The following is a 144179-nucleotide window of genomic DNA, read 5'->3' as shown; positions in this document are numbered from 1 at the left end:
CTGAGACGGGTAATGGCAAGAGGCCTAACACCTGAGCAGGTGCTCTGAAAGAGAGCAGAGAAGGGATTGAGGTGCAAATAGCCCTGCAATTGTGACACATATGTTCTTTGGATCACCCTGACCCTATCCTCTGAGAGCTCGTTCGTTATTTGAGGAAACCTCCACACTTATCACATTCAGTAGTAGTGTAAAGTAGTAGCTTGAGTAGTAAAAAAACATAGTAGCTTGAGTAGTAAAGAAACAAAGTGCCAAAAGTCACTTCCGGTAATTGAGCGATAGTACCAGAAGTATCAGAACACCATTCTGGCTCCTGTAAAAAGTGCCAGAACAGCTTTTTGGAGCGTTTCGGCATGACTCAAGCCCTGATCCCTTTTCCCTCTTGTGTGACATAAGAAATTAGACATTTTATCAGAGAAATAATTATTTCCAATTTTTGTTAACCCTACCATCATCCAGTGAGTCTGCAAACACCTGCTCAGTCTAAGATACAAGGCTCAAGAGATCATAGGCAATTCTTTCACTCATTCACTTCAGCAGCTTCCCTGAACTCAATTGGCCTGGAAAGGAAAGGTGTATTGAATCTGGATTCCTGTTTCCTCAGACTGATGAGTACCAAACTACCCTCCATTATATTTCCTTTTATATTTTTAACAGGGAAGATATCACCAAAGTCAGATTCCTCCACACAAATGGAGAGAAATGCTATTGTTTGATGGATAAACACAAACCATGGCCTCCCTGAAAACACACTGCTATTTCATAGAATATCAGGATTGGAAGGGACCTCATCTAGTCCAACTCCGCTGCTCAAAGCAAGATCAATCCCCAATTTTTGCCCCAGATCCCTTCATGGCCCCCTCAAGGATTGAGCTCACAACCCTGGGTTTAGCAGGCCAATGCTCAAACCGCTGAGCTATTCTTCCACTCCACCTTCCTTTAATCTAAGTAATATAGAGCCACTATCATGAAAGTATCTGAGTGCTTCCTCTTTAAAAAACAGAAGTAATCTCTCTCTCCATTCTGAGCCTGTAGAAGTAATTTCTTGATTAGAGAAAAAGCACTTCCCCCAGCAATCTGAAGGAGATTAATAGATTTCAGTCTCAAAGAGACCATTAGATAATCTAGTCTGACTTCCTACGTAATACAGGCCATGTAATTTCATCCAGTTATTCTGCATTGAGCCCAGTAACATGGGTTTGGCTAAATCATCTTTCCCTGAAAGGTATCCAGTCTTGATTTGAAAACATTGTGAACTGGAGAATCCACCACTTCCCTTGGGAGCTTGTTCCAATACTGTCACCCTCACTGTGAAAAATTTGTGCCTTATTTCTAATTTGAATTTGTCTGGCTTTAACTTCCAGCCACTGGTGCTTGTTATGTCTGTGTTTGTTAGACTACAGTGCCCTTTAGCATCTTTAGATGCTATTCAAGAGGGTTCTTCCACCTGCTTCTCTCTTCGTACCAGCATCATCTCCCGCTTGCCAGGGCTCATTTTTAGTCAGCTGCTCTTCACCCAGGTGCTAACCTCAGTTAGGCATTCAGGGAGGGGGTACAGAGCTGGGTGTCAGCCAGCTCTCAAGAGGCTTCCTGTAGATGCTGAATAAGAACAGGAACAGGACCGACCTTTGTGGGACTCCACAGGTGTGTGCTCTGGAAGAACAGCTGACCTTAATTAGTCTCTGGGCTGGGTTTGAGAGGAAGGACTTCAATCACTTCAAGTTATTTCCAGCCTCTGGAAGCTGGGACCTGTAGCTGTCAGCGGTGCCTTGTCATAGGACACATCATGCATTTGAGACCCACATTTAGCATTGCAGCATATCAACATGAGACAATACAACCTAGTGGATAGAGCACTGGGGGTCTGGGGAGATCTGGATCCTATTCCTGGCTCTGGTACTGGTCTGCTGGGTGACCTTGGGCACATTGAGGCACAAGCTGGTGACAGTTTCCCAATAATCAAACTGACCTCCTTTGTAAAGTTCTTTGGAATCTACTGCTGAACATTTTTATGTAACAGCTGGGTAGTATTATCTTGCTTCCACCAAAGTCATTGACAGTTGCCACTGACTTCAATGACAGCAGGAACCTTCTGTTTTATTCCTGAGAAATATTGATAGCGGATATGACATCCAGACACTGCAGCTCCAGAAAATGTTTATTCACATTAAAGAAAAGCAGCTCCTGGCATTTCAAGCCTCCTCCTCCGTTACTGTTTGTTGGATACCTGATCCTAGAGCTTTGTCAAATATTAAAAGAGGTTGCGGCCCTGTATTTTGCTCTTGCTGGGTTAGAACTGTGCAGACAGAACAAAAGCATAGGCAGAGGAGTATCACAAAGCCGCTGGGAAAGATATAGCAAGCTGTTCACCAGAGATAACACCTCCGATTCTCATTTACATAAGAGCCACTTTGCAACATTCTAGTCATAGAAAGGGGCCTAAAAGTAGGTGAAAATACAACTGACTCTCACATTAAGGCCCCTTCACATTGCCAGAGCAGTGTAAAGTGGGTTAAGTGTAAACGAGAATCAGGTCTAAAGTCTAGCATATACTTTGCCATAAGTGCTCATGCAAAATTACAGGCTTATGTTTCCTTTGTTACAACGTCTGTACCAGTTAGTTCCCCACCAAGCCTCTGTGCTGAGTCTTATCTGAACTCTTCAGTTGGGTGTGACAGGGAAACTCCTTATGTCATCAGTGGAAAGCGTCTGAGTCAAGTCCTGTTCTGAAACAGGCAGTGAAAATCACGGGCAAGAAGCAGCTGCCGGGTCTGTAAGAAGCTGTGGATGGAGAAGTGCTTTTAAGTATTGTGAAATATGACAGACAATGAATCATACAAATTAAGGGTGGAATAAACCTATCAGGTCTTCCAGCCCACCTCCCTCCTGATGCAAGACTGTCCCTTTTACTACATAATTAAGTTTGGGGATGGAGAGCTGTTGGTCTGGAGGATTAGAGGCAAAGGAAAATACTTGCGAGAAGCAATGCGACTTAGTGGACTCGGCCCAGGAACGTCTGACTTCTAGCTTCAGTTCTGCCACTGATTAGCAGCATGGCACTGGGCAAGTCACTTAATTTCTCTAGGCTTCAAGCTACCTTTCTGTAAAATAGGAAGCTAGTTTGCATGTGTCGCTTGGCTGTCACTTAGATCCCTCCCTTGGCCACAGAGGCAGCCTTATCCTGGTTTATTCCTCCCCTCTTTTCACAGGTGCTTTCTGGGGACCCCACAGCCAAGCCTCTCTTAATCAGTACTACTCTGCAGCACTCCTTTCCTGCACAGGTGCACGTTCGCCCCATTAGCTCTAGCAAATGGCTAGGAGGCTGGAGTCATGGTTATAGCAGTATTACTTCTTTTCGCTTCTCAGTGATAGAGCATGTTCTTATCACAGCCACTTCATTTCACCTCCCACGTGAAAGTCTTTAGCATCTCTCTAAACTCCTTTCCTGGGTGTTTCACAGTGTGCTAAGAACGCTGAAGGTCTAGTTGAGCTAAGTAATCCTAATTCTGAAGCTATCATGGCAATGCATGCATGAGGAGTCAAGCCAGGTGTTTAGGGGGATATTTCCATCACAAATACGTGCTGCTTTCAGCTTGTCTGGCTTCATATGGCTCCCTGTGGCTGATATTACCTTTGGAGAATAATCCATCCCTAGAAACTACTTCCTAAAATGCTTTCTTCATGCTGTGACCATTACGCGTGGGTCCAAGGAGTGGATCCCAGAAGACCCCCTCCTAAGAGAGTGTTATTATAACGGTTTACATTGCTATCATCCACTTGGAATCAAAATGTTTAATGGAACAACAGCTAGATAGTAAAACTGAAAGCACGGCAGCTAAATGCTGCCACGTTAAAATACTGATAAACCCTACGAGAGTTCACTGGAAGCAGAATATTAGAGAGAGACTGATGTTTGCATTCATGGATTATATAGCCAGGAGAGACCACTGTGATAATCTAAACTGACCTCCTGTATCACAGGTCATAGGACGTCCCTGAATTATGTTCTCGTTCAAACCAGAATTATCTTTTAGAAAGAACGTCCAATCTTGATCTAAACATTTTCAGTGATGGACAATCCACCACAATGCTTGGTAAATTGTTCCAGTGATTAATTACTCTCTTAAAAACATGTGCCTAATTTCTACTCTGAATTTGTCTAATTTCAACATCCAGCCAATGGACTTCAATATACTTTTATCTGCTAGACTGAAGAGCCCTCTATTATTAAATTTCTGTTCCCCATGTACCTACTTATAGAGTGTGCTCAAGTCACTCCTTAACCTTCTGTTTGTTAAAATGAACAGATCAAGCTCCTTGAGTCTAGCATTATAAAACATGTTTTCCAATCCTTTAATCATTCTTGTGGGTCTTCTCTGAACCCTTTCCAATGTATCAACATCCTTCATGAATTGACTTTACTACTACTCAAGATTCCCCTGTTTATTCATCCCAGGATTACATTAGCCGTTTTGGTCACAATATGGCACTTAGTGCTCATGATCAACTGATAATCCACCAGGACCCGCCCAGAACCTCAAGTTCTTTTCAAAGTCACTGCTTCCCAGGATAGCACCCCCTATCTTGTAAGTAGAGCCTACAGTCCTTATTGCTAGCAGTATTTACATTTAACCATATTAAAATGCATATTGGTTGCGTGGTCCAGCCTATCAAAAAATTCAGATCACTCCGTATCTGTGACCTGTCCTCTTCATTATTTACCACTCTGTCATTTTTTGTGTCTTCTGCAACATTTTTCAGGAAAGATTTTGTTTTTTCCATGTCACTGATAAATTGGTAAATAGTGTAGGGCCAAGAACAAACCCTGTGCACCCCACTTGAAACACAACTACTTGATGATTCCCCAATTATAATTACCTTGTGAGACCTGTCTGCCAGTTTTTAATCCACTAAATGTGTGCCATGTTGAGTTTTTTATAGTTTTATTTTTTAAATCATGTGTGGTGCCAAATCAAATGCCTTACAGACATCTAAGTTTATTGCATCAGCGCTATCCCCTTAATCTTCCAAATTCGTAGTCTCAGGTCATTGGGTAGTATGGGCTGTAGGCCACATCCATGAGGTTCAGGTGATTGGAATAAAGTACAATTATTTATTTTATACAGACTTCACTGTTAACCCAGAATGGCTATCAAGACTGAGAAAGTTTGACTTGTGTCCAAAGTGTACATGGTTAATATAGTGGATTCAGCTACTGTATTTTACTCTGACTCAATGTTGGGCATGCAGAGCATTGTTTGTTTGTAGCTGGGTGCAGACAAAACGGAAGTCAGACCTAGCTGCAAAATATATTTAGAACACTTTTCTTAGTTACCAGGAAGTACATATTAAATCATGGAATATCCAGTAGTGGCCTAGTTCTTTTGAACTGACTACATGAATTTATTACTTCCTTGCACCACAGTAATCCAATATAATAGCTAAAATACAGGACCCCTTCCTGCTCAAACTGAGACTGAAGGTACTTGGACAAAGGGGTCAATTGCCCCGACATTGAACTAGTGATTAATCACAAGCTGTTAGTGTTTTTGAGGATGCTTGATACACAAGAACACATACATAGAAATTTTAAAGTTCATGTTGGTGATGTCTCAGGATCAGTTTTTAACATTCTGAAATTTCTTTGAATGATGCCAGAATTGGCTTATTATATTTAAATATTTATTAATAATACCTCTACTGCATAGAATATTTTTGTTAGAATCCTTGAAGGTTATAGAAAACAGAGTGTGATCCCCACGGTTTGACCCACCTCAGCAAAAGACTGGCATGGAACCTTTTAGTTTATATCAGATCTCCAGGAAACGATACAGAAATGGGGAGAGGATTGTCAACCTAACCATAACCTGAAAACTTTTCTATTCATCTTTAACCTCACTGCTTTCAAAACATGCTTAAAACCAGCAACACGGCCATTTATAATCTTCCTACACTGACATTTGTAGAACAGATAAAAGAAACATCTTGGAATGTTCAGATACAGTATATTCATTCTGCTGCTTGCTTATTTCCTTGAGTATGGGTATGTGTGTACAGTCATATGCTATTTTCAACATTACTGTATCTCAATGAACAATTTGTTTTGTGAACAGGTTGCACCAGTCTGTGAAAGATACAAAGTTTCCATCCCACATCCCTTCAGATATGGTCTATCCCACCCACATCCACTACAGACATCTTCCAGATGCCTCAAGAATAAATGTTCACTAACATTAAATAGCTTATAAAAAGCTCTACCAAAGCCTCTCATATGGGATCTTTAGCTAGATATATTTAGCCAGATCTCCAGTGAGTATAAGTATGTCCTCCAGTATGTCTCCATCAAAGTATCCGAAGTGCCATAGATTTAAGCATATGGCCCATAATGTAAAACTAATGTTATTTGCCATGTCAAAATTCAGAGCTGATAGTGTTTTGTTTTACTATTTTATTTAAAAAAAGGCATTTCCTGGGATTTACTGATTATAAAAAGGTTAAATCAGCTATCATGTAATTAGCCAAAACTGACTGATGCAGCTAGTCTATGTGAGACTAGTGTCTTTTTCTTCCCATATAAATGTATTGAAAAGTGACGATACTCAGCAGAATGGCATAAAAAGAAAAAATGAATTATGATAATGAACTCCATCCCCCTCCACATGAGATTATGGTGCAGTCACCTAACATGGCATATATCTGTGGATGCCAAAGCCAGAGAGAACCTTTGAGATCTGCTCTGACCTCGTGTATAACACAGACCATGGAAACTCCCCGCAAAATAATTCTTAGAGAAAAATCTTTAAATCAAGATTGGATGTTTTTCTAAAAGTTGCCAGTGATGGAAAATCCACCAGAACCATTGGTAAATTGTCCCAAAAGGTTAATTACTCACTGTGAAAAATTTACACCTTATTTCCAGTCTGAATTCATCTAGTTTCAACTGCTAGCCTTTAGATCCTGTTATACCTTCTCTGCTAGACTGAAGTCCCCATTATCAAATATTTGTTCTGCATGTAGCTACTTATAAACTGTGATCAAGTCACCCCTTAACCTTCTCTTTGTTACACTAAATAGATTGAGCTCCTTGCGGCTGTCATTATAAAGCATGTTTTTTAATCCTTTAAAAAGGATTCTTGTGACTCTTCTCTGAAATCTCTCCAATTTTTCAACATCCTTTTTGAATTGTGGATAGCAGAACTGGACCCAGTTTTCCAGCAGTGATTGCAACAGTGCCACATAGAGAGGTAAAATAACCTCTCTACTCCTACCTGAGACTTCCCCTGTTTATGCATCCAAGAATTGCACCATTTTGGCCACAGCATCGCACAGGGAGCTCATGTTCAGCTGATTATCCATCCCCCAAATCTTTTTCAGAGTCACTGCTTTTCAAGGTAGAGTCCCCCATTATGTAGGTAAGGCCTACATTCTTTGTTCCTAGATGTAGACCTTTACATTTAGCTGTATTAAAATGCAGATTACTTGGTAAACTGGGCACAAGCAAACAATCCAGATCGCTCTGTTTCAGTCACCTGTCCTCTTCATTATTTACCACTCTCCCAGTTTGTGTGTCATCTGCAAACTTCATCATTGATGATTTTATGTTTTCTTCCAGCTCATTGATGTGTTAAATGTTAAAGAGCACATAGAGCCAAGAACTGATCCCAGGAACATACCTGCTTGATGATTCTCCATTTATAAGTTACATTTTGAGGCCTACCAGTTAGCCAGCTTTTTTCAATTCATCACACAATGTGCAAAATAGAAGCTGAACAATAAACATTAACATAGTAAAATGATAAGAGGTGATGGTGAGGCACGGTGGGGAGAGAGGTAAAAGGAGAGAGATTAGGAGCCATGTTACTATTCAGGATTCCTTGCATTTCCTCCAGTCAGCACATTTAAAAACAGGATAGAAGACTCTGGGCACCAGAGTATAAAATTGCTGTGAGAATAAGAAATGCCAGTTGAAAATGTATGTACCAAATACTGCACTTCTCACTCAGACAAACGTCCCATTGCCATCCGTAAAGTCAGAGGGAGTTTTGCTTGAGAAGCAGTGACTTCACTTTAACCCCCAAAGGAATAATGCAGAGGAAACTCACGATGATTCCTCCCCCGAGACCTGCGCCCCATGAGTTTTTCTGGGGAAGGAGGCAGCTCTATCTGGCCACAACATTTTTTTCATGGAAAATAATTTGAATTTAGGCAGTTACCTATTTTTATGCTGATTTCTTGCCTGTTAATCCAGCCTAGCAAACAAAAACACAAGGGCAAATTAATGGCTCTCTGTATTCCCAGAGACATCAGCAAGAATCAGGAGAGGAGGATGGTTATTCAGGGTGCAAACCTCATGACCCCAAATCCTAATCAAAACCTGTTTTATCTCTAGTTAGCAGCGGTATGCATTGTTTCCTTCGCCCCAGATGTATCTGTTTCTCTCCTGAGATGATGACTCTGATCACTGACTTTGCTCTGCATTGCAAATTGCCTTGTGTGTGGTTTTATTGAAACAAAATAGATGACTAAAGCTTATTTGAATGACCTCAGTCTCCAGTTCAGGCTGTGACCTCTTGCTGGTTTGGAACTGCTCCTATCTCAGAAAAGCTTCTTGATAACCAGCCAGCTGTCTCTCAGAAAATGAAGTTGCAACCCTGATATTAGTTTACAGCTTGGCATTAGGAAAGTTCACACAAAGGGGAAGCATATCATGGTACATGGTATAGGAACTAAGGCAGATTTAATGACATAGGGCTAAATCCTGCCATTCTTCCTCATGTAAAACACCCAATGATTTCACTTTGCTGGCTGGTGTAACCCCCAGCTCACTGTGGGTTACACATCCCCACTGTGCCTGATACACACACGACAAAGAATCTGCTACAGCTACCAGATAGACATAGTCCTTAAGGCCCAGACTCTTATCTCTGGAGGTCTCAGGGTCCAATCCCAAATGATGACCCAACGACTAATTGTATTGCCAATATGGGGAAATAGGACCCAGACTGTGCGTGTCCTCCCCATTCCATGTGATCTTGGGGGACAACTGCAAAGCGGGAGCCCGCCAGAGAGTAGCAGCAGAAGCAGTCAAAGCAAGGATTGAAGCACTTGCAGGAGAGGGTAAAACGGAGCTTAGCTGGGTCACCCTCCCCACAGAATCTCCATCCTTAAAGGTTTTTAAGGCCTGGCCTGACAACGCCCTGTCTAGGATGTTTTAGTTGGGGGTTGGTCCTGCTTTGACCAGGGGGTTGGACTAGATGACCTCCTGAGATCTCTTCCAACCCTCATCTTCTATGATTCTAAGAACCCAGAGCTGTGCAGGTGAGATCTCATACTCTGGTTGCAGTAGGGCCCAGGTGGTGTCTTGCCTTCCCCTGCCCCCACTCCCATGTGGCCTTGGGGAAAAACAGCAGGGAGGAGACAGCCAAAGGCCAGCTGGCAGGAGCAGAAGCTGGCAAAGGAGGGACCCTCTGGACATTCACAGAACTTTGTCCAGTTTTGCTCTAACTCCTTCCCTCCATCAAAATCTTTTCACCTGAGCTTCACTTTTCTCCCCTGGCCTATGTCCCCTCTCTCACTTCACTTTTCTTTCCTAAGTGATCCCCCTTCCTCCAAAAAAACCTAAACCCACACCAAAACAGAACATAACAATGTCAAACTAACATGATGTGTGCCCCCATGACATTTTTCAGGCTGCTTGTGTGTTCCACCTCTCCCCCCTACCATCCTAGCCCTGTATCTGTTTTGTCAGTTTAAATCGTAAACTCTTTAGGGCAGCGACTGTGTGTTACTCTGTGTCTGTGCAGTGCCTTGCACAGTGGGGTCCCATTCTTGGTTGGCCCTTAGACACTATTGTAATAAACATGAACAATCATCATCAGACGGATATGGGAGAATGATGCCAGAGACAAGGAACTGGCCTCTATCCTACAGCAATTCTCTTTATTATATAAACTACAAGTTTAAGCCTCAACTGTACTTTAGAGCAACATTTCTCAAATTGTGGGGTGGGACCCCAAAGTAGGTCAGGACCCCATTTTAATGGGGTTACCAGGGCTGGTGTTAGACTTGCTGGGGCTGAAGACAAAGTCCGAGCCCCAGTGCCCAGGGCTGAAGCCCTCAAGCTTTGGCACCCCCCAGGGAGGCAGGGCTTGGGCTTTGGCCCCTGGTCCCCCTTCCCAGGGTCATGTAGTAATTTTTGTTAGAAGGGGATCACGGTGCAATGAAGTTTGAGAAATTCTGATTCAGAGATACTGCCCTGCCCCAAGAGTGGTGGCGAGTAAGAGCCCTGGGAAGAGCTGTGCCTCAAGGCATGTGTTGGAGCACTCTGTTCCTCAAGAGGGACACTATTGGGGGGGAGGGATAGCTCAGTGGTTTGAGCATTGGCCTGCTAAACCCAGGGTTGTGAGTTCAATCCTTGAGGGGGCCATTTACGGATCTGGCGCAAAAATTGGGGATTGGTCCTGCTTTGAGCAGGGGGTTGGACTAGATGACCTCCTGAGGTCCCTTCCAACCCTGATATTCTATGAATCTAAGAGGAGCTTGCTTGCTGCACTCGCCTTAGGGTACCGCACATGCTTCTTTCCATGGCAGACTGCACACCCAGCCCTCTTGGAGAGGCTTGCACCCCAGAGAGTCAGGAGAGGGCAGAGATTACAATTTGGGCCAGCCGTTTGGTGTGGGAAAAGGTGAGCTCCTTGTACTCCCTCCGATCTCATGTAGTGTCCCCATCTAGCTCTTCATGCTGACATTGGTCTGACGGTAAAGCTCTCATTAGCTGTGCTGCAAAACTCAGATGGGCGCAGGAGCAGGCCGGCAAATCTTGTAATTGTAAAACTCTACCAACACTGGTACATGTATTTTCCTGTACATTATCAGTAGACATATCCTGTGTGTTAGTGGAAGCCTACTGGGAGGTCACCTTTCCGTTGAGGCAGAGAGGGTAGGTGACTTTCTCCAGACCACATGAGTTAGTGTTAGGGTTAAAAGTTAGGAGCTCCTGGCTCCCAGTCATGTGCTAGACCATGCCTCTTTCGGACAACGAGGGAGAATTTAGTTTGTATTAATAGTTTCAGCATAGGTTCTGATCGGAAGTTGCTCATAACTTCTTACCCGAGGGCTACGTCTGCACTACACACCACTGGCAGCGGCGCATAGGGTATGCGTAGCCACACGCTGCAGTGAAAAGTGCACTGCATCCACACTGCAGTGTGTAGCAACATGGTATAGGAACTGACTTGCGGGGGAGACACCTGGGAAAGGCTGAGCCTTTCCCTACTACCTCCCCCCTGCTAGAGCCTTTTCCCTCTGCTGGAGGGTGACAGGATGCTCCACTCACCACTAGGATGGCGCTCCCTCCTCACCATGCTAGAGATTAGCTTCACAAGGTTGATGCCCCTTCCCGCAGTTGCACACCGTCTCTCCACTTTTCTCTCTGGGTCTGCAATTCTTGTCTCGCTCCATGAACTGCTGCTGCCTCTTCATGACTCGGCCCTCTGGCTAGCTCACTAGACTCATTTTCCCCTTCCAGGGTACCAGTCTTCTTTCGGCCATCCCAGGCAGTCCTCCCATTCACTGCCACATACTACCACTCCCTCAGTGGCTGGCAGGGGAGCCTAGGCACACCCTCTACTCCAGGTTCCAGCTCACAAGCCCTCTAGTCAGCAGTCAAGGTCCATTCCCTTACTGCTTTTCCCTGAGCCTTTTCCTTACCACCGGGCACTCCCTGGTTTGCCAACTTCACCACTCCCTCCTTCCAGGGAGAAGCTACATGTCTCTATAGCCTCCCAACACTTCTCCCAGGGAGCAACTAGGACCTATTTCCCTGCAGCCCCCTCTCCCCTCAGTTTCCTGTCTTTATAAATCCCAGCCCAGCTCATTTCCCCTCAGCTGGGCTCCCTTACTCAGTCAGGGGATTACTTAGCCACCTGATTCCCCTCAGCTGTGGCTTGTTGGGTTAATTAGCCCCCTTCTCAATCCACATGAACCCTTTCTGGGCAAGCGTGGGGTAAATAGTCCACCACACACAGCCTTTCCCAGTGACTGGAGTCTTTGCCTGTGGTGGGGAAAGGCACAAGCATCAGGAAGGCAGTGGGACATTACACTGTGTAGCTGGGGAGTCAGCTTGGGTGAGTAGAAAACCATGTGGGGTATGTACACAAGTACATACCCACACCCTTCAGGCCTGTCTTTACTCTGCTTGCTTCAGCTGTGTCTCATTGTCAACACTGCTATTATTGCCCGTGCTAGGGGGACTACATGTGTATATACCCTACATGCCACTGAAAGAAGGGTGCAATTCAGAAACACCCTGTATAGTGACTATTGTACCATACAACACTTTGGGATGAGACAGATACCTATTTGTCCTATATACAACCTTTATTTTTTATTCTAAAGATATTATAAATAACTAAATGAAAGATTGCTGGTCCAAATAATGAGATGGAGACCAAACTGGCTGTGAATCTATGTGTACTATGGATGGTCAAAGAACAGTCAGAAGGAAATAATCAAAAGAGATCGAACAGCTGTGGTTTTTCTTCAGTAATTTCTGTTTTTATAAGAGCAAAATATACATACAGGAAAGGCAAAACCTTCACTAGGTAAAAGGAATTGAGTACAAAGTACAGTGGGCACCATCAAAAAGTACAATAATGCCATCCTGTATATAGACTTTATTCTGGTATTTCTTCGATTAGGGGTGCATACAGGTCTTAGATTGGGCTATCATGCTGTGATAAACCTTTTCCTTAGTGTTCCTGATGGTAGTACTATACCAACAACATCACACAGTATTCAAAGCAAAGAGTTAGCCAGGAGGCTCCTAACTCCTAATTCTACGTGGCTGCTATCATTATAGATGGATATTAAGAACAACGTTCTAACTACCTCTGAGGGTAGTTAAGCTCTGGCACAGGGTTCCAAGGGAGGCTATAGAATCCCCAACACCAGAGGTTTTTAAAAGCAGTTTGCACAAACACCTGTCAGGGATGGTCTAGGTGTACTTGGTCCTGCCTGGACTTGATGACTCTCAAGGCCCTTTCCTGCCGTACATTCTTGTGATTCTGTAGTATCTGAATCTCTCACGGGCATTAATGAATCTAGCCCCACAACACCCCCGCGAGGGTGGGAAGCATCATTATTTCTATTTCACAGCAGGGGAACTGAAGCACAAACACTAGTCTGTGGATCAGGCCCTGGGTGACATGCTCAAGGTCACATGAGCCAATTGGGACCAGAACCTTAATTTCCTGTATCCCAGTTCAGTGCCTTAACCAAAAGGCCATCCTTCCCCTGCAGAGGTAAATGGGCTTGAAAGGGCCATTCTACATTTTGACAGGTCTCCAGCTGCAAGAAATACTGTCATGCCAATATCAGACTCCAGCTACTCCTAAGTTCTTGAAGTCATGGCTCCATTCAGATTTAAAACAGCATCATGGGAAAATTTCATTGTGAATAGAAGGCAGAAATGTTTCTATTCCTGGTTATACACAATAGAAAACATACAGGAGGGGTATAATGGCATAGGGTGTTCTTTAGGATTTGGCAGATTGCAGCTGTATTTCTTTTAAAAGAATAATTGCCTAGGAAGCCAAGAGCCCAGCCCTTCATACAGGAGTCTTTAATGACGCAAGCAGACCTACAGCTTTAAAGCAAAGAGCCTAGGTAAGGAGCAAGGACTTGTGTAACTTAAAAAAAATTCCAAACAAATGACGTTGCTGAAGAGTGAAACTTAGAGCACAAAATTAGAAGACAAGACACACAGCTTTTTAGACTAAACATGACCCTCAATAGCTTCACATATGGGCACAGTCTTATTGGGGGAGATCCAATCATTCCACTGACTTCAGTAGTGTCCCTTGAAAGTCCAAATAGGCTGTATCTTGGATGGTCTGACTGCTAGGTACAGAGATCAGCCGAGATTATAGGACACTACTTACTGTTGCTCATTACTGTGAGCAATCCACTTAGCTTGGGACGCTGGGGGATAGAAAAGGTCAGGAGTTCAAAGTTCCTCTGAGTATGCTAAGCAGTAAATAAAACTTGGCACAGTGCAGTAACAATAGATCTTTTATGATAATAATCACAGAGTAAAAAGTTGGAAAAATCTGGCAGATTACCAACTCTGGGACACAATCCTGCACACAGTGAGGAAAACAGCTATGAAGATCTACACCATCACCACCTCCAGCTAACCCCTGCACTAATGAGTCCTCCTCCTACTGGAGACCTATATGGCCAAATCCTGATATCTGTAACACCCACGCAATTCTCTTAAATCCATGGGGTTGCACCATTGTGACAGAAGAATTTGACCGTGTTTTGAAACCTTCATCCCTTCAGATATCTCTCCTCCTCTAACTAGGATAGTCATGTTGCTTTGATCTTTGGAAACAGAAACTTAGCTCTCTGCAGCAAATGGGGACCCCCATGACCCCTTAAATGATACTATAAAGCATATCCATAATTTAAGAGTCATTAAACTGCCTTGTGTAATAAATTACTAAGGATAATGTTCAGGCCATTTAAGTAGGCACAATAAAGTCAGCCTTTCTATTTATATTTTCCCCTTTAAATCAAGCACAGATTTGAATGAGCATTACCTTTGTTATAGTGGAAAGAACCAGTATAGCCCTTACACTAACATGGGAGGCAACATTTTGAGGTGGTAAGACCTCTTTTGTAATGAAATACAGTAAAACTTGTCCAAGGGCAAACAGTTACCTTAGCAGCTGTTCACAAAAAGTCCCCAAGCTTAGGATCCAGTCTTGCAGCTACCAAAGTCAATGGCAGCGTTCCCATTAAGTAGGCTGGGAATAGGACTGACTCCGCACTGAGTACTCTTTCTTTACTAGAAGAGCATCAACCAATAATTGCTGGATCCTTGAGTGGCAGTTTGAGACAGGTTCCGCTGTATTACTTTACTTTTTACTATGTATTTGTACAGTGCCTAGTTTAAAGAGGCCTCAGTCTCCGATGGGGACTCCTCGTTATGCTGGTAGGACCTAATCCAGTTTCTACTTAAATCAATGGGAATAGGTTAGGGCAATGGTTCCCAAACTGGGGTTTGTGTACCCTTGGGGGTTCACAAAATGTATCGGGGTTCTCAGAAAAAGATACTGTAATGGCAGACAGAGCCATCCCTAGGGACCCCAACCCCCAAGGGGGCTGGCAGCCTGAGCCCCATGACCATGACTTCCTGGCAGAACAAGTTTAAACTTTGTTGTAGCCGTGCATTGTTTGCCTGGACTGCTCAAGACCCGAATGCTTGTGGGAGGAACTCTTTATTTGAGTTGGCTTCTTAAATACCTTCTTGCTGTTTCATGTCTGGTACTCCTTGATGAAACATGTAGGAGGCTTAATCTAAGTGATATGAGCTACAGAAGTGAAATCTTGGAAGAGTGTTGCCGTTTTCATAATGTACTACAATTAATAATGTAATGATTGATAAATAGTGTGTAATAAGCGTGTCATAAAAAACAAATTATTTCTAAGATCACTGCTTCTATAATTTATGCTCAGGTAAGGGAGAAAATCCCTGGAAATATTCATTTTTAGGAAGGGGTTTGCGAGATTTGATATTTTCATGAAAGGGGTTTGTGGGCTGTTGAAGTTTGGGAACCACTGGGTGAGGGCATCGTTATCCTTTCCCAGTGTAATAGCCTCTGGATACCTTTAATGAATCTAGTGTACTTCATGTATATTGAACTGTGTACTTTTTTCATTAGGGATAAATATCATACTTAGAATTGAGTTATATGATGTCCCATGTTTCTGCAAAGTGATGACCTGATGATCAAAATTAGTTCAGTCAGGGAGAGTTGAAGCCCTTGTGAGTTTTGCCTGTAGAGGCACTGCAGAAACGAAACCACAGGGGAGTAAAGGAGTATCTCTAAATGTTGTGATCTCCAAAGCTAGGAAGTTGCAACACAAAATCAATCATCTTACAGGGCGAGGCAGGAAAAACAAAACCAAGACAATAGAAAGCTTATGTTTTGTTTTAACCAAAAGGCAGAAGGAAACCTAACAATCTTTGTTATTCAAACACTGATTAGCTGTTTTTAATTTATACAATAAAACACACAGTAATGAGCATATGATTTTTTTTTTTTTTGCAACTTCGGTATCCCATTTGTCCTGTAGAAAAGAGCACAAAATCAAGGCAAGTACATTTATATATGCCAAAATTTCCAGACCCTGTGGTTATAACACATGATCTACTTTACGATTGAAACTTACAAGAATGATTCAAAAGGTCTAAGAACCGCATTTGATTATATGAACTTTTCACCTTTTACCAATTGCTTAATTTAAAAAAAAATAATTTTCTAATGCAGTACAGCTCACAATAAGCAAACTGTTGTTAAGTGAAACTGCAGGTTAACCAGAGTTCTTATGTCTTCCAGGGTGGTATGGAATAGGAATACTAGCCAGTTTTGCAGGTAAGCTGGGTAAAGGCAGCACACTCATAATCCCAGCTAGTGCATGTTTTTAGACCTGATCATAAAGCCAAAAGGTATTTTGTCCACTGTGCCTTTGGGTTGGAGGCCAGAGCACAGTTCACCAGCTTTCCCTATTTATGTCAAAGCTTTAGAAGTCAGCACAGGCTTTAGAATAACTGTGATTGTACAGTAGACATTTTAAAGAAAGATTCACCCCATGGTTCAGTTTTCAGGACTATGGATAGGATATAAAATTGCCTTGACTGCATCAATTGATAATGTTTTTCAGGATAGTGCGACAAGAGTACCTGACATTGTAAAACCTGTACCAAGCAATAGCAAATCCTGCTCCAAACAAACAGCTTGCATTTTAAAGACAAATGCAGGTACAATAAAGAATAAACAGAGTAATAATAATAATAAACCTCTTATATAGCCATTTTATCTGCAGACTTCAAGATCTTTTACAATGGAGATCAGTATCATTATTTGTACTGGGGTACTGAGGTACAGAGACTGATTCAGGGTCATGCAGTAGGCCAGTGGCAAGAACAGAATCCAAGTGCAGGTATCTGTACCTAGCTAGGTACAACACAACCTCCATCTTTAGAGTAACCATTGTGTAACTTTAAGCAGTCCTTTTCAAACCATCACTTGAGTCCAGTAACAAAGTCCTCCAAACTTTTAGGCAGTCTCCTTTTTCTCATAGTTCTAACACCATAAGAGGCAGGAATGAGAGTAAGCTGTGGAGCAATTCCCACTACTATAGATTGGCCATCATCTATTGGAGTCATGGATGTTCTTCTGTTCAACATGGAAATCAGCATTCTCTTGTTCAGCTGCTTGTTGATGAGTTGTGGACAATCTTGAAGTGTTCCATTTCTTTCCATCTATTAACACAGCAGAATCTCCTCAGATTTCCCTTATCTGTAAAGGACATGAATATCTTAAATGTCCCTTTTTGACTCTGTACGGTAGCCTCACATGAACAAAACCTCTAATTTGAAACTTGTGAGGTTTAGAACTTTTCTTGAGATCCATCTGTATTGCTCTTGTTTGTTCTTAACACGTTCATTAATACTTTCATCTGAAGGTTGATGGGATGGGAAAAAGGGAAACTTGACCATTCGTAAGTCGGGTATAGGCTTTGCACCATCTTAACAGTTTAAAGGGGATACTCCTGTTGTTGAGTGTGGGGTGGTCCTGTAAGCAAACAGTGGTTCATGTAAAGCTTCTTTCCATGGTGTCACTTGAAAACATCTTTCAGCAGTCTGTTCATTCTTTCAACTAGACCATTAGCTCTTGGATGGTATAAATAAACCATTTTGTGTTTGATACCATTGCTACTGATATATTGCTACATTTCAGCAGAGGACAATTGCATTCCACTGTCAGTTACCAGTTCCTTGGGGAATCCTTCTCCAGTGAAGATTGATAACATGAATCTATTTCAGTGGTAATCTTTCCAGCGAATGTAACTTCTGGCCATTTTGCCATTACTATGGCAAATTTTTGCATAATAGAATGATCTTCACAAGGTCCCATTGTGTCAAAAGACAGTTTCTCCCATGGACAGTTGGGATAGTCAACTGGTATGAGAGGGAGGCTGAAGGTTTTCTATGACTTATCAGTATTAGCCCAAGCCATTCAATTTGTGATTACTTCCTCAACTTGCTCATTCATCCGTGGCCACCAGAAGTCTTGTCACAATCACCTTTTCATTAAAGACATCCCTAGTTGTTCTTCATGTGCCAGGTGAATCAATCTTTCTCTTAGAAGTGTAGGCACAAAATGATCAGTTCTCAAAACCCATTCATTTACAACTCATGTGATAGGTGTCTGTACAGATGCAAGTGTTCTGGTGTCATCGTCTTGTAATGCCAGCTGTTGACTGTGTGACTCTTTAGGTCCTGAAATACCTTGACTTCTCTCACGGCTATTGCCAATTCTGTGATCGCTCCTTGAGTCATAGAAATGATTTGTGCAATGGCAATATCTTCATCTCTCTAGTGTACTCTCATCAGAAGGTGTGTGAAAAACAGACAATTTGCAGTGGTGTTCTTGGCACCTGGAAGACACACTGACTAGAAATCAAAGTTTGGTGGCCCATCTGGCAACCCTTGATGTTGCTCAGCCAGAACCCTGCATGGTGGATAGAGCCAAAAGAGGTTTGTGGTCAGCTCTTTAGATAAATCTCCTACCACATAGGTAGGTTTTGAAGTGTCTACTGCCCAGAAATGCACCAGAGCGTCTTTCTCAGTTATGAAATAAGATTCTTCCAGATCATTCATGGCTCTGGAGGCAAGTGAAATACTGACTGCGTGTCCATTTTTTAGCTGAGTCAAGACAGCACCAAGACCTCACAAGCATCTGTTTTAACAAAATAAATTTGTTAGTCTCTAAGGTGCCACAAGTACTCCTTGGTTTTTTTGTACTGATCACAGTAAAACAACCACTCAAAGAGGAGATTCTGAAACAATGAAAAGAAGATATCATTGAACTAGTTGATTCAACAAAATGGGTTTCTCCTGTCATTCTCTCCAGGAAGCCTAATACTGCCATCTGCATGTGTGTGGACTTGAGAAGCAAGAGTCTTTATGACCCTTGATTTATCCTCTGTGTACCAGTTCCCCTTAAAGGAGGGATCCCACAAGCACTCAGCTTTCAGCATCTGAAGGTTTGTTCCAATTCAAATGGATTCTGTATGGGCTAACCTCTGCAGTGTCTGTATTCCACAGAATGATGTATATGATCTTTGGAGAGACAAGGCTGTTACTTACATTCAAGACAACATTCTAGCATATGGCAAAGATGATTCCAAACATATCATCATGACAAAGGTTCTAGAAAAACTTCTTCAACAACATGGACGTACCATCAGCAAAAATAAATGTCAACTCTGTCCAACTCAGTGACATATCTAGGAAATAGTATCTTTTGGAATGGCATACAACCAAAACCAGACCCAGGAAAAGCCATTTGGGAAGCACCAGAGATGGATAACATGGACAAACTTCAATCCTTATTGGGATTATGCAAATACTATTCAATCTTTATACAGCAATTTGCTTTGCATCATCTCCTTAAAAAAGGATGTGGGGTTGGAATGGGATGAAGCATGCAAGAACAGCTTTAACGAGATAAAATATGCAATTTCCAGCAGCCTGTTTATGTGGCCATCGCTTATTAGCACTGCAGTGTCCAGGAAGTGGATCTCTTGTGTGGACTGGTCCAGGCGGAGGTTGATGGTGGGATGGATATTATTGAAATAATGGTGGAATTCCTCAAGGCTTCTTTTCCATGGGTCCAGATGATGAGGATGTCATCAGTGTTCCATAAACACATAAACGCCACCCTATACCGGAAACCTACTGACCGCTATGCCTACCTACATGCCTCCAGCTTTCATCCAGACCACATCACACGATCCATTGTCTACAGCCAAGCTCTAAGATACAACTGCATTTGCTGCAATCCCTCAGACAGAGAAAAACACCTGCAAGATCTCTATCAAGCGTTCTTACAACTACAATACCCACCTGCTGAAGTGAAGAAACAGATGGACAGAGCCAGAAGAATACCCAGAAGTCACCTACTACAGGACAGGCCCAGCTAAGAAAGTAACAGAACGCCACTAGCCATCACCTTCAGCCCCCAACTTAAACCTCTCCAGCGCATCATCAAGGATCTACAACCTATCCTGAAGGACGATCCCTCACTCACAGATCTTGGGAGACAGGCCAGTCCTTGCTTACAGACAGCCCCCCAACCTGAAGCAAATACTCACCAGTAACCACACAACAAAAATACTAACCCAGGAACCTATCCTTGCAACAAAGCCCATTGCCAACTCTGTCCACATATCTATTCAAGGGACACCATCATAAGACCTAATCACATCAGCCACATCATAAGAGGCTCATTCACCTGCACATCTACCAATGTGATACATGCCATCATGTGCACCTCTGCCCTGTACATTGGCCATACCGGTCAATCTCCATGCAAAAGAATAAATGGACACAAATCAGACATCAAGAATTATAACATTCAAAAACCAGTCAGAGAACACTTTAATCTCCCTGGTCACTCAATTTCAGACCTAAAAGTTGCAATTCTCCAACAAAAAACCTTCGAAAACAGACTCCAATGAGAAACTGCTGAATTGGAATTAATTTGCAAACTGGACACCATTAAATTAGGCTAGAATAAAGACTGGGAGTGGATGGGTCATTACACAAAGTAAAAACTATTTCCCCATGCTAATTCACTCCCCCCCCATTACTCACACCTTCTTGTCAACTGTTTGAAATGAGCTATCCTGATTATCACTATAAAAGGTTTTTTTTTTCTCCTTCTGATAATAGCCCATCTTAATTAATAGGTCTCATTTCAGTTGGTATGGCAACACCCATTTTTTCATGTTCTCTGTGTATATATATCTTCCTACTGTATTTTCCACTGCATGCATCTGATGAAGTGGGTTTTAGCCCACGAAAGCTTATGCCCAAATAAATTTGTTAGTCTCTAAGGTGCCACAAGTACTCCTCGTTTTTTTTTTTCTGATTCAGACTAACACGGCTACCACTCTGAGACCTGTGATTGGTATGTTTCACACTTTATGCTGTACAAGCCCCACTTTTTTTTTCAAGCTGGATCTTGTATATGAACTTTTTTGCAATGTCTGTGGCATTGGTGAAAACTTCCAGAAACTCCGTGATGATTCCTAGCTGTAGCCTATCCTATATTTGCAGGACAGGTTCAGTACTGTTTGGGTCTAATATCATCTAAAGATCCCTTTCATGATTCCATTCTCATCGCCAATTCATTTTGTACCTGAAACCGTGTGAGGAACACTTGGGAAGCTAGATAACAGCAACGGTAAAGTTAATTCCCCTCAGTCCTTCACAAAGCTCACAATCTAAATTCTCCTCTTCTTCTCTCCCCTCCTCATGTTTGCCCTCCCACTTTCCAAGGTGCATCCTGGGAGCTGTAGTTCCTGGACCCAAAGCTACAGGAACCATGAAGGAACAAACTGACCAATGCAAACTGGTATAGATGCAGCTAGATAGATATAACACCAAGTTTTCTGAATACCAACCCCATTTAGGCTGCTCTGCCTCCCCTAATGATGGTCTTCAGAGTAGGAATGTTTGTGGGATAGGTGTTCAGAACTGTCTTTAAGGAAGAAAAGAAGAGAATGGTTTACTTTAAGGGATAATGATATACTACCTAATGGAAATGTTCACTTATGCCCTTTCCATCCTATTAGAAAAGGAGTGGAAGGGGGCGGGAATGAAAGGGAGAGAAATAAAACCCAAACCCAAAGGTGAAGCAAAAAATTTCCATTTGAACTGAAATTAAAATTTTGGTTGGCTTAATTGAAAAAAAAAATTAAAATTTCTCATTAAAAACATTGATTTTTTTTCCCAAATAAACTCTGTTCAGTACTATGAATATGTGAATTTGGCAATTCCACCCATGTGCATTAGAATGTTTCCGTCCCGCTTTCTTAACTCTACTATCCTAAAAAACACGTCTTGACGACAAGGTTTGCTATTGATGCCTTAGTTAAGGAGGCCTTTGCTAGCTCTGAACACCAGCTAGGTCTCTTGAGCTCCACAGGACAGTGGCTCCACCTACGCAGCTCTATAGCTAAGCCAGTCTTCAGCCCAACTGCTGTTCAGTGAACTTTCAAATACCATTGTGTAATGTGGATGGAGTGTGGCATTTCCTTACTTCTGTCTTCTCGTATGCAGCGTCTTCTCTACTTGCGGTTGCACAGAATTACAATTGTACCGGAGGCGTGGTTATAAAATATGACTGTGGCCCTGCAGCCCATATTCTTCATAGTGATATTATTATGATTATAGCATACCGGTAATTATGATTTACTTAATGCAAGATGAGTCACGTAAGGTGTCATTGGAAAAGTTATGATTTGTAGAATATAATCCTATTTGTATGCGTGTATCATTTTTGTATCTGAGGTTATAAATACTGACGATGTATCTGTACTTCAAATGTAGTTCCACCTGGGTAACACCCACTATACAAGATTCAGGGCAATAAGCCATTAGGGAAAACAATAGGCCTTAGAGGCTTATCTCCCACCTGGTGAGCCTTCCTGAGAACACTCCAGACAGCCTGAAAGTAATGGCTGCTATGACTCTACAAGGACATGTGACCAGGCCACATGGTTCTGGACTCCATTTTGGGATGTCACTATTTGTCCACAAACCGGTCTGGGAACCAAGTTTTGAAACAAAGGGTTCCTGGCATATGCTAAATCTATATAAGGCAGGGACTGCAATCATCTGTTGTCCTTCACTGCCCACACAAGAGGATTCCTGGAAACATCTGAGGAACAAAGACTGAACTGGGGGAAGTGCTAGACACAGCATGTGAAGAATTTTGGGAGGACTAATTTTGTCAATGCTGTATCTGGGGGAAATCTGCCCCCACAAGGTGGGGTGTCCAGAGGCTCTGACTCCTGAGAGGGACAGCATTCTTGAATGCTGGGTAACCATGGCCACAGATAGATGGAATGTTGTAGGAGATGTCATCATTTAGTCTACGTTCAGCCTTTGGCGCAGAAGTCCTTTCTCCTGAACACCATATAAAACTCCTGAGGTTCTTGAAGTTCAGCTGTGGACTATTATTGGTTTATTTTGATATTTTTGTTAGTTTCCTGTCAATAAATGATTGATTTTACCACATCCTGGATTTTAAATGTACTTAAGCAGATGAAAGCCTCATTGACAAACTCATAGGGATATTATAACTACTGCTCAAGGGTGTGTAGAGGATAATCCGTTCGTTTATAAAACACATGAAAGATGCTATAATTACTTTTTAAAAAAGATGTAGTGAACCCATCCTATAAAATTCTTTTTACGGAGCAGCTTCATTATATCCAGAAAAATAGTTTGCATGTGGCAGGGATCGGAACAATTCTAGACTTTTATGGTACTCTGAGTTATACAAGGCTAAAGTTCACTATAAAATAAAAGGATCCACTAAAGTTAGATATAATAAAATATGCAGGAGTTGTTTAAGACCACTAGCACAATAGTGGAGAATATATTCAGCTAAAGTGGTTTTGTTCTAAGGTTTTATACATTCAACCTTATTGCATGCTTTATGTGGAATCTTTACCCTGGAGGATAAATTACTGTGTGTGTGTGTATATGTGTGTGTATGTATGTGTGTGTGTGTGTATATATATATATACACACACACACACACACACTCACCTCTCCCACTCTTGAAATGCAGCCATTTGTGTTACTGATATATTCTGCTGCTATTACTTGACTGGAGTTTGTTCCCTGATTGCACAGCTCTAGTAGACAGGTACCAGAGGATGGGAGTTCTGTTTTGCAAAGGATTTCAAGATTTTAAAAAGAAAAGGAGTACTTGTGGCACCTTAGAGACTAACCAATTTATTTGAGCATGAGCTTTCGTGAGCTACAGCTCAGAAGTGAGCTGTAGCTCACGAAAGCTCATGCTCAAATAAATTGGTTAGTCTCTAAGGTGCCACAAGTACTCCTTTTCTTTTTGCGAATACAGACTAACACGGCTGTTCCTCTGAAACCAAGATTTTAAAGTCTGGCTTACTTCGAAAGCAGAGCTAAAACTGAAAATTGTCAAAATTCTCCATGAAGGAAAATCCTTCCACCCTCCTGCCAATTTGTCTTGAGTCATGTTTTTTTGACCAAAAAATCAAAACGTTTCGTTTTGATTTTGACTTTTTAATTTATTATTATATTGTAATTAAAAAATAAAATTCAAAACAAAAAGTAGCTTCCAAATGAACATTTAAAAGATGGCATTACAAAAAAGATGAACCGGGACATTTTGACATTGTCGACATCCCTCTGCAGGTCCCGCCCCCTCACTCCCTCTTTTTAAAACAAAATTTTGGCAAATTGACTTGATATTATAAAGCATTTTGACTTCAACAGACCTGCATATTCCAATGGAATATGGTATCACTGATGTTTCTTCAGCTCTGCTATCTACCATGATATGCTCAAATGTATCCAAAGTGGATATTTATGATCCCAAGCCTGGGATCAAGGAACTTGTACTGGAAAATATGCGGGGGGGAACCAACAGTTTTCTTTCTCAGATCATTGGTTTTTCTGTTTGTTTGATTTTTGGGTGCGGAGATGGTACAGTCCTAGGTGTATTTTAAAAATTCAAAATGCTCTTAATTGAACATAAGCCATCAGACTTGTAGGTTACTTTAAGGCATATGTTCAAAATTTGACATGTAAAATTCTTATCATTTAAGTGAGTTACTTATTTAGTTTAAGAGCCCACAAAACTTAAGAGCTCTTCCATAAGCTTCCACAGATAAGACTTAGTTTTCTCCCATACTTGCTCTTATCTCTCAGCACATGTGCCTGGTGTAAATGTATCTATAGCCAAAACAGAACTATACAGGAAAGTCTCGGTGCTATTAATTTCTTTGTTGAATCAGGGCCTCATAGGAAGCAGAATTATGTAGTTATAATTTTGACATCTACCAATACATACATCACAGATCCACATGAAAAATGACATGCATGCAGTTATTTAGAAAGCAAATACATAAAAATATAGTAGTAAATAATGAACAGAGGAGAAAAGTGCCTGAAATCTAGTGTTTCAAAGAATGTTGTTGTTTTTTTTTACCTTACCTGCCTATGGGCAACTCATATTCAAAAGTATCTAAAGCCTTTTCTGGTGTACAAACGACTCCTGTTAAATGGGCATGTTTAACTTTGCAGCAGATTCATAGTAAGTTTTTTAACAGAGCTACTGGTTTTTAAAAGATGTATTAAGGCCATTCGGTGTAAAGGTGTTTAAAATCCCATCCACAGTCCATTTTGTTTAAAAAAAATTCAAAACAAAGATGTGACTGATTGTTGGTTTAGGAGATACTATGGACTCATTTGTAGAAGGAACCTCTATGTAACTCCCAACTTTAAAGTAGCTTCCTGGGATGTCTTTGGGTGCTTGAGATTGTCATGGTGGGAGGAATGTTTTAAAATGAAACCTATGTTTGTCATAGTCCCTGGGTAGTCTTCCCCTTCTGAGACCCTTTTCCAGTCACCTAAGTGCATCCCTTTCCAGTGGCAGGCCTGTGCCTCCATTTCTCTTTGGTGTGGGTGGGGAGGAGCCTGGAGTGCAAACCAATCACTCCCCAACTGGGTCTCTGTGTTACACCTACCTGGTTGACAACTGTGTTACCTAGCAGGTCCAACTGGGCCTGAACCCTGTGGTCAGTAATAGCAAGCAGTGACACACAAGCAGTTTCTCCAAAATAAAGTATGATTTATTTTGCCCAAATGGTACACAGAGCTCAGAAAAGCAGATTTAAAATAACAAGCATACCTATAGACATATTTTCTAACTGATGCTTGTCAGTCCTCTCCAGCCCCTACTTAGACCTGACTTAGTCTTGAAGTTACAGCTTGCGTCCAAACCTGATTCTCAACCAGCCAGTCTACCTATCATCCCCACTGCATGCTGACTCTGTCTCGCTGTCAGTTTCCTGCTGAGCTGACCATCTCCCCCATCCCTTCCTGCCAGGGGCACCTTTTCCACCACTCATGGTCTTTTCTCTCAGCCTCAGTCTTGGAAGATAAAAACATCCTAATTTGGATGGAGCCAGGTAGATTCTTCCCCAATGGCCCAGCCATGGTGATCTTAATTCCTTTGAAACAGGGTCATCATTTACCCTTCCTGGGTTTCTTAACCCTTTACAGCTTTCTTTGATTTGACTATGCATTCATACAGATAATACCAAACTGAACAGGGTTATACATAATATTAATAAAGAAACAATACAGATGCTTTCCCAGTTTGTCAGAATGTTCACATCCAAATTTCACAGTTGTGCCCCTATCTCCATAACAGACCAAAACATAAACCTGAATCTGAAGAACTCTGAATGCAGGGGATTTTCTGATTTTCACAGCTTCAGCCCATCCATACTACCAAAGTCACAATCCAAATGAGAGTAAAGGTAAATAAAGCAGAGCTCCACATGGACCACTTTTTGTCATTGGGTCATGAAGGAGACACAAATGAAATACTAGATTATAGAGTCCAGACAAAAGATCAAAAAACCAAGGAGCTTGGAGAGAAAAAGTCACAAATTTTAGAAGCCATTAAGGGACATGAGCCCGTTAAAGTGACAGATGAGATAATAAAAAAAAAAATTAAAACATTCAAAACAAAAAGTGGCTTGCAAATGAAAACGCTAAATATTTTATGCCAAAAATGAATAAATGGGACATTTTGGCATTGGCGTCTCTCAGTTTGTTAGGCTTTTTGTTTGCTTGTAGATAACAGAGTCCAGAGAAAATATCAAAAAAACAAGGAGCTTGAAGGGAAAAAGTCAGACATTTTAGAAGCTGTTAAGTGATATGAGCCAGCTAAAATAATAGATGAGTTGGGTTTGGCCTGAATTGTTTTCTGGCTCAGTTGCTAAAGGATTCATTTTCCTGGGGAGGACATAAAATGTCCAGAGCCATTATAACAGAGAAGATAGTAGCATTTAGTACTATTAAAAGTTATCGGGCATCAGACCAACTGGAATATAGTCTGTCAGTTCTGAAGGGACTTTGCAAAGGAAAACAAGATTCTCTTTTGGCAGAAGTTTTTCATAGTTTGTCGAGGACACTAGCCTCCAATGTACCCCTCCCTTTAAAAATGAGCACAAGGCAGAAATATCTATGAGACAGTATAGAAGAACTTACCACACAGAATACCATGATCCAGGTGCAGAAGTCCCAGTTAGGAGGCAAAAATCTCCTAGGACGTGAGAGTACCATGGTTACCTACTCCAGGCTGGCCCGCTGCACATAGTAAAATCAGAACTATAATGTGAATATCTTCACACTGCCACGGGCACTCCCAAATAGGCCCTCCTACATACAAGTAAAGAGAGAAACTAGATTCTTGCACAGGAGTCCCAAGGTTCAAACTGGGTTTCAGATGGGTAGGAAAATCATTGCTAAGTGTAAGCAGCATTATCTAGTGAATAGAGTCTTTTCTGGATAGAGTAAATGACCTTCAAGAAGATACATTAGCTTCAAAATAGCTGAATTTGATCAACTAGAGGGAATGAAAATAATGAACTGAAAAAAAAGTATTCCCCACTGATTGGATTATGCTGTACTTTAATTAAGCAATTCAATGCAACAAAATATTATAATCAGGTAGCAATAAACCCAGAACTTCAATTCCAAATAATAGGAAGGGCCTTCTTTAAGATACCAAAGTCAGGGAATTCCAACAAGGTTCACCCTCTGTGCATAACCTGCCCCCAGGTGCTTGTAGTAGGAACTGCAGCATACCGGCATAGAGAGATGCTGTGGAGATGAAACCTGGATCCCACATGCTTAGATGTTTTTGTATTTGTTTCATCATGACTGGGTTGGGGAAATGTGTTTTTTGTGGGACAGACTTTATGGCATTTTTTCACACTTTCTGGTTTGCAAAGCATGCCTCTTATGTTACTATTCATTGTCATTCATAGTAGCAATTCATAGTCATTCAAAATGACAATGAATAGTCATTGGGCCAGAGCACACAAGTGAGAACTACTTTAGCTTGGTGGTTGTGGCACTCTCTGGCAATGTGGGAGACCTCATGTCAAGTCCCTACTCTAACGACTATCTAATGAGTTATGGAGTGCAACTGCTCCAACAGGCGAGATTAAGAGAATCTCCCCAGAAAATCCCATAACTCAGTGACGAGGACGCTCACCTATCGTGTGGGAGACCCAAGTTAAAATCCCTTTGTGTTGGGGAGACTCTGACAGTCCCCACATCCCCTGGGAGTGCCCTAACCATGGCCAAAAGTTCTGAGGATGAATCCTCCTCCCCCTCATTTTGTGAATGGCAACTAAGTCCCAAACAAATTTTGGGGACAAAGTATTTTGCAAATTCACATTTTTTTCTGTGGGTCAATGGCCCGTGACAGAAAAAAGGTTCCTCACCCCAGATTCTGCACTCCCAGCTGGAGCCCTCACTCGCCCCCTGGTGCCCCAACCTCCTGCCCCAGCCCTGATCCCCCTCCTGCCCTCCGAACCCCTCAGTCCCAGCCCGGAGCACCCTCCTGCACCCCAAACCCCTCATCCCCAACCCCACCCCAGAGTCTGCACCCACCCCCAGAGCCCTCACCCCCTCCTGCATGCCAACCACCTGCCTCAGCCCACACAAACTCACTCTCCTGTGTGGAGGGGCGGAGGGTGAGAAAACCTGGATTTGTGCTGGAAAAATGGCCCAACTTGATTATCATACACATTGTAAGGAGAGTGATCACTTTAGATAAGCTATTACCAGCAGGAGAATGGGGTGGGAGGAGGTATTGTTTCATGGTCTCTGTGTATATAATGTCTTCTGCAGTTTCCACAGTATGCATCCGATGAAGTGAGCTGTAGCTCACGAAAGCTTATGCTCAAATAAATTGGTTAGTCTCTAAGGTGCCACAAGTACTCCTTTTCTTTTTGCGAATACAGACTAACACGGCTGTTACTCTGAAACCTGTCTTTATAGAGTAAGTTTTCTAGAATTAACGATAAGTGATTTTACAGGGCTCTCTCACTTTTGCTGATGGGGACAAGCACTGCACAGGAATGATCATACTGTGGTTTATCATCTCATTTGTTTGTTTTGTATGATTTTATTTTTTAAATTTCTCCAGGCACTGATTTTATGCCATCTCCTTGTCTAACAAAAAATTGATTTTGTATTAGCATATGAAACAACGATCTCCTCGGTTTGATACATTTCCAATCATCTCTAGTTATTCCCATTTTCTGTTGGATGGGCAGAGGTACTAACATTTCCTAGCATTGCAGATCACACACAAAAAGGGAGCAGTTTACAGTGGCTAGAAAGGCTATAGGAATTTTTCCGTCATCTCATTAAACGATATCCTTCCAGTATCTTGAATAGCACCATTAGCTCAAGATAAACACCACAGGGATAATAAAGGATTTGCAATGAGTGTGGTTCACCAGCCTTTGGCTACTAGAGAGCCAGGGTACAACCGCTGGGACACGTGATTAGAACTGTGCAGAGTGGGGCTTTAGGTGGTACTATCATGTTGCAGCCAGGGCCCAGGAGCAGACAAGGTGTTCCATGTAGATTAATTCTCCCTTCAAACTCTTGGGAGGGGCATAGAGAGCACCAACTCTCATGCTTTTATCACATTTACTGCAGGTGGCAGAGAGGCTGCCTCCAGTAAAGATGGCCATAGTCTCCCTCTTCCTCCCTACACCTATCTTGTTCTCCTTAAAACTGAAGCCAAGAATGCCCGGGAGGGGGGGCTCTAAAGTTAGGAACCTGTAAAGAGTGAGGAGACAGTGGAGTGTAAGGTGCAGGAGGTAGGAGTGGAGAGCAAGAGGGAGAACTTGGTGGGACATAGGAAGATACTGAGTTGAGATGGACACGTGGGGTGCTATAAGAAACTGGGGACAAGAGAGTGTGAGGAGGACACTGAGGGGGCAGCAGAAGGAGACTGGAAAGAAGCAGCTGATGGGATAAATAAGATGGGTTGCAGGACGTGGCAAAGGGAGTGTGGAGTAGAGAAGGAGACCGATGAACACATCTCTTAAGGCTGAAGATATAGAAATCTGGAGATTTTATGCATACAATCCAATACCCTAATTTGCATAATTAATTACTAATCTGGTTTCATTAAGTAAGGATCCTATCAGTGAACTTTGCACGGAGGGGACATTATCAGGGATTGGACATATGGGGAGCAGCTGGAGACGAGGTGGGGGTTGGCTTCACGTCACTGATATACTCCAGCCCATCACACCAGTCAGAAATCTATACACTATTGCTTTGGGGGAAAAAGGACTAATCCTGTTCTCTGACAGGCCCCAACATTCTGTGTGTATGTAACCCTTCTGCCAGGCCGAGTTGATGGTGGATCACAGGTATCTCCTGAGCACTCTGTGAGCATTTGGCTTCGGACCCCAGTTTGTGGGTTTTCTCCAGTACTGTACGCCTCCGCAGAGTGTCTGGTCAGGCTCAACTGGACCCTGACTGAACCAGTCAGCTTCGGGCGAGGAGTACGGCAGGGGTGCCCCCTCTCGGGCCAGCTGTACACTCTGGTGATTGAGCCCTTCCTCTGTCTCCTCTGTAGGAGGTTGACGGGGTTGGCACTACGGGAGCCGGAGCTGCGGCTGGTCCTGTCAGCATACGCCGACGATGTGCTCCTCGTGGTCCAGGACCTGGGCTACTTGGCGCAGGTGGAGGCTTGCCAGGCCGTCTACTCGGCAGCCTCCTCTGCCCTGGTCAACTGGATCAAGAGCTCTGGCTTGGTGGTAGGGGACTGGCGGCAGGCGAGCTCCCTCCCACCCGCGCTTCAGGCCATCCGGCGGGTCTGCTGCTCTATCTCGGCATTTACCTTTCTGCCACACATCCGTCTCCGCCAGAGAACTGGCACGGTTTAGAGGGCAGGGTGGTAGAGCGGCTCCAGAGATGGACAGGACTACTCCGGTGTCTCTCCCTTCGAAGGAGAGCACTGATGCTTAATCAACTAGTCCTGTCCATGCTCTGGTACCGGCTCAACACCCTGGTCCCGGCCCCGGATTTCCTGGCCAACCTCCGGATGTTGATTCTGGAGATCTTCTGGTCAGGACTGCACTGGGTCTCTGCAGGGGTTCTCCATCTACCCCTGGAGGAGGGAGGGCAGGGCCTGAAGTGTCTCCGCACTCAGGTCCATGTCTTCCGCCTCCAGGCCCTGCAGAGGCTCCTTTATGGTGCAGGTAGTCCAGCGTGGAGCTTACTGGCACATGCCTTCCTGTGCCACTTCCGAGGGCTCCGATATGACCGGCAGCTCCTTTACCTCCATCCGAGGGGTCTTCTGTGAGACCTCTCCGGGCTGCCGGTCTTCTACCAGGACCTCCTCCGGGCCTGGAAACTGTTCACAGCGACCAGGTCCATGGTGGCCTCTGTGGGGGAAGATCTCCTCGCGGAGCCCCTGCTACACAACCCCCAGCTCTGTGTGCAGGTGGTGGAGTCCCCCTCGGTGCGCCAGAGGTTGGTCCTGGCAGAAGTTACCAGAGCTGGAGACCTCCTGGACTATGACCAGGGAGACTGGCTGGATCCCCTGACGCTCACTCAGCGCATGGGGGCTCTCCAGATCTCGTACTCCCCTGCGCGTACTTCAGGAGGTGAGGGCCGCTTTGCCGCCTGCTGCTCGGTTTTACCTCGACCGGGTCCTACGAGAGGGCGCTCCCTGCCCACCCTCCACCCCAGGCCCTCCGGACCTTTTCATCGGGCTCCTGCCCCGTGGACCCGACCGACCCCCCTGCCCCTTCACCGTGAGCCGACTACGCGAGTTGCAGCCGGTCCGGTTCCAGACCGCGCCAAAGAAACATCTTTACACACTCGTGCTCCACACCCTTCACGTCCTCACCCTCGCATCCTGACCTGACACAAAGTGGCGGGACCTCCTGCCACCTCTAGAGGGTGAGGAGCCCCGGTGGGCCAGCCTATATTCCACCTGAGTCCAAAGGCCCACCAAGGATATCAGTTGGCGGCTCCTTCACAGGGCCATGAGCACAGGCGTGTACTTGGTGCGGTTCACCCCAATCCCGGACACCTGCCCCTTTTGCGGCGTGAGGGAAACCCTAGCGCACGTCTATCTGGAGTGCGCCAGGCTGCAGTCCCTATTCCAGCTCCTCACGAATATTTTGTTAAGATTTTGATTGCACTTTTCCCCTCACCTCCTTATCTATGCACTCCCTGTCCATGGCCCCACTAAGTCGCGAGACCTCCTGGTCAACCTCCTCCTGGCCCTGGCTAAAGTGGCCATCTATAAAACCAGGGTGAGGAGGTTGGCCGATGGAGTCTCCTGCGACTGTGGGCCCTATTTCCGATCCTCTGTCCATTCACGCTTCCGGGCAGAGTTCCTCTGGGCGGCGTCCACTGACTCCCTTGATGCCTTTGAGGAGCAGTGGGCGCTGTCCAGGGTCCTCTGCTCGGTGTCCCCATCCGGTTCCCTTCGTTTGACCCTTTGACCACACTCCTGTCCCTGTTGTTCATTAGTTGTCCCTCGTAATTATTTGGTTTTCCAGGTCCTGTGGACCCCCCCCTTAGGCTGGGGGGGGATCCTTTAGCAGTGGGCGGGCTTCGCCCGCCCACTTCCTGGATCCCAATAAGGCCAGGCCGAGTTGATAGCAGCACAGGCTGGGTTCAGTACGCAGGGGTTCCCTCTCATCAAAGCAAATGCAAAACTGGCTTGAGCCCCCACCCAGTGACCTGGGAAAATCTTACACACACCCCTGGGTGCTTCAAAGAGGCAATACTTCCCCCCCTCGCAAGCATAGAGTCTCGGTGTAGCAGAGAATCTTTAATAACATGAGGTAAATGACATCAGCATTAAATTGGGAAAACACCACAACTCGGGTTCATCAACCAAACCATGCACAAAGACCCACCCCAGAAAATTGGGCCATGTGCTTTCCCTCGGGTTCTTGAGTCCCACAACCCAAACGTCTCTTGAGTCCAGCAATCCAAAAATCACCCAAAGTCCAAAAAAAGTCCAACAACCCAAAAGTCCAGCCCCAGAGTTCAAAAGTTCATCTGCAGAGTGTTACTCCCCAGTCTGGGTGAAAATATGCGTTGGGGGGGGGGGGAAGAGGTAAGGGGCACCTTACGTGATCTGAAGCCAACTGCCCCGCAGCTCCATAGGGCTTCACTCCGATCCGCTCCACCAGCCGCTCTGTTCCGCTCTACCCCACCAGCTGGTCCACGAACAGCTCTGCGGTGCTCCGTGTCCCACAAGCAGCTCCCGCTGCCCCATGAACTGCTCCAATCCGCTCTAGATCTTCAGGCTCCCCACTACTTAACACAGTGCTCAGTGATTTCAGCTTGTAGTAGTGGGTGCCTTAGTGCTGGTGCACCATAAGGCCAAAGTGAATTCATCTCAGCACCTGTAGCTAGACTCTTAATAGACCCAAAATTAGCTCTGATAGTCTACAGTGGAGAGAGACAGAGGTGCAATTGATGTTTCAGACCCTCACAAAGGGGCCCACATCACCAGGTATTAATACCTATCTCCAACCTCTCTCAATTCACAGAGTTTTGGAACCCATGTCCCTTGCCTAGCGAATGCTACTTAGTTGATGGCGCGTCCCTCCATCATAACAAAAGGTCAAGTACAGTTCCATTGTCCTTGATTCCCATAATCAGGGTAATAACAATTTATTCTTCCTGCCCCAATAACAGGCACTGGGGATCCCACAGCAGCCATTTGGGCAGCTATAGCCTCATTCTAGGCGGGGTGGGTGTGCCTATGCAAATGAGATCAGCCCCTGAAGTTCTTTTCCACAACTTGCCACACCTCACCACCAGATGTCAGGGTGGAGCTTATCCTGACTCTGCTTACATGTATGTGCACATATTTTGGGTTGAACTGACTATGGAATATCAGGAATATGAGTTGGAATATCCTTTGTCATTACTAATTCTCCAGTTCTTCTGAAGTCTACGCTAGGGTCTCAGTTTCCTACCATGTGAGCTGTTGTCTTAGTCTGATGTGCTTTGTAGCTGTGATTAACCCATCTTCTGCCTACGTAGCCATGTTTAAGGGAGTTATTTTATGAGGAAGGCTGTAGTTTAGAATCCAATTCCTATTTGATCAGCTAAGTCCTTAGAAGTGGCTCTCTCAGCAATAGGACATATGAAGAGAGTTGGGAGGCATGTGTATTTCCTACTCATCGTCCATATCCTTTATTACTGCACTTTATAATGTGATATGCACAACAGTATTTTGGGGAGAGCAGAGAATTGCTTTACAACTATTTTTCCACATTCTGCTGTGTGTGAGTGTTTTGGGGCAAACTTCTTTGGGGGTTGGCGTATTCTGTTTCAATCTGAAACCCTAACATCAGCATCTAAGAATCCTAGCAGTAGATTTTGCAAAAAGGTGACTTCAGGGACTGGACATCACAGGTGCCGACTTTCCAAAGTGCCAGGGGGTGCTCGACCCCAGGCTCTGCCCAAGCCCCGAAGCACCCACAGAGTCAGAGCCTATGCTGGACATAGGGGAGGGGCTGCACAGTAGGTGGTGTTGGCTGCACATCATTGTTATACTTCTAGCATGTCACTGGGGGGGCATGGATCAGCATTCACATCGCACTCCCTGTCAGTACCTGGCCCAAATCGGGGAAGCTAATGATCCAACCAGCAGTCCAAATTCAGTGATGAATCCTGGTCACGTTCCACCTACGGCACGTTGTGCATATGCTAAGAAGAATCACATCACCCCACCAAGAAATCTATGCAATACTCTTTTTTTGGGAAAGAGGACTAATCAAGTTCTCTAATAAGGCCCAAGCAGTTTACTTGCTGTGTGTATTCTGGGTTGAGCTGACTGTATGGTTTCAATATCATCTGTCATTCCTAAACCCCCAGTGTTTGAAAAGTTTATGCTTCAATCTCAGGATTCTGTGGTGTGAGCTATTGTTTTAGTTTCAGGTGCCTCAGAGTTGGGAACATCCCATCTCCTGCCCAATTATCCCATGCTTAGATGTTATTCTATGAGTTTTGGAATCTGGAGCTCAGCTAAGGATCAGAGCAGTTGAGTTAGCATGGAGGTGTCATGCTCAGCAGTACATTTAGAGAGTTGGGATTTACGTGGTGTTTCCTACATATCACCTATTTATCATCAGCGCTGCACTCAACCAGGGGATTTACTCAATGACATGTAGGATAAAATGGAGAACTTAATGTTTTAGAACTGGGTGGCCACATTCTGCTGGATGAGAATTTGTTGGGCCCTAACTTGTTTGGTGGTTGGACTATTCTGTTCCATTCCCAATTATCCCATTTTTCCACCAGCCTAAGACTAGGCCCCAACATTCTGCTCTACGTTTTTCATTTGTTTTGATTTACCTAGAGCCAGGAGCAAATATTCAGTCTCATTCCTAATTACTCGTTTTCACAAGTCTGCTAATGGACCCTCATATTCTTCTGTGTATTTGTCTTTTTAAATTTGAACCAATTTTTGCTGGGGATGTCTTGTTTCCTTTGTAATTATTCTAATTTTCCAGAAATGAATTTTTATTATATTTTGCCAGGAAAGGCGGCCCCTCCACTTTTGGAATCTTAAACACTTTGCATTGGGGTGACACTACCAAGCATTGGATGTAGCAGGAGCATGTCTGACATGGTATGCTGTCCTTCCAAGGGAAGCAGTGGGGGCAAAAGATCTATTTGGCTTTAATGTCTATTAAATGTCAATAGTCTAGACATTTAATAGATGTTTATTAAATAATAAACATCTATTAAAGTCATTAAATCTATTAAAGTCTATTAAATTAACATCTATTAAAGTCATAGACATTGAAGTCTAGACTATTGACTTCAATGTCTATTAAATAGACATTGAAGTCAATAGTAAATAGGGTAAAATACAACATGGTTTTACAAAAGGTAGATCATGCCAAACCAACTTGATCTCCTTCTTTGAGAAAGTAACAGATTTTTTAGACAAAGGAAATGCAGTGGATCTAATTTACCTAGATTTCAGTAAGGTGTTGGATACCGTGCCACATGGGGAATTATTAGTTAAATTGGAAAAGATGGGGATCAATATGAAAATTGAAAGGTGGATAAGGAATTGGTTAAAGGGGAGACTACAATGGGTCCTACTGAAAGGTGAACTGTCAGGCTGGAGGGAGGTTGCCAGTGGAGTTCCTCAAGGATCAGTTTTGGGACCAATCTTATTTAATCTTTTTATTACTGACCTCGGCACAAGAAGTGGGAGTGTGCTAATAAAGTTTGCGGATGATACAAAGCTGGGAGGTATTGCCAATTTAAAGAAGGACAGATAGAAGTGGTTAGGGACTTTTTAGAAAAGCTGGACGTGCACAAGTCCATGGGGCCGGACGAGTTGCATCCGAGAGTGCTGAAGGAACTGGCGGCTGTGATTGCAGAGCCATTGGCCATTATCTTTGAAAACTCGTGGCGAACCGGGGAAGTCCCGGATGACTGGAAAAAGGCTAATGTAGTGCCAATCTTTAAAAAAGGGAAGAAGGAGGATCCTGGGAACTACAGGCCAGTCAGCCTCACTTCAGTCCCTGGAAAAATCATGGAGCAGGTCCTCAAAGAATCAATCCTGAAGCACTTGCATGAGAGGAAAGTGATCAGGAACAGCCAGCATGGATTCACCAAGGGAAGGTCATGCCTGACTAATCTAATCGCCTTCTATGATGAGATTACTGGTTCTGTGGATGAAGGGAAAGCAATGGATGTATTGTTTCTTGACTTTAGCAAAGCTTTTGACACGGTCTCCCACAGTATTCTTGTCAGCAAGTTAAGGAAGTATGGGCTGGATGAATGCACTACAAGGTGGGTAGAAAGCTGGCTAGATTGTCGGGCTCAACGGGTAGTGATCAATGGCTCCATGTCTAGTTGGCAGCCGGTATCAAGTGGAGTGCCCCAAGGGTCGGTCCTGGGGCCAGTTTTGTTCAATATCTTCATAAATGATCTGGAGGATGGTGTGGATTGCACTCTCAGCAAATTTGCGGATGATACTAAACTGGGAGGAGTGGTAGATACGCTGGAGGGGAGGGATAGGATACAGAAGGACCTAGACAAATTGGAGGATTGGGCCAAAAGAAATCTGATGAGGTTCAATAAGGATAAGTGCAGGGTCCTGCACTTAGGACGGAAGAACCCAATGCACAGCTACAGACTAGGGACCGAATGGCTAGGCAGCAGTTCTGCGGAAAAGGACCTAGGGGTGACAGTGGACGAGAAGCTGGATATGAGTCAGCAGTGTGCCCTTGTTGCCAAGAAGGCCAATGGCATTTTGGGATGTATAAGTAGGGGCATAGCGAGCAGATCGAGGGACGTGATCGTTCCCCTCTATTCGACATTGGTGAGGCCTCATCTGGAGTACTGTGTCCAGTTTTGGGCCCCACACTTCAAGAAGGATGTGGATAAATTGGAGAGAGTCCAGCGAAGGGCAACAAAAATGATTAGGGGTCTGGAACATATGAGTTATGAGGAGAGGCTGAGGGAGCTGGGATTGTTTAGCCTGCAGAAGAGAAGAATGAGGGGGGATTTGATAGCTGTTTTCAACTACCTGAAAGGGGGTTCCAAAGAGGATGGCTCTAGACTGTTCTCAATGGTATCAGAAGACAGAACGAGGAGTAATGGTCTCAAGTTACAGTGGGGGAGGTTTAGATTGGATATTAGGAAAAACTTTTTCACTATGAGGGTGGTGAAACACTGGAATGCGTTACCTAGGGAGGTGGTAGAATCTCCTTCCTTAGAGGTTTTTAAGGTCAGGCTTGACAAAGCCCTGGCTGGGATGATTTAACTGGGAATTGGTCCTGCTTTGAGCAGGGGGTTGGACTAGATGACCTTCTGGGGTCCCTTCCAACCCTTATATTCTATGATTCTATGATTCTATGACCGGGATATCATGCAGGAGGATCTGGATGACCTTGTAAACTGGAGTAATAGTAATAAGATGAAATTTAATAGTGAGAAGTGTACGGTTATGCATTTAGGGATTAATAACAAGAATTTTAGTTATAAGCTGGGGACGCATCGATGAGTAGTAACAGAGGAGGAAAAGGACCTTGGAGTATTGGTTGATCATAGGATGACTATGAGCCGCCAATGTGATATGGCCGTGAAAAAAGCTAATGCGGTCTTGGGATGCATCAGGCAAGGTATTTCCAGTAGGGATAAGGAGGTTTTAGTACTGTTATACAAGGCACTGGTGAGACCTCACCTGGAATACTGTGTGCAGTTCTGGTCTCCCATGTTTAAGAAGGATGAATTCAAACTGGAACAATGGAAAACTTGTCTTATGAAAGGAAACTCAAGGAGCTTGGCTTGTTTAGCCTAACTAAAAGAAGGTTGAGGGGGAGATATGATTGCTCTCTTTAAATATATCCGAGGGATAAATACCGTAGAGGGAGAGGAATTATTTAAGCTCAGTACCAATGTGGACACAAGAACAAATGGATATAAACTGGCCACTAGGAAGTTTAGACTTGAAATTAGATGAAGGTTTCTAACCATCAGTGGAATGAAGTTTTGGAATAGCCTTCCAAGGGAAGCAGTGGGGGCAAAAGATCTATTTGGCTTTAAGATTAAACTCGATAAGTTTATGGAGGAGATGGTATGATGGGATAACATGATTTTGGTAATTAAATATTCATGGTAAATAGGCCTAATGGCCTGTGATGGGATGTTAGCTGGGGTGGCATCTGAGTTACCCAGGCAAGAATTGTCTGTAATGGTGAATCATGCCCATATGCTCAGGGTTTAGCTGATCGTCATATTTGGGGTCGGGAAGGAATTTTCCTCCAGGGCAGATTGGAAGAGGCCCTGGAGGTTTTTCGCCTTCCTCTGTAGCATGGGGCACGGGTCACTTGCTGGAGGATTCTCTGCTCCTTGAAGTCTTTAAACCACGATTTGAGGACTTCAATAGCTCAGACATAGGTAAGGTTTTTCGCAGGAGTGGATGGGTGAAATTCTGTGGCCTGCGTTGTGCAGGAGGTCAGACTAGATGATCATAATGGTTCCTTCTGACCTTAGTATCTATGAATCTATGAGCTGGGAAGCATGTGGTACATCCTACACATAACCCTTATCCTACCCAGCTCCCTACCAGGGATCCTACTGGTAAATGTACAGTCTCAGAGGTAGTACATATGAATAGAGGTGGGGAAAGAGAGAACGCTTCCTACTCACCAGCCATATTTTGTATTCCACCCTATTTCAAATCAAGACAAGGTGCCTTTCTGGGTGATATGCTTTAGTCAGTCACAGGTTATTGAGTTCCGTACAGGAATAACAAAATTCTGTGGTGAGTGTGTAGCAGAGATGCCATCCTAATGTGCCCCTTCCTGGAGTGCTGATACAGAAGATCTGCCTCCGTTTCCCTACATAGTCTTCAGCCCACTTGCACTGGAGATGTGGCTTAGCCCTCCAGCCAAGTTGCTGCAGAGAATTCAACCCCTTCCAGATTAACTGAGTCCCTCAGTCAAAAACCAACCGAGACACCAGACAAACATAATCTTGACCCCAGCCCAGCTCAGCTCTTAATCCCCTTCCTGGCAGGCAGGCCCCCAGCTGCAACAGCCTGTCCTAACACTTAATAGGCTCCTGGATCTTAACAGGCCAATGAATCTAGGTCAGGCCCACCCTTCTACACAGGAGCTCTGCCAGGCTGCAATCTTCAGAGAGCTCCTAGACCCAGCCATGTTTCTTGGCCCACACAGGAGCAGCCTGTCTGCTCTCCTTCCCCATCAGGCCCCAACTAGTGGCCTTCCCTCCTTTTAAGTCCATCTCCCAGGCCTTATGCCCAGCACAGGTGGAGCAGAGCAGAGCTAATCGAGTCTATGTCTGGTGTTTAAGCCTTTCCTGCCTGTTTCAGGGTTTGTCAGAGTGTGGTACAGGAGGTCAGGCTTGATGAACTAATAATGGTCCTTTCTGGCCTTAAAATCGATGAATATCTTCGGTATTGTACCCTACCAAAAGCTCTACTCAGTAGCATGTGGTAAGCTGAGCAGGGGAGTAACTGAGTAAAGATGATTAGATTGGGACCAATGTAATTTCTCTCTGTTTTGGGTTGAACAGACTGTGTGGGGTGAATATCCCTTTCTTGTTCCCACTATCCAGCTTTCTGCAAGTCTGTGATTAAGTCTCAATACATTTCCATGTGTGCTTTTGTTTTAATGATCAAGTCTCTTCTGTCTTTCACATAAAAAGTGGATGGTGTTAAGTGTCGTGTCTTACTCCTCACCCCTTGGGGATGATTTCTGATCACGTTGGGATGAGATTTTTCATACGACTGGACCCGATATTCCTCTTATCCCTTAAAACGAGCAGGATGGAAAAATCTGCTATCAGATTTAAGCTATTAGTCTTAGATTCTGGCCAGCATTTTCAAAAGTGACTAGCAATTTTGGGTGTATCAGTCGTTGGGTGTCCAAGTTGAGTCACGTTGAAGGGGTCTGATTTTTCAGAGGATAGGTGTTCAGTTTTTCTGATAATTAAAACCTGTTGAGGGAACAGAAGGGGGGTGCCAAACACTGAGGCACTCCAAATCACTATTTGCTTTTGAAAGTCTTGGCCTCTTATCAGAGAAGGTGGCTCTCACTTACATTGGTTTTAATTCAGTTGAGGTCAATGGAGTTGCTCCTGACCCACAGTGATGTAAGTCAAACTTAAGGGTCGAGTTCCTTCAAACAGACAAAAATCCTTTCACCATCTATTGGTTTGATTTTTGTCTTGGGTTTCAATGTGGTGCTTATCTCCTTTCTGTAGTAGAAAATGTTACTTAGCATGGGGATTATATTTCTCTGGCATCCATTTTATTGTCAGAGCAACATTTTACAAGAAGGGCTTACTTCTTGTTTGTCTGTATGTGGCTCAGCCATTGTATGGAAAAATGGTCTTGAGATTAAGGCATTGGTCTGTGGCTTGGGAGACCACTGTTCAATTCCCAACCTCATCTCAGCCTTACTGTGTGGCCTTGGTTTAGTGTCTTAAACTTGAGCCTCTCCCACTGAAGCCAATAGAAGGGGTCTCATTGAATTCAATGGCCATAGAATTGGGCTACAAGTTTGTCTAGCCTTCAGTTCCCCATTGTTAAAAAGGGGACAGTGATATTTCTTGACCTCAAGGGAATGTGAGGTTCTTGGGTATTATGGTGATGGGGACTAAGATCTCAGCTAGATTTTGTAGAGGAGCACAAACATTGTCCCATTCTAGGGAGCTCGCAGGTGCTAGTTTCCTAGATGAGGGTAAGGTGGATATGGGGCCAAGGCCCTCTCCATACCAGCTTGGACAGCTTATAAGGCACATCAGCGGCCCAGGGCCTGAGCTTAAACTTGATCTAACAATGGGCAAAGTCAATGCACATCCCTGATCTTGGCTGTACAGATGTACTCTGGAAAAGGAGGGTGGAATAACTTAATTTTATCTCCTCTGTGCCCCCTTTTCAGAACTCATGCAGCTCCCATAGCGCTCGAAGAATGTGAGACATGGCGGAAATTTCCAATTGGAAGGAGCTAATCACAGCAGAATCTAAATAACCGCCCCTCATCTTACTATACACTGCTCTCTCATCAAAATACAAATCACTGCACTGCAACACACCTTGCGTATCAGGCATCAGACCCTCAGTGGTAATGGATATTAAAATTTTGGAATACTTCATACTTTAATACAACGTGTTTAATACCCATATGTAGGTCTGTAACCATTGCTCAGGTATAACACTAGCGCCATCTAATGATCAACTACAATATAGTTAGGAGGTGCAGGAAGAACATGAAACATGGATGTCTGATTATTATTATTATTATAATTAAATGTATATGAGTAATACACGTATTTGTCCTGTTTGCTATTTTTTCAATAATTTTTTCACATAATCTTTTCGGTGAATCAGTTGCTCTTATGAAGGAGAGGTAATTTGCATAAGTAAAGTTTAACTGAAAGCATTCTTTGGCTTAAATTCTTTGTGAAATATTACATTCACTGTGGCAAAGAATTACAGGCAAGAATTACTTTGCAATGATGGAGTTAAACAATGCTTTTATTTAGCAGGATTACATTCATTTTATAATCAAAGGTCAGTGGCAAATCAACTGAAATTTAATGTGCAATACAAAAAAATAGTCAAGTAGATTATGACTCTATTTCCTGTTTAAGAATAAAATTCAGCAGGAGTTCCATGCTCTGAAGTAGACTCATTTAGACTTTCAGACCAGAAGGGACCCATCATGATCATCATGCACATTGCAGGCCACAGAACCTCACCCACCCGTTCCTGCAATAGACCTATGCCCATTAATAGCTAAAATAAGATTTTTGAATAATCTAAAGTAATTATGGAAATAGTTTCAATTACTGAACAATATTCAGGACATATAACACATAATGCAGAGCGGAACTTCATCGTTTTACCCAGAATTCAAGCGGTTATGAAAACATTGAGAATTGTTTTGTTTTATCCTTGGTTCTTTTCTCTTTCAAATAAAACAATCTCAAGGAAGAGAAAGTGATGGATAGCAGGATATTATTTTATTTCAGTGGTGCATTTGCAGGAAGCATGACAACTTTCCTTCACCACAGAATGATTACAGCCAAAGAGGTCTTTTAAGGTGGCACAGTTTGTGTATTTATCCATATACTTGCAAGGGTTGGCTGAAATAAACCAAATGGTAAACAGAGTTAGATGATAAAAGGATAAGTCAGTCCTAAATCAGATAATTGTTTTCCTTTCAAAATGTATTTTTCAATCCATTGTCTTCATAAACCTATGTAGTCTTGTTTGCCTCTCTGTTTTTAACCTGCTGGGCCTCATTCTGAGCTCAGTTAAACTACCTTCAATGGATTTACACTGATGTAAGTGAAAGTAGAATCAAAGTTGTGCTCAGGCCACGGTAGAATTTAGTCACTGGCATTCACTGAATATCACTTTGAAACAGAAGATCAGCCATACCATACAGTGTAACAAGCCAAAATCAACCATTGTACAAATCAACTGAAGTTAGTAGAGATACAAAAGGACTGAACTGTAAGGTTGTACCAAGAATAGGACAGTTTATTTTCATTTTTGTTAGGAATTTATTGTTCTGAACACAAATCATTGTTGGTATAATAATAAGCACCTTTCCTCTGAAGATCTCAAAGTGTTCTTTAAGCTTTAATAAATTAAGACCCACAACAAAGTACAGTGAAGTAGAGAATTTATTCTTTTTCTCAGTTTCAGAGACTAGAGTGGGAGGGGGGTGAATGCAAACCGGAAGGTGAAACTATTTGCACACTTAACCATATACACACTTTTGCTCACACTTAACTGAGGCCTGCAAAGCTCCAATGCATATGCAGAGCTCTGTGCATATGTGTAACCCACCAGCTTGTGTGTGTATTGGGTGTCTGTGTCCCCAAGTGTATGGGGCTGAAAAACTTTAGATTGAATACTTAGTACAGAGGTCTCCAACAGAGGGCACTTCTAGCACTACCTAGATTACACAGATCACTGATGCATGTCTAACGCTATGACAGCGCTGATGGGATTTACTTTACCCCTGACTGTTTTAATGTGACTCTGATTTATTAAATATTGCCCAAAATAGCACTTATATCGTTTGAGAGATACCAGAGGATTTTATCGTACAGTTTGAGGAAAAGCAGGGGAAAGTTGTATAAGTGTCTGTTTTAAGTTTCTAAGGGATTATTGTGAAAGAGTTGAGTAAACAGATTTCAAAGGGATGAGGACTCTCTTGACAGAACTCTCATCACAATGTTATTCTTAAGGCTATGATTCAGTCAGGAAGGTCACATCAGTCACGGATTCCGTGACTTTACCGGACCTCCCTGTCTTCTTCGGCTTCAGCTGCCAGCGGCTGAAGCTGGGCCTGGAGGAAGGACTGTGCACCCCTGCCCTGCAACTGGGGCCGGAACCAGGACCCTGCAGCTTGCAGTGGGGGCTGCAGCCAGGGTCAGCCCCCCCCCCCCCCGTGGCTTCCCAGGGCCGTGTGACTCTCCCCATCCCCCCATGGCTGCAGCTGGGGCTGTGAGCCTGAGTGGCTATGGCTGGGGTTGAACCTGGGATTATGTGCCCCTGCCCCACAGCTGCCGCCAGCTCAGGAGCTGGGGGCTGTGCAACCCCCCCCATGGCTGTGGCCACTGGAGCTGGGGCTGTGCCCGCCCCAGTGGCTGGGGGGCTCGGCCTGTCAGTCTTCTCCATGGGACTCCAGCTGTCATTCCTCCCCCACACCTAGCTCTGCCCCCTGGTTATTTTTAGTAAAGTCACAAAGAGGTCAGGGGCTCCTGTGATTTTTGTTTGTTGCCTGTCACCTGCCTGTGACGTTTATTAAAAATAACTGTGAGAAAATCTTAACCTTAGTTACTATCCAAGGTAATCTAGCATTATTTATTTCTTCAGGAAAGATTTGGAAAGAACAAAAGACCATTAACTTACTGCAGAGTCCTCGGTCACAGGCATCAGGGCAATCGCCACACGTTGGTCCCTGTTTGTATGGTTTAGATAAGTCTGCTACACTGTTTCCTCTGAAATTAAAAAGCAACCCAAACATAATATATCCCTTTAAAATAAAGTTAACATACTGTATAACGTAGAACTCATTCCATAGATTGTATGGGAAACCTCCTTCTAAACAATCCTGTTTTAGTTCAAATTATGCTTTGGATAGAGGATGTTCTATTTGAAAGGAAAGAAAGACATACATTTCCGTGATTATAATTTTTTTAAATTCAATATAATAATTCGGCCCTTGTATAGAATATACAGTAACACAATTAATCCTCTGCATCTTCCATCCAAAGACTTCCAGATATGTTTTGGGCAGTAATGAAATAACCCTTTTAGCACCCCTTTGAGGTAGGTCAGTATTAGAGGTATACAAATATTAAAATACCCTCTCTCCCTCTGAATATTCATTTACAACTAAATCAAAACTTGCTTTTGAAAATATTTGTGGCCCTCTCCTGTTTGCTTTGCATGAATGTCTGAGCTCTTGAGCTCCGATTCAACTGCCCAAACCTGTTCTGCAAGGCACTTAAATGTAGGCTTTCATTTCAACATTCGATAAAATAAATATTAACAATGTGACCCAACATCAGTGCATGACTGTTTTAGTTTCACTCCCTTTGTATCGAAAAGTGTTGACAACATCGATGCTTGCAAATTTTTACCCAATTGAAATAGGATATTTCTAGGATATTTCAATTCTAGGAGCCACTATCTGAGCATGCACCTGCTTCCTTGTTTCCCAGTTTTTAGTCATGTAGATACCTTAGAAGTAGGGCTGTCAAGCAGTTAAAAAAATTAATCATGATTAATCGTGCTGTTAAACAAAAATAGAATACCATTTATTTAAATAAATTTGGATGTTTTCTACATTTTCAAATATTTTGATTTCAATTACAGCACAGAATACAAAGTGTACAGTGCTCACTTTATATTTATTTTTGATTGCAAACATTTGCACTGTAAAAATGAAACTTCAATTCATCTCATTGAAGTACTGTAGTGCAATCTCTTTATCATGAATGTTGAACTCACAAATGTAGAATTATGTAAAAAAGAACAACTGCACGTAACCATAAAACAATATAAAACTTTGGCGCCTACAAGTCCGCTCAGTCCTACTTCTAGTTCAGCCAGTCGCTCAGACAAACAAGCATTCAGTGTTGGGGGAGGACAGCAGAGGGGGGAAGTAAGCAACGACTTGTGCAGGAGGAGGGTCTGGTAGGACAGGGGCTGACAATGGGGAGGAGCAAGCAATCACTTGGGCAGGAGGAGGGGGAGGGAGGTGTCTTGCTGCTACTTCTGGAAGGGTGGTTTCTGGTACTGGGCTCTCCTCCTTTTACTGAGCTAGCTGAGCTCCCTTCAGCTGAGTGGGCCCTTGCTTGCAAGGGAGGGTGGCTTTTACCTCAGGGGCTCACCATACTCAGGAGAGGAGAGGCTGGTGCAAGGAGGCTGAGCTCGCCAGGCCCACGTTCTCTATGGGGTACCCCCAGAGCGAGCGACTGGCTACGGGCAATGGGGCACGACGCAGGAGGGTTGGTCCCGGGAGTGAGGGGCCAGCCGGGAACAATAGGGCCTGGGCTGGCTAGGGTGACGATACGTCCCTTTTTCAGCTCTGTCCCGGCTGTCCCTACTTCTTCGCCAAAACGGGTCATTTGTCCCAGAGGCAAGGCAGAGTGGAGAGAGGCGGATGCTGCCTGCAGGTCAGCTGAAGGCAGCCCTGCCCGCCCACAGGAAAGCAGAGACATTTGCTGCTGGAGAGCAGTGCTGGCTTCAGAACTGACCCCTGAGTGGCACAGAGATGGGGCAGGGGGGAAATAAGCCTCAGCCGGGGGAGGTGCGACGCTTGGGGGTGGGGATCAGGCTCAGCCGGGGGCAGCGCAGAGCAGGGGGTGGGGATCAGGCTCAGCCGGGGCGGCGCAGCGATTGAGCCCCAGCCATGGGCACTGAGAAGCTGTGGGGAGGGTTCAGCCTAAGCTATGGGCGACACAGGGCTCTGGGGTGGGGGTCAACCCCTGAGCTCGGGATGGAGGTCAGTCCCAGCCCTGGGTGGCACGTGGGGGAGGGGTCAGCCCCAGCTGCAGGCGGCACAGGGCTGGGAGGGGGAGACCCCACCATGGGCAGTGTGGAGTTCTGGGGGAGTGGGGGCAGCCCCAGATGTTGGCAGCACAGGGTGGGGAGGAGATAGCCCCGGGAGGCATGGGGAGGGTGGCTCGGGTGAACCCTGCAAGGGTGGGGGGTGGCCCTGGCATAGGGTGACCAGATGTCCCGATTTTATAGGGACAGTCCCGATATTTGGGTCTTTCTTCTTATATAGGCTCCTATTACCCCCTCCCGCCCCACCCCCTGTCTTGATTTTTCACATTTACTGTCTGGTCACCCTATGAGTCTGGCGAGCGCCTGGCCGTCCTGCTTCTACTTAAAAAATGCGGGGATGAGACCTACATTATTTTCTGTAGCCTCTTCTCTTCCCACCCTCTGGTAGCGGCTTGCATTAGTGCGCCTGACCAGACAGGTTCTTCGGAGCAGCTCATGAGGGTTTGCCATTAATGCGCGTTAAAAAAATCAGTGCGTTAATTGTGCGGTGCGTTAATCGCATGCGTTAATGGCAGGTAATTGACAGCCCTACCTGGAAGGTTTCAAAACATCTTACAGAGTGTTTCAACTTAAAGGAAATATATATTGGTACGTACGCGGGACAGTACTGGCAAACATAAAAGAACTGGAACCTATTCTGAGGACAGTAGGCAACTCCACATCCAATCTGGTAAGAACGATACCAAACCACCTGCAGGCATGAAAATAAGTACACTCAATCAGCAAGGTTTCATTTCATTCATGGATTGTCTGAGATCCCCTTCATGGTCTCACAGAGCAGCAGCCCTTCAGTTCATAAAACCATAACATCCCTCTGGGAACTGTAGCAACTGCTTACATGGAAAAGTAATATCAAGGAAATATTTCTGTATATTTAGCTTTTAAAAAAATGCAATTTAGCAGCTGGGAGAAGGAAGAGCCTGAACCATGTGACCAACCACCTTTTGTAGAGCACCTGTATGATTTTTCAGACAAGAAAAGAAATGTTTTGTTTCTAATCAATGCTTTGAAATATGTTGCTTTGACATTTCCAAATCAACATTTTTCAGAAATGGTCATTCCACAATTTAGTATATTATTAGTAATTTAAGATACGTTGACATTTGGTCCCATTTTGGGAAGAAGAAAAATATCATAATTTTCCGCTGGAATATATCTTATTAAATATCTGATCCAGTGCCCTTTGAAGTAAATGGAAAGACTCTGAATTAGTTCAGTGGACTTTGGATCAGGCAGTGAATGACAGATAACAGTAATGATAAGTTTCTAGAGGTGTAGTCTCCTAACTTTCCTTAATTACACAGACACATTCCCATTGACTTTGATGGAGACACATGGGTGTTCAGATAAATATATTTTATTTCCAGACTGGTATCACTTTTCTTCCTAAAACAATATTTCATTTGTTGGAAATTTGTCATTAATCCCCATACCTGAGTGTAGCCACCAATAGGGGCATTGTTATTGATTGCTCCAGTACCATATTTGAAATTAGCCACTTGCTTATACCAGGATTGGATTGCATCAGACCAAGGGAGCGGATAAGTTGCCTGTAATATATTTTCACCACAGAGGACATCTGAAAATAGAAATGAGGCAGTTTCAAGACAGCATGAGGACAACTAGAGAGACTGTAGGAATAGCGGAGGAGATGTGAGTTACACCCTACAGTTAAGTTAACCACCAGATTTCCACCCTGTGCATTGTCTCTATTCAGAGAGTCATCAATTCCAAGGCCAGAAGGGACCATTGTGATCAGCCAGTCTGACCTCCTGTATAGCACAGGCCAAAGAACTTCCCCACAGTAATTCCTGTTTGAATTAGAACAGATCATTTAGAAAAAAACATTTCATCTTGATTAAAAATTTCCAGAAATGGGAAATCCACCACAATTTTTGGTACATTGTACCAATGGTTAATTAACCTCACTTGAAAATTTACACCTTATTTCCAGTCTGAACAAAGCAGTACCTATAAGCCTGTACCTCTAAGAAGGGAATTATTGACCTGATCCAACCCCAGTGAAGACAATAGAAAGTGTCCCATTAACTTCCATAGGCTTTGGGGCAGGCCCTGTATGCCCAGAGATGTTCATTTGCAGACTTTTTAAACTAGAAGCATCTCATTAAAATACTAAATGAAAAGGGCAGATTAAAAATAATAACACTGATTTCTAGTTAAAAGATACCATCTGTTCTTGGATTAACAGGCTACCATTAAATATTAGATGAAAATAGTCTCCCCCCCCAATAGCTGATTATGGTGTACATACCACCTGTGCAAACTTCTTTGTAAAATTCATTCCTGTGCAGGAGACTCACTCAAAGCTTGTGCCTCACTCTAAGACCCACTTTACTAATTATTTGTATTACAATAGCATTTAAAGGCCCTAACAGAGATTAGGGTTTAGTTGTGCTAGGCACTCTAATGACATAGTAAGAGACAGTCACTTCCCCAAAGAGATTAGGGTTCATGTCTCAACAGTCAAGACATGGCACACAGAATTAATGGATTCCTCCCCCTGGTCCATAGAAGATGTCTGGGTTTTTTCCCCCATGGATTTTGGTGGGGGCAAATGGGAAGGAAAAAAAAGTTTGAACCAATTTTTTCCATGGTGAAGAAAACATTCACTCTCTGGAGGAGATTGTGTGTGTCAAGTTTCAACTCAGGTGGATTTTTTCCTTTATTGCATTGTTGGCCCCTAACTATATGGATTTGGAAGTGAAATCTCAACCTGTCCCATATCAGTGCTCCTGCTCTGCTAAAATAACACTTTTGCAGTAATATGGTTGTACCTGTAAGTCTCCAGATGGTTATTTCAATCATTCATAATTTATAGTTACTCTTCACTTACCATTGACAACTCTCTCATTTCTAGGACTGATGGACATTTTACACTGATCTGCCCATCTCTGAGCATTGTCCGCAGCTTCGGGACTCCAAAACTCAAGGAAACAAGGAGAGACATCATATTTACCTTTTGGTAAAACCAATCCGCAATAGTGAATGTAGAACTAAATACAGATCTGGAGATTATGGCCTGGCTATTCAAGGGATGTCAGTCAGAATAGGCCCATGGAAGTCACTGTAGCTAGGCTGGTTTATACTAGCTGGGGATCCTGAATGTTATAATGTCCTGAAGATTTCTTCTGCCTATTTGAAGTGGATTGTTCCCTTAAATGAAAAATCCTCAGCCCCAGAGCCTAAGAGGTGACCCTCTTGTCACCATGAATGAATAAACCAAAATCTCTATAGTTTAGAGCCTAGCCCTGAAAAGTGCCATGGTTTGTGATGGTAGCAATGTTTGGACCAATGGAAAGGTCAGTAAACCAGTTTCCAATCTGCTTTAATAATGGTTTGGCAGTCATAAAGGACAGGAAACCTGTATTGTACATTAGAAATATGTTGAGGCAAACCTTTTTTGCACAGTTCCAGCACACAAAGATCCAGGAGCTGGAAATCCCTGCAAAGGGGGCCTGGAGGGACAGCATCTGCTATTCCAGGCCTAGGCACCACTCAGGCCTTATTTTGAGGGCTTAAATGGGACATAAATGGTGCAGAGCCCATGTACTAGACTCCTGCACAAGAATGGGAATTTCTCTCCTAGAGCTCCTTCCATTCAAAGATCTCAAAGCAATTTAGAAATGCTATTGATGTAAGATTCCCGGTGATCCTTGGAGGTAGGTGAATATTATTAATTCAGTTCAGTAGATGGGAAAACTGAGGCACAGAGGTTAAGGGTAGGATTTTCAATAGCATTTGGGCTTCTAAGTCACTTCAGTGGTTTTGAAAAAATTCCTCTGTAATTGACTTGCAGCAGAGCAGGAGCAGATCCTGGCCTACCAGTGCCTAGGCCAATGGCCAACCACAAGGACATGCTTCTCTCCCACTCTACTTACATTCCCACAGCTTAGCAGGAAAGTTGCACCTTATCATGGAAAGGATTCTGACGGCCAAGTTTGCCACTCTGTGACAATGGGAAACATTTCAGATCTGTAGGAACAGCAATGCCACGTAGCTTACCATCTTCAGCATGTTTCTGGCAGTGGGATTCACCCCTCGCCGAAGGTCATTGTGCTTGTCAACGATCATCTTTTGGTTATTCTCATTTAAATTGGACAACTCATAAAAACCCAGACCTGGATTCTAAAATGAAAATCACAGGGAAAGTTTCGTCTCATTTTTGTTTGCCAAATCCCACCACACTCAATGCATTAACCTATGATCCCAGTTGACTATTTTAACAACCACTGTTTGATGATTCATAGAATATCAGGGTTGGAAGGGACCTCAGGAGGTCATCTAGTCCAACCCCCTGCTCAAAGCAGGACCAATCCCCAACTAAATCATCCCAGCCAGGGCTTTGTCAAGCCTGACCTTAAAAACTTCTAAGGAAGGAGATTCCTCCCTAGGTAATGCATTCCAGTGCTTCACCGCCCTCCTAGTGAAAAAGTTTTTCCTAATATCCAACCTAAACCTCCCCCACTGCAACTTGAGACCATTACTCCTCGTTCTGTCATCTACTACCACTGAGAACAGTCACAACCCTTCTGAGCAAAAGGCAATTAGTGGCCCTGCATACTTGGATGACAACAGCCTCACAGTGGATTTACCAACTCCAAATTGATTCCCCACTGACCGGTAGCAGTCTGGCATTGCAAGTTTCCACACAGTGATCATCACTCACTTCTCCACTGTCAGAGCAGATTTAACTTCAGTGTCACTGCACTACAGGGCTGAGGAGAGCTCTGCACACAGTTCCTGGAAAGTAGCCTTGTGCATATGGAACTTCTGCCGCCATTGCTGCTCATCCCATAACTGCATAATCCCACCAATCAGTGGGTGTTTCTCGGGACCAGAAACGGCGCTCACCTGTGTTCAGCTGCCGCACAGCTACCAGCAGCACCCAGGAATTGTTTTGTTCTACAGCTTCCTGCAGGGCTGCTTGAAAGACACTGCAATGTTCCGCCCCGCGGCTTTGGAAATATTGCAGGATAAGGAGCGTGGTGTTTGTAATGCTTGCAACAACGGTGCACAACTGAGTGGGGTCCATGCTTCTTGGGATATGGCCTATGCATGGCTATGCCAGTCTTTTGGAAAAAAGGCATGAAATATTATGGGTTCCAGCTGAAATCAGGGGAAGGAGGGAGAAAGTGTTGAAGCCATGTTCCCAGTCCCCCCTGAGAGAGAGAATGTTTTGGTGCCATGGAGGCATTGCAGGCCCTTCCCAAAAACCCCTGTGGTGTGTTGCACTGTGGGATAGCTACCCCCAGTGCACTGCTCTCTGCATCGATGCCAGCACTGCTAGTGAGGACATGCTCCACTGACATAAGCCATGTGGTGTGGACATGCACTACCGACTTAATTACTGTGGCAGCTGGATGTCAACTTAACTGAAGTAGACTTAAGTTTGTAGTGTAGACATGCCCTCTGGCTTCTCCAACCACCCCGAGCGGGTGCTGGGGGTGCCTATCTAATGTGGCTTCCCAAAGAAGGTATGGGAAGCTGAGCCACTGGAGCCATCTCCAGGGAATAGACTTAGAGTGGAAGGAACCCAATCTGTCTCTCCGCCTCCTCTCTCACCACAGCTGTTTGAACAGCAGGCAAAAGGATTGCTCTCCTGGTATATACCCTACTTCTCTTCCTACTGGTTGGGCTCCTCCCAAAGGGGAAAGAGTTGCAAGAGCCAGCTCCTTTGTTAAAGTGCCAGTCCCAACCCCCATCTATAAAATGGGGATAATGAAACTTTCCTGAAATTCCTCCCTTTACAAGGTACTTTGTGACCTATGAAGTAAAAACCCCATAACAGAGCCAAACATTTATAGTTTAGTCACCTTAATCCTCACACTAATAAATTCACACCCAAGTGAGAAAGTTCCTGTGGCTTACTATGGTATATGCAGCCATGATTATACTGTACTCATCATGTTCTTAGGATTTGTTTAACTGGCTCTCACTGGTGTTGGAAGCATCCCCTTGGGTTATGGAGCACTGTCAGTAAATGGCTCTCCTTTTTAGTGAGTAGCAGAAAACCCATCTCGCAGCATTCAGCCCCCCACTCCTCCATTTAGTGCCTTCCCTTCTGCTTCCCCAGTCAGTAGGTACCCAAACTCCCTAGCTGTCTCTTGGTACCCCAGTCAATCTCTTCTGACTCTGCCCCCTCCCACTATCCATCCTAATATGCATATATTTGGCTTCTTCTACCTCCCGCTTTCCTGGCTTTTCTGGCTTTCCCTTCCATTCAACCAGTTCATCAACTCCCTGCTCCTCTTTGCTCATTGCAATTTCCCTGGCTGCTTTACACTGCTCCTTTCCACTGATACCTTCTATACCATCCATCTAGTCACCTCTGTCTGCCACTCCCACTGGTTAGCGTCATCCCTCCCATTCCCTTAGCATGTTATTTTCAGTGGTCCCCATCTTGCTGATCCCTCCCCTTCTACTTCACCAGTCAGTGGTGACCCATTTTGTTTTTATCTGCTGGTGAATTCCCTCTTATTCCTACAGCCACTGAAGTCCTGCCCCTCTGCCGTTCCTCCTCAGTTGACCCTCTCAATCTGAGAGCTGGCTTTGGGAATGCAGAGATGGGCCTGAACAACATCCCCAGATCCAAACATCCCTGAATGTTTGGAAAGCACGGATGTGGATCCAATATTAAACTTTGCAACTAGCCTCTGTCTCTAGAATGGGCTGAACAAGCTGCTGGGGCCCAAACACTTCCCTACTTTGGAAAAGCTCATGTCTGGATCAGCACTCAGTGGATTCCTGGCATTTAAGTTAAATGGCTTTAGAGTGAAACCAACTTATGACCTGCCAGGGAAAGGTTTGTTGTCAGTACCTCAGTGAAGAGAAGAGTATGGCTCACAACTAATAGGGAGAAGTATCAGAAATTTAATTTTAAAAGATGTTGGAAAACTGGAACTTTACACGTTTTTGAATTGAAATATCCCAAAATGGGACCCTTAATTCTCATAATCTCTACTGTACAGTATTTAGTATATAGCACTGAGATCAGAGCAATCAGAGATTTGTTCTGTAGCTGCTGATGTCAATGGAGATCCTGTGTGCATCTGTCTACATCAGTTTCAAAGAAAGAAAAACGTTTTAAAGGGAAAAAAAGTATTCTATTCCTGAAGGGACAGTGCAGGTAACAAAAGAGCAATGAATGAACCCAGTTTGCTATGGATCTCATTGTGGCCTGCATTTTTTTGTTTAATCTGTGATTAGAAAACAGTTTTATTGAACAAAATAGAATTGGAGTTGAATATCAGGAGGATGCTGAATGCATGCAAATGATGTTTCAGATCATTGTGGGAATTTCCAATGTAATTAATAGGTGTCAGAGGACATGTCAGGGGACATGGACAACAGGGAGTTTTGGATAGCGGAGATTCAGATAAATGAAGGTGCTCTGTATGTGAATAGCTATGAAGTGTCTGTCCTCTGTGAACAAGCAGTGCCTTTAGAAACAGCCAGCACTAAACCACCTGCTTTTCCACTTGTTTCCATTAGGATGGCAAAGTGCCAGGAAGGAGTTCCAGAAAATAATGGAATCACCACAGCACCAGCATTTCCATACCAACAAAGTTTGATTCTCCTCTTGCTTGCACCAGTTTAAATTAGATATAATTCCATTGAACTCAGTGGAATTACACCAGTATAAGACTAGTGTGAGAGGAGAAGCAGACCTTTCCAGTGGTGAATATTTACATAAACAAGGGTGGATTCTTTGAAGGGGAAAATGTGGAAATGCTTAGAACACATGCTGAGGTAATGGGTACTGGTGGTCAAATACCATCTGTACTTATGGAACTTCTGGCAACTAACTATTTTGGAGGTGGCTTAGTACAAAACTCAGCCCATTCCTATTCCTCTGCATAGAAATAAAGGTACATACCTGTCCAACAGCTTGGTGCAGTGCAGCAAGGCACACGATCACAGTTAGCAGACCCATCTCTGTGAAAAAATAAACACCGTGTCATTTAGTCTCTTTTCTGTCAAAGCTTTTGGTGCACTTGCAGAAGCAGCATTTTTGTTTGTGGAATATATTTCTGGAGCAAGATGGGGTGATTTGGGATGAAGGCAACTTGGGTTCTAATATTTTAATGGGAAAAAATCTTCTTTTGTCTCCATTTCTCTTATTTGAAATAACTTGAACATGCAGCAGTTTTCTGCCTGTCTTCTCCCCACTTTATTAAAGGAGCCTGCTTTGTTCATTGATGCAGTAGATCAGGATCTCACCACTGCCCTTCTCAAAGAACATAGCATTGAACAACTGTGTGCAGGAGAGAGGGGCTGTTTTAACAGATGCTGCACTGAGATGGATATGCTAGTCCTCAGTTCCTTGCCCTTCCTCGCCCATATCAACCCCACACTCATTCCTCCCACAGGTGACCCAGTCCTCTACCAATTTACACATAGACTCCATTCCTTGTTAATGTTTTTCCACTCCCTTCTCCTGCCCTGCTAGTTGCCTTTTTTCTGTATTGCTTCCTCACTGCTGATTGCTCAAACTCCCCACTGTTTCCCAACTTGGCACTAAAACATTATGTTTGACTTGCCTCCCCTAACTCTCAAGTCAGAGATAAGAAGCAGGGAGGGGGGTGAGGTGTAGAGCTGGTCAAAAATAAATCAGAATTTCTGCCCTATGGGAAGTTCTGATATTTTGAATTCCGCCCCCCCAAATTGGGTAGAAAAGTTAGAATATCAACATTTCTTATTGAACAGAAAGCTACAAAAAATTCATAAATGTTGAAACATTTCATTTTAGTTTATTTCAACACTGAACTGAGTCCACCTGAGCTTTTGCAGTGCCTCATGGAAGTTTTAGTTCCAGGGTGTCTCATCCAGATTCTCTTCTCTGGACTGGGCTTCCTGGCTGGACTACACCTCCTATGATGCACCATGGCAGTTCAGAGGGGAGACTGGGATACATGATGAGAGATGTAGTCCAGTCAGGGAGCCCAACCAACAGAAGAGAATGGGTGTGTGCAGCACCCAAACTACAACTCCCTTGAGGCAGTCCAGCATCTTAAGTGGACATAGAGGAATGTTGCATTGACCTGAAATGAAACTATTTGATTCGATTTGACAAAGCAAAATATTTTGATTGGGGTCAACTTGACTCAAAAACAAAATGCTTCTTTGATTTTCCTGACTGAAAAAAAAAATTAAGGCACAATTGATATTTTCCTGCAGAAAATGTTGATTTTGTGGAAACTGCATTTTCTGTCAATGTTTTTTTCACAAAAAATTCTCACACAGTTCTAGTTTTGTGTTGGGGGGGAAGGGGAGGAGGGTGTCATATCAGAAAGCAGGCAAGAAGATCAGGTCTCTACCCTCCTTGTCTCCCCATTACTAGATATTTTCCCTGATTGCTTAATTAGCTTGCACTGGTAGGGAGACTGGCGAGATGACGCCTGCTGAATCTTTTCCATGTTTAGATTCTATGGGCCTAATTCTGCTCTCACTCTAATGCGACTGAAGTCAGTGAAATTATACAAGGGTAAAACTTGTGTGAGGAAAACCAAGCTCTTAATATCCCACCATCTCCTGGATTTGATCAGCCCTGCTACATTCACACATTAAAATATATATTCCTAGTACTGAGTAGGGATACCCTGAATACAGGTGCCATGAGTAGCACAGGTTACCAAGTTAGGAAACATAGCCTCATTTTTCACACCAGCTGACTCCTTGGCTATGCCAGGTTTCTCCATGGTTCCTGCCATGGCAGGCCTGCAGAGCAGCCGTTCAGACTTTTCCGGGAAGTTGGGTTTGGGGTTGATAACTTCTGCATTATGGTGCTGAAAGCAAGGGTGTATGTGTCTGTGTGCTTGTTAGTTTTTTGTTTTCTGTTGTGACCAGAATTGGAGTGAATATTCACAGAAGTGGTTTTTGCAGGATTTAACAAAGCTCTATTCACCTTCATATGGATGGATTATTCCCTCTGTGCATTTGTATAATACATCCATCCATACATAAGGTGAGATTATTTTTGCACTATTGCTTTTTTAGTTGGTCAATGTATTTGTTGGAACTCTTGATTGAAACTGGGTCATAAGGCCAGGTTACTTCAAACAGATAACACAGTACAAGGTCACTGTGATACCAGAACATATTCATGGGGTAAAATTGCTCCAGATGTTGAGAGTTAAATAGCAGATGCCGCTTGCCCTCACAGTGCCCAGATTATGAAAACAGACTATTGTTCCTTGGGCTGATAAAGTGACTTCCATAGGACAATAGCCAATTGAGAGAAAATTTCAGCTCATAGAGCAATATTATATATAACAATAAATATTAGCTTCAGCCTGTTGTATAAACACAGAAACTAGGTAAAAAGAAAAGGAGTACTTGTGGCACCTTAGAGACTAACAAATTTATTTGAGCAAAAGCTTTCATGAGCTACAGCTCACTTCATCAGATTCATGTAGTGGAAAATACAGTGGGGAGAGTTTATATACACAGAGAACATGAAACAATGGGTGTTACCGTACACACTGTAACAAGAGTGATCAGGTAAGGTGAGCTATTACCAGCAGGAGAGCCGGGGGGGAGGAGGGGGGACAGGCGGGGATGGGGACGACCTTTTGTAGTGATAATCAAGGTGGGCCATTTCCAGCAGTTGATAAGAATGTGTGAGGAACAGTGAGGGGGTGGGGGAATAAACATTGGGAAATAGTTTTACTTTGTGAAATGACACATCCACTCTCAGTCTTTATTCAAGCCTAAGTTAATTGTATACAGTTTGCAAATTAATTCCAATTCAGCAGTCTCTCGTTGGAGTCTGTTTTTGAAGTTTTTTTTGTTGAAGAATTGCCGCTTTTAGGTCTGTAATCGAGTGACCAAAGAGATTGACGTGTTCTCCAACTGGATTTTGAATGTTATAATTCTTGATGTCTGATTTGTGTCCATTTATTTTTTTATGTAGAGACTGTCCAGTTTGGCCAATGTACATTGGCAGAGGGGCATTGCTGGCACATGATGGCATATATCACATTGGTAGATGTGCAGGTGAACAAGCCTCTGATAGTGTGGCTGATGTGATTAGGCCCTATGATGGTGTCCCCTAAATAGATATGTGGACACAGTTGGCAACGGGCTTTGTTGCAAGGATAGGTTCCTGGGTTAGTGTTTTTGTTGTGTGGCGTGTGGTTGCTGGTGAGTATTTGCTTCAGGTTGGGGGATTGTCTGTAAGCAAGGAGTGGCCTGTCTCCCAAGATCTGTGAGAGCAATGGGTCGTCCTTCAGGATAGGTTGTAGATCCTTGATGAATACAGACTAACAGATGAACGCATCATCAAGGATCTACAACCTATCCTGAAGGACGACCCATCACTCTCACAGATCTTGGGAGACAGGCCAATCCTTGCTTACAGACAGCCCCCCAACCTGAAGCAAATACTCACCAGCAACCACACGCCACACAACAGAACCACTAACCCAGGAACCTATACTTGCAACAAAGCCCGTTGCAAGGATACCATCATAGGACACCATAGTTTCATGATGTGACTAACAGTAAAATCAGTATGATGGTTACAGTTCCCTGCACTGCAGACATGAGTGATACCATTGACTGTAGCATGGGAAATGCCAGACCAAGTGGGAGGCAAAGGTTTTAAATTATTTTCGTTTAAAGTGCATTTCTAATATTAAAGTCAGCTCATAGGACAAGCTCTGCTTGCTGCATTTGCAGAAGTAGCTACACTGAAGTCAAAATTTCAGTTTGTATGAGTGAGGCAAGCAGGATATGGCCATGTGTTGTAGCAATGAGAAGATGTTCCATCATCACGGAGTAGCCAGGGTCTAGGCACTGGGGAAACATTGTCCCCTCCCCTACCAGCCAATGGTATATTTATGGAGCCACTCATGCAGGCTACTTTACCACAAGCACCTCTAGTTTAGCCTGGCTGTGCTGAGGGGAGACCAGAGGATCCACACTGTCAGAACCTCTGCCTGGGCATGCTCTATCCTTCCAAACTCCATGTATCTTGCTACATAGAGCCCACACAGCACCAGACAGGGCATAGCTCATGTGCCCCACACACCAGCTCAGACAGCCTCTTCCCCATTGTTACATAAGAAAACCACACCAGGGGTTTGAGACTGTGCCCAATAAAGCTAGTGGCAAAGCTGTCATATAATGCAGGCTGAGTCTGAGTTCTGCAGAGGGAGGGAAATCTTTGGGTGCAGAGGTATTGTCTGGATTTCCCTCTGAGAACATACATTATCTTCACTTTTAAAAAGAAGACCAAGGGAGGCTGAATTTTTATGATGATTCAAGGCTTGATACAAAGTTAATTCTAAGATATTAATGTATAGTGCTTGAAATTCCCCAGATAAATGTATGTTAAGGGATACACAACATTTCTAGCATTAGTAATAAATTAAATGTTTGTTTCACAAACTTAAAATATTAATACACATTTGCACTCAATAAGATCTGACAATCAAGCCCACCCATATTAATAAATTGGTCCGTATCAGACTATATGATCCAAGATTTTGAAACCTGGGCACTGAAGGTAGATTCTTAAATAGATATTTGTGCTCCCAAATACAATTTTATACCAAGTAAATGGGATTGATTTCAATAGAGTTAGGTGCCTAAACACCTTGAGGGATCTGAGCCTTAAGTGCTCTTGAAAATTCCAGTGCTAGAATTCTAACATCAGGTACCCAGGTTTGAAAATTGTAGCCATTTTATGCAAATTGTAATCATACATTAAAAATTCCTAATGGTAAAAAAATCTATTAAACTACAAAGTTAGAAACAAATTCATACATTTGCCTTTTTACAACCCAACACAATTTTTTTCCTAGCTGAGAAATTTTTCTGACCTGTTTTTAATGCTGGGAATTTTCTGATAATTTTGCGACTACCAGTCATTGGTAGGGTTTGTTTATTCAGTTTACAATGTAATAAATTATTTTCTATCTTTTATGTGTTTTACATTTATGTCTTTTAGTTTTTTTCCCATTCACTAAGAATATACAATTAACCTGTTTTTCACTGAAATATTTAATATACAGTCTAATATACTGTACACAGGAGCAAGTTGTTTAGTCTCTCTAGAGGAGAAAAACCTGTGCTCAGATACCCTGGTTTACATCAGGGGTAATTCCACTGAAATTACATCAGCATAAAATCAATGTAAGAGAGAGAAGAATCAGTCTTTCAGTGACTGAGCTTAACCACTTGCAAAGCAGGATAATAGATACCCACTGTGCAAAGTGATTTAAGATCCTTGCATGGAAAATGCCTTGAGATGATGGGCCAGATTTGGATCTGGATTACAATGGTGGGAATCAGATTAACTCCACTGATTTTTAGGGGAGTCATTTCTCATTTACACCAGCACAATTTAGATCAGAACGTAGCCTGGTAAACAGAAAATATTATTTATTAGTGTAGTTTCCCTGTGGGATTAGTGCATTAAAAGTGTAAAATTAAAAGTAAAGACATTTTGGTACTATTTACATTCTGAATAAAATACCATTGTGAGACAGTGCTGAATAAGTGTTTTCTCCAATATAATTTCTGTTAAAAAAAATTAGTTACCTTTCTCCAGTCTGAGTCTGTCTATCTTTGGAAGGGCTGTAAGTGTTTGAAGTTATCTCCACTCTAGAGGTGTGTATATATAGCACACCTACTTCCTGTTTTATAAACACGTGGTTTAAAAAAAAATTACAATATCAGCACAGTGCAGCATTCTTTAAAAAGAACTAACTTTAATCAGGGAACAGCTGACTGAAATTCAGCTAGTCCACCTGTGGTGTTCTTGCCTTTAAAAAACAAACAAACAACAACAAAACAAAACAAAAACAGAAATTGGCTCTCCTAACACATGCCAGGCCTGGGAAGGTCCGTCCTTTCACAGAGCAGGTGAAAATTCTTTGCCAATGTTCCACAAAGCTGACCTGTAGACACTTCTGCTAAAGGGGGAGGTGATGTAGCATTGATCCTCACAAAAAAGAAAGAAGGGTTATAGTGGCAATGACTGCTTTGTAAGTCTCATTTCCAGCCCTAGTAAAATAATGGAATAAATATTAAGGGGGGGAAATTACTGGGCCAGCTCACCCCTCTCTAACACAATAGCCTCCTTGCTAAGGAAAACTCTGCGCTAAGCCCACTTAGCGTTTTCCTGGAACTGTTTCCTATGTTAAAATATCTTTATTATGCTAGCTTCCAGAGGTGAGACTGGGGCCCCATTGTGCTAGATGCTGTACAAACAGAGAGTAAGAAAAACACGGATTGTGTTTGGAAAATGTCCAGTACATAGGTGCAAGAGTGTTTGGTTTGCACCTTTCCCCATGGAGCAGGACTCTAAATTCCCTTCCACAGCATGAAAAACTTTTCTACTTTATCACTGATTATTGCAGAACACCTTAGGGCATCTCACACCTCTGAGGCATTAAGGGTCCATAAGAAACAGCAACAAGACCTGGAGTAGCATTTAGAATTCTGATGAATGGAGCAAGGGGCTGAGCCAGTCACACTCTCCCCAGAAAGTGCCCAGGCTGCCAGCCCTCCTCCCTACAAGCAAATGGAAGAAGTAAATGGAAGGGGTCTAAGTATCTTCTACAGGGTTAGGACAGGACATGGGTCAGATAAATCCTAGAGTATTATGAGGAATAGGTCATTGGGCCTTTCCTCCTTCTTCCCATCAGAGCAGTGGTTCCCAAACTGGGGTTCGTGAACCCTTAGGGGTTTGCGAAATGTTACAGGGGGTTCTCGGGAAAAAATTCCCTAATGACGGACAGAGCTGTCCCTAGGGACCCCGGGCAGCACAGGGCCAGCAGCCCGGAGCCCCTGGACTTCCAAGAGCTAAGCAGATCAAAGCAAGCGTATCTATCACACTGAGGAGATTTAAACTTCAAGACTCCTTATAAGAAATGGAAAGGGAGGTGGATATTTTTTGCTGTTTTTAAAATTAAATAGGCAGCTAGTATTGTTTTTAAAATTATTATGAAGAACAGGTTTAAGCTTTGTTGTCATGTGTGTTGTTTGCCTGGACTGCTCAAGACCTGAAAGCTTGTGTAGGAGTTGGCTTCTTAAATATCTTCATGCTGTTTCACATCTGATACTCCTTGATAAAACATAGGAGCCTTGTCTTATAACAGCTTATTCAAAGTGATACAAGCTATGAAAGTGAGATCTTGGAAGAGTGTTGCCGTTTTCATAATGTAATAAAAATACTGTAATCATAAATAATAATAAATAATGTGTAATAAGCATGCCGTACAAACAAATTTTATGTTTCCAAGATCACTGCTTTTATAATTTATACGCAGGTAAAGGAGAAAATCCCCGGAAATATTCATTTTTAGGAGGGGGTTCGCGAGACTTGACATTTTATTGAAAGGAGTTCACAGGTTGTTAAAGTTAGGGAACCACTGCATCAGAGGACAATGCCAGGCAAGAAGTGAGCCTGTACTCTGTAGGTGAGGGAGGCTTTGTGAGAAGACCTCGATCTATGGGGTTATGTCAAAAATTCTGCCACTCAAACCCTCTCTAAGAGTTCTGAATAGTTCAGATGAGCTTTGCATGAGCAATGTGCATATTTATTTTTGGATGCTTATCTGAACCTTTTGAAGTTCGTTCATCTAAGAGGCCTCACATTTCCTTTCATGCTCTGAAGTAGGAGCACAGAGGCTCCTGATTTCTGAGTCACTTGAGCTGCACTAGCTCTCTGAAGAGACCGGCAATTTTCCTTCAGGCACAGCACATTCTCCCAGGATACCAGGTGGGGAGCAGGAATGATCTAATATTAGCTCAGACCTACACCCAGGTAGCACACAATCCTTTCTGTGTGGGGAGGAACACTTTCACACGTCTAACGAGGCCCCTATTGAATATGAAAATACACAAGCCACAGTATGATAGATGTGAACCCGACATTCAGATAATCTGCAATGCCAACAGCAGTGCATTTATGTAAAACTATATTCCCATAAGCCAGAAAGCAAGGGCCTGTATAAAGAACAATATGCTCACAAACATTCCTTTACAAAATCCGTACTTGTATATACAGGCACATCCCTTTGGTGTACAGAACATTTTTTCCCCACAGCACTTTATAATTCATTACCCGGGGATGAAAGAAGGAGGAAGAACCCAAAGACCAATACACATGATGTCTGGGACTGAGGTACAGAAAACAATTTGGCACGGTAATTAGCTTATCTTGAATAGGGATAAGTGAAGGGGCGAGGCATTGGATACCAAACACTGTCATCTATTCTGACTGATCATTGCTAAATGTGGGTTGTAAATTGAGCTTTATGTATTTTGGACTGGGTCTATAATGAAGTGCTTCCTTCCCCATCCTACCCATAAATCATAATCACCAGAATCTGATTAGAATCGAAGTACTAGGGGTGTAATCTTCGTGCCATTAAAGTTAATGGGAGTTTTGCTACATTTTCTCTTAGGGTATGTCTACCATGCAGTTAAACACCCATGGCTGGCCTATGTCAGCTGACTCGGGCTCATAGGGCTGTTTCATTGCAGTGTAGACAATTCAGGCTTGGAGTAGCGCATGGGGTCTGGCACCCTTCCTCCTGGGGGTCTGTGAGCCTGAACATCTACACTGCAATTAAACATCCTGTGAGTGTTTAATTGCAGTGTAGACATACCCAGAGCCTGCCTGGTCCGCCTCCCATTGAAGTCAATGGAAGAGTTCTAACTTCAGTGGACATTGGATTAGATCCCCGTCAGTTGAAGGGAAATAATGATGTTGTGAGGATTAATACATTGACCCTTTTGAGCTGCTCAGATGCTCTGGCAATAGGGGACATACAAGCACTCAGATCTTGCTAGGGAGCATAGACCCTGCTCCCTTCTGGTGCCTCAGAAGATGCTAGTTGCCAGAAAGGGGACAGGGTGGGTATAAGGCCATTCCAAACTAGCTTGTAAGGCACAGAGGAGAAGCAAGCTGCACTCTTGTATAGTGACTAAGCAGGAAATATAGAACTTATTAACAGTAGTAATGCTAGAGACACCCACCCACCCAGATTAATATCTTGGCATAATTTAACCCTAAACCGTTAAAAAAACAGGAGATGCTCTTTCTGTGTTTAACTCAGCTTGAGTAACCACAACAGCTAACTGCCTAGGTAACCACAATCTCTTGCTAAATTGTGAAGTAACTTCCTCTTTTATCTTTTTCTTCTATTTTATATGCTTTAAACTTTGTAATAGAGATATAAGATCTCAAGCTATGCTAGTTGATGCAGTTTCATAAGGCATAATATAGATAGATACATTTAAAATGTGTTAATTACAATATCATAAAATTAAAGCTATCTAAAGTGATATATAAGAGCTAGGTATTTTATTTTATTTTTAAAGGCATTCTCTAGCAGACCCCTTCAGTTTGAAGAAGCTTCATCGCCTAGGCAACTTGATTACAATGTATTGCAAATAGTTCAGACCGTGTTGTCTATTTTAAAATAGAAATTGATTAGTAAGATATATAACTAATCTTTAACATAAGTATATCTAGCAAGGTGTTTATTTTGTATCAAAGAAGCTGATAAATTCAAATGGTATGCTGAGAAACCAATGTGAAGTTAAATCTTTAAGGTGAGTCAAAATGTTTTAAGGCCTAAATGATTGTAAGACCTGATTGACTGCATGATTGGCAGTTGCACAGAGGGAAAGTTCCATATATGCAGCAATCCTACAGACTATCACTGAAGTATAGGGAATAATCAAATACTGATGCAGAAGTTTGCATTGCTCTTTTTGTATGATTTCATTAATTGTTATGTTTCAGAGTAGCAGCCGTGTTAGTCTGTATTCGCAAAAAGAAAAGGAGGCCTTGTGGCACCTTAGAGACTATCCAATTTATTTGAGCATAAGCTTTCGTGTGGTGTGGTCTGGGTGAAAGCTGGAGGCATGTAGGTAGGAATAGCGGTCAGTAGGTTTCCGGTATAGGGTGGTGTTTATGTGACCATCGCTTATTAGCACCCAGACCACACTACACGATCCACTGTCTACAGCCAAGCTCTATGATACAACCGCATTTGCTCCAACCCCTCAGACAGAGACAAACGCCTACAAGATCTCTATGAAGCGTTCTTACAACTACAATATCCACCTGCTGAAGTGAAGAAACAGATTGACAGAGCCAGAAGAGTACCCAGAAGTCACCTACTATAGGACACGCCCAACAAAGAAAATAACAGAACGCCACTAGCCATCACCTTCAGCCCCCAACTAAAACCTCTCCAACGCATCATCAAGGATCTACAACCTATCCTGAAGGACAACCCATCGCTCTCACAAATCTTGGGAGACAGGCCAATCCTTGCCTACAGACAGTCCCCGAACCTGAAGCAAATACTCACCAGCAACCACATACCACACAACAGAACCACTAACCCAGGAACCTATCCTTGCAACAAAGCCCGTTGCCAGCTGTGTCCACATATCTATTCAGGGGACACCATCATAGGACCTAATTACATCAGCCACACTATCAGAGGCTCGTTCACCTGCACATCTACCAATGTGATATATGCCATCATGTGCCAGCAATGCCTCTCTGCCATGTACATTGGCCAAACTGGACAGTCTCTACGTAAAAGAATAAATGGACACAAATCAGACATCAAGAATTATAACATTCATAAACCAGTCGGAGAACACTTCAATCTCTCTGGTCACTCAATTTCTGACCTAAAAGTGGCTATTCTTCAACAAAAAGCCTTCAGAAACAGACTCCAACGAGAGACTGCTGAATTGGAATTAATTTGCAAACTGGATACAATTAACCTAGGCTTGAATAGAGACTGGGAGTGGTTGAGTTATTACACAAAGTAAAACAATTTCCCCTTGTTTATTCCACCCCCCCGCCATTGTTCCTCAGACGTTCTTGTTAACTGCTGGAAATGGCCCAGCTTGATTATCACTACAAAGGGTTTTCTCCCCCCCCCCCCACGCTCCTGCTGGTACTAGCTCATCTTAAGTGATCACTCTCCTTACAGTGTGCATGATAAACACCCATTTTTTCATGTTATGTGTGTATATAAATCTCCTCACTGTATTTTGCACTGAATGCATCCGATGAAGTGAGCTGTAGCTCACGAAAGCTTATGCTCAAATAAATTGGTTAGTCTCTAAGGTGCCACAAGTACTCCATTTCTTTTTATTAATTGTTATGTTATTGGAGACTGACCAAGTGAATGATTCAAATGACATGATAGTGCTGCATGATAAATTACTAAACAAAGACGGAACCATCCAGGAGGGTGAAGACACTTTACAAAAAACCTCTAACTTCAAAATTGATGTTCCTACAGAAAGCTTACATTGCTGATGGAAAGAACATGGAATTGTGCAAGGTTGGCCAAGGGAACACACCACATAGCAGCCCACACAAAGTAATTTGTGGAAGTAGGTTACTAATGAGGGCTAAGGCAAAAGAAGTTCAACATATGGCCCAACGTGCCTTATAAAAATTGGCATGGCACAAAAAGTTTGCACAAAGATATGGGAATCTTCCAAACAAAGTTGCAAGAAGCCATAACGAGACACTCTGTTTTTTCACTGAGTCATGAGAAGGGACACAACTTGCATTCTGGTTGGACATTTCACATTTTTACCAGAAGCACTGGTCACTTTCCAATAGGCAGACATCAGCTTTGCCAAGGAAAAGAACGAGGCAATGCAGCCCTGTAGAAAATGTCTAAAATGTCCTGTGTTCTGCATATTGCTTGTTGAAGCTGAAACGTGTGGATGAGTGAGCTCACCTCCTCCTTGGAAACAACTAAGGTCTTGTCACTGACAAGCACTCAGTTAATTCTGTCTTTTAAAGTCCTGTGTTGGGAGACTGCTGCAAAACATTGAAAGAGAGGAGGAATTCAGCTATCATAATATCTTGAGCTAATCACCTGAATTAATTCTTTATCTATCTCGAGAAACTAGTAATTACAGTTTTGCAACTGAACTGGAGAACCAATCTTCCTGCCAGCTCCAGTTTATAAGTAGCAAAAGGACTTGTATTGTTTACTCATGTGTCAACTTGGTTATGTTAAGGTTCTCAGAAAGTACTTACGTAAGTTAAAAGCCTCTGAATAACTATAATGCACCATATGTACTTGTATTTCACCAATAAGTTTAGTCTCAGTTGTCTAGAAGTTATGCTAAATCAATAAGAATTGAGAACATTAAGGCTGGAGAAACTCCTTGCACTAACCAAGCCTAATATTGTTTGTAATAGGACCCTGTGCTACACTACAGCACAAGTTAGCTGTGAGAAATCCTGAGTTTTCTAATAATTCAGTTTAAAAAAATTTAAAAATCACAGATTGTGTGGTCAAGAGAATTGACAGCTTCTTAGACAAAAAGAGGAAGAAGTTTTGAATTGACTAGTAAGCTACAGATTTTACCACTATTTGAACCTTTGCTTAGAGTGGCATAAGAGTTTATGGCACTGGTGAAATAGATTGATAATTAAGGAACTTGTCCCAAATATCTAAATCCTACTTTGGAACTGTTCTGGTTGAAGTGACATGGGCAGTGACATCACTCCATTGGCAGATAAGCTTGATTGGAAGTAAACAAGTATCTATGTTTAGGATCAATACTTCTGTGTTGATGCTGAAATCATCTGCCTAGGCTAGGGTAGGATAAAAGTTGGCCTTTGGGAAAAGACTGTAATGAAACCTACAATTAATTGAACTGATTTCTTGTCTCTTGAAAATTGTAACATCCTGTGTTGAATTCAATTTGGACATTGTGAACACTATCATCTAACCAGCTTAATTTTTTTCCCGTAATTTCTCATTTGCTTTCAAAGCTGTTTTGGCTAATTAAGATTCATACATTCATAATTCTCCAGTCTGTACTTTAACAAAAGAACACAGACCCAAAGAACTGCAAGAAATCTAGATGAGGTAACAGGTTATACTACACACAGTGGGATATAATTTAGTTAACCAATCTTTCTCAACCATTCCAGGGGGTCGGTTAACTGCCCTACCAATAGGAAATCTGGCTGAGTCAGACAGAATTCCTCTCAGAGATTCCAGGTGCAGCATGTCCCATATGCATCTCTGAGGGCACAATCTAGCCCGTAATATAGAGAAAGACTAACATACCAGATGTCACTGGACCAATGATTTCTGGGAAGGTATTTCTTTGATATATTGGGCTGCCCTTTAGGCCAGCTAAAGAACATGACCCAGATTATGCCAGCATGTGTAGGGCTATTTGAAAAGGATTAATACTATGAAGACTTTCTCCTTTGTTCCAGACCCTAGGTAGTACCAATAACCATTCTAGTGGGGTGAGGAAGGGAAGCCTAAGGACATTTTTTTTCCAGTAATGCATTTGCCATTACAATAAAGCTAAGCAGTTTAGATATTTATAATGATTTCCTAAATCTTTGTTCAAGAAATTTAGCATGTTGTCTTCTGTGAAGAGGTGACTGCTGAAGAAGAAGACAACCAACGAACTGTGAGGGCCTCCAGCTGAGTTAAGCAAACTGGGTCAGTGCTAGACTTATTTTCGTTCTACCAAGTAAAGTTTAGTATTTGTGTGTTTTTTTAAAAAGTTTTCTTTGAGTGATTTATTAGGATTTTTTCCTCCCTAATAATTGCATACTTTGAGAGACTCTATCTCTCCTTGTGGGAGGAAACCCGCTCAAAATAGAAGCTGAATGAATGCAAAGGAGAAGTATGAAATGTTCCAGGGTCAAGATGACATTATTGATTTCTTTAATTATTGCCTAAGGTCACTTCATTCTGGTCTGACAGCCTGATACTGGCTTGGTCCATTATCTTCTGTGGGAACTTTGCTACACAATCATGGATAAATCTCCTGGAAACATGCTTTTTTATGTCCCACTGCTCACACAAAGATCCCAGAACCAGTTTCTCATCTGGCTTAAATAACAATGGACTGAGAACTGGTTTACTGATGAATTTCAAAACACAATTGTTAATAGGGATCCTCAAGAAGAGGTGGTATTTCTAGTGGGATTCCACAGGGATTGTTTCTCAGCCCAAATCTAGTCAATATTTTTATCAATGATTTTTAAGAAAATATAAAATAATGGCTGATAAATCTGCAGATGATATAGATCAGAGGAGTGGTGAATATTGATGATGGCAGACCACTGACACAGAGCAGTTTGGGAAAATGGGCACTGTGAAAAAACATGCATTTTTATGCAACCTAATGCAAGGTTTTTATTTATTTTATAGGAAAAAAATAATGTACTTACAGAATGGGGGATTGTATCTGGAAAGGCAGTGACTCTGAAAAGGACTTAGAAGTCATTGTAGATAACTAAATGTTCATGAGCTCCCAGTGTGAGGCTGTGGCTCAAAGAGCTAATGTGATCTTTGGTTGAATAAGCAAGGAAATATTGAGTGGGGGTGGGATAATGGTATTGGCTCAGTATATGGCATCAGAAAGACCAATACTGAAATACTGTGTCCCATTCTTGGTGTCTACACTTTAGAAGGATCTAGAAAAATGGGAAAGGATTCCCAGAAAAGACAAAGCTGTGCTTTGAGGTCTGGAAAACCTGTACAGTGAGAAAGACTGAAGGGATTCAATATCTTAACTTGTAGAAGTTGCTTGATCAGTCTTTGAGTACAATATGTGCAGAAGTGATCTTTAGTGTAATAGACAAAGGCATAACAAGATCCAGTTGTTGGAAACTGAAGCTACTAACATTCAAACTGAAAATAATGCAAATGTTTTGAAGTGAGGGTAATTAGTCATTGGAATAGTTTATCAAGGGATGTGGTAGATTCTTCATCACTTGGAGATGTTACATTTGGAACTCCTTTCTAAAAGTTATGCTCTAGTGTTTTAATCACAAGGGACAGAGCTCAGTTCAGGAGTCACTGGGTGAAGTTCTTGGACCTGTGTTATTCAGTGTTGTATGCAGTGTTGTAGTAGCTGTTGGTCCCAGGATATTAGAGACACAAGGCAGGTGAGGTAATATATTTTTATTGGACCAACTTCTGTGGGTGAGAGAGAGACAAGCTTTAGAGTACACAGAGGTCTACCTCAGGTCTGGGAAAGGTTCTCATAGGGTACGTCTACCAAGGCCCACAACATTTTGACACCTGCGGCAGGGAGCTCAAATGACACCCCCATGCCCTCTCGCTTGGGCCAAAACTTTGAAAGTTCTCAATTCTGCCTTCTTCCTGTTCTACTCCTCTCATGATACTGCTCTGCTACCTACCTCAATAAAGGAGAACTAACAACTTAAAAAGAAAAGGAGTTCTTGTGGCACCTTAGAGACTAACAAATTTATTTGAGTGGATGAAGTGAGCTGTAGCTCACGAAAGTTTATGCTCAAATAAATTGGTGAGTCTCTAAGGTGCCACAAGTACTCCTTTTCTTTTTGCGAATACAGACGAACACGGCTGCTACTCTGAAACCTAACAACTTAAAATGCCTTGTTCAAAAATTTTAAGTAACACTCAAGTTTCAAACGCCTGAACAGCAAATGTAACTTTTCTTGTCTGCATAGTAAACACTGGCATTTTTATCCATTTGAATAATCAAAGCGGTGCTTTCCGTGCTTTCTTGGCTACAAAGATTTGAAGTGCTTCCTTCTGAAGGTCCACAGTCTGGGCCAGCTCATGCTCTATTGAGATGGTTGCAAGGCCGACCAGCCTCTCCTGTGTCATTGTGGAGCGTTGATGTGTTTTTATTAACTTCAGCTTGGAGAAGCTGCATTCTCCACTGGCAACTGTTACAGGAAGTGTTAGAAGCATGCGCAGAGCAACAAAAGCATTTGGAAAGAGGGTGGTCATCTTATTTGTGCACATATATTCCAGAACAGCCTTTGGAGTTGATCCTGCTGAAATGTATCTTGAAAGGGCTTTCAGTTCATCACCTAAATCACTCACATCAATATCACGCATGTCATCATGTGTTAACACTGTCTCTAGTGCCCTGCATTGCTGGTGTAGGTCTCCTTCAGGTATAGTGAGGAGTTTTGGAATATCATACAACATCCCAAATATACTGCTGTGTTCCATGAGCTTCATGAAACATTCTTCAACTGACTGTATTGCACAATCTAGCACCTGGTTAAAGAATTCAACTTTGAATTGTTGTTTGGGGTTTCTTATGGGATTATCCCGTGCCTCGTAATCAAAATGTCGTCTTCTTCGGTGACTCTTGTATTCTTGAATGGATGGAAAAATAGCTTCAGTGTGAAGTTCCTCTGCCAACTTCTGTGCACTCTTCAGAACATTTTGAAATCCCTCATCTGACCGGTAAGACTGTAGGTATGACTTTGCTTTGTCCAGTTATTCCATTGCTCCAGATATATCAAGGTCAACACCTTGGAGTCTCTTGCTTACAACATTTATTTCATACAGTATGTCATGCCACAACACTAAGCCACACAGAAATTTGAAGTTATGTATGTTTCTGGTGATTCCATTTCCCTCTGCCACTGTTCTCCCACGGTTCCTGTCATAGCATTATCCTCCATAATGGCAACTATGGCATCATCTGTCTTCCCAATTTGGTGTTTGATAGGCTTTATCGCTTCCACTTGACTTTCCCATCATGTGGCACTCAGTGGTTTCAGTGTCAGAGAAGATGTTCTCAGATGTTGCTTCGCAATTCCCGTATCTTCCAGCTTTTTAAGAAGCACATTTGTCATATCCGCTCCTGTAGTATCATCAATGTCAATACATTCTAGAAAATGCTCTCTGACAGTCAGCATTGCAGGGACATTTTCACTAGGTTCTGTTGTTGTTACAAAACGCACCATTAAAGTCATTTGTTCCATATGGCTGATGTCAGATATGCAGTCCAGAATAACAGAGGAATATCTTGCTGACTTCAGATCTGCCACAATCTTCTGTTTGACTTTTGTTGCCAGTAACTGTATGATCTTATTTTGAATTGTTTTTCCAAGGTAGTGGTGTGTGTACATTTCTTGGGTGGTGACTCTTTTTTTATATGCTCCTGGAGTACAACATCAAACTCAGCCATCAGCTCCACAATTTTAAGGAAGTTTCCATTGTTTGGCACAAACAGCTGTCTGAAGTGCCACACAGTGCTAGGTTGTGCGTAGCAAGCATTCTCACAATGGCAATGAGCCTTTTCAGAACATTTTGCCAGTAAAGAGACTCTGATGCAATCTTCTCTTGATGCTGATCATCTATGGTGGCCTTTAACCTTAGTCTCCTCTCAAGCTCTTTCCACCTATGGAATGCTCTCTGGTGATTTGCTGCTTTCTCATGGCATGCCAGATTTCTAGCCAGATTTTTCCAGTCCTTTGTTCCTGTAGAACCCAATGTGGCTGGAACATTGGACTGGAAGAGTTTGCAACAAAAACAGTATGCAGCATTCTGGGTTTTTGAGTACATAAGCCCTGGCCTCTCCACTTTGTCACCATTGGGGATTTCACCCCAGTAATGTGTTGGATGGAAACTTCTATTTTCATTGTCTTTGGGGAACATGAAATTTTTCACTTGTTGTGGCCCATGCAGTACAAGGAAGTCCCTCAGGCTACTGCTCAAGTGGGTCCACAGTCCTGGATCATCTAGACTTAAGGAACTAAACTCAGCAGCACCTGTTTCTTGTGCCCCCACCACACTCTTCTCTGAACTACACTTTTCTTCAGGAATGTGCATGGTTACATCCATTTGAGATGGAGATATGGATGCTGCAGTAGCTGCTAGGTCACCTGCACTCTGACTAACTGGAAGATCAGGCATCTCCTCGCCACTCACATCCTCACTGGGGCCGGAAGGCTCACCGTGAACATTTGTGTCTATGTATCTCAGGAGAGCTCCTTCCTGCTTAGATAGAAAAACTTCCTTTGCTTTTTCTCTTTTTCTGAATGCTGCCTCTTCTTTCACTCATGACTGCTGTTCTGTGCCAGCTAGAGTGGCTCTCAACACTCAGTTGAAGGGGACAAATAAGCAGGCTGGTAGCAGGGCCTAAGTGAGGGAAGACATCAGCGTCTTAAGGGCCTAACTGGCTCCTACTACTTCAGTTGACTGCCTGTTCTCCTCAAGAGGGTTCAGGGAAGCAGCAGGAAACAAGGAGGTCCCTGAGAAGCTGGTGTCAACCAGTCCAGGCTCCTGGGGGTGCTAGAGAGGTACATAAGAGGCTTCTCCTCCTCTCTCTCTCTCTGCAGCTCCTGCTGCTTTCTGTTGTTCCCTCTCACCTTTTCTCCTGCCTGCCTCTTAGGTCTCTTGTGCCCTCCTTCCTCCAGCACAGCACTCCACCATCTCTGTGCATTGAGAGCAGAGAGAATACAGATGCACCAGCAGCAGACACAATTTTCTACACTCTGGGTCCTAGTGGCGCCCCCGCACAGTCTGACACCTGAGGTGGCTGCCTCAGTTCGCCTCATGGTAAGGCCCGCCCTGATGTCTATACAGCAACTAGACACCTATGGCTGGCCTGTGCCAGCTGACTTGGACTCCTGGGGCTCAGGCTGTGGGGCTGTTTCACTGCTATATAGATGTCTGGCCTTGGGCTGGAGCTCAGGCTCTAGGACCCTGTGAGTGGGAGGGTCCTAGAGCCTGGGCTCCAGAGACGGGGGAGAGCCAGAGATGTAGGAAAGGCTCAGGGGAAAAGCAGCAAGGCCTGGACCTTGGCTACTGATTAGAGAGTCCCTGAGCTAGACCCCCAAGCAGAGGGAAGGCCCTGGTTCTATTACAAGGTATTGGGGAAGTGGTAAGCCCAGGCAATGGAAAATGGAGTGCCTGGAACCGTTTGCCCTGAAAGATCTTGACACCCCAGAAGGGGGCAGCATGTGTAATGATCTGGCCGGAGGGCCAAGTTGCAAAGACTTGGAGTTGCAGAGATGGGTGAAAAGCCTGTGAGATGAGGGTGCAACACCTGAAGGAGCTAATGCCGAGTGGCCAGGAGGAGGTATCCCAGCGGTGAGTAGAGTGCCCCGGGACAGAAGCACTTCAGTATGTGCTTGAGACACACATTTTGGTGAAACTGAAGCAAAAGCTTAAAGCTAAGCATGTGCTTACCTGGCTTCCTGTGAATACAGATGGGCTAACATATATGCCTAAATGTTTTCCTTACTCAGGGTCTAAGGGCTTTCTTAGAAGTGTGTGAGTAGGGTCTTAAGGTAGCCCTGTGTCTTCCTACATGTCTGGTTCTAGATGAATAGTCATGCCTTTACTCTGTTTCCTTACAATCATTTTTTCCTTGAAAATAAATTTTCCTTTACCTCTGATTTTGTTTTCCTCTCCACATCTTAAGTCTCTTCAACAGGGTCTCTATTAGATCAGTGTCTCAATGATCACTGATTAGTTTCTTCTTAATAGCTCTTTATTGCACATGTTGTTTTTTCAGAAATCTCCTTCTTTCTTCCCTTTATAATTGGGCAACAGCAGGACTTCAACAACTTCCCTGTTCACTTAGCCATTGAAAAATATGCTTTCCTCGTACTCTGACTGCCTCAAGTGCAGTTGTACATACCCACACTGGTCCAATATATCATGTAAATTGCCAGATTGCAGCCAACTGGAAATCTCCTATTTCCTTTCCAGAATAATTACAAGTTTCAGAAAGCTTTGTCTAATCCAGTCTTTGGAAAATGAATCAGAAAAGAGAAAGATATTTACACAGCACTATGCTGTTTGTGACCATTTCAACAAAAAACACCCTTTCCCCCTCTAAACACTTTTAAGCATCCATAGATTTCCCATAATTAACTTTTCATGTTCTGCTCCTCATTCATTTCTCACTCTAGGTTTACAAAATGCTTTCCATATACTCTTCCCCCTGTTCAAGCTCACTGGTGGCAATCTAGTGATATCTGACCTTTTTATTAAAGCCCCAGCTCCTGGACTCATGCTTATGAGAATTTCAGTTTTCATTTAAAAAAAAAAAGGAGGAAAAAGGAAGTTTCTAGCCCTCATGACTGCAGAGAAAAAGCATAGAAACAAGAACTTTAAAGGATTGAAAACTAGAAGGCAAATAACCAGACAATCTGCTCATATATTTATATATTTTTCAAGTCACTTGATTTTGGGGAGCTCTGACTCGTGATTTTGAACAATTAAGTTTGGCAGTGCTCACGGGGCTCGTCTCACTTGGAATTTGTAATGCCGATGCCCCTGGCTGAGTTGTCAGCAGTGGCTTGCATGTTAATTTGCTAGCCACCGTCTCAGTCTGGTTAGATGATTTCTCCCCTTTTAGAAAAGTGCATTGTGGAGTTTAATGGTTCATAATTTGTTTGTGTGTATGATTCACATGCTGTGTCATTTCCTGTCTTTCTGTCGTTTATGCACGTTGGTATGTCTATACTTACAGTTAGAGCAAATCAAAAACTTTTAATTGAAAGCAGTTTTCCATTGGAAAATGCCATTTTGCGTAAACCAAAATTTTTCATGAGGTAATACCAATTTATCCAAAACTTCTTTTCCAAAAAAGATTGGTAAAACATTTCGAGAATGTCACAGCAGCTCAATCTGACACTTTCAGAATGGAAAGTTTTGATTTTTTCATTTTGCAACTACTTTATTTTGTATAAAAAAGATCAAAATTGAAAAGATTGACCCAAACAATAATATTGTGTGTGTGTGTGGGGATTCAACTTAAAAACAATTTTAAAATGTTGACTTTTTTCCCAATTAAGGATGGTGGAAAAAATGAAACCTCAAAATATTTTGCAGGATAGAAAATTCCTTTTCCAGCCAGCTCTACCTATAGTCATCCTTCTGCTACAGTTCTAACCAAACATTATTCTCATACACCGTAGCAGTGTACGTGTGTGTGTGCGTGTGCTCCAGGGGGAGCTTGGGAAGGGCTTGCCTCTTGCAGCTCTAAGGAGGATGATGGCAATTGTTGGGATTGTACAGGACATTCAACTTGCTTCTGGCCATGACCTCATCTTCTTCCCTATCCCTCCCTGCCTGGCCTTGCTGCTCTGCATCCATCGAGTCCATCTCTAGTGAGAATCTATTTGACCTAGGCAGTAGCAGGAACACACACAAACAATTCTTGAAATTAAGTCATAAATGTTTGCCCAGGGAGAGACACTTGTCTGCAAATATAAATACTTGGATTCTTACCTCTGCCCATCAGAAACATGGGCTGGGATAGGACTAGGAGACCTGATTCTGTCTCATCTTGCAAATATCAATTCTAATATTATTGAGTCCATATTCTCCAGAGGAGAGGGGCAGAGAAAAACAACCATGGAAACAGGGCAAGTGATGAGAGGCAATGAGCTCTGACAATATTATTACCTATTGATATCTTATATGGTTCTAGCTCTGGACATTGCTGGGCTAAGTTAATGTCTTCTCCTATTGCAGTTTCTATTGCCCCATCTTCTTTTGCTAAGTCTCTTTTGTTACACCTACTGTTGCATGGTAAAAGTATCAGGGGGTAGCCGTGTTAGTCTGTATCCACAAAAACAACAAGGAGTCTGGTGGCACCTTAAAGATTAACAGATTTATTTGAGCATAGGCTTTCGTGGGTAAAAAACCCACTTCTTCAGATGCATGCATGCATGTGGGGTTTTTACCCATGAAAGCTTATGCTCAAATAAATCTGTTAGTCTTTAAGGTGCCACCGGACACCTACCATTGCGTGTGTCTTGGTTTAAACAGACTTAGAACAAGGCCTGTCTTTCTATTGTTTGTCCAGTGCCTCATGCAACAGAGGACCTGATAGAATATTAATACAAATAATACATTAAAGAAAGAAACTGAGTGGGCAGAGGAAGACAGAGGGAGAGAGCTGTTCTAATGAAAACACAGATACAGCCTGTAAACAAAGGACCCATTGTTACCTAGCAAAAACAACGAGGAGTCCCTGTGGCACCTTAGAGGCTAATAAATGTATTTGGGCATAAGCTTTCGTGGGCTAAAACCCACTTCATCAGATGCATAGAGTAAAAAATACAGTAAGCAGTATATATATTACAGCACATGAAAAGATAGGAGTTGCCTTACCAAATGGGGGGTCAGTGCTAACGAGGCCAATTCAATTAAGGTGGAAGTGGCCTACTCTCAACAGCTGATTACTTTTGTAGTGCTAATTATTACCTAGAAATATGATTTTTTTAAAAATCGAAACACTCTTAGAAAAACCCGTGGATTTAAATTATTAAACCTGACCAAGCATTCTCTCTGGGTGGGATACTTTTTACACTGTCTAAGCAACGTAGGTTTTCTAATAGTAGTTGCACAAGAGGAGAAAAACTGGCTGTACCTGGAGGAGGAGGAGGAGGATATGCTCAGGACAATAACTGTGCTGATGCTGTGGGAGGCAGAAAATGTTCTGATATTGTTCAGTTCTTGCCCAATCATCATCATGTTTTGAGGAGGCAGCTTGATACCAACTCGCTCCTAGTGGCATAGGTAAAACAGAGAGCAGGATTCTCCTCTGACACAGCTGTACAGCAGAAGTAACTCCAATAAAATCAATGGAGCTGCAATGTGTAGTAAGAAGAGAGTTAGGCCCAGAATCTTTTACTGTCTTCACTCCCGTAGTAGATTTGTTAGAATCCCTTTGTCTCTTTAGCACATGTGTGTGTGGTCAGCGGATTTGGGCTCACCGTGCCCTACCATGAGTATCCGGGGGAAATTCTGCCTCCCATTGCAGCTGCAGAGGCCTGAAAACCAGCAGGGCTGCTGTGACACACTGTAGCTCTTGCATGGAGCTTCCTGTGCAAAAAGGAAGTGAACTCTGCAGGAGCAGTTCCCAACCAGGGGGCTGGAGCCCCTGGGGTCTGTGAGCAGGTTTCAGGGGGTCCACCAAAATAAACCAGAGAACAGCACCAGCATTAGACTCACTGGGGCCCAGGGCAGAAAGCCGAATGCCAAGCCCTGCTGCTCGGGGTTGAAGCTGCAGCCCGAGCCGCTCCTCCCTGGGCTGAAGCCCAAGCAATTTAGCTTTGCTGGGCCCCTTATCGCATGAGGCCCTGGGCAATGGCTTTGCTTGCTACCCCCTAACGGTGGCCCTGGCTTTTAATAGACTGAAAACCAGTTGTTGGGGTATGTGTGGGCTGTGGCATTTTTATGGGGGGTTGGGGAGGGGCCTCAGAGTTGAGAACCCCTGCTCCACAGCGTCCCACATCTCGGCAGCAAAGAGAGGGGAGTGGGCATGGTGGGTGGGGCAGGTCCATATGTGGTTGGTCCATGAACTGCAGGGATCCACTGGCTCATAAAAGCCAGAGAGCGAGGGTGGCTGTCCATGTTTGCTACCCCCGTCTATGCCCTGCTGCAGTGGACTGGGGTCTTTCTGTGCTGGTTGCTGCAGGTTAAAGCTGAGGACAGACAGCTTCAGTGTCTGCCTTATCCAGCCCAGACTGTGCATCAAGTGTGTTTCCCAAAGGATCAGTAAGACTAGGACCTTGAGAAGCAAGCCAGCTGAGACTCAACATTGAACTGAATTGAGATCATGAGGGATCCATAAGAAGAGCTACATTGGGTCAGACCAATGGTCCATCTAGCCCAGGATCCTGTCTCTGACAGTGGCCAGTGCCAGAAGTTTCAGAGGAATGAACAGAACAGAGCAATTTTGAGTGATCCGTCTCTAGTCATCCAGTCCCAGCTTCTGGCGGTTGGAGGTTTAGAGACACCCAGAGCATGAGGTTGCATACTTGACCGTCTTGGCTAATACCCATTGATGGACCTATCCTCCATGAATTTATCTAATTATTTTTTAACCCAATTATACTTTTGGCCTTCACAACATCCCCGGCAATGAGTTCCACAGGTTGACTGTGTGTTGTGTGAAGAAATACTTCCTTTTGTTTGTTTTAAACTCGCTACCTATTCATTTATTTGGTTGACCCCTAGTTCCTGTGTTATGTGACGGAATAAATAACTCTTCCTTATTCACCCTTTCTACACCATTCATAATTTTAGATACCTCTAGCACAGGGGTCCCCAATGCGCGGGGCATTTTTGTGCGCCCGCAGGACACCCCGCCGCCAATATGCCGCCGAGAAGTGTTGCCGTTTCTCGGCGGCATTTCAGCGGCGACGCTTATTGCCGCTGCTGCTTGTCGGCGGTGGCATTTTGGCGGCGGAGTGTCTGTCGCCCGCCACAGTCTTCTGGGAATAGCAATGTGCTCTAGCAGGTCTGAGGTAGCAGATCCCTTCTATGACCCTCATTGTATGGGAGGTAGTAGAATCTTGTGTCTGGTCAGCAAATTACCATAAGAAGAGATACCTCACTCCAGTGAACACCTGTGTGTCCAAAGAAATGCAGTCATACCACAAGGAGGAAGGAGTGTGTATAGATTTGGAGCATTTGCATGCAAACAGGACAGGATTATCTAGTTTGACTGACAACATATCTTACAGACCAGTGTTTCCCGGGAGGCACCTTACTCCTGACTATGACTCCTGAGGCTTCAGTGATTCCAGAGAACCTGAAAAGAGGAATATTGATTTTGTCTTGCTTGCTTAGGGCCAGACTGATCACCCGCTGTGCAGGTGTGCAAGGTATCTTGCCTGCTTTGTGCAGCCTTTGATAGTTCCTACAATGACGTGCAGGGACTGCTTCTCTAATGGGTCCCTGGGGATATGCAGGACCTCAAAGGGGACAGGAATGAGGCAGCAGTATGTTTCCCCTCTGCACTAGCCCAGAGTCCTCCTCTCCCCCAGTGCCCTGGGTTAATGGGGCCTACTCAGAGCAGTGGCTAAACTCTCCATCCTGTAAAGTGATGAGCAGCTGGATCCCAATCCAGCAAAGCCCTTAACCAGTTGCTCATTGAATTCAAAGGGTTTATTTCTGTGCTTAAAATTAAGCACATGCCTATATGTTTTGCTGATTCAAGGCTAGTGTTCAGCACCTTCCAGGATTGAGCCCTTCATGTCAAGATTGACCCTTAATTTTCATTTAAGACTTAGCAGAGTCTGAATTGTCTCTTGTAAAGAGACTGTTTAATAGCTGTATCTTTAGTATTATTTTTTAAATTCTGTCTGGAAACAAGAACAAGCAGATTGTCCTCCACTCATGTTTAATAAACACACTTGGAATTTCTTCTTTTTCAGTATTGTTTTTCCTACCCTTCTTTTTTTATTAGGTTTCCTTATGAGTAGCTTTCAGAGCCTCTATTCATTTAGATTTAGGAGAGGAACTGATGTAAGTGGCAACATTTGTATTTATCTTTGAGAAGATATGAAAGGTTTATAAACTTAATATTCACATTAATTGACACTGTCAGGTTAAACATGCATGAGCCAGAACCTCACCTTTTGTAAATTCCTTGAAATCAATGGGCCTATGTCAATTTATACCAGCTAGTATAACCTTTAAAAAACAGTTTCCTTAATTACATTACAAATAGCACCTTTAAACAGTGAAAACAGAATTCTTAACGTCTAATTTAATTATACTATTCTATTTGGTTATCCTGTGCCTTTATTTCTTCTTGGATACTAGAAACAAACCAATTGCTAGACAATTACATTTCCAGCTTCTTGTACTGTTGTACAATACTGAAATGTTTGGATTGAAAGCACTGAAGTCTAGCATTTGTTGATAAACCATTTCCATTTAAAGTATATACACATGCACACACCTTGAGGGCATTTTTATTAAGCTCAGGCTTTGTAATTATCTTGCTGCGTTGCTGGAGAACATTTAAAATATGTCTTGTTAGCATGCAATAAAAGTGTCATGATTCTTAGTCATCATGCTTGCTAAGCTGATAATCATTTCATAAACTGATTTAAAATCCTGGGGAAGAAACTCTCACCGAGTTGGAGAATTTCAAGATTACCACAGATTTCAGAAGCTGCATCTACAGAAGCCCTGGGGTGCAGCCTCTTTTCTCCCTCTGGGGCTGAATGCAATTAACGTTCTAACACTGCATTTCAAGGCTTAACTCTGACTAGCTTGTATTTACTCACACAAGTAACTTCCATTGTCTTCAGTAGGATTAATTGTGTGCATTCTCGCCAGCAAGAGTAAGGAATGCTCAGTTGTGACCCTAGTGAGTATACAACTGTGCATGGAAGATGAGAGACAAGGCAGGTGAGGTAATATCTTTTGTTGGACAAACAGCTGTTGGTGACAGAGAGAAGCTTTTGAGCTTACTTAGAGCTCTTCTTCAGCTGGAAAGCTTGTCACTGTCACCAACAGAAGTTTGTCCAACAAAAGACATTACCTCACCCACCTTTTCTCTCTAATATCCTGGGACCAACCAGGCTACAGCAACACTGCGTAATGGAAGATGAGGCAGAAAAAGTTTTGCCCCGAGAAAAAGTTTAAACAATCAAGGTTGGCGAGATTTCTTCTTCTGTGCTGTTTCCAGCTCGGGATTCCATTATCTGTGTTCACTGTTATTTCTCTTTTAATATTTGTTTTGTTACTCCATTAGGAATAAATGGTTGATTCTTCTGCAGCATGGGCTGTGGATCACCTTATGGGATCATCTGGGCATATCCGTCAGGTGTGAGGCCCTCAGCTGTGCCTGCTCAGTACTTCTGATGCCCTAACAAGCCTAACATCCACAGCCATGGACACTGTCTCCCTGTGCTCATCTCTCCAAGCTTTACTTCTCCACGGCTCCAGCCCAGATCCTGCCCTGCACCCAACCTTGTTCCCATTCTTGCAGGGGCATTGGGTATTGGTGGTGCCTTGGTTTCTCCTGTGGCACACAAGAATTTAGGGCGTGCCTATACTGCAATTACAGGGTGTGGTAGCGGCTACGTACCCAACCTAGCTTTAGCGGCTATGTACCCAACCTAGCTCTAATTAGCTCAGGTACTGAAGCACTGAAGCTGCAGCATCACATGCTTCAGCATAGGCTAGCTCTGCATTCTGGGCGGGCTTGTTGAACCCCCACTGAAGACCAAACTGCTTGCGGCTTTGCTACTCTGATCTCTGAGCTAGCTAGATTAAAGCTACCTCCAATATGTCTACACGAGCTACAGTCACACCCTCTTGTTGCAGTGTAGACATACCCTTTGTCTCCTGAAGACTGAACTTTGCTCTAACTAGAGTCATTGGGCCTAATATAGGGGAAACTGGCTTGTGTTACTCAGGAGATCAGACTAGATGATTTAATAATCCCTTCTGGCCTTAAATGCTATGAAAAGTATGGGTTAATTACCAAGATCACTCTTCTTTCTTTCTTTGAAAATTGATACTGCTTTTACTTATTTCCAATCTTTGGCATAGCCCAATTAGTACATAATTTTAAAAAATGTGTTATTAGTATGCCCTAAGTTGCATATGTTCAAATTTTGTATGTATCCCTTAACCTGCTCTTAAATTATTACTTTTACAAGATCTTTTCCTTACTTGTTGTTCAGTTTTAGCTTTTATGTTTTTCTTGTTAGAGACTTGTTGGGAGAAGTTCAGTCTCAATCGTCTCTGGTGGGGATCAATGAGATCTTTGCTACAATTAATGGGCCAGTTTTCCTCTAGTACAACTCTGAATGCTTGGAAGAAGGATATTGGGCAGCATGGCCAAGCTCAAGATTTATCTTCAGGGGAGGATCTTTAGTGGTATGAACATTAACATGAAAACAAAGGTCAGAAATAATGAGTGATGCATTTTTGGTTGCAACATACAGGGTACTGTTATACATTAGGCAAGAATAGTATTTGCATCAATATTACCTTCAGTTTACAATGAACACACAAGTTAGAATCCACCTGTGTGTTATAAAATTAAGCTGGAGATTCTGTGGAACTGAACTATCCGGTGTGAATATCAGTGTACTAACATTTACAGAAGCCAGTGGCAGTAGTAAAGAATGTGCAATTATTTTATAATTCTTTGGAAAAATCTGCTCTTAAATATGCCCAATTCCAGCTGTCAGATAGAACATTGCAGAGTTTAATTGTTCATAATTTACTTGTGTGTATGATTCACATGCTATATCATTTCCTGTCTTTCTACCATTTATGCACATTGGTATGTCTATGCCTACAGGTAGAGCTAGCTGAAAACTTTTAATTGAAAACATTAAATTTTACTGTGCTGACCAGAAGGCCCACCCAACCCACAAGCTTCCTTTTTACTTAGAGATGGATTGCCAGATCTTTATCTGGAGTAAGCTGGCATAGCATTACTGACTTCAAAGGAGCCATGCTGCCTTAAATCAGCTGAAGAGTTGGCTTGGAAGGCTTTAGTGAGTGGGTGGATGCTGAAGCACACTCAGAAGATAGCCAGGTTTTGGTCTGGTCTTACCTCCTTCATTAGCTCACTCCAGTGTTCTTCATTGTTCTGCTGATGAAACTTCCATGCTGTTGAAATTTGGACCTCAGACATATATAGTGGGGTAGTCAGGGCACAAGTGCATATGGAACAATGACATCTTTAGCTCCAATGGACAAACAAGACGTTATTTGCCATTTTATTGAATGGGAACTCCCATGCCAATATAGAATGGGCATGGAGCAGAGTTTACAGTGTAAGCACAAGGGACTAAGACAGAAGAGAGTTAAAAAGAATTTTCTTATCAGGACTTGTGGGTTTTAAACAATTTGTATCAACTGAGTGCCAAGTTAGTGACACACCTACCATCTCAGATAGTATTTGCAAATTGACACTGTTTACACAAGGACTTTTAAAGAAGCCATATGTATTTAAATAGCCTTATTAGAAAGGCGAGGGGTTTTTTTTATGAGCTGAAAGAACAATTGCCATATTTCACTGGAAAACATTAGGTTCCTGTCAGCTGATTAGTAGTTTGATCAACTGAATGTTACATATATTTACCTTAAAGGGGCACCCTCAATGTGACGTATAGTCCATTTAAAAAGGAAAAGATAGCACTAGTTTCAGGTAATACACATGCCCCTATGTCCTCCTCCAAAATCCCCCAAGCAAACAGGCCAAACATAGCCCAGCCTGGTGGTCCTTCTAGCCCAGTGCCCTGTTTCTGACACTGATCAGTACCTGCTGCTTCAAAGGAAGGTACAGGGAACCCCTTTGTGGACAGTTCTGATTTAGTATGAAACTTTCCCTCTGAGAAGGTTAGTGGCTGGTTTTTACCCTGAAACATCCGCTTTAATTTACATTTAATCCCATGTATTGTAACAGTGGATGCTCTCATTATCCCTATATTGTCTGATCCCTTTTTCTGAATTGTAGTAAATGCTTTGCTTCAGTTATATCTAGTGGCAATGAGTTCCACGTGTTAATTATGCATTGTATCAGAAAATGATTTCTTGTGATGCTCACCGTAAATAAGCTTAAGGCTTGATCCCAAGCCCCTACGGCAGTCAGTGGGAGTCTCTGTGGACTGGAACAGTCATAAAGCAGTTTAGAGCACAGCAGGCAGGTTGTGTTTGATCTCTGCATAGCCCTTTCCTGGAGACCCAGCAGGATCAAGTGGGGAGCTGAAGAGATCTGTCTCTGTTCACTCTTCTCCTAAATTCTGTTCTGCTGCGTCGCGTCGTTTGCATCCTCTCTTGCTTAGCCCAGAGGAAAGGGGAACAACAACAGGCTCTGAGAGCAAAGGTCTCTCCACTCACAATGAGCATTCTCTCGTGGTAACACAAACCTTCACTGACAGGCATGAGACACACCAGAAGGGAGGGGCTACACTTAAACCATTAACTCTTATGAATTTGACCTTCTACGTGGCACATCAGCCCCTTTATTCTATGTACTTTGAAACACTTGGCAATATTTGCGTGTAAATTTCCCATAAATAGTGGTGCCACATATTTTATATGATCAAGGCAACATTTTCATAGGCCCCTCTCTGACATCTGAATTTGTTGGTTCAGTGTGACCATGAGAACAAGAACATAAGAATTAGAGACAAACGGCAAACTATTTAGAGAGAGATCTAACAGATTTGTATGTACAGATACATGTGCACAATTTCCGTTGAGTTTTGTGTGTGTGTGTGCAGGTGCAAGAGATTATAGGTGCAGACATTAAGCTAGGTCTAGCTATTAGCATTTGTAATGTTCAGAAGTCAACAAAAATGTTATTGACTCTTCCCACTAGGAATACAGTTATAGGAACACAGTATTCTTACTGGCCGATGCTGCAATGGTAACTAATTGTCATGCCATGCTGCCCTCTACTGCATAAACATTGTATATTCTGTGGTAGCAGCACACTGTTATAAATAGAGCCCTGTGAAATTCTTTTTACTTGCTGTTTCTTGGGAATTTGGAGCTAGTTTGTTTTATCCTCCCCTGAGGTGGGGAGTTGGGTCCTGCCCCCGAAGGGAGTGTTGCTGGGGGGGTGCACTGCCAGTCCATCCTGGGCCTGACTCCCTGCTCAGGACATTGCGATCTATTGCATAGAATTGCAGTGCTACTCCCGTTTCACCTGGCCACCCCATCGTCATGACGATGGAGGGGCAGCCGGTCTGTATCTGAGTGAACGGCATAGCGACCCCATACACCAAGTCACAACATCACTCACTCAGATTAGGCCTGGCTGTCCCACTCCCCTCCTGACTGGGGCAGCTGGGCCAGACCTGAGGAGCGCTGTAATCCTGTGTGCCCGGTCACAACGCCAGGAATGTGAAGCTGGGCTCAGTCCTGTGGGACAGGAGCCATGGAAGCTGCCGCTGTGGGGCAGTTTTTCATTTTATGTCGCTTTTGTATGTTCGTCTTCGTTTTATTTCGTGTTGTTTCACATTTACAAAAAACATGGGGCTCTAGTTATCCACTACTGTGCTGGACAAGCTGCCCTCTGCTGGCTGAGAGCTGTGCTCTCAGGGATGGGATGGCTATGGTAGCAGGGAGAGCTGGTCAAACTACCTTTGTCTCAATAAGTTTAGGTCTGCAGTACGTCAACCCCAAATGTTCAAAAATCATGAGTCAGGCTCACCAAAAACCAGGAGATTGGCTTTAAAATCACGAGATTATATAAAAATAATAGATTTGAGGTTCTTTTTATTTGCCTTCTGCTTTCCAAGCCTTTAGGGTGAATTGGGGTCACATTTTGAAGCTGTCTCCACAGCCCCAAGGGCTAGAAACTTCCTTTTTTCTTTAAGAATGAGGGCTGGAATCATCACACATCCACTCAACTCCAGGAGCTGGGGCTTTAAGAAAAACAATAATTATCATGAGACTCATAACAAAATCATGAGACTTGGCCACTTTGTGGGGATTTTCAGAGGAGCTGCTAGCTTTGTTTGCCCACAATTTTATATTGGTTGAGCTATTTTGGTCAGGGCTCTGATATTTTTTTCTACCTGTGCAAGCCCTATTGTGGATGCTGTTGCATTGGTTACAAAAGGTGCTTTATACCAGTAGAGCTTATTCCCCTTCTCTATGGAAGTAGCTATACCACTACGAAACCAATATAATTGCTTCCACACTACGGGGCTGTTCTGTTTTAACTACACTAGTATAGATAAAGTGGCATAATTTTGTGTATAGACTAGGCTTCTGGGAGTCGTCTTGGTTTCTGTCCTCTGTTTCTGAGTTATTCTACCTAGTGTTCCTGTAATTGATGAGTCCTGTCACTATTTCTTCTCAGTCATATCATGGAGAAAGTAGGGGGTGGATACAAGACCTGATAGTTCACCCACTTGCACTGGTGAGATTCAGGCATCGCTCCATGTCAGAGGGAGAATCAGACCATTAGCCTTCAGTGCTTGTCATACCTTGCTGGACTCAGAGCACGGTTCCAGCTCTACCGCACAGAGCACAGACATTGCTTCTGACCACGGTCATTTAACTTAACATATTGCAAATTAGCACAACTCAATTGAGTCCAAAGATCAAAATATTATATTAAAAATACTAAAATTCTTATTTGTGTAGCACCAATGGTTGCCAATTTTGGTTAGATGTATTCCTGGAGGTTTCATCACGACAGTCTTTAATTAAAGATTAATCTTTAATTCCTGGAGAAGCCAGGACAATCCTGGAGGGTTGGCAACCCTAATTGCAGCCAGTACCCTGCCCAAAAGTGTGCTCTCCAGGACTGTATGCTTAGAGCTTGTTCAGGGCATGTGTGCTGCTTCCTTCAGTCTTTTTCCTGTGCTGTTTCTCTCTTGCACATGCCCTTCTCTCACCCACATAGTTCAGATTCCTGAATGGGCTGCACCTATACCTTTATTTTTGGCAGTGATAAGTTCTTGTCCTTGGGGTGAAGTCTGCTATTGTTTCCTAAAGCAATTTAACTGTTTCTTACAGCTAACTTAAATGAAGGGTGAAACTTGGGAAGCTACACCCTGTCTCTTCAAAGACGTTTCGCCCAACCTCCAATAATATGCTCACTTAAGACTGTTTTGCCAAATCAGGAGTCTGGCTGGAAAGAGGAAGAACTAAGAGCTAGGATCTTTCATAAATATTTTCCTACATGTTACCTAGTCATTTATTATTAGTCATTCTGCTGAACAAAAAGAGCTATTTAGAAATCTCTTCTGAAGCTTAAGTTTTGAACAGTGGACTAGTCACACACTCCATTGTTCAAATCGTTCTGGTTTCTTCTTTAAAACCCCCATTAAATCCTTCCGTCTATGTTTGGGGAGGGGAATCAAGTCTGAATATAATGATTGTGAATTCATTATTCTCTTTGACGTCAGTGCAGCCAAGAGTTCACCCGTAGGGGCCTTTGTAATAACGGAGGGCTATGCTGAGCCTTCCACAGTTATGATTATAACAGGAAGCAAGCTGCAAATTTTATTTTCAGACCTTCCCCCAAACCAAAGTTTTCTGCAATGGTACAGACAGCCTCTCATCTCAGCAGATGTGGGATTACTGTCTGCAATGCTAAACCTCCCCATTTAACTGGAACCTCACCCCCTCCTCTCCCCAATCTGTTTGCCTAGTCACATAAGAGCAGGCTAGACAAACACTGTCAGGAATGGTCTAGATAATACTTAGTAGTATCATGAGTGCAGGGGACTGGACTAGATAACCTCTGAAGGTCCCTTTCTGTCCTATGATTCTAACTTATAACTGAGGCCTTCATCCTACACATGCTTGTGCATGAACAGTCCCCTGCAACTCTGTGGAATCGCCTTGAAATACAAGGGGATCCACCAGCACAGAGGAAGTTGCAAGGTCAAGGAGCTTGATTTTTGTAAGCTTTTTGGGGTAGGGATTTTTTATTGTATTTATATAACACTGGACCTGGATTCCTGAGTGGAACATCTAGTACTGCTCAAATACAAATTAGAGCAGCCTGAAAAACTTCCGACTTGAATCTCTTTTACAAATCTATGTTATAGTCAGTGGTGCAAGTAGAAATCATTTCTTGTTGGTACTACACACATGGGAGGGACACAAGGGGAGGGGCACGTGACCTCCTCACGTGGCCCTCCATGTGACTCCTCTCCACCCCACCCTGAGCCCAGGGCCCCCACGCTCTTCCCATCTCCTCCGACACCAATATGCTTAACTACTAACTTCCCCCCAAATATGTTGTCTGTTTATATGCAATATGGGAGTTGGGTGAGGAGCCTCTCCAGCATATGTATGACTCTATTTGTGATTTCAAAGTCCAGAGACTTTGAAATCACAAATAGATTTACGGATGAAAATTAGCCACCAGAGGGTGCTCCCACATTTTAATTAAAGGAAATGTCACTCAAATGTTAAGCCAGAGTTCTGGGTGTGCTAATTCTAGCCAAGGTCTGATATGCAAAGATTTACCAGATCAGATTTACTTTTAGTATGATTCTGCATCAGGAAAAAATATCCCACTCAATGTAGGTATCTATCTGGGCTGCCCCTACTGTAGTATCAGATTTCTCTACTTTATGCAGGTATATTTCCTTATTGCTAACAATGCCTGTTTGAAGTTCCCCTCCCCCACTGAATCAAATGTTTATATCACCACAGGATGTCACCATGTTTTAAAATTAATGCATTTTGGGTTGAGGTAGCAATTGTGGTCCTATTATGAAGTTACTGTTGTATTTTTTTGGTAAGTACAATATATTCAATCGGAAATTAGAGGTGGATGAGACCATTAGGTCACCCAGACCCCTTCTCACCAGCAAAGATCGTTCCCTCCAGTTATATATAAATAAAGAGGAAGGATGATCTTGTGGTTAAAATACAGGAGTGGTACCCACTTGGCTCTTCTTCATTCCACCCTCTGGGCTCAATTCCCAGGCTTTTCAGGACTACCTTTCAGTCTTCCCTACTCTGAAACAGGGCTTTGACTCCCAGGCTGCTTCCCTGGAGTACCCTGTTTCTTCCAGACCCAGCTTCCACAGAAGCCCCAATGTGGTCCCAATGATTTCTCCACCAAACTGAGTTCTCAACCCTGTTATGAGGCCAGCTACCCTGTGACAACAAGTCATTAAGGCAAACTAGAGGTTCCCAAGTCTCAAGGTAGGAGTTTTGGGTGTGATCCTGGGTAGACACTTAAGTAACCCTCAAAGTGCAAACAAAGCAAAGATAGGGGAACAGAACTCATACAGGATGAACCGGAGGTTGGAGTGTGGTCTAGAGGAGTGAGCTGGGACCTGATGATGGGGCTTCACTAGCGTTTTAGCTGTATTGATGCCACTGACTTTTTTCATAGCCTAGGGCTTGCCTACAAGGGGAAATTGACTGCAGTAGCTATTGTGGAATAGCTCCCCCCTGTGAACACTGTTCTGTAGTAAGTCACTTTATTTGCGAATAATTACTCTACCCTGGAAATGCACAAATGTTCCATTGCCTATTCTGTCATCTCTAGTGTGCTATTTGATAAGAATGCTGCCCTATCCCACTCATGCTCAGCAGTGAAATAGTTAACACTTACATTGTCAGCTTTCGGTTTCAGAATGTACACACTACTGGGGCAAATGGGGCAGTTCACCCACCTCAGAGCAATTGTTTTGGGGTATCTGAAGACTTTGGAAGATGTCACTGCATCATTTCAGTTGCCATTTCCAAGGTTATCTTCACAAACATGAGCACTGGTATCACTTAGCTTCAAATGTGGAGCACAGTTCTGTAGGAAGGGTGGACAAGGCATGCATTCTGCTGGGAATACTTCAGGCGCAGCATATTGCCTGTATACAACTTTGCATTCCTCACAGTCCCAATTCCTCCTGAACACCAGCGTGGCACAAAATGGGGAGTATGCTTTGTTGGCCCATCGTCAGATGCAGTCAGTGTACTCATCTCTATACCCACACCTCTGTGCTGGCTGAGGCATGGGAGATGGAAACATGGCTCCACCTACTTCCTGTCATTCATCCCAGCCTCTCCTCCCTCACTGGTTTATGAGGGCGGGGGGAGGAACAGCAACACGGTGCCTATTGTTCCCCCTGTTCCCAGGCTCCCAATGCAGGCAAGATCTATATTGCTGTATAGGATAGTGGAGCAGTGGTCTGCCCCTGTATGGCCAGGTATGGCAGTGTCACAAATGAGCCCACCATGATTATATTTGCCATCAGTCTCAGGTTGATCTCCAAAGGGTGGTGAAGCTACAATCTCCTATTTCATAGAGTTTTATTATGATTGACTAAAAGCCAAATTCTGGCAGATTTTCAATTTCATCAAATCCAAGCAGATTTTTAGCAAGCATGAAATTAAACCCTCCTGCCTGGTTTGGATGCAGAGATCAAAAAGATAAACGACCAACTCTGGGTCCAATTCTCCTCTCACACTGCTTTTGTTGCATTTAAGTCAACAAAGTTAGAGAGGAGAGATTCCCTGTGGTTCTCCCCCGAGCCTCTTTAATAAAAACCTTGCAGCTATGGATTACGTAGGAGCATTTATACAGCCTGTAAGAAGATTGTCTAGTTCTAAGGCAAGTCTTACAGAAATCATAAACCTCAGCTATATACATGCCTGTGTGCATATGTATAGGGGTATGAAATATGTATATAGAGAGAATAACATATTGTCTATGCAGGGAGTGTGTAATATCATTTGAGGAATTGTCTTGGCTGTTCATAATCAATTATTGGGTGGCAAACAGATGAACTTCGAAGGGTCATTAAGGATGTTTGAGGTGCCTAGATATTAGGACAGGGAGAATGTATTGGACCATTAACATTGTGAACATTAGTGCAAATGGGGAGGATCTGACGCTAAAATAGGAAAAGAATAAGTTAAGAATTACTTGGATAACTTAGATATCTTCAAGTTGGGACAGCCTCATGAAATATGTCCTAGTATACTTAAGGAACTAGCTGAAGAGATCTCTGAGCCATTAACGATTATCTTTGAGAAATTGTAGAGGATAGGAGAGATCCCCGAGGCCTGTAAAAGGGAAAATATAGTACCTATCTATAAAAAGGGGAACAATGACAACCCAGGAAATTTTAGACCACTCAGTTTAACTTCAGTACCCCCCAAAAATAATGGAGCAAATAATCAATCAATTTGTAAGCACCTAGAAGAAAATAAGTAACAGTCAACATGGATTTGTCAAGAACAAATCATATCAAACCAACTTAATATCCTTCTTTGACAGGGTAACAAGCCTTCTGCATAAGGGAGTAGCTGTAGATTTGATCTATCTCGACTTTAGTAAGGCTTTTGATACTGTCTCACATGACCTACTCATAAATAAAATTGAGAAACACAGCCTAGACAAACCTACTATAAGGAGGGTGCACAATTGGTTGGAAAAACGTACTCAAAGTAGTTATCAGTGGTTCACAATCAAGCGGGAAGTGCATATCACCTGGGGTTCCACAGGGATCTGTCCTGGGTTTGGTTCTATTCAATATCTTCATAAATGATTTGGATAATGGCACAAACTTACAAAGTTTGTGGACGATACCAAGTTGGGAGGGGTTCCAAGTGCTTTGGAGGACAGGATTAGAATACAAAATGATCTGCACAAACTGGAGAAATGGTCTGAAATATAAAGGATAAAATTCAATGAGGATGAATGCAAAGTGCTGGACTTAGGAAGGAATAATCAATTGCACAAATAGAAAATGGGAAATGAAGGAGTGAAGGAGTGCTGCAAAAAAGTATCTGGATTCTGAAAAAAAAATCTGTGGAATGTTTATGGATGATTTACCAACACAATATGAAAAACCTAACACTTGAACATTCTGTGATAAACTGTCATAAAAACGGCCATACTGGCTCAGACCAAAGGTTCATCTAGCCCAGTATCCTGTCTTCCGACAGTGGCCAATGCCAGGTGCCCCAGAGGGAATGAATAGAAGGGGTAATCATCAAGTGATCCATCCCACATAGCCCATTCCCAGCTCCTGCTAATAGCCATTGATGGACTTATCCTCCATGAGTTTATCTAGTTCTTTCTTGAACCCTGTTATAGTCTTGGCCTTCACAACATTCTCTGGCAAATAGTTACACAGGTTGACAGTGTGCTCTGTGAAGAAATACTTCCTTTTGTTCGTTTTAAACCTGCTATCTATTAATTTCATTTGGTGATCCCTAATTCTTGTGTTATGAGAAGGAGTAAATAACACTTTCTTATTTACTTTCTCCATACCAGTCATGATTTTATAGATCTTTATCATATCCCCCACTTAGTTGTCTCTTTTCCAAGCTGAAAAGTCCCAGTCTTATTAATCTCTCCTCATATGGAAGCTGTTCTATAATTTTTTGTTGCCTTTTTCTGAACCTTTTCCAATTTCAGTATATCTTTTTTGAGATGGGAAGACCGCATTTGCATGCAGTATTCAAGATGTGGGCATACCATGAATTTATACAGAGGCAATATGATATTTTTCATCTTATTTTCTACCCCTTTCTAAATGATTCCCAACATTCTCTTAGCTTTTTTGACTGCCGCTGCACATTGAGTGGATGTTTTCAGAAAACTATCCACAATGACGCGAAGATCTTTCTTGAGTGGTAACAGCTAATTTAGACCCCATCATCTTATATGTATAGTTGGAATTATGTTTTCCAAGGTGCATTACTTTGCATTTATCAACATTGAATTTCATTTTCCTTTTGTTGCCCAGTCACCCAAATCCCTTTGTAGTTCTTCGCAGTCTGCTTTGTACTGAACTATCTTGAGTAGTTTTGTATCATCTGCAAATTTTGCCACCTCATTGTTTACCCCTTTTTCCAGATCATTTTTGAATATGTTGAAAAGTACTAATCCCTGAGGGACACCACTATTTACCTCTCTGCATTCTGAAAACTGACAATTTATTTCTATCCTTTGTTTCCTATCTTTTAACTAGTTATGTCATAGAATCATAGAATCATAGAATATCAGGGTTGGAAGGGACCCCTGAAGGTCATCTAGTCCAACCCCCTGCTCGAAGCAGGACCAATTCCCAGTTAAATCATCCCAGCCAGGGCTTTGTCAAGCCTGACCTTAAAAACCTCTAAGGAAGGAGATTCTACCACCTCCCTAGGTAACGCATTCCAGTGTTTCACCACCCTCTTAGTGAAAAAGTTTTTCCTAAAAAGAAAAGGAGTACTTGTGGCACCTTAGAGACTAACCAATTTATTTGAGCATGAGCTTTCGTGAGCTACAGCTCACTTCATCAGATGTATACCGTGGAAACTGCAGCAGACTTTATATACACACAGAGAATATGAAACAATACCTCCTCCCACCCCACTGTCCTGCTGGTAATAGCTTATCTAAAGTGATCAACAGGTGGGCCATTTCCAGCACAAATCCAGGTTTTCTCACCCTCCACCCCCCCACACAAATTCACTCTCCTGCTGGTGCTAGCCCATCCAAAGTGACAACTCTTTACATAATCAAGTTGGGCTATTTCCTGCATAGATCCAGGTTTTCTCACATCCCCCCCACCCCCATACACACACAAACTCACTCTCCTGCTGGTAATAGCTCATCTAAACTGACCACTCTCCAAGTTTAAATCCAAGTTAAACCAGAACACCTGGTGGGGGGGGGATAGGAAAAAACAAGAGGAAACAGGCTACCTTGCATAATGACTTAGCCACTCCCAGTCTCTATTTAAGCCTAAATTAATAGTATCCAATTTGCAAATGAATTCCAATTCAGCAGTTTCTCGCTGGAGTCTGGATTTGAAGTTTTTTTGTTTTAAGATAGCGACCTTCATGTCTGTGATTGCGTGACCAGAGAGATTGAAGTGTTCTCCGACTGGTTTATGAATGTTATAATTCTTGACATCTGATTTGTGTCCATTTATTCTTTTACGTAGAGACTGTCCAGTTTGACCAATGTACATGGCAGAGGGGCATTGCTGGCACATGATGGCATATATCACATTGGTGGATGTGCAGGTGAACGAGCCTCTGATAGTGTGGCTGATGTTATTAGGCCCTGTGATGGTGTCCCCTGAATAGATATGTGGGCACAATTGGCAACGGGCTTTGTTGCAAGGATAAGTTCCTGGGTTAGTGGTTCTGTTGTGTGGTATGTGGTTGTTGGTGAATATTTGCTTCAGGTTGCGGGCCTGTCTGTAGGCAAGGACTGGCCTGTCTCCCAAGACTTGTGAGAGTGTTGGGTCATCCTTTAGGATAGGTTGTAAATCCTTAATAATGCGTTGGAGGGGTTTTAGTTGGGGGCTGAAGGTGACCGCTAGTGGCGTTCTGTTATTTTCTTTGTTAGGCCTGTCCTGTAGTAGGTAACTTCTGGGAACTCTTCTGGCTCTATCAATCTGTTTCTTTACTTCTGCAGGTGGGTATTGTAGTTGTAAGAAAGCTTGACAGAGATCTTGTAGGTGTTTGTCTCTGTCTGAGGGGTTGGAGCAAATGCGGTTGTATCGCAGAGCTTGGCTGTAGATGATGGATCGTGTGGTGTGGTCAGGGTGAAAGCTGGAGGCATGCAGGTAGGAATAGCGGTCAGTAGGTTTCCGGGATAGGGTGGTGTTTATGTGGCCATTGTTTATTAGCACTGTAGTGTCCAGGAAGTGGATCTCTTGTGTGGACTGGACCAGGCTGAGGTTGGTGGTGGGATGGAAATTGTTGAAATCATGGTGGAATTCCTCAAGGGCTTCTTTTCCATGGGTCCAGATGATGAAGATGTCATCAATATAGCGCAAGTAGAGTAGGGGCTTTAGGGGACGAGAGCTGAGGAAGCGTTGTTCTAAATCAGCCATAAAAATGTTGGCATACTGTGGGGCCATGCGGGTACCCATAGCAGTGCCGCTGATCTGAAGGTATACATTGTCCCCAAATGTGAAATAGTGTTTTTTCCTACCCCCCCCCCCAGATGTTCTGGTTTAACTTGGATTTAAACTTGGAGAGTGGTCAGTTTAGATGAGCTATTACCAGCAGGAGAGTGAGTTTGTGTGTGTATGGGGGTGGGGGGGATGTGAGAAAACCTGGATCTATGCAGGAAATAGCCCGACTTGATTATGTAAAGAGTTGTCACTTTGGATGGGCTAGCACCAGCAGGAGAGTGAATTTGTGTGGGGGGGTGGAGGGTGAGAAAACCTGGATTTGTGCTGGAAATGGCCCACCTGTTGATCACTTTAGATAAGCTATTACCAGCAGGACAGTGGGGTGGGAGGAGGTATTGTTTCATATTCTCTGTGTGTATATAAAGTCTGCTGCAGTTTCCACGGTATACATCTGATGAAGTGAGCTGTAGCTCACGAAAGCTCATGCTCAAATAAATTGGTTAGTCTCTAAGGTGCCACAAGTACTCCTTTTCTTTTTGCGAATACAGACTAACACGGCTGTTCCTCTGAAAGTTTTTCCTAATATCCAATCTAAACCTCCCCCACTGCAACTTGAGACCATTACTCCTCGTTCTGTCATCTGCTACCATTGAGAACAGTCTAGAGCCATCCTCTTTGGAACCCCCTTTCAGGTAGTTGAAAGCACCTATCAAATCCCCCCTCATTCTTCTCTTCTGCAGGCTAAACAATCCCAGCTCCCTCAGCCTCTCCTCATAAGTTATGTGTCCAAGAGAGGACCTTCCCTCTTAGCCCATGACAGCTTACTTTGCTTAAGAGCCTTTGGTGAGGGACCTTGTCAAAGGCTTTCTGAAAATCTAAGTATACTATATCCACTGGATTCCCCTTGTCCACATGCTTGTTGACCGTCTTAAAGAATTCTAGTAGATTGGTGAGGCATGATTTCCCTTTACAAAAACCAAGTTAACTCTTCCCCAACAAATTATGTTTATCTATGTGTCTGACAATTCTGTTCTTTACTATAGTTTTAACCAATTTGCCCGGTACTGAAGTCAGCCTTACTGGGATGTTATTGGTGGGATCACCTCTGGAGCCTTTTTTAAAAATTGGCATCACATTAGGTATCCTCCAGTCATTTGGTACAGAAGCTGATTTAAATGATAGGTTACAAACCACAGTTAGTAGTTCTGCAATATCACATTTGAGTTCCTTCAGAACTCTTGGGTAAATACCATTTGGTCCTGGTGACTTATAACTGTTTAATTTTTATGGCTCTGGTTTGGGAATCTCCCTCACATCCTCAGCCATGAAGACCAATGCAAAGAGTTTATTTAGTTTCTCCGCAATGGCCTGATCATCGTTGAGTGCTCCTTTAGCATCTCAATTGACCAGTGGCCCCACTGGTTGTTTAGCAGTCTTCCTGTTTCTGATGTATTTTAAAAAATATTTGCTATTACTTTTTGAGTCTTTGGCTAACTGTTCTTCAAATTCTTTTTTGGCCTTCCTAATTATATTTTTACACTTCACTTGCCAGAGTTTATGCTCCTTTCTATTTTCCTCACTAGGATTTAACTTCCACTTTTTAAAAGATGCCTTTTTGCCTCTCACTGCTTCTTTTACTTTGTTGTTTAGCCACGGTGGCACTGTTTTGGTTCTCTGACTATGTTTTTTAATTTGGGGAAACCATTTAAGTTGAGCCTTTATTATGGTGTCTTTCAAAAATTTCCATGCAGCTTACAGGGATTTTACTTTTGGTACTGTACCTTTTAATTTCTGTTTAACTAACTTCCTCATTTTTGTGTAGTTCCCCTTTCTGAAATTAAAAGCTACCTTGCTTGGCTGCTTTGGTATTTTCCCCTACACAGGGATGTTAAATTTAATTCTATTATTGTCACTATGACCAAGAGGTCCACCTATATTCACCTCTTAGACCAGATCCTGTGCTCCACCTTAGGACTAAATCAAGAATTGCCTCTCCTCTTGTCGGTTCCAGGACTAGCTGCTCCAAGAATCAATCATTTAAGGTCTGAAGAAACTTTATCTCTGTATCCCATCCTGAGGTGACATGTACCCAGTCCATATGGGGATAGTTGAAATCCCACATTGTTATTGAGTTTTGTATTTTTATAGCCTCTCTAATCTCCCTGAGCATTTTGCAGTCACTATCACCATCCTGGTCAGGTGGCGGTAGTATATCACTGCTTCTATATTCTTATTATATGAACATGGAATTACCATCCATAGTGATTCTATGGTACAGTTTGGTTCATTTAAGATCGTTACTTCATTTGATTCTACGCTTTCTTTCATATATAGTGCCACTCCCCCACCAGCATGACCAGTTCTGTCCTTCCGATATATTTTGTACCCTGGTATTACTGTATCCCATTGATTATCCTCATTCCACCAAGCTTCTGTGATGCCTATTATATCAATATCCTCATTTAATACAAGGTACTCTAGTTCACCCATCTTATTATTTAGACTTCTAGCATTTGTATATAAGCGCTTTAAAAGCTTGTCACTTTTTAGCTGTGTGTGCCATTACATGATGTAATTGAATGGGACTCTTTTTCATTTGACTGTTTCTCATCAGATCCTACCTGTATTTTATCATCTTCTATCCTCTCCTCCTTACTAGGACACAGAGAATCTCCTCCATTAATAGATCCTTCCCTAAGGGATGTCTCTGTCCGAACCATGTGCTCCTCCGCACCTGTCGGCTTTCCCCCAGCCCTTAGTTTAAAAACTACTTTACAACCAGCAATCTCGTTCCATTTTGGTTTTGGTGGAGCCCATCCTTCCTGTATAGGTTCCCCCTTTACCAAAAGTTTCCCCAGTTCCTAATATCTAACTCCCTCCTCCCTACACCATTGTCTCATCCACGCATTGAGACCCCGCAGTTCTGTCTGTCTAATTGGCCCTGCGCAGGGAACTGGAAGCATTTCAGAGAATTCTATCATGGAGGTCATGGACATCAATCTTTTACCTAGTAGCCTAAATTTGGCCTCTAGGACCTCTCTCCTATCTTTCCCTATGTCATTGGTACCTACATGTACCACGACCCCGGATCCTCCCCAGCACTACACATAAGTCTATCTATATGTCTTGAGAGATCCGTAACCTTCACACCAGGCGGGCAAGTCACCATACAGTTCTCCCGGTCATTGCAAACCCAGCTATCTATGTTTCTAATGATCAAATTCCCCATTACTATTACTTGTCTCTTCCTAATAACTGGATTTTCCTCCCCTAGAGAGGCATCCTCGGTGTGAGAGGGTACCATGACATCATCTGGAAGGAAGGTCCCAACTATGGGATCGTTTCTCTCAGCTCCAGTTGGATGTTCTCCTTCCCTGAGACTTTCATCCTCCTCAACAGCACAGAGTCTGTCAGACCAGGGGTGGGACTGTTCTACTGAATCTACCTCTCTGTCTCCCTCAGCTCCTCCAGTTCAGCCACTCTGATCTCCAAAGCCCGTACACGGTTTCTGAGGGCCAGGAGCTCCTTGCACCGAATGCACAATATGCCACCTGCACATAGAGCAAGTATTCATACATGCTGCACTGCGTGCAATAAACTGGATAGCTCCCACTCTGTTGCTGGACTTCTGCCTGCATTCTATATTTACTGCTGCAGCGTGTTCCTTTGTTGATGTTTTGTTTTTATCAGGGGGAGTATTTGGCCTTAAGTTTAAAGAAGTTTAAAGAACATTAAGTGTATCTAGCCCCCACCCACTCTCTCACTCCCCCTCTAAACTCCCTCACAAAACTCCCCATTCAATATATTTCTTAAAAGCATATTAAAGCCAACATTTTCTTTCTGAGTGCATCAGTCCATGAGAAAATTATTTCATCCGGACCGTCAAACTAGCAAGCACCTGTTGTCTACCATAGGCAGCCAAAAGTAATTAATTCAATTTTAGTATGCTTTTGAGCTGTGCACCCTGAAAATATACATATATTTAATTTCTTAGCAATTATACCATTAGCTGAAGTTAGGTGCCATTTCAGGTCACTGAAGATTTTAAGTTTGTCTAATAATATTCTTCAAATAAAGGATGCAGATTATATTTGAGTTGCTTTGGAGATTATTAGAATCAACTACTCTACAAGTCTTTGTTGTACCATGTGCTGGATGATTTATTAAGAAAATTCACTTTGACACTTGATATTCTAGTTACTTTGTTACTTTTCTGCATGGGGTTTCCTAAAAACCATTAAGGTGAATGCCCTGGTCCTATTAATTCGCTGGGAATACTCTCCTGGGCCATTGCTATATTGTGGGGGTTCAGGATAGTTATTTTCAGATAGTCCCTAAACATGTATTCACAAGCCAAATTCTGCCAAATAGAGTTGGATACTTTACTTCAGTCACATACAAGGGTAACATTAGTGATTGTCCATCTAGTTGAACTTTCACTTTTGGGGCTAGTTTTTCTCTGGTATAAGTCTTCAAAACCATGGAGGTTTCTTCCGGAGTAACTTCTGACAAAGTCTGGTGACAGGTAGATGCAGAAATCAATGGAACTGCATCTCCAGTATCAAGTGCTGATCTTGGAAGTGCTTTGATCAAAGGTATGATTTAGATGCCATCTCTTACTCCAACTTATGAAAATATGCAGTGCTAGATCTTTATCAAAAAAAGAAAAGGAGTACTTGTGGCACCTTAGAGACTAACCAATTTATTTGAGCATGAGCTTTCGTGAGCTACAGCTCACTTCATCAGATGTTGACAACATCTGATGAAGTGAGCTGTAGCTCACGAAAGCTCATGCTCAAATAAATTGGTTAGTCTCTAAGGTGCCACAAGTACTCCTTTTCTTTTTGCGAATACAGACTAACACGGCTGTTCCTCTGAAACAGATCTTTATCAGTGTCCCTACCGCTCTTGTCTCTATCCACATTATGAATTCCTGACTTCCAACCTTCCTTAGGTTCGTTTTTCACAGGTGTGTTCTTGGATGGATGGTTACTCTGTGTTGCTGGTCATTGAATTGTGTGGCAGATCACAAAATGTCCTTTCTTGTGGCACTTTCTGCAAATAACCTGGCATACCAAGCAGTCCTTCTCAGCATGTGCAGTTTGTGCACAACAGCCATATGGAAATTCCTCACATTCCCATGATCCTCTGGCTTGCAGATTCAGGAGGTGAACTTCTTGGCTCATGCTAAAGTCCAGATAATGATTTTCTCTTGTTTTTATGGCAACAGATACTTCAACAGCCTTCTCAAATGTAAGCACTGATACTGACACTGATAATGTAGCAGCAGGCTGCCATCTTCTGTTTCTTGGTGAACGTTTTCCTTTTTAAAAAAAATTATCTGCTCGCTTTGTCTTCTTTTTGTTCAGGCAATGCGAGCAATGGAGAATTGTGTGATAAACAATCCGTGTCATCAAGATACTATATTTGGACCTCGCAGAGAAGGGGATATGTCTACACAAAGGGAGCTGACAGAAACACAGCTGTCTGCTGTGCTGACTTTGTTGTTCTGCAAGCAACACTGCAGCTAATATGAAAGTGAGGATTTGCATTGGGTGAGGGGCGTACAGAATGTCCAAACGTTTAAAGGGATAGGACATCATATTATCTTGGTAGGCTGCAGTTGGTGTATAGCCAGGTCAAGCTCTTGATCAGTAAAAGGAGCCATGAGGTTCATGTCTACACTTAGAGCCCGCCCTCTCTCAGCAACCACCATTTTAACTGCACAGTTGAAAGCTTTGTCTTAATTAGGAGCTCTGCCATTGGCCACCAGCTGAGATGCGATGGAGTATTCTGTGACTGGGTATTTCTTCTTGGCCAGACTAGAATCTCTGCTCAGTGTCTTAATAGTCTGTTGGGCTTTGCAACAGGAATGCATGAAGTTTAATTTAGAAATAACTATTTCTTTCCATCACTGTTGTCTGGTTTGATCTAGAAGGTGAAATATGTCTCTACTTTTGTCAAAAACCTCCTGCTTGTTCTTGGTGGATTTAAATAGCTGATACAGTCTGGTTGCATCAGATGACAATCCAGGAATGAATTGTTGACAAAAGCCCTGAGGTATGGATTTCTTTGCAGTGGCTAGAACTTTATCACAGGAAGCTTGGTAGATGAACATCAGAATGGCCATACTGGGTCACACCAATGATCCATCAAGCCCAGTATCCATCAAGCCCTAGAACATCTGGTTCAGTGGTGGCCTTCACACTTATCACTTAATACATACATTCCCCATTCACACACAAACAGAACTGATTTACACAGAACATTTTGAACAGGAACATCAAATTGCAATGCAAAGGAAAAACAATCATTGCATTCTTTTATTTATTTTAAAATGCTAAACCTACAACAAATTGGTTACCTTAAAAGGTTTGTTACTGCCTTGAAATCAGTCCAGACACAGATTCCGACTGATGCATCTTTACCAAATGGCCCATTAGGCCATTCCTCTCTGCTATTCAAAAAGGGTGGCTGGCAGGATATGATCAAATCATACACCAATACATTTAATACATGCTAAATTATTATTCTTATTTTTTTTATCCTTCATTCTAAATTATACAAAATACCAACATAAAATCCTACTACTACACCTGGTCCCTGATTGGGGCTCCCAGGTGCTACAGAAATGCAAATAAATAGTAATAATAAATTGTCCATGGAACTGAGCACTCAGGGGTAATGGATTCTGTTAAGACAACCTGTTGCATAACTTGCAAGTGTGTCACTCCCCTTCAGTGCCTGGCCCAGGCCAGGGAAGCTAATGATCCAACCAGCAGACCAACTTTGGTGATGAATCCTGGTCACGTGCCACCTGAGGCACGTTGCACATATGCTAAGAAGAAGTATGTGTACCAGGAAAACGCTGGCATCTTTCATATCAGCACAGAGTGCAAAGTGTGGTAGAGGGTTGAGAGTGATGTATTATACACTAGCTGTCAACATGAAGGCAAAAGTATCTGCAGATCCTTGTTTGGCCCTCTGATTAGAGGTTTGGTGGAGGATGCATAGGGAGCAAGGGCCGTTGTGTGAGTGATTTGCATTTTCTAAACAAAGGCTGCAAGATCTTAATTGTCACCAAAAAGCACCTGCCCCAAATAAAAGAGGAGGGGCATTATGGTGCCCTTTTGTCCCCCAGATCTTAGGACTTGTCTGCCCTGAGTTGGTTCCTCAGTACAGGTTAATGCAGTCAGGCACCAACTGCTAACTGCCCCATGGGAATGGTACATTAACTGGGGATCACTAGACCAATGCTGCCCCACCACCTTTACAGGGGGTAACACAGGAGTTGCTAAAGTGTCTCTGTGGTGCCAGTAGGTTCCTACATGTGGGAGAGAACCTCCAGGGACTGTATGCTCTGGGTTTCAGTTCATGTTGAGCTGGTGGACGGGGTCACAGCAGATGGTGCATGGCCAGGATGTGAAGCCAGCGGGATTCATTTAGTTTCTAGGCAATAATTAGAGTGCTAGATGTTGTCAGTGTTGTCTCAGTCCAACATAAACTCGAAAGACTGCTTGCAGAATTGGAAAGTCACATGGTATACAGTTGGGAAAAGGGGTGTCTTCAAAGCCTAGAGAGGCTTCAGTGGGGCTTCTTCCTCCGATATTTTAGATACACCAGGCCCAATTCTTTCCTAGCATTCCCTCTCTCCACATTGACTTCAATTATTTGGGGAGGGTAATTTTGTTTCTTCATTACTTCATTACAATAAAGAAAGTGGCTTTCTGTGTCTTTGTATCATTAGGCTTTAATCTATGAGAGACAGCTTGTTTGTGCACAATATAATTCAGTGTTGTTATGATTCTTCTACAGCACTTCCTAGGTACTAGCGTCAAGAATTCCAAGGAAGCCTAATTGTGATTAAACTCGACATGTATTTAGCAAGCTAACGACTGACTTAGTAAAGTAGTTATGACAAAGTTGTTCATTTCGCAACGCCACATTTATTTAGGAGGAGGATTGCATTATGTGGAGAAAAGAACAATCATAAGAGCCAAAGCTAGATACCTAAAGCATGATGAGTTGCACAGAAAAGCGAAAAATACTAAAAATTAGATGGCAGCACTTTATTTAAAAAGAAAATTCTCCACAGCATTAGGGCTAGATTGTGGTTATTCAGTGGTTTAGGAAAGTGGTAATTAAGATTTCCTCATGGCATTGTGGGTATCCAGATCTTTGGTTTTGATCTTCATTGCAGGAGAGCATTGACATTGCTGCTCCCGACCCAGCAAACAAGTCGGCAAAGAGGATTGGATAGAGAATAGATGGAACCATGGTTCTGCTCTCTTCATACCGGAGCTGGTGGGAGGTGATGTGGTGAGAGGAATGGAACAGGGGATCTTCAGAGGCTGTGTGCCCCATAGGAGTGTCTTCAAAGCCCAACGTCTCCTGCGGGTACTCGTAGGGTGGTATAACAGAGCTTATGCACTACTCCTTATGAAGGGCTGTGCCTCTGGGCACAGTCTGGCCCTTAACTTCCAACTAAAGCAGACTTTGAAAAGCAAGAAGCTGATACAGAAATAGAATCTCAGGCATTGTGTATTATTCAGGTTTATTAACTGATGTGGAATCTCAGACGTGCAATCAAAATTGTTATTAAGAATTTGATATAGTATTGATTTTCTAATGAATCTGTACATATTTGAAGGCAACAGAGATATTATGGCAGAGAAAGCGATGAGCAAGAAGGGATTGCTCTTTTCCTTTGTGCAATAGCAAGAATATTTTGGTCATTTTTCACTGTGAATTTTGGTTCCAAAAGTAAACCAAAGTACCACAGACTCGGTATGAATCCTCAGACCTGCCTGGGGAAGATGATAGGAATTAGGACTGAGGTAAGACATTATGGACTAGATTGACGTTTGCATGCCATGTTGGGTGAATGGTAGTTACTCTGCCCACAGAAAGCCCCAAGGAAGGAACTGTCCCAGAGAGAGAGTCTCTGGACAGGCCCTAACCGCTAGCCCATCCTTCTAATTCTAGGGGCTCAATATTATTTGACTTGTATGGGTGTGCAGGGAAGGGGGACACGGTCAAGGAGACAGTGCAAACTTGATATTCTATGTGATTTTCCTTGATAGTCCTATTGCTGGCACAAAGGGAGGGATAGGATAAGGATGGAGTCAGGGACACAGGGGAGAATACACGACTGCTGATGGAAGGTTAGCCAAGTGAGTGAGTCAGCCAAAATTCTCTGTGAGCTTCCCACTGCAACATGGCTCCTCTGCATTAACCCCTCCTGAACAGGCTATGCCCAACCATAGCCATACCCCAGTCCTCTCACTTCACAAACCCAACTCATGCTCTCTAAGCAGAATATTTTTCCAGGTTTATCCTTCCTCCCCCCGCTAAAATGGCTAAAGGCAAAGTATTTCAAAACATCTTAGTGCCTTAGGCCCAGATACTCAAAGGAATATAGGTACCTAACTCCCAATGAAATTAATGGGAGTTTGTGATGTAAAATACTTTTGAGGATTTGAGGAAAAACTTTTTCACTAAGAGGGTGGTGAAACACTGGAATGCGTTACCTAGGGAGGTGGTAGAATCTCCTTCCTTAGAGGTTTTTAAGGTCAGGCTTGACAAAGCCCTGGCTGGGATGATTTAACTGGGATTTGGTCCTGCTTTGAGCAGGGGGTTGGACTAGATGACCTTCTGGGGTCCCTTCCAACCCTGATATTCTATGATTCTATGATTCTATGATCTGGGACATGGACTTTTAAGGCCTTCTGATTTCCAGTGGGACAGAGGTGCTAAGTCATTGAGGCACTTCTGAAAATGTTATCCAACACATCTAAACTCTGTATGCCTAATATTAGGCACCAAATCTATATTTAGGCACTGGCTATCTCAGATGTCCTGAGCCTCTCTGCAGCTCCTCTGAATCCTTTAGGAATTGTGCATGCTCAGCCCCTCTGAAAATTAGATAGCATTTATTGAAGTGCCTAACTTTGATCTCCCCAACCATAACATTGTTTTTATTGTCCCAACTGTTGCAGAGGCTGGAGAGATGCAGACACCAGCACACTCTCCTCCTCCTCTGCCACACATTGTATCCATGTAACAAAATCCAGCATGTGAGCTGTCATTGGTGTTAACATTGGCTGAAGGGGTGTGAGGAAGCAGAAAACCTGCTTGATGTTCAGGTACCAGGCCTCCTGAGACCATTCACAGTCTCAACATTGTCATTCTGTTGGAGACGATGAGCCAGATTCTCCCCTCAGCTATACGCATATGATTTTATTGATCTCACTAAGCACTGGGCATAAGGACAGAATTTGGCTCTATATGCAACCCTGTCCCTTTACTATTACAAAGCACATCCTTGCTTCTAGACAGGGTGGATTGTAACTGGCCAGAACTAAGAGGATCAATGAGATGTCCTGTCTATTTGTTTATTTCAATTCATTTAGTGTGTATACAGGGCCATAAGTATAGTATGTAAGAATGAATATAGAAAATGCACAAGATGACTAAGATCTGGCCAGTTCTGTAGGGTGACAGAGAGGACAACAGAAAGTGTTGGGGAATGGGTAGAGGTAGATTACAGGTATATAGGAGGCAGAGCCATGGTGCGATTCCTGCCTAGACTGAGTGCCACTTATCCCTTGCCTTCCCCTTGCTATGTTGAATCAATCCTGATGCACTTGCATGAGAGGAAAGTGATCAGGAACAGCCAGCATGGATTCACCAAGGGAAGGTCATGCCTGACTAATCTAATCGCCTTTTATGATGAGATTACTGGTTCTGTGGATGAAGGGAAAGCAGTGGATGTATTGTTTCTTGACTTTAGCAAAGCTTTTGACACGGTCTCCCACAGTATTCTTGTCAGCAAGTTAAGGAAGTATGGGCTGGATGAATGCACTATAAGGTGGGTAGAAAGCTGGCTAGATTGTCGGGCTCAACGGGTAGTGATCAATGGCTCCATGTCTAGTTGGCAGCCGGTATCAAGTGGAGTGCCCCAAGGGTCAGTCCTGGGGCTGGTTTTGTTCAATATCTTCATAAATGATCTGGAGGATGGTGTGGATTGCACTCTCAGCAAATTTGCGGATGATACTAAACTGGGAGGAGTGGTAGATACGCTGGAGGGGAGGGATAGGATACAGAAGGACCTAGACAAATTGGAGGATTGGGCCAAAAGAAATCTGATGAGGTTCAATAAGGATAAGTGCAGGGTCCTGCACTTAGGATGGAAGAATCCAATGCACCGCTACAGACTAGGGACCGAATGGCTAGGCAGCAGTTCTGCGGAAAAGGACCTAGGGGTGACAGTGGACGAGAAGCTGGATATGAGTCAGCAGTGTGCCCTTGTTGCCAAGAAGGCCAATGGCATTTTGGGATGTATAAGTAGGGGCATAGCGAGCAGATCGAGGGACGTGATCATTCCCCTCTATTCGACATTGGTGAGGCCTCATCTGGAGTACTGTGTCCAGTTTTGGGCCCCACACTACAAGAAGGATGTGGATAAATTGGAGAGAGTCCAGCGAAGGGCAAGAAAAATGATTAGGGGTCTAGAACACATGACTTACGAGGAGAGGCTGAGGGAGCTGGGATTGTTTAGCCTGCAGAAGAGAAGAATGAGGGGGGATTTGATAGCTGCTTTCAACTACCTGAAAGGAGGTTCCAAAGAGGATGGCTCCAGACTGTTCTCAATGGTAGCAGATGACAGAACGAGGAGTAATGGTCTCAAGTTGCAGTGGGGGAGGTTTAGATTGGATATTAGGAAAAACTTTTTCACTAAGAGGGTGGTGAAACACTGGAATGCGTTACCTAGGGAGGTGGTCCTTCCTTAGAGGTTTTTAAGGTCAGGCTTGACAAAGCCCTGGCTGGGATGATTTAACTGGGAATTGATCCTGCTTTTGAGCAGGGGGTTGGACTAGATGACCTTCTGGGGTCCCTTCCAACCCTGATATTCTATGATTCTATGATTCTATGAATTCCCCCTTCATACTCATGCTGCTTTCTCATTTTTCTATGCCTCATCCTTCTTCCAATGTTTAACATCCTCCTTAGTTGGAAAAGATCAGGACCAAGCCCTCTCATTGCTTATTTGTCCGGAGAACCTGAGATGAGTTACAGTATTTGGACTTAGGACAAGCTGTGTAGCCAGGTGGAGGGAACAGGGGGAGCGATCCAAAAAAAAAGACACCACCCACTGCGGCGCTTTTACTCACCCAGCGGCGCTCTGGCGGCCGGCCCTCACTCGCTCTGGGTGTCCTCAGCGGCACTGAAGGTCCCGCCACCAAGTGCCGCCGAAGACCCAGAGCGAGTGAAGGTCCCACCGCCGAGGTGCCGCCAGGTGAGTAAAAGCGCCTCAGCGGGTGGCACCTTTTCTTGTCAATCGCTCCCCCTGTTCCCTCAACAGGGGAAAACGTAAAAGGTGCCAACACATTGACAAGGCGCCACTTGTGCTCAGTGGGGGAGCGGCTGCTGCCCCGCTCCCCCCCTAGCTACGCCACTGCAGGACATCCTCATTTATATTCACTTTTACAGGGGACTGTCTGAGACACAGGGAGCTCAGTGACTGTCTTGTGGCTGCATAGGTTGAGACAGTGACATAACCTAGATCCTCTTGACCTTGTGAGCTCTTTCAGTGCAGTCTATTATTCCACTAAACCACATGGCCACTTTCAATATCCACTGTAGTGCATTTTAAGATGCATTTTAGCTGGCTTTTTTGGTTTGTGAGATCATTAATCAGAAAGCCAGCACTCCAGCACGCTTATAGTTGATAAAGGGGAACATAAGAAAAATGTCCTGATTCTCAGATTTGTGTTCCCCTTTCTACTGCAGGTGATTAGAGGTACTTTAGAATATAGACAGCTAAATAGATAGATGGATAGGTAAGATTTTCTTAAATAAGAAAACATATCTATCATTGGAGCTGGTTGAAATTGTCTAATTTTTTATTTTTATACAATTATTTTTACAAATTTGGAATTATGAACAAGAGGAAAAACACTTTGTAATCCCCTTTCTTAATATGTTTTCAGCTATCACAGGTATTTTTACAGTCCCCATTAAGATAGCATCTAAACATCTCACGATCTTTAATATATTTATCCCCTCTCCCCACAAGTTAGGGAAGTGGAAAGGATTCATTTTATGTCGACACTTGCCCATAAAGAATTGGGTTAAAATCGCTAACATTTCTGGAGCTGTGAAAAGTTTATGTGAACCTCTTAACAGTTTTGATCTGCATAGTTTCACAAACCCCAGACTTTGCTGTTTCGGTTTCAGTTAAGAGCACCGCTTTGCAGATTTCAAAGAAGCTGCCGGACAGTCAGACAATGGCACCTTTTAGTGATTAAAAATACAATATAGAGAGACCGTATCTACTTCTGTAATTCCATTCCCAGAAGTACTGACATATAGCAACATTAGAGCATAATGAGACCACTTTGCAATGCACTTTAATGTTGGCACTGAGTCAAATAGTCACTCTACTGGCAAAACAAAGCCTCTTCCTGTTCAGAGGTCCCTTGAATCTGCCCTGACATTTTTCCTTATATAATTTGTGAACTGTCTTCACCCCTGCCCCCACTCTCCTGTTATTTGAGCTACAAAGCATGGTGAGAATCTGTTCATGACAGCCTCAGTTCATGGTGGCCTGTCACTGAGTTCAATTCTTGGTTCAGCCGCAATTCTGTGTGAACCTGGGCCAGTCATTATTTCTCTACATCTGCCATCCGGGCACGAGGAGAGAGACTTTCCCCATTTGTATCATGCCAATATTATTATTATTATTGCTTCCCTGTTGCACAGGGAGGCTGCGAGGATACATTTGTTAATGTTTGTGAGTCCCTCAGTACCACTCGGGCTGTATGGGCCCCTAGATAGCTAAAGTCCTTAGAAGGCAAAGGATGAATATTGATGTCCTGAGAGGCAGAAGCTGATGGGGCACTCTCTTTCTCCCTCCTTTTCCTCCTTCCCTCCCACGGCATGTTTCCTGTTCACTCCCAGAACCAAAACGTGACTTCTCCCATCTCTTTAGCCCTCTAGCAACATTGCTTTTCCTAGTCAGTGCTGAAAGCCCTGTGTTCTTCCCCACAAACCTCATCCCTCACTAAAGGCAAAAAGAAAAGGAGTACTTGTGGCACCTTAGAGACTAACCAATTTATTTGAGCATAAGCTTTCGTGAGCTACAGCTCACTTCATCAGATTCATACTGTGGAAAATACAGAAGATGTTTGTTTTTATACACACAAATCATGAAAAAATGGGTGTTTATCACTACAAAAGGTTTCAGAGTAACAGCCGTGTTAGTCTGTATTTGCAAAAAGAAAAGGAGTACTTGTGGCACCTTAGAGACTAACCAATTTATTTGAGCGTAAGCTTTCGTGAGCTACAGCTCACTTCATCAGAAGTGAGTTGTAGCTCATGAAAGCTTATGCTCAAATAAATTGGTTAGTCTCTAAGGTGCCACAAATACTCCTTTTCTCACTACAAAAGGTTTTCTCTCCCCCCACCCCACTCTCCTGCTGGTAATAGCTTATGTAAAGTGATCACTCTCCGTAAGCTATTACCAGCAGGAGAGTGGGGTGCGGGGAGAGAAAACCTTTTGTAGTGGTAAACTCCCATTTTTTCATGATTTGTGTGTATAAAAACAAACATCTTCTGTATTTTCCACAGTATGCATCTGATGAAGTGAGCTGTAGCTCATGAAAGCTTATGCTCAAATAAATTTGTTATTCTCTAAGGTGCCACAAGTACTCCTTTTCTTTTTGCGAATACAGACTAACACGGCTGTTACCCTAAAGGCAAAGAGACAGCTTTAGCTTCAATTTCCTGATCACTATCACTGCTCCTGGCTCTGAGCTGGCTCCCCTCCTTCCTAAAGCTGCCCTCATGACGTGTGACTTCTCCAAGCCTGAGATACAAGCTAGGAAACCAAAACAGGATGAGATCTGGAACGGCAGGAGAGCAGCATGTGTGTGAAAGGTGACTTCTCAGCAAGAGGAAGGCAGGGGCAGGTGGGACTTAATCTAGGCATGGCCAGCCATCATCCAGGCATGAGGTGAAAGACTTCTATTTTAGCAGTAGACCAACAACAAAATGTGCAAGGACTGGGCACTGTCCTCAGGTATGGACAGAAGAAACAACACAACAGAACATTGTGTAAATTCCTATGGTAGGGCCCTAATTCTGCAACCTAGGCACATGCTTAACAGTAAGCACCTGAGACTTTTCTTGTATGCAGATGTCAGAGCTCACAGAACCTGGACATTAACTAGAGGATGTCCTCTATATCAAGAGAGGCTAGGCATTGTAGCCTGCCCTCCAGATATTGGGTTGGGCACTCTTCCACTGCATGACTCTTCCACTCAGGGACAACATAGGGAGCATACCAGGCCACGTCAGTGCATGGTTATGACAACTCTGGTCAAGCCAGAGGGCAGTCTATTTAGCGTGGTCCAGGCTTGGGAACAGCTATGACCTTTGCTCTGTGCCAGACTTTCCAAATACTGCAATAGTGAGTACAATAATTGAGAAATTGAAGCAGACAGTTCTGGGTGACCAATCCAAAGTGAGAGATGAACTCATGGTGGATGTTACCTGTTATACTTGAACCCAGCGGAAAAGGAGCTGGACAGACACAGAGGGAGCTGGTGGAAATACAGATGTCTGCTGTGCTGGCTTTATTGTTCTGGCAGCAAAACTGATATTAACACGAAAGTGAGGCTTTGCTCTGAGGGAGGGAAGCACAGAATGCCCAAATATTTAAAGGGACAGGACATCACATTTCCCCACCCTACTTTTAAAGCTTCCCAAATACGTACAGGAGATTTCGACAGACCAGTAAAAGGCCAGGGACGACTACTGATAGGGTAATATTGATTATCATACTTGTTGCTAACAGCAGCCAAAACTAATAGGCCTTTTTGCAGGCCTGGATAGCCTTACCAGGACTAAACAGGGAGGACTAAGCCTCTTGCTCAACCTTTGCCTGACTCTGCACCCCTCCTTGATGAAATCTCTGTTGGACATGGCGGGGGGTCTGTGCTTTAGGAGAATAGCAAGAAGCTTATCTATATTTGCCTATATGTGTCTCTTAGGGCCTCGGAGACATGCATACCCTCAGGAACACATCTGGCTAATTAGTAATCTGAGGAAACCTCTTGCTTAGCTTTTGCTTACCTAACAAGTTTTTTTGATTGACATGTCATTGTCTACTAACAAGGATAAATAAGAAAGGAGAAGTTTGGACTCTTTGGGGTCTCTTTATGGACACACTTTGAGTTCCCCAATGGCAGCTGAAAGATGGGCCAATCAGAAGGCTGCCGCTGTACCACTTGAGAGCCACACCAAACTTCGGTAATTATTGAGGGTTGCGGGTGTTTTACTAACCTTTTGTGGATGTGTGTAAGTGCTTGAGACGAAGTAAAGTATAGCGTTAAGTGAGAGCACTCTTGTGTTGTACTGTTTGTGCCAGCCATCTATTAGTCGGATGGCTGCGTCTCCACTGATTTATTTCTTGGCACCATGTCGTACAGAGTAAAGTTACCAAGAGCTTTGAAAGAACCTCAGGTAACAAACAGATTGTACTTTACTCTTTAGATGACTAATATAAAACACTATAGAACCTAATTAAAAGTTGTGGCTGGACTACATAGCCTCTTAATTAGCAAGAGATTATTCTGCCCTGGAACAGCAACTCACTAACTAAACAATTTATAAACTGAGGTTCACCACTTGTTTTCACACTCTCTTGGGATAATGAAAAGGAGGACTTGTGGCACCTTAGAGACTAACAAATTTATTTGAGCATAAGCTTTTGTGAGCTACAGCTCACTTCATTGGATACATTCAGGTGCCACAAGTCCTACTTTTCTTTTTGCTAATACAGACTAACACGGCTGCTACTCTGAAACCTGTCATTATGCAAGGCACTGAATTTAGCCTCTTGGGATAATGTGGTCAGAGGATAAAGTAAGTCGGTCTGGTCCAGTGTACCAGCAAGATCTGTTACACAGCTGACCATACTGGCAGGGGGCACCTTCCCCAGGCTGGCAATTTAAAAGGGCCCTGGGCTCAAGGCAGCGGCCGGAGCCCCTGGCCACTTAAATTGCTGCCAGAGCCCTGGGGCTCCTGGCTGCCACTACAGCTACCATGGGGCTCTGGCAGTGATTTAAAGGGCCTGGGGCTCCCGGCCGTCGCGACTGCAGCTGGAGCCCTGGGTCCTTTAAATCGCTGCCAGAGCCCCACTGCCAGAGCCCTGGGGTAGCAGCGATGGTGGTGATTTAAAGGGCCCAGGGCTCCCGGCCGCCGCTACCACAGCTGGAGCCCTGGGCCCTTTAAATCGCTGCTGGAGCCCCAGGGTAGTGGCGGCGATTTAAAGGGCTCAGGGATTTAAAGGCCCTGCCCCTTCTGCTTGAGGTCCCACCCCCTCTGCCCGAGGGACCCTCTCCCCCACCCCCCGCAGCCCTCTCAGGACCTCGGTCTTGCATACCGGTAAGTCCCTTAAGTTACTTTCACCCCTGAACGTGGTGATGGTGGTGTGGCAGTGTCCTGGACAACAGGAACCGCCGGTGGGCAAGGAATCCACTTAATTTGGTATGGCATTGCCTGGATCTGGTACCAAATGTTTCTTCCATCAAGTAATCAAAGTTAGGAGTTGTTACAGAAAGTTAGATTGGAGGAACAGAAAGTCCTACTTGAACATCCCCAGACTATGGTACTTGTCGAGGCTGCAACTGGTGTATATGTCATTTCAATAAAGTACCTTCAGATAATGTTAACCACAAAACAAAACAGGTCCCAAGTATTTTACCCATTTCACCCCACATCCATTTGCAAGTCCACACTAAGTCTTCTGCTTGAAAAGAACAATGATGAGTCTCATGTCGTTGATCCATTTGAATAGCTTGGGATTTGGCTACACATGATGCAACGTCAGGATGTAGCAGGTCCTGACAGGTACACAAAGATCACTTCAAGAAAACAGCTACAAGTGACTCCCAGATAGTAGCATGTAGTATACTCCTAAAGACAAGCAAGAAATTGTCCGATTTCTGCTGATGACTCAAAATAGACTGGTTAGCAGTTAAGGCATGCTTAAGTGTCTTTTTCTCTAGTAAAAAGAAAAGGAGTACTTGTGGCACCTTAGAGACTAACCAATTTATTTGAGCATAAGCTTTCGTGAGCTACAGCTCACTTCATCGGATGCATCCTGTAGCTCATGAAAGCTTATGCTCAAATAAATTGTTAGTCTCTAACGTGCCACAAGTACTCCTTTTCTTTTTGCGAATACAGACTAACACGGCTGCTACTCTGAAACCTGTTTCTCTAGTGTGTTTGTATCAGGATGGTATGTAACCAAAAATATGTGCTCAATTCCATTTGAAATTAGGAACCTCTGAAATTCTTCAGAACAGAATAGTCACTCACCAGCTGTAATGGTAAACCAAATTGGCTAAACAAGGTACGAAGGTGTCCAGTGGCCTTGGTAGTTGTAGTAGAAGTCATTCTGAAAACTTTTGGCCATTTCTAATGGGTATCAGTTATGATCAAAAACCTGTAACCTTTTAAAGGTCCAGCAAAGTCCATATGACTACATGTCCAAGGCTCTGAGGCCATATCCAAGGGTGTAGATGAGCTGGGCCAGAGTCATGCTGACATATAGTACAGTACTTCTCTTTCCTCTCCATGTCTTTGTCAATCCCTGGTCACCAGACATGACTCCAGGCTATGGTCTTCACACATACAATGCTGACATGATCTTCGTGAAGAGCTTCCAAAACTGAAGGGATTTGGGAATGATCACTCGCATTCCCCATAAGATGCAACCATTTTACAGATGATTCACATGGATGTGACATGAATTGTGTAACTGGGGATTCTTATTATACAACACTGCACCCTGTAATACCCTTCCTTTCACAAGAGACAGCACATCATCCATAGTGGTTTCTTTGTTGATGTCTGTGCTGGTGATGGTTAATGTATCTATCAGACTGAACACTTTATCTGAAGTTCCTTTGGGTTGATGAGAATTTAGGCATAGCAGCATGACAGCCCATCAACTTCATTGTATCGAGCCGCTTTATGGAATTGAATAGTATAGGATTGAGCTGAAAGTAGCAATGCCCTTCATTGCATAAGAGCAGCAGCTAATGATGGAATTTCATATTTTGATCCAAACATTGAAAGTAATGGGCAATGATCTCTTAACAAGGCAAAATGTCTACCGTGCAGATAGGCATGGAACTCCTGAATCCAAAGATATTGTTGAGAGTTTCTCACTCTATTTGCACATAGTTCTTCTCAGGGAAGGTGAGTGTTCATGAAGCAAAGGCAATTGGATTCTCGAAGCCATCAGGAAAAATGTGGGAAAGAATTGCACTTACTCCACCTGGTGAACCATCACATGCCAATCACAATGGCAGCAAGGCATCAAAGTGTGTAAGAGCTTTGGCTGATGTCAGCAATTTCTTTGCTACCTTACCTGCTCACTCTCATTCTTTAGTCCAGTTCCTTTTATTTTATTTTATTTTATTTTTTTGCTTGAAACTTGTAAAGGTGCCATTTGTAGTGTTGCCAGATTAGGCAGAATTTTATTGGAGTAGTTAAGCAGTCCTCAGAATGAATGTAACTATGTCATGCTCTCTGGCAGGGATGCTTAAAGATCTGCCTTCTCTTTCTCTGTCAATTTCCTTAGGCACATGGCATCAATTACATGTCCAAGGTATTCAAATGAAGGTTTGAAAAATCACATTTGTTCTGATGTACTTTCAGTCCATTGTCTTCCATATGTTGAAAGACAGCATCGATATTTCAAAGATGATCCTCTTGATCCTTTCCTTTAACAAGGATGTCACCCAAATAGCATTGAACTCCATTCAGTCCCTTTAAAATCTCATCCATGGCTTTCTGGAACAGGGCAGGTGCCAATGTGATATCAAAAGGCAACAAAATAAGCGTGTTGTAACAAAACAAGCCTTTTTGTGTGTAGACAGTGAGATATTTATGAGATGCTGGATCAATAACCATTTGTTAGTATGCACTGAGTAAATACAATCTGCTGAAACACTGTCCTCCACTGAGAGCAGCAAACAGATCTTCAACACGCGGTCGTGGATACTGGTCCGCACCTAAAACTGGATTCAGTGTCACTTTGAAATCTCCACAAATTCAGATGAAGCCATCCTGGTTGACCACCGATGTGGTGGGGGCATCAGAGCACGTGGCACAACTCTGGGTTTGCAATATTTTGACTGGCTGGCGGATTTAATAGTAAGCTTCACTGATACCTCGCTCACCTGTCCGAGTTTCAAAAACTTGGGAGTGTCCGTCCAGTATTTCTTGAAAATTTCAAGATGTTTTTGTGATCATCTTGATCTCAGTGCAATTCCCCTTGAACTTCGCAAGCCAAGTTCCGTCAAACAAGAGTGGATACTTTTGTTCAATCACGTACAAGGGTAAAACGACTGATTGTCCATCTAGTGGGACTTTCACCTCGAGTATCCCTTTTGGGACTAATTTTTCTCCGGTATACATCTTCAAAACCATGGAGGTTTCTTCCAGAGAAACTTCTGACAAACTCTGGTGATAGGCAGATGCAGAAAATCAATGAAATGGCAGCTCCACTATCAAGCTCTATTCTTGTAGGAACTTCTTTGATCAAGGATGTGATCCAGATGCCATCTCTTACTCCAGCTTCTGATAATATGTTGCCCTAGATCTTTATCAGTGTCACTAGAGCTCTTGTCTTTTTCCATATTTTGAATTCCCAACTTTCTCCTTTCTTAGGTTCAGATACTCTGTGTTGCTGGTTGTTGAACTGTGTGACAGGTCACAGCAATGTGGCCTTTCTTCTGGCATTTTCTGAAAATTACCTGGTATGACAAGTAGTTGTTTTCAACACACACAGTTTGTGCACAACAGCCATATGGACATTCTTTATGTTCCCATGGTCCTCTGGCTCACAGATTCAGGAGGTGAATGTCTTGGCTCTTGCTAAATTCTGAAGAATTTTTTTCTGTGATTTCCATGGTAATAGATATCTCAACAACCTTCTTGAATGCAAGTGCTGATACAGTGAGCAACTTTTTCTGGATCTGTTCATTGCATAATCCAGAGACAAATTGGTCATGCAGGGCATCACTTAATGTTTGTCAAAACTGAAAATGCTCTGACAACTTCCTTAGAGTAGCAATGAACTGTGCTACTGACTTTTCACTTCCCTGACATCACTGATGGAACCGATATTGTTCTGCTATCATTGATGGGGTAGGAGAAAAAGGTTCTTGAATTGCTGCAGCAGTTGTGGTGTACTTGACAGTTCTGGGCACAGTTGGAGACAATAGGTCACTCAGCAGTCTATATGCCTTAGGGCCCATCACTGTCGGCAAGGCTGAAACTTTTTGTCCGTCTGGAACGAAGTGGCAAGTTACCAATTGCTCAAAATGTTTAAGGTTCAGGTACACCACCCATGATTTGCAATGTTTGTTGCTCTTGCTGCACTTCTTCACCAGCCGCCCTGCTGGCTGTTCATCCCGCCTCTCTGCTGCACCAGCCACTCATTCACCAGCTGACTGTCAGTTGTCTTCTGCTGCCACGTGCCTCTCTGCTGTGACCTCTGCACATCAGTCTCTTAGTAATGTTCAGCTCTTTGCAGGCTGGGCAGAAACACTGCCCCATCTCAAGTGATTTCAGCTCTCAGTGATTTTTAGTTCTTAGCAGGAAGGGCAGAAACACAGTCCTACCACAACTAATTTCAGCTCTGATTGGGCATTTAACAAAACAAAGAGGCTTCTAACGAAGCCTATTTAGCTCTATTCTTTGAACAGTGGGGAGAACAGGGTAAACCAGTCTAGGGAGGACCCTCTATGAGGGTGTGCAGCCTCCTGTCTAGGATACTTGTCCTATCCCTCTTACTTTCACAGTGCTCTGACAGTGGAGGCTTAATGAGGTTCTTTCAACTGAGGGTGCCCCCCATCATTTGGGACAGGTTAAGCACAGTCCTGCTTTCCTGTATTCCTACAATAATTACAACATTGCTAACCATATTTCACTACTCCTGCATTCAGTACTAAGGTCATTTGTGCCCAACACCAGCCAAAGTTGATCCTGTGATACACCTGTATCTGATTAATATGTAAACGGAGCAGGAGCAAACTGTATTTACATGTATGCATCCGATGAAGTGGGTTCTAGCCCACGAAAGCTTATGCCCAAATAAATCTGTTAGTCTTTAAGGTGCTTGTTGTTTTTGTGGATACAGACTAACATGTCTACCCCCTGATACTTGTATTTACATAAACACACCCATAGTCTCTTCTCCTCCTAGCAAGCTGTCAGGGAAGCATTCATTCAGACTCTGCTTAATGGAGTGTTCTATGACTGGGTTTTCCCTGTTGGCCAGGCTAGAATCTTTGCTCAGTCTCTTAATACTTTGTCAGGCTGTCATAAATATAAAGAGAAGGGTAAACACCTTTAAAATCCCTCCTGACTAGAGGAAAAACCCTTTCACCTGTAAAGGGTTAAGAAGCTAGCATAACCTCGCTGGCACCTGACCAAAATGACCAATGAGGAGACAAGATACTTTCAAAGCTGGAGGGAGGGAGAAACAAAAGGGTCTGTGTCTGTCTGGGTGATGCTTTTGACGGGGACAGAACAGGAATGGAGTCTTAGAATTTAGTAAGTAATCTAGCTAGATATGCGTTAGATTATGATTTATTTAAAGGGCTGAGGAATTAAGCTGTGCTGAAAGGAATGGATATTCCTTTCTTTGTGTCTTTTTGTAACTTAAGGTTTTGCCTGGAGGGATTCTCTATGTTTTGAATCTAATTACCCTGTAAGGTATTTACCATCCTGATTTTACAGAGGTGATTCTTTTTACTTCTATTAAAATTCTTCTTTTCAGAAACTGAATCCTTTTTCATTGTTCTTAAGATCCAAAGGTTTGGGTCTGTGGTCACCTATGCAAATTGGTGAGGATTTTTACCAAACCTTCCCCAGGAAGTGGGGTGCAAGGTTTTGGTGAGGATTTTGGGGGGAAAGACATTTCCAAACGACGCTTTCCCAATAATAAACCCGGTTAAACGTTTGGTGGTGGCAGCGAAAGTCCAAGGGCAAAGGGTAAAATAGTTTGTACCTTGGGGAAGTTTTAACCTAAGCTGATAAAAATAAGCTTAGGAGGTTTTCATGCAGGTCCCCACATCAGTACCCTAGAGTTCAGAGTGGGGAAGGAAGCTTGACACAGGCTTTGCAACAGGAATGCATGAAGTTCAGTTTAGAAATGATTTCTTTCCATCACTCTTGCCTCATTTGATCTAGAAGGTGAAAAATTTCTACTTTTTTCAAAACCTCCTGTTTGTTCTTAAATACCTCACATAGTCTGGTTGTATCAGATGACCATCCAGGAATGAATTCTTGACAAAATCCCTGAGGTATAGGTTTCTTTACCAAGATTTCTGTGATAAAGTTCTGGCCAGTGCAGATAAACATAAGAATGTCCGTACTGGGTCAGACTAATGGTCCAGCTAGCCCAGTATCTTGTCTTTTGACAGTTACCAATACCAGATGCTTCAAAGGGAATTAACAGAACAGAGAAATTATCAGGTGATTCATCCCCTGTCATCCAGTCCAAGCATCTGGCAGCCAGAGGCTTATTGACACCAGAAGCATGGGATTGCATCACTGACCATCTTGGTGAATAGCCATTGATGGACCTATCCTCCATGAATTTATTGAATTCTTTTTTGAATCCAGTTATAGTTTTTACCTTTACAAAATCCCCTGGCAATGAGTTACTGAGGTTGACTGTGTGAAGATATACTTCCTTTTGCTTGTTTTAAGCCTGCTGCCTATTCATTTCATTGGGTGACCTCTGGTTCTTGTGTTATGAGAAGGAGTAAATAACACGTCCTTATTTACTTTCTCGACACCAGTCATGATTTTATAGGCCTCTATCATTATCTCCCCTCAGTCGTCTCTTTTCCAAACTGAACAGTTCCAGACTTTTTAATCTCTCCTCATATGAAAGCTATCTCATATCCTTAATCATTTCTGATGTCCTTCTCTGTACCTTTTCCATTTCTAATATATCTTTTTTTGAGATGGGGTGACTAGAATTGCACATCGTATTCAAGGAATGGGCATACTATGGATTTATTTAATGGTATTATTATATTTACTGTCTTATTATCTCTCCCTTTCCTACATTTAGATGTCACAAAATGTGGCTCCAAGTATCTGATTCTGAGTCTTTACCCCCAGCAGACTCCAACTCAGATGGAAGCAGATCCCACCTTGCTTTTTTGGTTTTGTTTCCTGGGTTAGTGTTTTTGTTGCGTGGTATGTAGTTGCTGGTGAGTATTTGCTTCAACCCTGCAACAAACCCTGGTGTCAGCTCTGTCTGCATATCTATTCAAGGGACACCATCATAAGATGAATAAAGACTGGGAGTAGATGGGTCACTGCAAAAACTAATTTCCCCCTGCCGATACTCATACCTTCTTGTCAACTGTTTGAAATGGGCAACTTTGTTTACATTGGCCTCATTAGCACTACAAAAGTGATTTCCACCCCTTCTTGACAACTGTTGAGAATAACCCACTTCCATCTTAATTGAATTGGCTCATTAGCAGTGACCTCCCACTTGGTAAGGCAACTCCCATCTTTTCCTATGCTGTGTATTTATACCTCCCTACTGTATGTTCCACTCCATGCATCTGATGAAGTGGGTTTTAGCCCACGAAAGCTTATGCTCAAATAAATTTGTTAGTCTTTAAGGTACCACAAGGACTCCTCGTTGTTTGGGCCTATGCGGTAGCCCACCACATATATATGGGAAAGTAAAACCCAAGTAAAGAGAAAAACACTCTGGAGTCAGATTGGTTTACTCCAGGCTCACTACCACTCCAGGGAGAAACACTGAGGCCAGCAAGGCAAAGGAGATGCCCAGCCACAACTGTTATAAGACATCTGATTTTGTACCACAACATTTTGCTTAAGAAACTAGAATGGTACAAAAAAAATCAACACAGCACAAATTAAATGGATGAAAACCTGTCTGAGAGGCCCTAAAGTGTAACTGTAAACAGGGAATCCTTCGGCAAGTAGGTGTGTTTCTAGTGGGGTCCTTCAGAGATCAGCTCTTGGCTCTGTGCTATTTAACAGATTTATCAGTGATAGAGAAGAAAACATAAAAGGATTACTGATAAAGTTCACAGACGACAAAAAGATAGGAAGAGTCTTAATTAATGAAGAAGGCAGGTCGCTGATACAGAGCGATCTGGATTTCTTGGTAAACTGGGAGCAAACCAACAATATGCACATTAGTATGGCCAATTATAAAGTCATACATCCAAGAACAAGGAATGTAGGCCATGTTATGACTTGATCACAGTCTGGAAGTACTTACAAGGGAAAGAGAAATATGATTAGAGAGCTCTTCAATTTAGCAGACAAAAGTATAACAAGATCTAATGGCTGGAAGCTGAAGCTAGACAAATTCAGATTAGAAACAAGAGTTTGGCAATGAGGGTAATTAATCATTGCATCAGTTTACTGAGCATCGTGGTGGATTCTACATCACTTGACATTTTAAAATCAAGTTTGGATGTTTCTCTAAAAGAAATGCACTAGTTTGAACAGGAATTATTTTGCAGGGTCCACTTTAGCTAAAGACAAACGAGGCAGCTGCCCAGGGGTGACAGATTTCTGGGAGAAAGGATTTTCTTTCTGATGGCCAAAATTGAGATGAGAATGAAATGATAGTTGATAATGGATGCTGGAAAATGTAGTCTCTGAGAGGTCAGTGCATGCAAAGTTATGACCGTTTCCACTGTTATGGACTGGGATGTAGGCAGCCTGGCCTAGTAGTCAGAGCAAGAGTCAGTGGGCAGAACAGGCATCCAGGTTGGGGAATGAAGCTGAGGGTCAGCACCAGAGTTGAATGCTATTTACCAGAGCCAGGGGACAAGCCGGAGCCAGAGTCAGGAATCAAAGCGGAGGATTGGAGCCACGATCGGATACCAATTGCCAGAGCCAAGGGTCAAGCCAGAGTCAGAAATCAGAAGCTAGGGTCAGTATTGTCCTGATGAAATATGTATGGCAACATTTTATGTGAAGTTTTAAATTTCTCTGAATCAAGTTATTAACACATGTTCCAAACCACAGCAGAAGTTGGCAAACAGGTCTGTCTCAAAGAAAGGAATATGTGCTCTGCTTAATCTGCTTTTAAGCAGTAAACTGAGTCATCAAGAAGGAAGGGTAGACAAAGCCCAAACATGTGAGGAAAAGCAGTAGTGAAAATACTTCTCCGTAGGTTTTTTTCTCCTGAATCTCAGCTGGAAATGTGTTTCAGGCGTGGGACAGACATCCCAAGGCACATTCCTTCTCCCTGCTCATTGAATTAATGACACCAGAAGGGACAAAGGAAACGTTTGTTGGATAATGAGAGAAGGGGTCTTGACCTAAGAAGTTTGGTCAGTAAGACTGCTGAAAGCATGTGGTGAGAAACTTTGCTTGAACCCGATATGGTTTGTTAAGTTAGTCACCAGTAGACTTTTAACTTTATTTTCTTGTAACCATTTCCTACTTTTAAGCCTCATTACTGTACTCCCTTAAAATCTATCTCTTTGTAGCTAATAAAATTGTTTTATTGTTTTATCTAATCCAGTGTGTTTGAATTGAAGTGTTTGGGAAACTCCATTTGGGGTGGCAAGTTATGTGCATATTATTTCTGTTAAAGAAATGACAGACTTTATTTAATTTGTATTGTCCAAGGAAGGGCTAGGCAGTACAGGACATATATTTCTGAGGGAAAATCTAATTATGGTGTGTTGGGGTCAACCTGCAGTATAACCAAGGCTGGAAGGAGCCAAGATGTGGCTGGTTGGCTGCAGCACACACAGAGCTGGGAATGACTTACATGCTGGATGCTGTTTGTGGCAGTCCAGGCTGAAGGCTACAGCAGCAAAGTAGTGCAAAGGACACCCTAGGTTAGATGGCATGGGTGATACAGCTATTCATGAGTCTGGATTGTACCCTGGTGTGTCACAATGAGTCTGTTTATCTCTTATATAAATTTTGTTTCTGTTGTCTTTAAATGTTCCCTGGAAATGCCTTCTAGGTGGCAGAAACACATTCCTTTGTCTAGAGTGGGGTAACTTCAGTCATACCCGGCAGACATAATTTAAGAACATAATTCCCAATATGTTTCTAATTTTGAACTTGTCCTTCACATATACCCCACACAATAATATTAATGATCTGGGGTTATTAGCTTTCTATTAGCTATTAGCCAGGATCGGCCGCAATGGTGTCCCTAGCCTCTGTTTGCCAGAAGCTGGGAATCAGCAACAGGGGATGGATCACTTGATGATTACCTGTTCTGTTCATTCCCTCTGGGGCATCTGGAATTGGCCACTGTCGGAAGATAGGATACTGGGCTAGATGGACCTTTGGTCTGACCTGGTAGGGCCATTCTTATGTTCTATAGATATCTTGCATGACACCTTTTAGATAGAGGTTATGATGTTAGTGAGATGGGGTACACCGAACTGGTCAGGCCAGCTGACCCTCGCTACCAGTTACCACTAAGGCCTTTGCCCTCTTGAATTGGGATACCGCTAGGGTCATAACCTTGCATTGTAATGAATCATTGTGATGTCATGCTTAGGGCCGTACCAAATTCAGGGTCCATTTTGGTCAATTTCATGATCATAGGATTTTAAAAATAATAAATGTCACAATTTCAGATATGAAATCTGAAGTTTCATGGTGTTGTAATTGTAGGAGTCCTGACCCAAAAGGAAGTTGTGTGGGGGGGGTGCCAGGTTATTGTAGGGTGAGTCTTGGTATTGTCCCCTTACTTCTTTGCCGCTGCTGGTGGCGGCACTGCTTTCAGAGCAACGGCACAGAAGTAAGGATGGCATGGTGTGGTATTGGTACCCTTACTTCTGCGCTGCTGCCTTCAGCGCTGGGCTCTCGGCCAGGAGCCACCACTCTCCCGCCACCCAGCTCTGAAGGCAGCAGCAGAGAAGTAAGGGTGGTATGGTAGGGCAACTAGGCTGGTACGGATTAAGTGGGTTTGTGTCTAGATAAAGCCTCTTGGAGCCACATTGAGTTTCCATCTTCTTAACTTAACTTCTGAATTATTCTGCCTAAGATTCCCTTAATTGATGATTTCTTTTGTTACTACTTCCTGTCTTGTACAAATCTAAGTTATAGATTACAAAATTTAAGGGTTTTTTTGAAGTATAGCATGGAGGACTGGTTAAAGATTTTCAAATTTCACAGGTTTGACAATTAGCCTAAATGCTGAATTTCAGTGGGGAAGAAATGAATTAATGTTATGTGACATTTTTCCTTTTTTGACCTATGTATGGGGATGGTCAACACTTTCAAAAGTGCCAAAAGATGGTATTTACATTAAAAGAAAAAAGACAGCAAAAATACTTTCACAAGATACTGGAATCAATTGTCAAAGAGCTATAAAAGTGTTTTTTTTAAAAAACACATCCTAGAAGACAGGGGTGGCCAACTTGTGGCTCCGGAGCCATGTGTGGCTCTTAAGAAGTTAATATGCGGCTCCTTGTACAGGCACTGAATTCTGGGGCTGGAGCTACAGGTGCCAACTTTCCAATGTGTCGGGGTGGGGTGGGGGGGCTCACTGCTCAACTCCTGGCTCTGCCACAGGCCCTGCCCCCACTCCACCCCTTCCCGCCATCTACCCTGAGCATGCTGTGCCCTCACTCCATCCCCCCCAGTGCCCCATTGTTCCCCAGCACTGTTTTTTATCTGTTATAAACAGCTAACCAAGAGGGAATCTATGGAACCTATCGCACATTTTGAAAACTCCTCTTATCTAGTATCAACAAGGCCTAAACCAGTCTTTGGCTTCATGCCTAAAAAAACACAAGCTGTGCATCAGTCTGATGTAATCTGCATCCCTTAGTCAGGTTTCACACCTGCTTAGTTATGAAACTGCCTTCTTTGGAAGGGTTAAATTCACATACGTATTAAAAAAAAAGAATTAACCTGTTGACTTGTTCATCTCCTTGGCAATAACATGCTGCCTCCATGTTAGCTTGTGATAAATGAAAAGGGGGTAGCTCCCTTTTATGGACACCCAGCCAGCCAATTAGCTGTAAAATCCCTTTGGTAGCTGTTCTCTGCTTGCTTTACCTGTGAAGGGTTAAAAAGCCTCCTTGCATAAGTACCAAAAAAAAAAAAAAGGGGGGGGGAGTGGGCACCTGACCAAAAGAGCCAATGGGAAGGCTAGAACTTTTTAAAATTGGAAAAAAAACTTCCCTTTGTTGTGTGTTGTTCTCTCTGGGCTGCAGGGACATGGAGCAGCAATGCTATGAGCAGGAATGCTGTGTAAGGTTTCAACCAGGTATGAAAAATTATCTTCCATACCTAGAAGGAATCATTGGGACATCATATGCTTAGATAGATGCAATCAGGATTATTTATTTATTTTGGCTTGTGGATCTCCTCTGTGGTAACCTCAGATGCTTTTGTTTGCTTGTAACCTCTAAGCTGAACCCCCAAGAAAGCTATTTTGGGTGCTTAATTTTTGGAATTGCTCCTTTAAAATCAAGCAAAAACCTAAGTTCCAGATGTATTTTCTTCCTTTTTTTGTTTTTAATAAAATTTACCTTTTTTAAGGACAGGATTGGATGTTTGGGGTCCTAAGAGGTTTGTGCATAGGTTGTTGTTTAATTAGCTGGTGGCAACAGCTAATTTCCTTGGTTTCCTTTCTCAGCTCTTCCCTGCAGGGGGGTGAAAGGGCTTGAGGGTTCCCCACAGGGAAGAATTCCCAAGTGCTTCTTCCTGGGTTCAAGGGGGTTTTTGCATTTGGGTGGTGGCAGTGTTTACCAGGCCAAGGTCAGAGAAACGCTGTAACCTTGGGAGTGTAATACAAGCCTGGAGTGTCAAGTATTAATTTTTAAAATCCTTGCGGTCCCCCACCTTCTGCACTCCAAGTGCCAGACTGGGGATTCAGCCTTGACATAACTCATGGGGAAAATAAGTTGATAAATTTAAAAAAGGGGGAATGCGTAAGTCTTGTTGTTCAGAAAGAAAACAAAAAGTTTATTAGAGTACCAGGACAGTGCCTGTCATTCCAAAGTCACCAGCCATATTCTAAGAATAAATTTTCCGCTGTGTGTGCCACAGTCAAGCACAGAACAGGTACCTTGCGCTAGACTCACTCTCACTGGGGATCCAATTTGCAGGAATGCACCCTGTGCAATTGCCTGATTAGCTGTGCAAGAGGGGGTTCCCCCCTCAGGGGAGGGGAGGTCAGGGCAGGTAATTATTCCTCTCCTCTCCTGTGGGTTCTGCCGGACTTAGCACTTTGGGGCTGGACAGAAGCACAGCTGCTGTCCTTGGAGTCTGCCTAGGAGCTCTACTGAAATGGTAAATTTCACAGTCAGTGTGGGTCTTCCTTGTGTGGGCACTACTAGCTGCCATGAACTACGCCTCAGAAAGGGGGTGACAAGCAGCTGCTGCTCCTGCACTCCTGGTGAACCATTTGGGGGGTTCTTCCATCAGGAGGAGTGAGTGAGTAAGTCTGGCCTCTTGTATTCCCTCTCATAGAAACTGCTTAGATTAACATCCTAAAACATAAGTGCTCTGAAACACAAATGAGGTTAAATGAAAACCATGTGATATCGGAAATATTGCCTACCTCAGGGCACAGTCATTGAGGGGATGGCTCAAGGCAGCAGAAAGAGGTGTCTGCCAACGTCACATGGTATTGTCACAGGAGCCATGAGTGATGCAACTGTTTAAAGTTAATCCACAAAATCATATTTACAATACAGGAACAAAAAGAGTAGTCCATGAACCAGAGTCCCTGCCCTGCTTGCATCGTAGCACAAAGAAAAGCAGAATTAACAAAATAAGGAAGCTGGGAAAGGGAATGGCTATTGGTTTGGTTTTTTTTCCTGTACACAAAGAACACAGAATTACATATTCCATAACCACTGCCCAGACACTGCCAAGAAAGGTTCCTCATGAAAACAGTCAGGTCCATAGTTATAAGTAATTAACTCACATTGAATAGTACCTTTCACCATGAATGGCCCCATTAAAACCAATGGGACTTCTTGCAAGGTACCCTTCAATGTGAATGAAGGTCTCAGAATCTGGCTCAGTAACAATACTTCTCAACCAGGTCTCAGTGTATTGACTTAGGGCCTGACTTTTTCATAGAATCATAGAATATCAGGGTTGGAAGGGACCCCAGAAGGTCATCTAGTCCAACCCCCTGCTCGAAGCAGGACCAATTCCCAGTTAAATCATTCCAGCCAGGGCTTTGTCAAGCCTGACCTTAAAAACCTCTAAGGAAGGAGATTCTACCACCTCCCTAGGTAACGCATTCCAGTGTTTCACCACCCTCTTAGTGAAAAAGTTTTTCCTAATATCCAATCTAAACCTCCCCCACTGCAACTTGAGACCATTACTCCTCGTTCTGTCATCTGCTACCATTGAGAACAGTCTAGAGCCATCCTCTTTGGAACCCCCTTTCAGGTAGTTGAAAGCAGCTATCAAATCCCCCCTCATTCTTCTCTTCTGCAGGCTAAACAATCCCAGCTCCCTCAGCCTCTCCTCATAAGTCATGTGTTCCAGACCCCTAATCATTTTTGTTGCCCTTCGCTGGACTCTCTCCAATTTATCCACATCCATCTTGAAGTGTGGGGCCCAAAACTGGACACAGTACTCCAGATGAGGCCTCACCAATGTCGAATAGAGGGGAACGATCACGTCCCTTGATCTGCTCGCTATGCCCCTACTTATACATCCCAAAATGCCATTGGCCTTCTTGGCAACAAGGGCACACTGCTGACTCATATCCAGCTTCTCGTCCACTGTCACCCCTAGGTCCTTTTCCGCAGAACTGCTGCCTAGCCATTCGGTCCCTAGTCTGTAGCTGTGCATTGGGTTCTTCCGTCCTAAGTGCAGGACCCTGCACTTATCCTTATTGAACCTGAAATTTTAAAGGATCTTGATTTGGCTTCCATTTTTGCAGCTGTAGTCGCTAGCCCCCTACCCACAATAAATACAGCGGTGATGGACAGAGACAATTATTCTGTAATGCAAGAAAAGAGATACCAGTAGCTGGGTAGACTCTGTGTGATGGACACGAACACAGACACTGTTATCTAGGATGCGACGTATACCTGGTTACCTGGTTACACTAGTTCAGTTCACTGCTGTGGGTTATTGCAAAACTATTTCTTGTAGGTTGGGATGAGACAAATGGGAATGGATTTATTATCTCTTGTTGTGCAATGTCAGTTGAATACTGTGGGTGTATTGCGAAAAATCCAACTATTTCCTTAAAGAATCTATATCTGGGTCAATTGTTGTACTCAAGTTACTTCACCTCAGAAATGGAACAGATTTTGCATTGGGTAGATTCCTCCTTTGGGCAGATTTAGGATAATAGGGCTCCGAAAATAGGGTGCATTCACTTAAATTCTAGAAATAATTAGAGTAACAGGAAATGTAATTAATAGGTTCTAAGGTGAAAAGAGACTGTTGTGATAATTTAGTTGGCTTCCTGAATGACAAAAGTCAGAGAACTTCCCCAAAATAATCACTATTTGGACTAGAGCATATCTTTAACATAAGCTACCGACCTTAATTTAAAAATTTCCAGTGATGGAGAATCCCCCACAATCCTCAGTAATTTGTTCCAATATTTAATTTCCTTCACTGTTAAAAAATGTATGCCTTATTTGCAGTCTGAATTTGTTTAGTTTGAACTTACAATTACTGGACCTTGCTGGACCAAATCTGGGCCTTAGCCTCTTTGGCCCAAAAAAGTATAATAAAGTCTAAATACTTCTGTGGATTTGTGCATTTGCGCCTCAGTTCCCCACCTGTAATATGGGGGTAATGGCTTTTCACTATTTCACAGGTATATTATGATGCTAAATGCATTGCAGATTGTGAGGTGTTCAGATATATGCCCCCCTTATTACCACACTGTGTATCTGGGTTTGGAAGGAAGATTCAGTGCTGGGGATTCACAGACAAGAAGGAAGTTACTCGATAACTAAACTGCATTTTTATACATATTCCTAAAAAGAAAAGGAGTACTTGTGGCACCTTAGAGACTAACCAATTTATTTGAGCATGAGCTTTCGTGAGCTACAGCTCACTTCATCGGATGCATACCGTGGAAACTGCAGCAGACTTTATATACACACAGAGATCATAAAACAATACCTCCTCCCACCCCACTGTCCTGCTGGTAATAGCTTATCTAAAGTGATCATCAAGTTGGGCCATTTCCAGCACAAATCCAGGTTTTCTCACCCTCCACCCCCCCACACACAAACTCACTCTCCTGCAGGTAATAGCCCATCCAAAGTGACAACTCTCTAACCTGGATTTGTGCTGGAAATGGCCCAACTTGATGATCACTTTAGATAAGCTATTACCAGCAGGACAGTGGGGCGGGAGGAGGTATTGTTTTATGATCTCTGTGTGTATATAAAGTCTGCTGCAGTTTCCACGGTATGCATCTGATGAAGTGAGCTGTAGCTCACGAAAACTCATGCTCAAATAAATTGGTTAGTCTCTAAGGTCCCACAAGTCCTCCTTTTCTTTTTGCAAATACAGACTAACACGGCTGTTACTCTGAAACCTGTCATTATACATATTCCTGTTTCTTAGCTCCTTATTTTGGTTTATTTTCCCCCATAAACCCCTAGTTTTCTCTCAGGGGGCCCTTTATGGATGATAAATGTAGATTTCTAACACCTGACCCTCAGCAAAACTGCTCAGACCAGATTCATACATGAATCTTGACAGACTCCTCAAATTTAGTGGAGCTCTGTCCAGGTGTAGCAGTCAATTTGTACAGATCATAATACAGTATCAGGCCTGAGGAAGTATCCAGCAGATATCTGAGGGGAGCAGATGGGTTTTGTATCTTAATTACTCTCTTCTACTGAAGATGTAGTTTTTAATATGGGAAAAATCATTCAAATAACACTTTTGCCTCTGCAGTATTTTGGAAGAAATTCTGAGATTCCAGATGGAACTGAGACAAAATCCGCCAGTAACTGAATGACAAAAGCAATACATCCAAGAGGATCTTAACACCAATTTCCCAGAGCTCAGGAAAACCACATCCCTCAAAACTGTGTCAGCAACATATACTAAACATAGTTATCAAAATGTAAACCAGATGAGTCCTATCGACAGTAGGAAAAATGGTGTGTTTTTAAAATGTGATAGCTAGTACAGGATATCGAACATGTTTTAAAATCCTATAGACAGGTCTAGGCTCACTTGAAGCAGCTAACACATGTTAAAACTACATCTGGCCCTGTCTAACTAGTATTGTAAGTCACAGCTATCACATTTTAATAACACACCATTTTCCCTACTGTAGACATGCCCATGGAGTCTGGGGGGGAAAAAAGTCTTGATTCTTCACTGCTGTCCATCTAGTGCAGTCATTTACACCAGTGCAAAATAGGTGTGAACACACTACCAAATGAGAAGCATGGTGTTTTATCCCCACTTTTCACTAGTGTAAATGACTGCACAAGGTGTATGTCAACAGAGAATCATGCCCTGGGAACAGAACAGAACAAAACTGTATTTCGGCTATTTATGCTTCTACTTTTAGCACAGTCTGTTGACCTACATTTGTATATATTCTACATGGTATGTAATGTTATTAGTAAATTTAAATTGATTCACATTATCTGCATTGAAGTTTACTTTGACATTCATAGATTTATGGGTAGAATGAGTCACCTGTGTCATTCAAAGGAAAATTCAATATGTCTAACTAGAAAAGACTCACAAGTAGTGGACTCACGTATATATACATTGGCAAGTATCATGTATAAAACTAAAAATTAACTTCCCAATGAAATAGCTTTTGAGGCTCGTTACTGAAAATGTCAAAAAGTGGCTGTGGTCTGGAATCCAAACACTAGCTATCCACAGGCAATTTAACCCTGCCTGCACCTGAATCTGCACCAGCCCCCCTCTAACAAACAATCCCCAACTGATGTGAATGAGCCATTGATACAGGAAAGAGAGCAAGGAGGGAGATGCAGACAGGTTTGTTAACCCTTTGCAGACCGCTTGCCCAGGCAAAGAATTCAAAATTATTTTGTAGTGAAGTGTGGGGAAAATATGGTTGAACACTTAGTTCCAGGAAGAGTTTTATATTATAAAATGCCTGAACGGATGTTGCCCCTCTCTTCCCCCAGTCCCCCGCAAACTTTCAAAACAGAAATTCACTGGTAAGTTAATTCCATTGCCTTCAGAGGGCTTTGGATGACGCCCTGTGACCAAGCAGAGGAGGTAGTATTTTGAGAGTTGCCAACAAGCCAACATAAAGTTTTAGGGAGGAAGTCACATTCCATATATAGTGTCACTTGTGCAATGGGTTGATGTCTGTTATTCACAGGTAATCTAGGAAGTGCCAAACTGGATCAGACCAGGGGTCCATCTAATCCAGTATTCTGTCTCTGACAGTGTCCAGTACCAGCTACTTCAGAAGAAGGTGTAAGAACCCTGCAGTAGGCAGAGGTGGGATAATTCTTCACCCCCTTGCCCCACATTGGATCTTTTCCTCATCTCAAATAGTTGAAATTTAGCTTAGCCCTGAAGCACAAGGTTTAATATCCCTTCCAAAATGTATTAATTATAACTAGGGCCCTACCAATTTCATGGCTATGAAAAACGTATCACAGAGTATGAAATAAGGCCCTCCCCATGAAATCCAATTTCTCCCTGCTGCTAGGAGTGCCCAGCCAGGGGGTGCCTAGCTCCAGCTGGGCTGGGGAGGGACAGAACTTGTTCATCCCCTGCACAGCTGCTCTGGGGGGAGATCATCAGACCCACCTCCACCTCTGGGAACCTCCTGCAGCCAAATTCATTCTTAGTGAAATTCCACCTCCTTACATGAAAAGTCTTTACTCATTCCACTTGGCCCTTTATTTGCGAGCCTCAGAACTTTTTTGTTGTTACCTTAACTAAAATTACTTCTCTCATCTCTACATTCTTTGTCTATTTCTACTAGAAAAATGTCACCCCTTCAAAATATAGGTGAGTGTTATAGATCTTCTGCAGTGTTTCCGGGCATATTACTCAAACATTGCTTGCAGCATCAAAGCTATACGGACAAAGAACTGTGATAAAGACTTACATCCATGGAAGTTGGCTAAACAGTATTTTACATGAAACAAAAGTAATAAAAGCCAAAACAAGTTGTGCAGTATTGAATGAGTAATTTAATGAGTAACACAGAAATGACAAATGATTTGAAAGTAATTCAGGTGACAGCTCTCTATTTGTTATTAGGAGAACATTTCCCTCTCTCATAATCCTTCCTTGTGTGATAATGAATTATTTACTGATCCCATTGATTGTACAGTAAGGTGACTCTCAACATGAATGATGACGGAGAAGTCTGGCCCATTGTATCAATGGGATTATTTTCAGAATAAGGACATCACAAGTATATCTTGACAGGAAGTGACCTTTAGATGGTATTTTGTGAAGGATGAAGTTGATATTGATGGAGATGAAATCTCGGTCAATCAATGTTGTACAAGTCTAGCATGTACAATGCTGAATTTCAGGCAAGGAAGAAAAATCTACTACATTTTAAAACAAAGAATTAAAGCCGGAAAAAACATGAGATGAAAGGTCAGATCCTACAGCCATTACGCAGGTGAGTAACCCCATTGAAGTCAGTAGGATTTCATATATAAGGGCTGCAAGATGGCACCCTGATTTTCTAAATGGTGCTGTCATTAAAAAGAAGAATTTCCATGAAGGGAGGAATCTGAGGCTGTTATTTTATTTCAGTGGTGCAACGGCAGGAGGCAGGACATCTTGCCTTGATCGTGGGGTTTGTACATCCAGGGAACACTTTTAAATCAGGACAGTTTGCGTAAATGTCCACATACTTACAAGGATTGGCTGAAAATGAAACAGAGCATGAGATTAGGTATTAACAAGAGGAGGGGAAAAAAAGCCCTGAACTGTTTCCTTTCAAGGATATTTTGACCCAATAAGCATTTTTCACTGTATTTTTTTTTCTGTTCCGTTTTATTTGTTCCCCGATAAAATTGTAGAAGTCTAACAGAAAAATTGTTCACTTAGTTTAAGGCAATTTATCAGGTGGAGCAATACTTTGTTTTAATACAGCTTTTTACAGTTCAATTACAAGACAGACAAGTCAGGTTTGGAGGTCAGTCAAATTTTAATAAGACTAGATCAGTTCTCTCTCCTATTTCCCATAAGAGTTTTGTCCCAAGAATGAGCTATCCAGATTTGCAAACCTAGTGTATTCTGCGAAATGTATCATTATATCTGCCTGGTAGTCCAGGAGGAACAAGTCATACAGAACTGCTCTACTTCTCCTGTAGCTTTGCTCAGGGGCTTGGCACAATCTCACCTGGAGAGCAGCCATACTGTTCCTTTACTCCCAGAAGCATTGTGTCTGCCCAGGGGCAGTACCTCCAGGAGTTCTACCATCTGTCCATATGTGGCTCTCGGAAGTTACAACAGCAAAATCCTTTGCAGATTTTCTATATACTTCGCAGTTCTTAGTGTACAAATACAAATGACTTTGGTCGTTAGTAAAAGGCCCTGACAGTCTACCATTGTAGGTGTTAAATATTTTTAACATTGTCATAAGTTTCTTTTTCTTTTTTGGGGGGCCAAGGTAGGGAACTTGATGATCTCCTGGCTCATATTAAGCAGCATATGAATAGCTATATTTCTCTATATGTAATCTCTACATATAAACTTACTCCACAAGCTCTCTCATTGATTTCAATAGAATTCATTATATACTTATGTGGTGCCTAGCACAACTGGGTCCTGGCCCATGATAGCGGCTTGTAAGCACTATCACAAAGCAAATAATAAATACAAATAATTGCAAAGTCCTATTAAGTACAGAATCATAGAAATGTAGGGCTGGAAGGGACCTTGAGAGGTCATCTGCCCCCATGCTGAGGCAGCATTAAGTATTCCTAGACCATTCCTGACATACTTACCTAGCCTGTTCTTAAAAAAATAAACTTCTAATGACGGGGATTCCACATCTTCCCTAGTAACATGTTCCCGTGCTTAACTATCTTTATAGTTAGAAAGATTTTCCTAATATCTAACATAAATCTCCCTGACTATAAACTGAACCTATTACTTCTTGTCCTACCCAGGGGGGAAGTGCAGAACAACTGATCACCATCTCCTTTATAATGAAATTTGACAGTTCCGAAGAAGGTTATCATGTCCTCCTCAGTCTTCTCTTCTGATGGGGACATGATAACATTATGACAGTCCCCTGACAGAATAACAATCCCCTCTCAGAAGCCCTTACATGAGCCCCTACGCATGCTCATTTTTAAATATAACATGGTTAGCAATGAGTGTGTGGAAGGGCCTCGCAGTCACATTCTGTAGGCAAGATTTTTGAGTTGATAATTTCCCAAAGCCTTCCCGCCAAGGGAATTAAACATTGTTTTAGTAAGTGAAAACTTTGCCACTGAAATACTTCAAACTGCTAAAACTTACTGCATAGTCCATTGTCACAAGCATTAGGGCAATCTCCACACACTGGCCCTGATTTGTAAGGTGTGCTTATTACGTTTCTGTAATTTCCCCTGAAATGATAAAATTAAACAGAATAAAATGTAAAGCCAGTCTCCAACACACATCTTCATTTACACTCAGGGGACATTTACACTGCAGTCAGGGTGTGTGTGTGTGTGTGTGTGTGTGTGATTTGCTGGTTGTGTAGTCATTTCTGCACTAGTTCTAATCTAACTGCAATCCTTAAAGAACAAAGATGCCATGGGGCAGGCTTCAGCACAGACTAGACTAGTGGTTCTCAAACTTTTGTACTGGTGACCCCTTTCACAGAGCAAGCCTCTGAGTGTGACCCCCCCATATAAATTAAAAACACCTTTTAATATATTCAACATCATTATAAATGCTGGAGGCAAAGCGGGGTTTGGGATGGAGGCTGACAGCTCGCAACCGTCCATGTAATAACCCCGCGACCCCCTGAGGGGTCCCGACCCCTAGTTTGAGAACCCCTGGACTAGACGAGAATGTGCCCAGCGGGGTCAGGCAGGCTTATACAGCATGGGCTGATGTCTGCTCTACCACGCACTCACTGCTATATTTTGCAAGCTAGTGAGAACAAAACAAGCACAGACGCATCTACATGAGCTGCAATCACATCCCGGGCTGCAGTGTAGATACACCCTTAGTCTGGTATGTGTCAAACAATAATTTCAAATGTCAAAATGTAAATATTAAAATGAATCAAAAGCGTATGGCCAAATCCCTTGCACTGCATTGAAAATCTTACCCCATTGTCTTTATTAAGGCTACGTTGAGTCACAGGTATTTTTAGTAAAAGTCATGGACTGGTCATGGGCAGTCAACAAAAATTCACGGCCCGTGACCTGTCCACGACTTTTACTAAAAATACCAGTGACTAAAACTTGGGTGGGGGGCCATGGGTGCTCTTGGGTGGGGGGCGGGTGGTCTGGGGGCACCGTGGGTGCTGAGGGAGGCGGTCCAGGACCCTGCTGGTGGTGGGCACCATAGCCCAGGACCCCTGACGATGGTGGGCAGGGGAGGGTTGACGGAGTTGGCAAGGGGCGGAGCTCCCTACCCGCTCCATGTCCCTGCAGTGCCTAGACGGCGGAGGGGCCAGGGGGCTCAGCGTGCTGCTCCCACCACAAGCGCCAGCTGCCGCAGCGCCCATTGGCTGGGAACCACAGCCAATTGGAGCTTCCGGGGCAGGGCCTGCGGGGGCGGGCAGTGTGCAGCACGGAGCCTGCCCCTGGCCCCTTTGCCACCTAGGAGCTGCAGGGCCATGCCCATGCCAGTGGGAGCTGGGGAGCCCCTCACCCTGAGGTAAGCGCCCCCCCACACCTACCAACCCCCTGCCTCTGGCCCTGAGCCCCCTCCCACAAACCCAAACTGCTGCTGCTGGCCCAGGGGCTGCCCCGCTTGGGCAGCCTCTGAGCCAGCACCAGTTGCTGCAGAAGTCACGGAGGTCACGGAAAGTCATGGAATCCGTGACTTCTGTGACAGTCTCACACCCATATTAATGATAGATTGCTTACGATACTTGCAAGTGCTTATGTGGCATCCTGAGTAGAGGGCTCGCAATGACCAGCGCAGCTACTTCAAAGGAAGGTGCAATAAACCCTGCAGGAGGCAGTTAGTAGATAACATGTCCTAGGGAAAGTTTCTTGCAGACCCCTATTAGTTAGAAATACAAGCATCTTCTTTTTCACTTACCCGGCTGTTAAGAAAAAATGCTTAGATTTTTAAGCAGAGCAGACCTCACAGGGCAATTATTGGGGGTGGGGGGTGGGGGTTATGGGTTGTTTTATTTCAGAATGTAATTTGCATGTATGCTTCTGCATACCATTATAACTGAATTGCCCTTCCTACCATAAGCCCACTTTGAAAAATATGCTGCATTCTGCAATGTAGCCGACAGCTCCTTGGATCATTTTGATGAATTAAAGCACGAAGGAATTCCAATAATCAATGAAATCCATAGTTAATACATACGCAGGGCAGTAATGGCAAACGTAATAGTATTTGTAAAACCTCTGAGGACAAAAGGCAATTGCACATCCAATCTGATAAGACTTGTACCAAACCACCTGGAGAGAGAAGAGTAAATAAATGAGTGAATATGAAGGGCTTTATATTTTTAATACAATAAAATATAAATTTAAAAACATTTTCCTATGAAGTTGAGATTTGGGCATATTATCTTATTACACAGTGTGGCAGAATGTTACATCTTGTAGGAAAGGAAACAGAAACACTATGTAGTTTTCATATTGTCTTATTCACACTTCATAGAAAACCATCTAGGATGTAATGGGGATGAAACCCAAGCAACATGGTAGATTCTCAGTCACCTGGAGTTTTTAAATCAGGACATATACATACAAACATATACACTGGTTCAACCACAAATTGTTGGGCAAGAGGCAGGAATCAGAAGATACAATTATCTGTTCTGTGTTACACGCAACTGGTGAGACTAGATAGTTATAATGGCGGCTTCTGGTAATTAAATCTAAGACAATACAATTGTATAGAGCATTTGTAAATCAACCTACAGATGTTTATCTCTCTAAATATCTCTCCCCCATTCCAGTAATAACCAAATGCCTCCAAAATATTTAAAAATACAAATTAAGTCTCTTTTAGACTTTCTTCTTTCCTAGCCTGTAGGGGAATTAGCTTGATTAGTTTATAACTAGTGCATGTGAATGAGTGTGTGTGTATGTGTCTGAAGAACATAGTGAAGGAAGGCTAAGGGAAGATGATGATAGTTTAGGGCCTGAACAACAAGAGCAAGAACAACATTACCCCCACAAGAAAAAAAATCTAGTAGGTTATCTAGTCTCTCTGTCTGTCAATGTGGTATGGCTCCCTAAAACTTAGGGAGCTTGGTCTAGCCTAGTTTTAAATTATGCAAAGCCATATGGTTTCCACCACATCCCGTGGTCTAACAGACCTCACTGTAAAAAGAATGAGGAGTACTTGTGGCACCTTAGAGACTAACAAATTTATTTGAGCATAAGCTTTCATGGACTAAAACCCACTTCATTGGATGCATGCAGTGGAAAATACAGTAGGAAGATATATATATATACACAGAGAACATTAAAAAATGGATATTGCCATACACACTATAATGAGAGTGATCAATTAAGGTGAGCTATTATCAGCAGGAGAAAAAAAACCTTTTGTAGTAATAATCAAGATGCCCATTTCCAACAGCTGACAAGAAGGTAAGAGTAATGGGGGCGGGGGAGAGAGGAAATAAGCATGGGGAAATAGTTTTATTTTGTGTAATGACCCATCCACTCCCAGTCTTTATTCAAGCCTAATTTAATGATGTCCAGTTTGCAAATTAATTCCAATTCAGCAGTCTCTCATTGGAGTCTGATTTTGAAGTTTTTTTGTTGTAATATTGTGACTTTTAGGTCTGTAATCGAGTGACAGGGAGATTGAAGTGTTCTCCAACTCATTTTTGAATGTTATAATTCTTGACGTCTGATTTGTGTCCATTTATTCTTTTACATAGAGACTGTCCAGTTTGACCAATGTACATGGCAGAGGGGCATTGCTGGCACATGATGGCATATATCACATTGGTAGATGTGCAGGTGAACGAGCCTCTGATAGCGTGGCTGATGTGATTAGGTCCTATGATGGTGTCCCCTGAATAGATATGTGGACAGAATTGGCAATGGGCTTTGTTGCAAGGATAGGTTCCTGGGTTAGTGGTTTTAACGTTTTAACATTTTTTAACGTTCTCTGTATACATATATCTCTTCCTACTGTATTTTCCACTACATGCATCCGATGAAGTGGGTTTTAGCCCTCGAAAGCTTATGCTCAAATAAATTTGTTAGTCTCTAAGATGCCACAAGTCCTCCTCATTCTTTTTGCTGATACAGACTAACACGGCTACCACTCTGAGACCTCACTGTGAGGAAGCTGGTCATAATATTTAGTCTACAGTTTCCATTGTTTATTTTGTTTTTTGTCCCATTACTTTTGCTCTGTTGGAATAATTCTTATCCTTCGTGGTGTTTATTCCCTTTAAATATATTGAGGCTGTTATTTCTCCTTCCCCTGGTAATCATTTAGCCAAGCATGTATCATTTAAAACATGAATATGACAAGTGGTGCTATGGTCCCTACCTGAGTATAATGGCCAATGACAGCACCTGGTGTGGTTGGCCCAATGCCATACATGAAATTTTCCACCTCACTGTACCAGGCTTGAATTGCATCTGACCAGGAATTGGGTGCAGTTGACATGTAGAGATTTTCGCCACAGCCCACTGCTGAAAATGGAAAGGAAACTGTTCACAAAAGCTGATGAAAGGGGCTTAAGAAGATACAAGAGCTTCAGCATGTGGGGAGAACCAATAGAAGATTCAGGAATTTCTAGGAGAGCCTGGTGGGAAGAATCTATTTAATTTCCTGAATACCCACACTTTACAGGCTTACCCTCTGTCACTCTTCAGGTCATGAGTGAATACTGTTGCATAAATTCCAATGGTTCAGAGGTTACCTTTGGTTCTCATAAGTGTTCAAAGATTCAGATGTTTATCTGAACTTTCATGGCAGTGATAAGTCAGCAGAGCCCAGATCTACCAAAATGCCAATGTATCCCTAAAACTCTGAGATTCACCCACTCTGGACAGACATTGCTGCCAGCACAAATAAACTTATTGACATTGCCCCCTGGTTCCTTGTCTAATGCATCCTGAATAGTCACATATTGGCCCAGCCTTCTGGTTTGCTCCATAAACTATGTCCCGATTTTAAGGATCTACTATTAATCCATCCTGGTGTTTGGTATGAAAATATTGGGAGACTAGGTTTTCTTGCAAAGATTCTTAAATCAAGAGTAACTCCATAGATGTCAGTGGAATTACACCAGCGTAAAACTAGTGCAACATAGATCAGAATCAAAGCCTAAATTTGGATCTGGATTCTAACTTTCTCATGTGTCAGGAGTGTTCATGTCCAGGGTGTTGCTTTGGATTCAGTCTTGAATCAATCATAAACTCAAATTAACAATACCCTTGTTCATCACTCTGTGAACAAATGCAAGTGACCTCAATTAAAAGGGATTTACCTTCACACCAAGAACTTTTCATATTATTAGAGCTGTTTGGGGATAAAGAATGGGAGGAGGGGGATTGGAAGGAGATAAATCTTAAAAAAAAAAAATTGAATTTTTTTCCCAATTTTTCTTCAAAAATTAAAAATCGTGAAATTTCTTGGAAATTTTTCATTATTTCTTTAATGTTGAAATATAGTCAATATTCAAAAAACTTTTGTTTATGTCTAAATATCATGCAGTCCTATTGCAGAATACATGAATCCATACAGTCCAGTGCTATAAATGTTATTCATTCAGCAAAATATTAATACCACTTAAATATGAATGTGGTTACGTTATCAGCAAATTGTTTGTATAATGGGTTGAATGAAGCATTGTTCATTTAAAAGTGACACTTTACTTACTAGTTGTCCTTCTGTTTTGGGGACTGTGGGATAAAGTACATTCATTTGCCCAACTTTTGGCATTCTCTGCAGCTGCAGGACTCCATTCCTTAATGAAATGAGAAACATTAGGTGTTCAGATGTGTACCGCTTAGTACTTCGTAATGCAGAACATAGAAGAGAACATACACTTGGAAATTGCATTTTCAGTGTTTAAAATTTTCTTGACAATTCCTTCTTTTTCATTTGGGTAGTAAAATGAGGAGCAGCTCAGTAGCTGCACACCTTAGGAGGAGGCTAGATATCACGGTGATTAGCTAGATGGAGAATACATGACAGGGCAACCTGGGAGACCAGACCTAGTGGTTTTTCCCTTCATTTAAAAAAGGAGACATTATTGTTCATGAGCAGCAAGATTTGTCATATCCAATCTGCTCCCTTCCCCTGATAACTCCTATGTTCACTAACATTTTATAGGGGAAAGAATTCAAATGGCATGTTTTCTGCCAGGTGAAATGCTGTGCCCTTCCAAATTCTCTAGTAACATTGATAGGGTCTGTATGCATTATAGATTGCTTTGCAGAATGCATCTTACCATCCTCAGCATGTTGCTAGCGGTTGGCATCACCCCTCTCCTTAAGGCATTGTGCTTATCAGCAATCTCCTTTTGTTGACTTGCGTTGTCAGTTGACAAAGAAGCTAAATCTGGAGTCTAAATTAGAGGAATGTACAATAGTTTTTCTTGTATTTGGTTGTGTGAGTCTAAAATATTTTATATGTAAACCTAGGAATCAATTCCAATTAATGTGTCTTTCAAATATTTCATGAACTAACCCTAATCCTAACCCCTTAGTTATGCTACTCTGAAACCTGTAATTATGTTTTTAAACTTAATTTCATCAGAATGAATCTGTCAATCAATCATTGATTAATTAATTATAGGTCAGATTCTAATATTTTTATTCTATGCTATGTAGCACCTTACTTCACGTGTGGGCCCAGTGAACACAATTTAGCAATCAGAAACTGATAGTGTTATCTAATCTTAGAATTTTTAGACTGCCAAATTCTTTGAAATATATTGGGCCAAATACAGTTCTGTTAAAGGCAGGAACAACTCCACTGAATGTATTATTATTTATTTATTTACTAGGGCTGTCGATTAATCACAGTTAACTCACGTGATTAACTAAGAAGAATTAATCGCAATTAAAAAAATTAATCGTGAATAATCACAGTTTTCATCACACTGTTAATAGAATACCAATTGAAATTTATTAAATATTTTAAATGTTTTTCTACATTTTCATATATATTGATTTCAATTACAACACAGAATACAAAGTGTGTATTATTTTTTATTACAAATATTTGCACTGAAAAAGGATAAATGAAAGAAATAGTATTTTTCAATTCACCTCATACAAGTACTATAGTGTAATCTCTTTGCCATGAAAGTGCAATTTACAAATGTAGATTTTTTTTGTTACATAATTGCACTCAAAAACAAAACAATGTAAAACTTTAGCGCTTACAAGTCCACTCAGTCCTACTTCTTGTTCAGCCAATCGCGCAGACAAACAAGTTTGTTTACATTTACAGAAGATAATGATGCCCTCTTCTTAGTTACAATATCACCAGAAAGTGAGAACAGGTGTTTGCATGGCACTTTTGCAGTCGGCATTGCAAGATATTTAGGTACCAGATATGCTAAACATTTGTATGCCTCTTCATGCTTCAGCCACCGTTCCAGAGGACATGCTTCCTTGCTGATGACACTCATTAAAAAAATAATGCATTAATTAAATTTGTGACTGAACTCCTTGGGGGAGAATTGTATGCCCTGCTCTGTTTTACCCTCATTCTGCCATATATTGCATGTTAAAGCAGTCTCGGATGATGACCCAGCACATGTTGTTCATTTTAAGAACACTTTCACTGCAGATTTGACAAAATGCAAAGAAGGTACCAATCTGAGATTTCTAAAGATAGCTACAGCACTCGCCAAGGTTTAAGAATCTGAAGTGCCAAAATGTGAGAGGGACAAAGTTTGGAGCATGCTTTCAGAAGTCTTAAAAGAGCAGCACTCCAATGTGAAACTACAGAACCTGAACCACCAAAAAAGAAAATCAACCTTCTGCTGGTGGCATGTGACTCAGATAATGAACATGAACACGCGTCGGTCCGTACTGCTTTGGATTGTTATCGAGCAGAACCCGTCATCAGCATGGACGCATGTCCTCTGGAATGGTGATTGAAGCATAAAGGGACATTTGAATCTTTAGTGCATCTGCCATAAAATATCTTGCAACGCTGGCTACAACAGTGCCATGCGAATGCCTGTTCTCATTTTCAGGTGACATTGTAAACAAGAAGCAGGCAGCATTATCTCCTTCAAATGTAAACAAACTTGTTTGTCTGAGGGATTGGCTGAACAAGAAGTAGGACTGATTGGATTTGCGGGCTCTAAAATTTTACATTATTTTATTTTTAACTACAGGGTTTTTTGGTACATAATTCTACATTTGTAAGTTCAACTTCCATGATAAAGAGATTGCACTACAGTACTTGTATTAGATGAATTGAAAAATACTATTTCTTTTGGTTTTTTACAATGCATATACTTGTAATCAAAAATAAATATAAAGTGAGCACTGTACACTTTGTATTCTGTGCTGTAATTGAAATAAAAATATTTGAAAATGTAGAAAACATCCAAAAACATTTAAATAAATAGTATTCTATTATTGTTTGACAGCATGATTAATCGTGATTAATTTGTTTAATCGCTTGACAACTCCACTGTTTACATCATGGTGCTCCTAGGTCGAGGATCCCATTGTGCTCAGCACTGCACAGATATATCGCAAAAAGATTGTTGTATGAAGCTATGTGACTGTTAAGCATCTCTTTGAAAATTTTTGCTGAAACTTTTGGCATTTTGAAATTCTTACTCCTTTCACATCCATGAAATATTTGAATTCTTCAGTATACTATAGAATTTCTTCATGATCATGAATGTTATACCTAAGGTTACAAAACAGTTTTCATTGTAACCCTCTGTTTTCCGAGTTATGACTATCTAAGCTCAGTCAGTATTACTGCGTGTGTGTCATTTCACTTTTCATTTATAAACCTTACTCAGCCTCAGGGTCTTAGGCCCTGATTCTATGATTGCTTTTTCATGTGTCTGACTTTACTGACATGAGTAATCCTATTGCTATTGAGAGGACTACTCATGTGAGTAAAGTTAATTGGGAAAGTATTTTCAGGATCTGTCCTTTAGTTCAGTGGTTCTCAACCAGGGGTATGTGTACCCCTGAGAGCATGCAGATGTTTTCCGGGGGGTACATCAGCTCATCTAGATATTTTCCTAGTTTTACAACAGGCTACATAAAAAGCACTTGCAAAGTCAGTACAAACTAAAATTTCATACAATGACTTGTTTATACTGCTCTATATCCCGTGCACTGAAATGTAAGTACAATATTTATATTCCAAATGATTTATTTTATCATTATATGGTAAAAAAAGAGAATATAAGCAATTTGTCAGTAACAGTGTGCTGTGACACTTTTGTATTTTTATGTCTGGTTTTGTAAGCAAGTAGATTTTAAGCAAGGTGAAACTTGGGGGTACTCAACACAAATCAGACTCCTGAAAGTGGTACAGTAGTTTGGAAAGGTTGAGAGCCACTGCTTTAGTTTGCCTTGAACAATTATGTCATTTTAAGGACTTAAGCTGATTTAAGTGCTTGTGTTGCTTTAGGGACTTAACAGGGTTTAAAATTTCACCCTCCAATTCTCCCAAAAAGGGTCAAAATCAGTCATTTCAAAGCATTTCATGTTGAAGTGGAACATTTCAAATGACATACAAATGGTTTTTTTTCTTTGTCAGTTTGCAAAAATTTTTGACATTTTTACTTTCCATGGTGATTCAGAAATCTCAGAATATTCATGGGGTTGGAAAAATGTTTCCCACCCAGCTCTCGTCCTACCTGTCCGCTGGACAGCTGCAGCACAGCAGCCAGGCCGAGGAATGCAGCCAGCAGAATCATCTCTGAAAAGGGAAGAACAACCTGCTTAGTTCTCTTTCCTGTCTATAGCTTCTGTTTATTTAAATACATTATAGAAGTGAGCTGTCGTGTGCTGTATACGTCTAGCGTTTTTCTCAATCAAGAAGTTGGTGGCTTTGTCACCAGGTCTTTATACTAGAGAGAAAAATCCTCCTTTCTTTCTCTCTCTTTTACTTCTAACAGCACTATGAGCCAACCAGCAACCCATGGTTTTCTCACAGTACATGCTCCTCCACTAGAGGGTTTTCCTTTCTACTAAGTTAAGGATGTCCTCAATTTCCCTGCAGGGAAGAAGGGGAGATATTACTACTGCAGCCACCCTGTCTTGGGGCTTTCATTAGGTGGGGACAGGTTTAGTTTCTAGCCAGAGCTCCATAGGAATTTTCCCTGTGGGGACTACAGAGGGGATGCATTGAATTAGTATGTGCACCATACAGCTTTGCAATACTCCCTTCCTGGCCACTTATTGGATTGCACTTGCCCATACTGTCCATCCCATTGTGGAGGGGAAGACGTGGTACCACAGACTTTCTACTGAATGGGGATATGCACCTGAGGTTACAGCGGAAGAAGTCAGTGCAAACCTAATTTGAATTTAGCCCCTTAAGTTTTGTTCAAACCAATGCCCCTTGTTTACAATTGAAACAGGGAGGTGGCCATCTGTATGGAAGGAAGGTAAGATTTAGGGCTAGATGGTAATTTTAGAAACAACCCTGAGCAATGAGTGATGCATGAGCTCCCAGAAGTATCCTTAGGAGACATCCTTCTCTGCCTCAATTCCTCCCTTGCTTTCTCCTTACTCCTCAGGATAGTAATTTATTGCTGGTCTATAGCACCAATGTCAACTTCTACCTCCAGCTCGCACTGCTTTCCTCATGACTCTGGCTGGTGAGTAAGGGCAGCAGCTAAGTCTCTGTTCATTCCCCTTCCACCTGCTCTGGGGAGGAAGTAAGTGGGTAAGTAACTCCCCCTACACCTACCCAACCTTTGAGTAGCCCCTGTGAGAATGCTACGGGGGGATTCCTTCTCTCCAGGGCAAATGCATGGTCCTAGTCACAATCTATCTGAATAACTCAGAGGGCTGAATAACTGAGAGATGTGTCCGCTGTGTTCATGTTCAAAGGGTAGGTGGTTAAGGACCAGCACTGGAATATTGCTATGGATCAAGAGCTGGGCCAGAGATTGTGTCCCAGGAAAGATGAGTTGTTTCAGGACTTTTGTTATAGAAGGTTTGCCCATAGCATAATTGTGTGAATGGAACACAGCAATGGTTTTCACCCATTGATGACCCGTTGGGATGCAGGGCTGCCCTTGAGGTCCACCTAGGAGCCGTGTCCAGTGCAGAATGCAGCTGCCCACTACTTGCACTGGACAGGACTCTTAGCATGTGAGAGGTGTGCTTGAATCCTTACTTTGCATTTCTGTCTGATTCTGGGTGCAGTTCAAGAAGTGTTCAGGAGTATTTTCAAATCCCTGTAAGGCCCAGGACCCAATTATCTCTGGGGATCTTTGCTCCCTCTCATTGTCGTTAGGATCAGCTTGGAGGCTTTGGCTCAAAGTACCTATGGTTTAACTGGCTTGGGCTGGGCTGGAA

The 144179-nt window shown here is 42.7% G+C and overlaps 2 protein-coding genes across 4 annotated transcripts; both read right to left on the bottom strand.

The window, feature by feature from the left end:
* Positions 1–42017: 42017 nt before the first annotated feature.
* LOC125634675 (serotriflin) lies at positions 42018–84020 on the bottom strand. Of its 3 annotated transcripts, none has more exons than XM_075126357.1 (8): positions 83733–84020; positions 54493–54551; positions 50619–50741; positions 49450–49540; positions 48029–48174; positions 47192–47286; positions 44430–44518; positions 42018–42646 (listed from the first exon to the last, which is right to left on the bottom strand). In XM_075126357.1, exons 2-8 carry the CDS (start codon positions 54547–54549, stop codon positions 42519–42521), a joined length of 729 nt encoding a protein of 242 aa, XP_074982458.1. In that variant the 5' UTR covers positions 54550–54551; positions 83733–84020; the 3' UTR covers positions 42018–42518. The 3 variants fall into 3 exon arrangements, with proteins under 3 accessions (XP_074982458.1, XP_074982459.1, XP_048701701.1); XM_075126358.1 differs by lacking the exon at positions 83733–84020 and adding an exon at positions 76791–77091; XM_048845744.2 differs by lacking the exon at positions 83733–84020 and adding an exon at positions 60162–60238.
* Positions 84021–131275: 47255 nt separating this feature from the next.
* LOC125634677 (serotriflin-like) lies at positions 131276–142567 on the bottom strand. Its single transcript, XM_048845747.2, has 7 exons — positions 142508–142567; positions 139106–139222; positions 138532–138619; positions 137194–137339; positions 135034–135128; positions 133009–133097; positions 131276–131403 (listed from the first exon to the last, which is right to left on the bottom strand). The coding sequence occupies exons 1-7, from the start codon at positions 142565–142567 to the stop codon at positions 131276–131278; spliced, it is 723 nt and encodes a 240-aa protein (XP_048701704.1).
* Positions 142568–144179: the final 1612 nt, after the last annotated feature.

The sequence above is a fragment of the Caretta caretta genome, chromosome 3, assembly GCF_965140235.1.
Source record: "Caretta caretta isolate rCarCar2 chromosome 3, rCarCar1.hap1, whole genome shotgun sequence".
In the NCBI taxonomy this organism is placed as follows: Eukaryota; Metazoa; Chordata; order Testudines; family Cheloniidae; genus Caretta; species Caretta caretta.
The sequence above is the reverse complement of the archived record's forward strand: the minus strand, read 5'-3'. Positions and strand labels throughout refer to the sequence as shown.

Coding starts and splice junctions, on each gene's coding strand:
- LOC125634675 (XM_075126357.1), bottom strand. CDS start 54,549: ATGGGTCTGCTAACTGTGATCGTGTGCCTTGCTGCACTGCACCAAGCT. Junction 49,541..50,618: donor CCAGAAACATGCTGAAGATG/GTAAGCTACGTG, acceptor TGTTTCCTTGAG/TTTTGGAGTCCCGAAGCTGC. Junction 42,647..44,429: donor CTGTGACCGAGGACTCTGCA/GTAAGTTAATGG, acceptor GGTTTATTTCAG/CCAACCCTTGCAAGTATATG.
- LOC125634677 (XM_048845747.2), bottom strand. CDS start 142,567: ATGATTCTGCTGGCTGCATTCCTCGGCCTGGCTGCTGTGCTGCAGCTG. Junction 138,620..139,105: donor CTAGCAACATGCTGAGGATG/GTAAGATGCATT, acceptor CATTTCATTAAG/GAATGGAGTCCTGCAGCTGC. Junction 133,098..135,033: donor GTTTGCCATTACTGCCCTGC/GTATGTATTAAC, acceptor TTATCATTTCAG/GGGAAATTACAGAAACGTAA.